The 144,179-nt window shown below is 34.5% G+C and overlaps 8 protein-coding genes and 2 long non-coding RNA genes across 40 annotated transcripts; 5 read left to right on the plus strand and 5 right to left on the minus strand.

The window, feature by feature from the left end:
- Window positions 1–1,172: 1,172 nt before the first annotated feature.
- On the minus strand, window positions 1,173–46,720 carry Vps50 (vacuolar protein sorting 50). 2 transcript variants are annotated; one of them, XR_012411329.1, is made up of 12 exons: window positions 7,308–7,576; window positions 7,008–7,241; window positions 6,468–6,785; window positions 5,997–6,185; window positions 5,852–5,938; window positions 5,170–5,751; window positions 4,575–5,111; window positions 4,407–4,517; window positions 3,979–4,302; window positions 3,579–3,691; window positions 1,677–3,525; window positions 1,173–1,638 (listed from the first exon to the last, which is right to left on the minus strand). XR_012411329.1 is itself a non-coding variant. In XM_073973252.1 (12 exons), exons 2-12 carry the CDS (start codon window positions 7,350–7,352, stop codon window positions 3,075–3,077), a joined length of 2,991 nt encoding a protein of 996 aa, XP_073829353.1. In that variant the 5' UTR covers window positions 7,353–7,387; window positions 46,600–46,720; the 3' UTR covers window positions 1,173–3,074. The 2 variants fall into 2 exon arrangements, 1 of the variants encoding a protein (XP_073829353.1); XM_073973252.1 differs by adding an exon at window positions 46,600–46,720 and having other exon boundaries at window positions 1,173–3,525; window positions 7,308–7,387.
- Window positions 18,249–54,873, plus strand: LOC141397197 (uncharacterized). 6 transcript variants are annotated; one of them, XM_073973255.1, is made up of 5 exons: window positions 18,249–18,583; window positions 49,900–50,311; window positions 50,379–52,253; window positions 52,333–52,506; window positions 53,729–54,873. In XM_073973255.1, the coding sequence occupies exons 2-5, from the start codon at window positions 50,084–50,086 to the stop codon at window positions 54,410–54,412; spliced, it is 2,961 nt and encodes a 986-aa protein (XP_073829356.1). In that variant the 5' UTR covers window positions 18,249–18,583; window positions 49,900–50,083; the 3' UTR covers window positions 54,413–54,873. The 6 variants fall into 6 exon arrangements, with proteins under 6 accessions (XP_073829356.1, XP_073829359.1, XP_073829355.1 ...); XM_073973258.1 differs by lacking the exon at window positions 18,249–18,583 and adding an exon at window positions 46,736–46,925; XM_073973254.1 differs by lacking the exon at window positions 18,249–18,583 and adding an exon at window positions 47,456–47,791.
- Window positions 54,874–63,720: 8,847 nt separating this feature from the next.
- On the plus strand, window positions 63,721–68,107 carry LOC141397189 (uncharacterized). 2 transcript variants are annotated; one of them, XR_012411325.1, is made up of 3 exons: window positions 63,721–64,515; window positions 66,987–67,407; window positions 67,482–68,107. It is a non-coding gene; the product is annotated as an uncharacterized lncRNA (long non-coding RNA). The 2 variants fall into 2 exon arrangements; XR_012411326.1 differs by lacking the exon at window positions 63,721–64,515 and having other exon boundaries at window positions 65,174–67,135; window positions 67,254–67,407.
- Window positions 68,108–68,196: 89 nt separating this feature from the next.
- LOC141397188 (NAD-dependent protein deacetylase Sirt6-like) lies at window positions 68,197–70,323 on the minus strand. 10 transcript variants are annotated; one of them, XM_073973191.1, is made up of 5 exons: window positions 70,110–70,323; window positions 69,459–69,704; window positions 68,995–69,396; window positions 68,813–68,936; window positions 68,197–68,734 (listed from the first exon to the last, which is right to left on the minus strand). In XM_073973191.1, exons 2-5 carry the CDS (start codon window positions 69,650–69,652, stop codon window positions 68,405–68,407), a joined length of 1,050 nt encoding a protein of 349 aa, XP_073829292.1. In that variant the 5' UTR covers window positions 69,653–69,704; window positions 70,110–70,323; the 3' UTR covers window positions 68,197–68,404. The 10 variants fall into 10 exon arrangements, with proteins under 10 accessions (XP_073829292.1, XP_073829299.1, XP_073829296.1 ...); XM_073973198.1 differs by having other exon boundaries at window positions 69,459–69,655; window positions 70,110–70,313; XM_073973195.1 differs by having other exon boundaries at window positions 69,459–69,673; window positions 70,110–70,313.
- A 5,939-nt stretch (window positions 70,324–76,262) lies between these two features.
- On the plus strand, window positions 76,263–79,360 carry LOC141397191 (uncharacterized). Of its 2 annotated transcripts, none has more exons than XR_012411328.1 (3): window positions 76,263–76,498; window positions 78,736–78,889; window positions 78,964–79,360. It is a non-coding gene; the product is annotated as an uncharacterized lncRNA (long non-coding RNA). The 2 variants fall into 2 exon arrangements; XR_012411327.1 differs by having other exon boundaries at window positions 78,812–78,889.
- Window positions 79,361–79,678: 318 nt separating this feature from the next.
- LOC141397190 (NAD-dependent protein deacetylase Sirt6-like) lies at window positions 79,679–81,859 on the minus strand. Of its 10 annotated transcripts, none has more exons than XM_073973212.1 (5): window positions 81,761–81,859; window positions 80,941–81,186; window positions 80,477–80,878; window positions 80,295–80,418; window positions 79,679–80,216 (listed from the first exon to the last, which is right to left on the minus strand). In XM_073973212.1, exons 2-5 carry the CDS (start codon window positions 81,132–81,134, stop codon window positions 79,887–79,889), a joined length of 1,050 nt encoding a protein of 349 aa, XP_073829313.1. In that variant the 5' UTR covers window positions 81,135–81,186; window positions 81,761–81,859; the 3' UTR covers window positions 79,679–79,886. The 10 variants fall into 10 exon arrangements, with proteins under 10 accessions (XP_073829313.1, XP_073829305.1, XP_073829310.1 ...); XM_073973204.1 differs by having other exon boundaries at window positions 81,592–81,848; XM_073973209.1 differs by having other exon boundaries at window positions 80,941–81,137; window positions 81,592–81,805.
- A 5,871-nt stretch (window positions 81,860–87,730) lies between these two features.
- Window positions 87,731–107,613, plus strand: LOC141397199 (DDB1- and CUL4-associated factor 6-like). Of its 4 annotated transcripts, XM_073973262.1 has the most exons (5): window positions 87,801–87,960; window positions 100,055–100,089; window positions 100,707–102,053; window positions 102,110–102,693; window positions 107,125–107,613. In XM_073973262.1, the coding sequence occupies exons 3-5, from the start codon at window positions 100,763–100,765 to the stop codon at window positions 107,386–107,388; spliced, it is 2,139 nt and encodes a 712-aa protein (XP_073829363.1). In that variant the 5' UTR covers window positions 87,801–87,960; window positions 100,055–100,089; window positions 100,707–100,762; the 3' UTR covers window positions 107,389–107,613. The 4 variants fall into 4 exon arrangements, with proteins under 4 accessions (XP_073829362.1, XP_073829363.1, XP_073829365.1 ...); XM_073973261.1 differs by lacking the exon at window positions 100,055–100,089 and having other exon boundaries at window positions 87,731–87,960; XM_073973264.1 differs by lacking the exon at window positions 100,055–100,089 and having other exon boundaries at window positions 87,801–87,911.
- A 545-nt stretch (window positions 107,614–108,158) lies between these two features.
- Mrgn1 (Mahogunin ring finger 1) lies at window positions 108,159–112,103 on the minus strand. Its single transcript, XM_073973260.1, has 3 exons — window positions 110,953–112,103; window positions 109,542–110,883; window positions 108,159–109,090 (listed from the first exon to the last, which is right to left on the minus strand). Exons 1-3 carry the CDS (start codon window positions 111,760–111,762, stop codon window positions 108,918–108,920), a joined length of 2,325 nt encoding a protein of 774 aa, XP_073829361.1. The 5' UTR covers window positions 111,763–112,103; the 3' UTR covers window positions 108,159–108,917.
- Window positions 112,104–125,663: 13,560 nt separating this feature from the next.
- Gga (ADP-ribosylation factor-binding protein Gga) lies at window positions 125,664–132,366 on the plus strand. Of its 2 annotated transcripts, XR_012411331.1 has the most exons (7): window positions 125,664–125,834; window positions 125,904–126,067; window positions 126,381–127,044; window positions 127,258–127,855; window positions 131,102–131,618; window positions 131,686–132,090; window positions 132,239–132,366. XR_012411331.1 is itself a non-coding variant. In XM_073973267.1 (6 exons), exons 1-6 carry the CDS (start codon window positions 125,798–125,800, stop codon window positions 131,893–131,895), a joined length of 2,190 nt encoding a protein of 729 aa, XP_073829368.1. In that variant the 5' UTR covers window positions 125,668–125,797; the 3' UTR covers window positions 131,896–132,366. The 2 variants fall into 2 exon arrangements, 1 of the variants encoding a protein (XP_073829368.1); XM_073973267.1 differs by having other exon boundaries at window positions 125,668–125,834; window positions 131,686–132,366.
- Window positions 132,367–134,338: 1,972 nt separating this feature from the next.
- Window positions 134,339–135,903, minus strand: Lst8 (MTOR associated protein, LST8). The gene is made up of 2 exons (XM_073973268.1): window positions 135,647–135,903; window positions 134,339–135,577 (listed from the first exon to the last, which is right to left on the minus strand). Exons 1-2 carry the CDS (start codon window positions 135,761–135,763, stop codon window positions 134,753–134,755), a joined length of 942 nt encoding a protein of 313 aa, XP_073829369.1. The 5' UTR covers window positions 135,764–135,903; the 3' UTR covers window positions 134,339–134,752.
- Window positions 135,904–144,179: the final 8,276 nt, after the last annotated feature.

Genomic DNA, 144,179 nt, shown 5'->3' on the forward strand with positions numbered 1-144,179 from the left:
AAAGGAAACGAGATAGACCCAGTTCCTTTTAGGGATATACATACATAGAATCACTTTCTTAGTCGATTTACGCATGTCCGTCTGTCTGACCGCCTGTCCATGTATTTTTGTAAACAAAGTACAGGTCGCATTTATTGTCCGATTCGCATGAAAATTTGGGGAAGATAGTTTGTTTGGCCAAAGGACGAACGCTAATTATTTTGGTAAAAATCGGTTTAGATTTGGATATAGCCCTCATATACATATGTATATCTTCGCCCGATTTAAGGCATTTGGTGCACGAAACACGCTATATATTTCAGATTTTAATGAAATTTGGAATGTGCGACGGAATTTAGTATAGAAATAAGTGTGCCAAATTATATAGAAATCGGTTCAGATTTGGATATAGCCCTCATATATATCTTCGTCCGATTTTAGGCATTTGGTGCACGAAGCACGCTATATATGTCCGATTTCAATTAAATTTGGAATGTGCGACGGTATTTAGTCTAGAAAAAAGTGTGCCAAATTATATAGAAATCGGTTCAAATTTGGCTATAGCTCCTATATATATTCTCGGCCGATTTTAGGTATTTGCTGCCCGAAATGCGCTATACATGTAAGATTTCAATAAAATTTGGAATGTTTGCCGGGATTTGGCCTAGAAATAAGTGTGCCAAATTATATCTAAATTAGTTCAGATTTGGATATAGCTCTCATATATATTTTAGGCAGATTTGAGGTATTTGATGCACGAAACACGCTATATTTGTCCAAATTTCAATGAAATTTGGAATGTGTGATGGTGGTTAGTCTAGAAATAACTGTGGCAAATCATATAGAAAGCGGTTCAGATTTGGATATAGCTCCCATATATATTTTCGACCGATTTGAGGTATTTGATGCACGAAACACGCTATATATGTCCAATTTTGATGAAATTTGGACTATGTGATGGAATTTGGTCTACAAATAAATGTGAAAAATTAATATCAAAATCTGTTCTGATTTGGATTTAGCTCCCATATATATTTTACATATTCACAGTGGTGTAGGGTATTATATAGTCGGTCCCGCCCGACTTTGATCCTTTCCTTACTGGTTTTCATTTTACGCTACGGGTACGTCGATAAATCTCTCTACCCTTTCGTTACTACAAAATATTAAAAATAAACAGCGAAAATTAATAATTTGTTGTAATTATTCGTTTTTCTTTATTATAAGATTATTCATTCATAAAATATACATTTGGTTCTTATTTTAGTTTTGTTCTTCTTCGCAATTATCTTTTATTATTTGAAAAAAAAAATACCTGCCAAATATTTTTAACTGACATAAGTCCATTCAGATTTAAACGGTGGACTTCTATTGACTGAAGACCTGTCAGTGGTCTTCTATAGATACAAGTTATTTCTGCGATAGCCTTCTATTTATCGGAGACATCTTTCATTGGTCTTTTTATTAAAAGAAAGCCTTTCAGAGAATTTCTGTTGATAAAGAACCATTCTAGTGGTCTCCCACTGATGGAAGACATTTCTTCTATTATTATGTAAACTTTCTGTTGTCTCAAACTAATAGACGGCCTTTCAGTGGTTGTATATTGGGGGTTATTCTGAACGAAAGTTCCCCGTGAGTTTTGTCTTTCCGTCGTTTCAACTTAAAGGAGAGAGTGTGAAAACTCACATGGTACTTACGTTCAGAATAAACACCATTGTTAGAAGAACTTCCAGTGGTTTTTTATTAATAGAATACCTTTCAGTAGTCCTCTATCGATAGATGATCCTTTAATGGTTCACTATTCATAGAAAAGAGAAGACCTTTTTATGATCTTCTATTGACAGATTACCTTTAGTGGCCTTCTATAGATAGAAAATCCTTCAACGGCCTCTTATTGATATATAAAAGGCGTTCTGTTAATATAAGACCATTCAGTGGTCTTGTTTAGATAGAAATCCATTGTTCAATACTTTTCTATTGATGAAACATCTTTCAAAGTTCTTCATTTATTCAAAAACATTTGAGAGGTTACCATCGATGATGGAATATGTGTGTATATTTTTAGGGGATACTTTCTATTTATTTCGAGTAATAATATAATAATAATAATATGTTTAAATTATTACTTTTAAGTTTGCTAATATTATTTGTCCGTTTTGCTTAATTTCTTAATGAAATTCCAAAGAAATGAAGAGCTAAAGAAATAATTTAAATAAGGTACATCATTGAGGGAAATCTGTAGTTTTCTTTGAAGTTTCGTAGACCATTTTTACGAAATATGAAAAAAATACAGATTTCCAATAAATAAAATAATTCTAAGAAAGAGGAAAATACAACAATACAAAAAATAGATCACATAATTAAGTAAAACGTAAATTTTTAGGAATAGAGAGACACATTGGAAAGGGGAATACTTTAAGGATATTCTTTACACTAGATTTTCCAAATTTTTGATAATTAAACTTCATTGCCGCATACCAGACATTGAATATCATTGATGAAAAATGATATCGAACCGTTCTCTTTTCTTAGAGAGAGAAAGAGAGTCCATTTTGTTCAAGCATATGGTAATTTATATAACTATAGGTAAATCTAGTGCTAGAGTGTGATACAATTTTTAAATTTGTAAAAATATATAAGGAGTACAGATTAAAATATTCGAGTATAATTTTGAGGGGAAAATAAAGTAATGAGATAATAGATGTCTAATCAAGAGATTCAGAGTAGAGATCCGAAGGGGAAAAATATTCATAAATAATAATATAAAATATAACATTAATATAAATAATCGCTATCAAAAGTATGTATAAACAAATTTGTATCAAATGTGGAATGTTTTCTCATAATCAATCACTTAAAAAATATTATACAAAAAATAATACTTATAACTAATAAAAAAATTAACTATAAAATTTTTGTACACAGACCCAAGGAGAGTGTGGGGGTATCTTTGAGTCTATTGAATGTGTATGTTTGATCGTTCGGAAAAGTGCTTCTTGCTATTCTTTTTCCCCTTCTTTATAAAGAAGAAAAAAGTTTGTGCTATCTTCATGTTGTGGTCACAGATCAGTTCCCACTGGTTCAACATCAATTGATTATGAAGATGATGTTGCTGATGCCGATATTGTGGAAGTTGTTGCATTTGTTGCTGTCGCATTAGATGTTGTTGTTGCTGAGTTTGTTAGACTTGATAGGCTCACATTTAATATGGAACCAACATTTGCGGTTGTACTACTGCTGCCATTGCCACTACCCAGTAGATTAAGTAGTTTTTGTCTTACTTTCTTATCACTTACACATACACACTGTATGAGATTCATTAGCTGTTTTGTAGAATATTGAGCAGGTTCTAGGGTTTTCTGTTCCAAAATCCATTCTTCAAATTGTTCATTGGCAAAATAATAGGCTTTTATATAAATATCAACATATTGACGATGTTCGGGGAATTTTTGATTTGAAATCAATTCTAATATGGACATAAAATTGGTGAAATCCAATTGCATGAGGGCTCGACCACCAGCCGAACATTTCTTTACATTTGAGAAACTAAAAAAAAAAATATTAACAAATTCCAACATAAAAAACTATTATAAACTTACCCCTCAACCAACAGATGTGTGGCCACATGGGCCACTGAATTCCACACTTGTTCCATTGGTATGGTTATGTCCTTGGCGATTTCTTCCAAACGCATTGCAAAGTTTTGTATATTCTGCAACAAACAAACAGCGAATTAAAATTATGCCAAATATTATCAGCCTTAATCTGAAAGAAAATTCCCCGTGTGTTTGTCTTTTCGCCCTATCAACTTAAAGGAGAAAGTGAAAAAACTTACGGGGAATTTGCTTTCAAAATAACCCCCATCAGCAGCCTTGTTCTGAACGCAAATTACCCCTGAGTTTTTTCACACTCTCTCTCCTTTAAGTTGAAACAGCCGAAAGACAAAACTCACGAGGACTTTAGGTTCAAATTAAGGCATATATTTTCTTAATGACTTACCCTATTCATAATATCAATATAACCATTGTGTTGAAAACTAACATGGTTTACATCCCATTTCACCTTGGCCATCATCGCTAATATTGCTGGCAAATCAAATACCCGCGTGGTAACACATGTATACACCGGTTTAGCTAAATCATTCATAAATTGTATATACTCAAAATATGAACTAAGCATAGGTCTATCCGCCAGGGGCAGTAAATGATTTAAATAACTTTGTAAAATTTGAAATTGTTGTGTCATACAATGACCACTTTCCATGGCTACAATACGTTGCGAGAGTCCATATAAGGTATCAGGATTTGCCAACTCGTTATTGATCTGAAAAGAGAACAAGAAAACATTTAGTGGATCAGCACATGACGAAGAATAGCTTTGTTGCGGTCGTGAATAATTTAGTATTTCCTTGATTGTGCAATACTTACCAATGAAGAAAAATTCAAAGGCCATATCTTAATATTTGGCACAACTTTTTGACTAACATATTCCAGCTTTTGTTCCAATTTCGTGGGATACAAAGTTTCCATTTGTACGGGCTGAAAAAAAATCAATTAGCATAAGCAAACATCTTTGGTAAAAAAAATCCATCTTACAGAATCTTTTGCAAAAATCTCGTGAACAGCATAGGCATAGAAATCAATTAGTTCCAACATGCTCGAAACAATTTTCGGTGAAATGCAGTGTAATAGTTTGCACATTTGTAAATATCTTCCAATACAACGAAACACATTCAGCGTTGTATTATTTACCGTCAATTGCTGGCCATTAGCAGAAGCACTTGCAGAATCATCATAATCTTTACTTTGTAAACTCTTGTGCTCATCATCGCTATCCTCTTCACTGAAATAGCAAGATGCCTCATCAACAATACCCGATAAAATATCTTCTTCCAGCATGGCAACATCTAGGCCACCATCGAATGGGGAACTTTTCTCACTGAAACGTAAGAAATAACCATAGGAACCATAAATGGAACTGCCACCGTCTTGTGAATGCACCGATACCAATTCATCACAATTATTATTGCTAGTGGGTGAATTATTGACAGATAATGTGTTGTTATTGGTTACCATTAATGCGGCTGGTGGTGATTTGTGGCGACGCAATGAATGACGTATGGAACGAAATTCCTGTAAAATGGAAATTAGTTTTAACATTATAACAATATGGTAGAACTAAAGTATTTACGGGTAACTGCAGTATATTAGCAAATGAATCCACCACTGTCCATGATTCATTATCCAAAAATAGGCAAATTTCTTCCAAACAGCAGACATGATAACGTTGAAAGAATTCTTCACTTTGCAGCTGCATTGTTTCAATCAATTTCTCCGAGTTTTCACCACAAAATTCTTGACCCACTTTCTTAAGTCTCTGTATTATGCTCAACACTTGTATAAATTGATCATATTTTAGCGTTCGCAATTTGGAACTTTGTAAAAATATGGAAATTTTTGTGAGTATATCATTCCATATACGTGATTGTCCTTTCTTCAGTTTTTCTTGTATATAATTATCAGGTGAATCGGGCATATCCAGAGGATACAATTTATAGTTTTGATGCCATATAACAATTTGATAATAGGATGATAATATTGTCCACACGGTTTTACACAAACTTATCAAACATGGTATGTATTTGTCAGCTTCAACTTGTTCGCATAACTGTTCGTAGAGCAGTTTAAAATTGTCATCAATGTTTGGATCATTATAGCCGCGAAGAACAGAGTTAACAGAGGAATGTATAGCCGATATGAAATTAATGTGTAGCTGTAAATAGAGTGGTAGAGGGAAGTTGTTGTTATATATGGTTTTTAAAAGAAGTATTAGGAGGACTTGTATTGGACTTTTCCCTTATAATAAAACATACCTGGTCCATTGCAATTAGGGATTTATTTAGCAGCTTATATGCCTCCTGAAGTTTAGAATATTTACGCATATCAAAGTTTAGTATCATCTGGAAGAAGAGCAAATAAACTATTGACATTGGATGTGAGTTAAAGACTACAACTTACCTCGTTCAATACTGTATCCAATTGAAATTCAGTTAACAGTAGGGTTTCCTGCAGTTTTTTATTCAACGATTGAACGCAATTATATTGCATAAATTCATCAGCGGAATCTTTACAACTAAGCAACAACGAAATTGCACCAGAATAATTACAATCGGATAGAAGTTTTTGAACTTCAACATCAGTTGATTTCTGAAAATATTGAAAATAAATTAACTACATTAGTTCCCTGTGGAGAAGATAGTGGTCATAAACAAGGAATCAAATCGTGTCAAAACTCGTATCACGTACTTTCCAATACAATATATCTTTTCTATTTAGTAACAAATGACACAAATCCATCAAATAGGTTAACGAATAAAATATTTCATTTTCGCTAGCGAATCCCCTAACCTTATCTAGCAGAGAATTGCATAAATTCTCTAACCTTACATATTTCTCGTAAACGATTCATTCATATACATTCACACTTACCAATTTCTTAATGGCCTGTAGGGTATTTAACAGCTCTTTAAGTATCTCACGTTTACGATAGGAAGCCAAAATTTCCAGACTTGTGGTTGTTAAATTTTGTTTGGCATAATTTAAGTACGATCGGGCCTTGCGACATGTCCACAATGACTCTTCCAAATCCTTTTGTATTTCATTAATTGCGGTAAATTCTACATTGCAGGCACTTCGCTGTTCCAATATGTTTTGTAATACTTGTTTGGATAAGACTTTGTGCTGTGTACGAAGCTGAACCATTGTTGATTCGATTAAATCATAATCAACGCCATTGGATAAGACTTTCTGAAAAAGAAAAAAAAAAACGCATAACAATAACGTTTAATGCAATCAACACACACACATCAACAATAGACCCCAATTTCGTATAAACATTGCACTGTTTTAAACAAAACCAGTTTCTTCATTGTCATTTGTTTATAAATCGTTTTTGTTTAGTGCGTACAACTTTCACCTCCCAGAACCCCCCAACCACTTTCATGATGTTGATGTCTTAAAAACACCCACCTGCAATTCATACATTTCTGCATTACTGTCTGGTTGGAAGTAGATGTCTGTTATACTCTCCAAAATTTCTTGGTCAGATTTTTGAATACTACTTGCTTCAGCTGAATCACATTCATCACCATCTTGTTTGCTAGTCTTTTTTGATGAAGAAGATGCATCTGTTTTGTTATTTTCAGTAACATTTTGAATGAAGTAATCAGAAAAGCCCATAGCTGGAATCATCTGCCTATTCGCCTGGAGAAAATGAAAAGAAAAACAGCGTAATATGAATGTTCTTGATAGCAATTATATTGTACTTACTTGTTTGTGCAATAAGTCCATAAACTTTCCTTTAATTCCATCCATTTTTGTCCAATTTTTATTTTTCGTTCATCTGTCTGCTAAGTGTAAAAAATAATGTACTTTTTATTTCTTTCCATCTATTTTTCGATCTAGCGAGCCATTTGGTCGTTCATTTTTCGATCTGCAGATCTCTGCACAGACATCAAACAAAGATGTCAATATTAATGTCGTATGAGATGTCAAATTTTCTACCTGCGAATGTTGTACGCATATGCTCTGTTCCTTTACGTGCCTGAGGTTACCATTTCTTACCATTCTTAACATGTAAAGTGTTCCCTTACTTTTAATAACATACAATTTATATGATAGCAGTTTACCACTTTTACCATTTTCTGCCACTGATACCATTTTTAAAAGTAAAGGAACATACCAATAGTGTGACCACTATGACAATTTTCATCTATCAAAATGATTTGGCAACTCATATGTAAATTTTTCATTTAGGGAGCGCTCTATTTGATACGGCGTTCTCGTATGTAAACATAAATTTATCAGCTGTTTTCTGGCATTCTCAAAAAAAAAAATTGAAAAACAAAATCTTTTAAAAAAGAAAATGGAAAGTTATGTATATTTAAGTATTTAGAAAAGTAAATAAAGGGTGTTTATAATGTTATTTTCAGATCGATTGGTCGAAAGGAGCAGTGTTGGAAATTATTGCTTTGTGGCAAAACATGAATGCCTCTATAACCCCAAAAACCTATTCTACCACAACAAACATGCTAGATATTAATTTTCCTTCAACCAAAATTAAAAATTTGCGCAAATTTGGAACTCAACAATAAATGTAAACAATGACAAAAACAGCTGTTTTTATATTTATAGGTTATGTCATACGAAAATAACACTTGTAGGTATGAACGCACAAATTGAAAGTTGTATGGATGACGTCAATTTTGACAAACATAGAGAATGTCGAATGGGTGAAAGAAATGACAGCTCATATGACATTGATAGATGGTGTAAACAGCCCTTAAGATAGGAAAAGTCAATTGTGAAAAATTAACTGTAGGTGGAGTTAACCTCTGTTGCTACGACATCATAGCAACATTCTGTTAAACGAAAACTGTTATTCATTGGAATATTGACAAGAAAAACATTAAAACTCAAGTTTGACGGCATTCGCTTTTGATTTTTTCATTGAATGAAAAATAAAAAAAGAAAAGAAATAAATTTCAGCCACAAAACACGACGTTAAGCCCTCGGCACATACGGTCCGTTTAGTGACACGTTGAGACACGCGTTGTCCCAAAACAGTTAAATTATGTTTAACTTTAATGCGTCAGCCATATTGTTGTTTTTCAAAAAATTTGGCTTCACTTACATTTTTTTCATGTGGTTGTTGTAACGCAACGCTCAACGCACCGTATGTGCCGAGCGCTTTAATGTTTTCTGCCGCGAGAAATGGGAATCAAAAACGATTGGCATTGCTGTTATCAATTCCAGTGAGTTGTGTAGCCATCTGTAACCAAAATGTGGAACTATAAGCATATGTTTTTGGAAAATGCATTTGTTCGGGTCTTTATTGCTATACGTCTTTGCATCAAACAAAGATGTCAATATTATAAGATAGGAAAAGTCAATTGTGAAAAATTAACTGTAGAGGGGGTTAACCTCTGTTGCTACGACATCATAGCAACATTCTGTTAAACGAAAACTGTTACTCATTGGAATATTGACAAGAAAAACATTAAAACTCAAGTTTGACGGCATTCGCTTTTGATTTTTTCATTGAATGAACAATAAAAAAAGAAAAGAAATAAATTTCAGCCACAAAACACGACGTTAATGTTTTCTGCCGCGAGAAATGGGAATCAAAAACGATTGGCATTGCTGTTATCAATTCCAGTGAGTTGTGTAGCCATCTGTAACCAAAATGTGTAACTATTAGCATATGTTTTTGGAAAATGCATTTGTTCGGGTCTTTATTGATATACGTCTTTGCATCAAACCAAAGATGTCAATATTATAAGATAGGAAAAGTCAATTGTGAAAAATTAACTGTAGAGGGAGTTAACCTCTGTTGCTACGATATCGTAGCAACATTCTGTTAAACGAAAACTGTTATTCATTGGAATATTGACAAGAAAAACATTAAAACTCAAATTTTACGGCATTGACTTTTGTTTTTTATTAAATAAAAAATAAAAAATAGTGAAGAAATAAATTTCAGCCACAAAACAGAACGTTAATGTTTTCTGCCGCGAGAAGTGGGAATCAAAAACGATTGGCATTGCTGTTATCAATTCCAGTAAGTTGTTTTGCCATCTGTAACCAAAATATGGAACTATTGTCATATGTTTTTGGAAAATGCATTTGTTCGAGTCTTTATTACTTTTTGTCTGTTCCTTTACTTTTGAAGTGGTAAAACCGGCAAAACTAGCAAAAGTTGTAATCTGCTTCCATATGAATTGTATGGAGTCTGAAGTAAAGGAACGCTTTTCGAGTTAAAAGTTCTAAAACTTGAAGATTCTTGCATGTAAAGGAACAGAGCTTTTACGTCTTTGCATCAAACAAAGACGTTTACCCTGCGTTTACACATGACAGGACAGTTGAGTTCATGTATTGATTGTCAAAAACCTAAAACTTGCCTGTGTGACGTAGGCGTCCAGACAACTGCAAATACAGTTGTAAAATTATGAATGAAAATCAACGCTTCCCTTTCGTTCTCCGTTCACATATTTTGTTTTTGTAAATATTCTTTTGTTTTCAACACATTTGAATTATCATCTCACTTCTTTTTCACTAAAATGTCAAAAATTTGTTAACCCGACTGTCTGTGAAAAAATGATGGACAGCTGGAAGACAGCCGGCAAATGTATGTATGTGTTAGTTATTCAGAGTTGTATTTGAAGACAAACTGTCTGGTGTAAACGCCTAGTTAGCAATAAAGACCCGAACAAATGCATTTTCCAAAAACATATGCTAATAGTTCCACATTTTGGTTACAGATGGCTACACAACTCAATGGAATTGATAACAGCAATGCCAATCGTTTTTGATTCCCATTTCTCGCGGCAGAAAACATTAACGTCGTGTTTTGTGGCTGAAATTTATTTCTTCACTATTTCTTATTTTTTATTTAATAAAAAATCAAAAGCGAATGCCGTCAAACTTGAGTTTTAATGTTTTTCTTGTCAATATACCAATGAATAACAGTTTTCGTTTAACAGAATGTTACTATGATATCGTAGCAACAGAGGTTAACTCCACCTGCAGTTAATTTTTAACAATTGACTTTTCCTATCTTATAATATTGACATCTTTGCATCAATCAAACAAGAAATAGTGAAGAAATAAATTTTATTGCTAAACGTCTTTGCATCAAACAAAGACGTTTAGCAATAAAGACCCGAAATAGTGAAGAAATAAATTTCAGCCACAAAACACGACGTTATGGCCCCGGCACATACGGTACGTTGTGCGTCGCGTTACAACAACCACATGAAAACTTCAAGAACAAACTTGGCATCACTTACATTTTTTTCATGTGGTTGTTGTTTTTAACGCGTGACGCAACGCACAACGTACCGTATGTGCCGGGGCCTTTAATGTTTTCTGCCGCGAGAAATGGGAATCAAAAACGATTGGCATTGCTGTTATCAATTCCAGTGACTTGTGTAGCCATCTGTAACCAAAATGTGGAACTATTAGCATATGTTTTTGGAAAATGCATTTGTTCGAGTCTTTATTGCTAAACGTCTTTGCATCAAACAAATATGTCAATATTATATTTGCTCTGTTCCAGAACCTGCAAGAAGCTACTAATTTTTACTACGATAACAATTTTCCCTTTATGTCATGGTAGAATAAGAAAAGGTAGCAGCAATACACAGCTGACTGAACTGGGTTGTAACGTTAGTGTCAAATTTCATATGACATTTTATACATTTATTTCTATGTCGATGTACATTAGGGACATATATTTTTTGAGAAAAAAAAAATACATCATTCGGAAAAAACCATTTCCCAGAAAGACTTCTTCATATCAATGATATGTAACCTCCTCCAAGTTCGAACGATAAGCCGCGCAGTAAATCCCCGCTTGTACAGGCGATACAACGTTTGTTAATATGTGAGGTATTTTGTTGAAATTAAAAAAAAATAAAGCCCTAATAAACATGTGCTTCTTTGATTTCTAAAACAAAACATTGAAACAGCTTCTCCTTTTTCTATGAATTTCCAGCGACCCCAAACTTTTCTGCAAGAATTCTACTTTCTGCGAGAATTTATGCATTTAGTGGAATGATGTGGAAACATAAAAATTGAAAATGTAACGAATTTGCATTTATGTTTTCCAAAATATTCAACCAAATGTGGAAAATTATTAGTTTTTTAAATTCCAATAATTTATAGATATTTCCTTGTTTTGTTTACAAATACAACTGGCAGTAACGTTACAAACAAAAAGAAAGAAGAAAGCAATAAAATCATTTGTTTTATTTGCTAAAATACGAAGAGGTCAATAAGCTGAACAAAATTAATAAATAACAAAAATATTTGGCCAAAAACAAAACAACAAAAAACAAATTCCTTTGTGGTTGTTGTTCGAGTTGTATTTGTTGTAGTATTAACTTTACCTTATATTTGTTCTACCATGCCTTTATGTCATCGAAGAAAATAGTAAAAATTAGTAGATTCTTGCAGTTCTGGAACAGACCAATTATTATAATATTATAAAATAGGAAAGGTCAATTGTGAAAAATTAACTGTAGAGGGAGTTAACCCCTGTTGCTACGACATCATAACAACATTCTGTTAAACGGAAACTGTTACTCATTGGAATATTGACAAGAAAAACATTAAAACTCAAATTTTACGGCGTTGACTTTTGTTTTTTATTAAATAAAAAATAGTGAAGAAACAAATTTTAGCCACAAAACACAACGTTTATAGCTGTGTTCCAGAACTAAAAAGTTTTTAAAATTTTTACGACTTTTACACATTTTACTCGAAAAAGCGTTCCCGTACACAAAAAAGTTGTAAAATGTTCACTTCTCTTTAAACAAAATTGGCGCTGAATGACGCTCTCTTTAAAAACTTTTTACACGACAAATTTGGGCGAGTAAAAAAATAGTAACATGGTTGCCGGCGTCTGATTGGCTGATACGCCGACTTTGACATTTCTTCCAGTTTTTTTGACGTATTTTCCATTTTTCCGTTCCAGAACTATTTCAAAAAACTTGTGTGTGACAACAAATTTTTTGCAGTTCTCTCTTTTACGAGTTTTACCATTAAAAAGTACGGGAACGAAGCTTATGTTTTCTGTGCGGATAAATGGGAATCAAAAGCGATTGACATTGCTGTTATCAATTCCAGTGAGTTGTGTAGCCATCCAAAGACATAAGCTCTGTTCCTTTACGTTCAAGAATCTTCAAGTTTTACCATTTTTTACTCGAAAAGCGTTCCTTTACTTCAGACAATACAATTCATATGGGAGCAGTTTACAACTTTTGCTACTTTTGCCAGTTTTACCATTTTCAAAAGTAAAGGAACAGACCAATAAATACAACAAGGTAAGACATTTTTTCTATCATTCTTCAGTGAATGGCTTTTGAATTTAACATAATGTTATATTACGATATGGTGATGTAACATTTTTTTCTTTTATACATTTTTACGTATTTAACCGAATTTACCGATCCAATTGACATAGAATTATTCTTGAATAGATCCATGAATTCATAAATTTCGTTTCTGATACCATTAGTCCCAATTTACATTGGGCGAGTTTACTTGCGGCAATTGTCATTTTGTAGGAGAGAGAGAGGTGAGGCATATGGTAACCCTTTGCCTCTCAGCACCCTCTCTCACCTACAAACTGACAATTGCCGCAAGTAAACTCGCCTAATGTAAATTGGGACTTACATGGAATGTTCCTCCTTGGTTGCGATTTTGAATTTACTGCAAACTGTTAAGGGTAATGTTTCTATACATGTTTCTATTTCGTAGGAAAGCAAAAAGTTGGACTCAGGATTGTATTCCATAGCAGTTTCCAGTTCATTGAATATGAACTTGGCGGTTACAACGCCTGAAATGGTTAACTACTTAACAGAATGTTGTTATGATATCGTAACAACAGAGCTTAACTCCATCTATTGACAAATGTCAACAATTGAGTTTTCCAATCTTTATGTATTTAAGTCTTATAGCACGGTTACACTACAGCTTTTTGGCGGGTTAACACACTTCACGAGGATTTATTTGCTTAATCTGCTCAAATCTGACCAGATTTGCCATACAAAAATTAAATCCTCTCATGGCTGGGTTTATTTTAAATCCGGCACAAATCAACCAAAAATACAGTGTTGTATTCGGTATTTGTGCAAAAAAATCCAACTCTACTCAAAAAGTACCAAAAGTTGCAACTGTTTTTGCAACAGAGTTTGTCGTGTTTTACACGTTTACGATTGGTCGCATGCGATTTTATGGAGTTAATAAAGCCCTGTTCCTTTACGTTCAATAATCTTCAAGTTTTTCCACTTTTTACTCGAAAAGCGTTCCTTTACTTCAGACACCATACAATTCATATGAGAGCAGTTTACAACTTTTCCTACTTTTGCCGGTTTTACCACTTTCTAAAGTAAAGGAACAGGCCGTAAATCTAAGGTTATTTGGAAATCATAAAATTATTTTTTTTTTATTTCATTAGACACTTTTTTAACAAAAAGTACGATTGATACCATGATACAAAAATTTATCCCTGTGTGTAAAATATACCAATATGAGCAAAGAGGGGACGATATCTCATACGAGAAATTGTAAAAGTGTAACACACGACTTTATTAGTTATTTTGTATGTATACGTAAACAAACATCAGCTGACAGTTTGCTAAGTGTAACCAGCAAAGATTAACCCACTGGATCTATTAAACCCAGTGGGTTAACCTTCAATAGTGTAACCGGGGTATTATGCCAGACTATGAAAATTTTCATTAGCATGAAAATGAGTTTATAGGTAAGAGGTGTGAAGGGGGTGAAACTCTGTACATAAGGTTCTGTAATCTGAAATTATTCTTTGTGTTTAAATTCGTAACTCCCAAACCAATGAAAATATCAAAATTTTCATACGATTTCATATATGTGCCTAGACGTCAATCATGGTATAAGTAAAGAGGTAGATTTAAATGAAAAAATCTATAGAACCCTTGTTTTTCTTGAATTCCTAAAACTTCAAAATAAAAGCAACAAGTGGGTTTGTTTACAATGCATTTTTTGAGCATTTTATAAAAAACGCGAAAAATGAATGAAGAGTTAAGTTTTCTCTACATAATCGAGTTCTGAATATGATAAACTGATTGTTTCCATGCAACTCTCACCAATTTCTTCCATACAAATGGCCTAAAAACAATTTTAAAAATCATTGAATTCGATTGTTTTTAAAATTGTTTGGCATATTATTCAAACACCACACAGTTTGTTTATATTGTTTTGAAGTTTTAGGCATACTCGAATGAAAAAATTTAAATTGGCATAAAGCTTTGGCTAACCTTTCTTATTAAACCATGACGTCAATGACAATTTGGAAGAAAATGGCAAAACGTTTTCAATGACAATTTTCATAGTCTGGCATAAGACTAAATCTTTGCATCAAACAAAGATGTAAATATAGCCCTATTCCAGAACTAAAAAGTTTTTACAATTTTTTCCACTTTTACACATTTTGCGTTCCCGTACGCAAAATTTATATGAAAATCGTTTACGACTTTTACAACTTTTACCACTTTATAAAGTAAGGGAAGAGGCTAATTGTTTTATTCCAGCATATCAAATTGGGCCATGTTTCTGACATAACAAAAATAAAAGAATAAAGAAGAAAAGGGCAATCTAGTTCAAAATTGGCTCGGCCTTCTATATTCTATTTGTTGTAGTACTTACTTTACCGGATTTGTTCTTCCATGACGTCTTTCAGTGAGTACACACGCTGCGACTTTTGATGCCTGCATCACCATTTTCGTACTTGTAGGGTTGCATTTTTTCGTAATATTGTAAGAAGCTTAATTTTTGTGACAAACATGTACAATTTTACATACATGTTATGATTTTTGAATGCATGTAGATATAAATGTAGATAAAAATATAAATCAAAATTATTGAAACAGGTACAATATTTGTTAATATTTCTCGACAAATGTAAATAACAACCATGTTTTTTGAAAAAACGTTGTTAGGTAAAAATGAATTTTCCAACTTTTGGGTTATTCCATTCTACGAGATACAGGTAATAATTATTGAAATATTTTTACGAAATGTTGGGCAACAAATTGTACGGCATCAATATTAAATAATGGGTTCAAAAAATTAATTTTTTTTTTTGCAATTCGCATTTTGATGTTTTAGAAACACATTTGGAACACAAGCAATTCAGTTTCAACTATGAAGGCTATAAACTACTAACAACATACTTATCAAATAAAAGAGGAAGTTTATACCCCGTTTATATATAACCGGATTTAACAAACCGACTGGCTTTTAAATGTCAATTCCATTGCTTATATTTCAAACAAATCCTGATAAAGAAGGTTAACCCTGCAAAAAGCTCTAATATAAACAGCATATTAGTCCTTTTATTTTTATTACATTATTTTAAATCCATGATGTACATTAAATAACTGTAACATACTAAATGGTATTAATGAACTAAATTATGAGTCATGAAATTTTACATTTCATACATTTCGTACATTTTCATTCCCTCCATCACTACTATTTTTTGCAACACCGCTAAAAAATGGTGATGAATGCATCAAAAGTCGCAGCGTGTGTACACAGTTTGTTTGATGTGTGTGCAGAGATCTGTAGATCGAAAAATGAACGACCAAATGATCGCTAGATCGAAAAATAAATGGAAAGAAATAAAAAATACATTAGCTTTGTTCCAGAACTAAAAAGTTTTTACAAGCTTTACCACTTTTAAGCATTTTACCAGAAAAAGCGTTCCCGTACACAAAAAAATTTAAAATGTTCACTTCTCTTTAAACAAAAATGGCGCTCTCTTTAAAAACTTTTTACACGACAAATTTGGGCGAGTAAAAAATAGTAACATGGTTATATGCGTCTGATTGGCTGATACGCCGATTTTTACATTTGTTCCAGTTTTTTGAGGTATTTTCTATTTTTCCGTTCCCGAACTATTTCAAAAAACTTGTGTGTGAGAACAAATTTTGCTATTAAAAAGTACGGGAACGAAGCTATTATTTTGGAAAGTATTGCTCTGTTCCAGAACCTGCAAGAAGCTACTATTTTTTACTACGATAACAATTTTTCCTTTATGTTATCGAAGAAAATAGTAAAAATTAGTAGCTTCTTGCAGTTCTGGAACAGACAATATAATAGACATCTACTTCCAAATAGACAGTAATGCAGAATGTATGAATTACAGGTGTGTGTTTTTAAAACCAACATTGTCCCGGTACACACTAGCGTGAATTTCATTAAAAAATTTCATGAAATTAGGTGTTCTTAAATCGAATTCCCCACTACAGCAATTTTATGATTTTACTCTACTATGGACGTCGATCTAGAGACGCATAATTTCATGTTAAAATTTCAGTGAAATTACTCTAGTGTGGCCCGGGACATTGCTATTTGACCGAAAAAAACAACATTTTAAACATTTTTTTTATATCAATTAAAAAATTTAAATGGATATTTAATACTTACTGACATTTGTACATACATACATATGAAGGTATGCACACATACGGTCCGTTTTGTGACGCGTTGCTCGTTGAGAACTACAACCACATGAAAAATGTGTAAAGGCCCCCACTCATTAGTCAGTCTGACTGCCAGCATTTATGGTAGTATGTGTAAATTTTTGAAATTTTGAGAATGTATGTGTGAGTTTTCCAAGACTGATGAAAATCAAAATTGTTTTGATTTCAAAATGAACCCCCATCAGTCTGGGTGAATTGTGTTTATTTTCAAATTGTCAATAAATAATTTTGAAAAACAGAAAATAATGTTGGTGTTGAAACACAAAAAAAGTAGAATTCATTCTTTTTTGGAGTAGAAATTCAAGATTTTTAGACCTGACTGATGGTTTGTGCCAAGGTAAATTTATAGAAGGTATGTGCATGAGTTACAACAACTAACAAATTTACAAAAACAACATTGTTGGTATCATGGCAGAACTACCAGGTAGTGGTATCACACCAGCTGATCGAATATGAAAAGTCAAATCCCTTTATAAAAAAATTATTTTTGTTGTAATTTCCCCAACAACATAAAGAAAGTTTTGACATTACATATTCAAAATTTTACGATGCCACTACCTGGGTAATTGTGCCATGGTTGGTATTGAAAATTAATTGTCAAAGAAAATATTGAATAATAGGGTCGTTCCAAAAATGTTCTCAGGAAAAACATAAATACATTTTGAAAATCCTCCAAAATAGAACAAATTTGAATGACAATGTAAATATAAAACATTCCGAACTGTCGTAGGTCATTTTTACTACATGTTTAGGAAGAAAGGCAGTATTTTATGGTAGCAAATTTCGAAGTTTCAAATTTCATGAGTAGACCCTATTACATTTTGAAAACTAAATTTACAAAAAAAGTAAGAATACAGCTGATTGTCACTTCTAACTTCTATAAATGTACCTTGGTTTGTGCTACACACTTGTCAGTCACACATACAGAAAGGGTTCATCGGACTGACGGCACAGACTGATAAATGAGTGGGGGCCTTAAGTGATGCCAAGTTTGTTCTTTAAGTTTTCATGTGGTTGTTGTAACGCAACGCTCAACGCTCCGAATGTGCAGCGGCCTTCATATCGATTGCGTATACGTCAAAACAAATGAAAATCTCGTCGATTAGTTAAGTTATCGACTTTAGAAAATCAATATCGTTTCGATCTATAGATCCATCTGCACCCCAGTAACATTTCGATCTATAGATCCTTTTGGAGGAAACAAAAATGAACAGATGAGAACTCATTCGTGAGAACCGTACATAGGGAATCGCGCTAAATGTTGTGTGTACGAGAAATAAAATAAAGTCGTTAAAAAAGAAGTGTTTTGGTCAATTGTGAATAAAACAAAGAAACTTCATGTTTTTTTATAAAAAAATTGGCATTTATTTATTATAATGAGAATAAAGTAAACAAAAGATAACAAGTCGAAAAAATAATGCAATATAAAAGTGAAATCAACAAAAAAATATTACAATAAAATTGTGTAGTGATATTTTCTAAAACAGCAAACGTTATCAAGTCATCGAAGTTAAAAAGGTTAGTTAAAATAACAATTAATGGTGAGAATTTTACTTCAAGAGAAACATATAAAGAAGTGATTGATTTTAGAAAGTTCTTATTTATTTATTTTACTTTTCGGAAAAGTGGAAGGAAAAAGTCAAAATAGGAGGTATTTCTTGTTTGGTGCAAACTGATTTCTGTATATGCAGTTTTTCGTTGTTGCATTTGTAATTGCTGTAGTTCGGTACATTTCGTTCCCTCATTCCGCTTTCAAAATAAAAAGAAAACTTGCTCTCCAACAAAGCTAACAACAACGCTACTTTTTACATAGCATTCCCATTCCCAACTCACCACAAAGAAGAAGAAAATTACAAGTCAACAAGAATACGAAAAAAACTTATTTTTCTTTCATTGTGTATCTCAAATTCGTCGTCGTTTAAATGATTGGTGGTTATATACCTCAAAGTAAATATTTAATTGTATACGCACAACACCTCCAATTATATGGCGTCGAGTGTGTGTAGTCTTTTTGACATTTTGCTTTCGTTTCTTATATTTTTGTTTGGATTTCATTTTGCGCTCACTTTCGGTGGTTTTGTATTGTTATTTTTTGCCACATTTTCAATTCCTGTTATGAGAACTTGCATCTCCCGCTATTCTCGTTCTCTTCTCTCTCTTCGTTGTTTCTCTTGTTATATATAAAAAATCATATGGTAGCAGGGAGAGATTTGTTATTACAAATACATAACCGAAACAACGTATTCGGTCTCTTTCGCGGTTTCTTTTCTATTTTTATGAACAAGGGCTGCCATTTGTTTTATATTAAGAAAAACTTGGAGGGATAGTATAAAAATTAGTTTTTTTTAACCCAGACAAAGCCACTGGTCGTTTAAACGCCACAAAAAAAGGTTGCAAAAATTGACGTAAAACTCTGGCTTTTTCGAATATTTTTGTGTTTTTTTTTTTTTTGCATTTTGTTATAGTATTGTCTGTTATCTGTCATTTCACGCTTATAACGCTTCATTTCACCTACCTATTTCCACGCAATTGGCCTAAAACTCAAGCTATTCAAAAAATCGACTTTTTGTGTAATTTTCGACTTTTGATGAAAAATTTAAATATGCGATAAAAATTTAATTATAAATGTTAGAATCATATAAAGTCAGGGATTTGTTAGGAATATAGTAAGAGTATTTTATCAACCAAAAAACCAAGGGATTGGCATGTAAGAATACACCAATATCACCCCCCAAAGTTTTTGGCACTTTTAAAAGAAGGCCCGATTGCAGCAAAACTATACGTTTTAGAGAAAAAAGTTATTTTTTAAAAAAATGCTTAAAAAGTCTCAAGAATATAATTTTCATAAAAAATTTTAAGTTTTCTCCCAAAAAAAAAATCTCATAGAATTCGGATAAAAGGCTGGGATAGGTACGCAGGATTGCCAAACTATCAGCTGACGTGCCCGATGCCCCTAACTTACCCTGGTAAGAGATCTCGGATCAAGTTGAGTTTAAGCGTTGAGCTCGCGATTCCTGCTGTGAAAAATAATGACAGTTTTTCGATTTAGTGAAAATAAAATATTTTTTTTGTGACTACTTCCTGTATGTAAAAGTTTAAAATGAATTAATTTCTTTTCATTAAATGTTAAATCTAACGATATTTGTTACGTTTTTTTGCAAATAAAGAAGGAAATTCGTATAGAAAAACTACATAGGTTGGAATTTTCAAAACAATGGAGGAGGATGCAGTTTAGTGGACTCCAAAAAAGAAACTCGTGGCAGAAACCTAAATGTTACTCCCGTAATAAGAAGACGTGTTATTCGATGAGTAAAAAAGATCCTTTTACATCTTTACAAACAAAAAATGACTTAGATATTAATTTTGACACATCAACAAATCGAAAAAAACTCTTTGGTGACCACATTAGAGCTCAAAGTGTCTGAAAGTTGGCATTTTAATCGTACACCACGTAGTGGTGTAGGGTATAAAGATATGCAAAAAATAATACAGATTACTAGAAATCACATCGGTTGGACTAAGAAAAATGTTGTAAAATTCTTTGGTCTGATTAAACGAAAATAATTTTTTTGTTCCGATAGAGGAGTTTAAAAATCAATAATACTTTTTCTTTTAGAAAGGATCTATAAAAGTACATTTTCATTCAGAAAGGGTCTATAAAAGTACATTTTCATTCAGAAAGGGTCTATAAAAGCACATTTTCTTTTACAAAGGGTTTACAGAAGCACCCTTTCTTCCATAAAGGGTCTATGGATGCACCCTTTCTTATATAAAGTGTGTATAGAAGCGTCCTTTTTTCAGAATGTGTCTATAAAAGCACCCTTTCTTTAGAATGGATCTATAGAAGCACCATTTCTTTCAGAATGGGTCTGTAGAAGAACCGTTTGTTTCAAAGTCGTTAGAAGGAATCACGAGGCATCTATGTTTCAAAGAATACTCTCCAAGAGTCTAAAATCCATTAGGTGGAATAAGCAACCAGATTGTACATGGACAGACTCTGTTCTTGAGATTCTAAGCTTTCTAGCAGGAACACATTTTCCTGACTGGGAGGACGTTTGTACATTCGTGACAACTTCCAAATCCAAGCAGATGTGGATATGGATCTCATTGAAATGGTGGTGAGCAGAAACAAGATAAAATGGACTGTCAATACTGTTACGAATGTAACTGATAGGTTTAAGTTAGTTTAGTTTAATTTCCGTTAATTTAAAAATTTGAATTGTAACGTAAAGTTTTTATTACGCAGTTACTTTATTTAAGCAACAACAACTACCATGTAGAACTCTCTTCATCATTCTAGTCGTTACATTACCTTTTGTTATTGTTCTTTTGTTTGCTTTGCCATAGTCATGTAATTATTGTTTAGTTTGTCACCTCTTTATTTCTTTGCACTTGTTTGTTGTTGTTACGTCATTACTGTGCTTGTCGTCCAATTGTATTTCCCCATGTATGTATGTGAGTATGGTTGTTCGCTTAGTGCGAATGTGTGTCTGTGTGTTCGCTGCACAGATTCGAGGTGTTGCCATATGCTCTAGATATTTCTCGAACAGGGAGACTTTGGGATATAAATTACCGGGGAAATGGCAATGGAGGAGTAGTTGTGTTTTGAGCGTTGAACTGAACAGATCGATAAAAGAATAGCTGCGTGCTAACTAGAGACAAGCTGCGTGCTTAGTAATTAAAGTCGGTTACGAAGAAGTGTAATAAAGTAAATAAAGCATTGTAGAAACGTAATCTAAAACGAACCCTGTTTTATTTGGTACAAATCGTATCGGGGAATAAAACAACGTCTACACGGACATTAGTTAAATCTAATTCCGTAACAATTGGTGTCAGCAGTGAGATTACGATCATCCTACAATGAAGTTTAAGGATCTACGAGTGGAAGACTTGAAGAAGGAGCTAAGTAAGTTGGAGTTGTGTTCTACTGGCAACAAGGCCGAACTATAAAAACGCTTGTTGGAAGAGTTCGAGCGCCGTGGAATGAACATCGATGAATATGAGTTCGACGGTAAGGAGGAAGTCGAGTTATCGGCAAAGGGCGAATCCAGCGTTCAGGAAGTTTCGTCGGTAGCTGCCAGGGGTGACGATTTGAAATCAATGCTGGCTATGATGATGCTGGAAATGAATAAGAAAAATGAAGAAACTTCCAGACTTATGGCGGAAATGAAATCTGACAACTGTAAGATGTTAGAAGAGATGTCTAGAAAGAATGAAGAAACTTCTAGACTTATGATGGAAATGAAAGCAGAAAATTGCAGAATGGTTGAAGAAAATTCCAGTAAAATGATGGAGAAATTAGATGCTAAAATGGAAGAAAATTCCAGACTTATGATGGAAATGAAAGCAGAAAATTGTCGAATGAACGAAGAAAATTCCAGAAAGAGGGAAGAATATTCCAGGAAATTGGAGGAAAAGTTAGAAGAGAACTCTAGAAATATTAACGAGAAACTCGAGAACATCACGATGGTGATTGAAAAGAGAGTAGAAAACGTGGAGGTACAAATGAAAGAGTTGGATAAAAAGATTTTGTCTGTTGACGAGAAAGTTCTGGCCCATGATGAGAAATTTGTGAACCTTGAGAAGAAAATGTCGGAACTGGAAATCAAAGGCGGCCCAGTGAGAGCTATCCATAACACGTTAAAAATTAAGCCTCCAGTGTTCGACGGCTCTACCTCTTTCAATGTGTTCAAATTACAGTTCGAGACAGTGGCTGCTAGAGATTCTTGGAACGACAACGACAAGGCGGTATCACTCCTGATGGCATTGAAAGGTGATGCTGCTGACGTATTACAGAGTATTCCCGCCGCTTCTAGGAACAACTATGGAGATATAATGGCTGCTCTTGAACGCAAGTACGGTAGTGAACACAAGCAAGAGATTTACCGAATGGAACTGAGGGGAAGAGTCCAGAAGCCAAATGAGACTTTACAAGACTTTGCGGCTGATATAGAGCGGTTGGCGCAGTTGGCATATCCAGGAGAGACACATCCATTGGTGGACCGCATAAAGATTGAGACATTTGCAAGTGGTATTCGCGATCCAGAGATAAAATTTGCGACGTATGCGGCACCGATAGGAACGTTTGCAGAAACCGTGTCATTTGCCCTGGCCCAAGAAACCGCGAGGATGCTGGTGAAACCTAAAGCTTACAACGTGAGGAGGCTGGAAGTTGAGGACAACAATTCCCAGACCGTTGTCGATCCGCTAAAGGATGCACTAATGCGTGTGAAACGAGGGACTGAAAAAACGAGAAAGACTTGCTACAACTGTCGTAAAGCTGGACACATTGCACGAGAATGCATATTACAACGACCAAGGCCCAGATCCACCTCACCGCCTTCAAAAAGCGACGACCAACCGGTGGCCAAGAATCTGGAAAGAGAGACATCAGGTGAATCAAATGAAGTGAATTCCGTCAATCACGAGGCGCCGCTGGCAGGGGATGAAAACGATGGTCCCACTATCTCTATAGCCATAGTCCAGCAGGAGAATCACAACTTAACGGTTAAAGGCTTTATCAATGGTGTATTGCGTACCTTGACATTGGACACCGGTGCAACAAAGTCCATTATTAGACCGGATTTGGTGAAAGGGAAGGTATTGCCGTTAAATGGAGTCAAATTGCGGACGGCCACAGGCGAGACTACAACGGTGCATGGAAAGGCCTACCAAAGGCTGAGCATGGGTAGAAAATCTGTAAATTTCGATTTTGTAGTGGCCGATATTGTGGACGAAGTTATACTTGGTGTAGACTTCATGATTGCCTTCGATATCAACCTGGACATAAAGCACCGTGTGATGACATGGTCCAATGTGGAAATACCGATAAATGTGGGCTACAACGAGAAAAACAAACATCGCCCAAAGGCAGAATCCGGCGAGATCGCTGTCGATGTCCGTACGCTGAAGGTGGAAGCCGCCGATAAATGGCCCGTAGGAAAGTGGAAAAATCCCGTAACGAGGGGGAAAAAGCGAAGATGTACGTCAAGGAAATGTCCATCGAAAAGCGGCCGTACAGCAAGGAAGGAAAAGTCCGATGAAGAGCAGGTGGCACTTAGGAAGGTGACCACGAAGAAAGAAGGTATAACGTCGCGATTCCTGGAGAGAAAGCAACGTCGTCCAGAAGAGCGAAAGTCCAAAGCAGATGGCGTAGAGGGCACCACTACGGAACGAGAACTGTGTCTAGTCAAGAGGAACAGGCTTAAGCGGGAGGCAGTGTTACCAATGCCCATACCACCGAGAGGGAACTGTGCCTATTCGGGACGAACAGGCTTAAGCGGGAGGCAATGTTACGAATGTAACTGATAGGTTTAAGTTAGTTTAGTTTAATTTCCGTTAATTTAAAAATTTGAATTGTAACGTAAAGTTTTTATTACGCAGTTACTTTATTTAAGCAACAACAACTACCATGTAGAACTCTCTTCATCATTCTAGTCGTTACATTACCTTTTGTTATTGTTCTTTTGTTTGCTTTGCCATAGTCATGTAATTATTGTTTAGTTTGTCTCCTCTTTATTTCTTTGCACTTGTTTGTTGTTGTTACGTCATTACTGTGCTTGTCGTCCAATTGTATTTCCCCATGTATGTATGTGAGTATGGTTGTTCGCTTAGTGCGAATGTGTGTCTGTGTGTTCGCTGCACAGATTCGAGGTGTTGCCATATGCTCTAGATATTTCTCGAACAGGGAGACTTTGGGATATAAATTACCGGGGAAATGGCAATGGAGGAGTAGTTGTGTTTTGAGCGTTGAACTGAACAGATCGATAAAAGAATAGCTGCGTGCTAACTAGAGACAAGCTGCGTGCTTAGTAATTAAAGTCGGTTACGAAGAAGTGTAATAAAGTAAATAAAGCATTGTAGAAACGTAATCTAAAACGAACCCTGTTTTATTTGGTACAAATCGTATCGGGGAATAAAACAACGTCTACACGGACATTAGTTAAATCTAATTCCGTAACAATACATTCAACCCTTATAAAGCACCTGGACCAGATGCTCTAACGACGTCGATGCACCAATTTGCCTCACCGCAAATCTTGTGGAATGGATGAAAAGCACTTACATCCCTAAAAGACCTAGAAACCTAGTCACTCTACACCAAAAACTGCACACCCCTTACAGTATTCTCATCTCTCTTGTAGTGCTCTTAGTCTGCATGAACCGAATCTTTGGCGCGTATAACCTATGGGCTTGGATGTATACTAAGGGGATTAGGAGCAGACTTTAAAGTGGGCACTCGAGAAAATTTGGCGGCTATATATCACCAGTCTTGAGATTTGAAGATATTGATGTTGATCTTTTTCTTGACGGTGTGGCATTCTTCTATACAGACGGTTCCAAGATGGAAGAAGGTACAGGACGTATGATAGAAATGTTCATATTTTAGACATTTTTTGTATATTTTACACAAAACATAAATTTTTGTCCGTTGATAAATAAAATCTTCATGTTGGGATCTTTGAAAGGGTGACTATCTTTGTGGATAGTCAAAAAAGGTCTTCATGTTCCTTTTCTTTTCCCCCAAAACTGCTAGGTATTGCAAATTCCCCCTTACTACGAAACTAATATTGCCATAATATTTATAGTATAGGCAACTCTTCATTTTCTATGTATATACATATTTTTGTCCTTTTTTGTATATAAAACAAAGACGTAAATACAACTAAGACTTGACAAAATGCATGCAACAAAAAAATGTTTACGAAACTTTGTATAGAAACATTACCCTTAACAGGTTGCAGTTAATTCAAAATCGCAACCAAGGAGGAACATTTCATGTAATGGTATCAGAAACGAAATTTATGAATTCAAGGATCTATTCAAGAATAATTCTATGTCAATTGGATCGGTAAATTCGGTTAAATACGTAAAAATGTATAAAAGAAAAAAATGTTATATCACCATATGGTGATATAACATTATGTTAAATTCAAAAGCCATTCACTGAAGAATGATAGCAAACAAAATGTCTTATCTTGTTGTATTTATGTCTTTGTATAAAATGGCCATTCACTTTAAATTTTCCACTTCAAGCTTTTTATACCCTACACCACTATGTGGAAAGGGTATTATAAGATTGTTTTGGGAAAAATTCATGTAACACTGCGAAATATTCGTCGGAGACCCCCAATGTGGTATACCAATCTTCATATCTCGACAAGATAAAGCGATTTTGAGATGTTTGTCCTTCCGCCTGTCCATAATAAATTGTAAACACGCTCCATGCCGCAATTATGGACCGATCGTCACGAAATTTTGTATGGAAGTCGGATTCAGGCCAGAATAGATCCCTATTCTTATTGGTGATGATCGGGAATATTTAGCGGGTGAAATGGACCAAAAACATAATATTTATTCAATTTTCTAGCGGCTCTGTTGGTTGCAATAACACTGTGCAACATTTTTGAGCCAATCGCGTGCAAACAACTTCTGTCCAGAATTTTATGAAAGTAGAGGACCAATAGGCAAAAACCATATTTGGGTTTTGTTTTCTTAGATCGGGTTCGGTTTTTATGGCCTCATCTAAATATGGTAAAAGATAGAATTTTTAAAACAAATCGGGGCTGTATCTGTGAAACCCATACAAATCTTGTATTGGCATCTGCAGCAAACTTGTAGATAAGAGCAAGAAGAAAATATTTGGAGGAATAGTGAACTCGAAAAATGGCATTTACTGCCTCAACTTTTATAATATATATACAAATTCTATAACTTGTGTATATTTCGCAGCGTATCTCCCAAAATGTTAAATTCTTCTTAATATTACCTGCTGAGAAAATATACTCTGGAATGTAATAAACAACTCTTCAGAACATTATATTGTTGTAAAATGCCTCTATCGCCTTGTTTAATTTTTCAACAACAATTTGGTAAATATTTCAATAATTCATTGAAATCCCCAACATGAGAATAAACAGCCTGTGTGAACATTGTTTGAAATAAGTTTTGTAAAAGGAATGTTATGAAATACTCCTTAAACAACGTGAAAGAACAATTTTAGAGATTCAGAATGTTCTGAAGAGTTGATGGTCACATTATTTGGAAAATTTTTAGAATGGCTACTTGTTTCAATTTCCAACATTTTAGTTGTAACTGACCAGCATTTCAGAAATTATGTTAACTTTTCTATATTTTAACGAGTTTGATGCGCTAGATGCAGCTTTTCCTAGTTCATCTGTTTGACACATAAGTTCCACTACTTTAGGGCTACAATATTGACTGCAAAGCAAAATTCTTATTAGTTTCGGAGATAAAGGTCCGATCACTGGAAAAAAGGCTCATTTTAGGTCGGTTTAGATGAGGCCATAAAATCTAAATCCGATCTAAGAACACAAAACCCAATTAAGGTTTTTGTAGTCTCAATATGTACTTTCAGAAAATGTCCATTAGAAGTTGTTTGCATTTCCAGTGTTGCACAGTGTAATAGTCCGATCAACGCGAAATTTTATATAAGATAAGAGTATATGACAGAGAAGAAGCTTGCAATTTGAGATGGCGATCAGATAATATTTAGAGGGTTTAATGGGCCACAACTTTTGTGTGAAAATTGGGAAAATTTTTAATATGCAGCTTATATCTTTATTCCTGGAAGATACATTCCGGACAAGTAAGCTACCATTGGAAGAGGAACGCTTGACCTTTCAATTGATGCCAGTTGTGTTGGTGTATGTGATCAGATAACAGAGTTACAATCTAATATATCCAGTTTTTTGTTTGTAGTGTTATCATAAACACGCTAGAGGTCGCAATTACAGCTGAATAGTCGCGAAATTTTGCTGGAGGTAAGTGTCTAGGTTGAAGAAAATGCCTATAATTTTGCATGATGATCTGATATTATTTAGCGGGTGACATAGACCATTGCTTTTGTATGAAAAATATACAAATGTTATTTTTGGACCATATTTTAATTCCTGGAGTGCATATTTTAATTCCGCAAAGTTGCTTACATATGGAAAAATAACTACTGACATTTCCCCTGATGCAAATTGCAATAATGTGTCTTCTAGATAACGGGCCTACTGCCTAAGATATAATGGGTTTTGTGTAGAGAACCACAATTTCCTCCGATGCTACAAATTGTATCTATCATGACAGAGAATTTTTTAGTTCAGTTGTCCAATTGGATTTTTCATAAAAATGTTGCAGCATTTTGTCGCTTCGCCAACTATTTTATACACTCGGCCTCATCGGAATAATGGTTTTAGACCCCAAGTATATTTGGACGAAATTACTTTCAGACAATTTGGAGTCGATTTAGCCCTGTCCGTTCATCTGTCTCCCTTACTGTCTAGCTGGCTGGTGCGCACAATATGTAACCACAATGAACTATTTATACCCAGCAAAATTTGACGGAATGGGTTCTTTGCGATGACGTGATTTCATGTCATCTTTTGCATTGGTTCAAAGGAAGTCGTGAAAGATCCGATCTTTTCATTAGGATTTGAACCAATGCAAAGGAAGTCGTGAAAGATCCGATCTTTTCATCAGCATTTGTACCCATTCCATCGCTCCAATAGAGATGATGTTTGTGTTTTTATTACACACCTGTTTATTTTCATTTTGGTATGTTCCAGTACTGCAAAAATCTACTAATTTTTACTATTTTTTCCGATAACATAAAGGAAAAATTGTTATCGTAGTAAAAATAAGTAGATTCTTGCAGTTTCTGGAACATACCAAAGTTGTTAGAACTGTCGTCGTGATGTTGTCTAACATTTCCTGCATATCAAACAACTAAAACTTCTAAACAATTGGTATTATATGAAGTCCCAACCATCGAGCTAAAAATAGAATCGGACTGCACACATTGCTATTTTAAAAGTTCCCTTGTCTGTTCTAAATCTGACATAGAATGAAATCAATCAAATCTCGCTTCTTGGAATTTGAAACGAAACGAAAAGGAACAAGAATCTGAAAATAAAGAAGAAACTACTTTTGGAAAGAAACAACTAAAAATAAATTAATTAAGCATAAATGGTATTTTCCATAAAAAGTCTCTCCTCCCCGTTCGTTACATTTTGTTCTTAGAGATCCCTAAAGCAAGCCGGGTTGTAAATCCCTACATATTTCCGTCACTAAACAAAAGAGTATAAATTACCAAAATGTTGTTATAAAATAACAAAATTATAAAATAAAAGTAATTTACGAAATAAAAATACTTAAAGGAGTGCATTTGGAGTCCATGTTGAAATCTGAACTGGTGATGGGAAGATAATTGCAAAAACCTTTTGTAAAATGAAAGAATATCAGTTGCGGAGAACGGAGAAAGTAATCTTTTGCGTTGCAGCAGTGGTGATTACATTGCAATTTTGGATGTAAACTTTTGAAAAAATAAACTGATAAATTCATTGTAGTTATTTCATGAATTCGTTTGAATTAATAAAGAGTTTTGTTTTTCATGAAAACCATATTTCAATACAGCATTTCCATTTTCCAAACAAGACATGAAAATTTCATGCCAAGGGTTTGGTGAAAATGACATGCCAAAGCATTGGTTAAAATGACATGTCAAAGCATGGGTGAAAATGACGTGTCAAAGCATTGGTGAAAATGACATGTCAAATCATTGGTGGAAATGACATGCCAAAGCATTGGTGGAAATGACATGTCAACGCATTGGTTAAAATGACATGCTTAGGATCCAGAAAAGAACGTCATCTTTTGGGGTCCACGCTCATATAAAATTCATCGATGAAGATGCTAAAAAGATGACATGCTAGATCACTTGCACCCATGATTGAATGTCATCTTTGGCATCGAACATTTTGCTGGGATATGACAGTACCGCCCGATTTAATTTTTTGACCAAGTTAGCTATAATCTGGCATTAAGGGTTCACAGTGGTCAAATGACAAATTATAGCTAATTCGGTCAGAAAATTTAGCTAAACAACTTCAAATCAGGCCAAATTGTAGCTAATTCGGTAAGAATATGTAGCGAAAAGTTCAAAATACCTAAAATCGGGCGGTACTTATATATATATATATAAATCCAATACAAAACGTAGGACGATATAGCCTATCTTCGAACTTCATTTGCCTGCAAATATTAATTAGGAGGTAATAACATTTCACGAAACTATCGGAAATAACGCAGTAATAGACTAATATTGCTTAGAAATGTATGGGGTACAGATTTCGAAAATTTTCAGAAATGCCTACTACGACCTATTGGACTCATTTCGTGTACTCTGCAATACTACTCAGCATATTTTTTAAGGGAAAAATAATGCTGGCGGCAAAATAATGCTTCAATTATACCATGGAAGCCAAAAAACTTAGAGAATTCCTCTGAACTTGGCTCTAAACAGTGGACATCGGATGTCTATTATAAAATCAGTATAGACTGACAATATCTTGCATATGTATTTCTAAGCGATATTTGTACTTTTATGTCATATTTTGATTTGTTTTAGAGAATTGTTTCTTCCATTAATTCCATTTGAGTTAAATAAACAAATCTTAAGCCCTGGTTATGTATTCAGGTGGTCTCATTTTCTGTTTATATAACCTAGTACCTTTTTCGTACATCTGGCAACCCTCCTGATTTAATTATTCTGAAGGTAATATTTATTTTAGTTGATGACAATCCGTCCTAGTGAACTAAAGAAACTCATAAAACGTCTTAGTATTCAAATATTCCCGGTTTGAAACCTACAGGACTCTGTTTACATGTAATATGACCTGGTCCATATGGTAACCCTCCTAGTATGGATATTCGATGACTAATATTGTTGATACTTGTTAGTAGTTACTCCCTGTTAAAAATAAAATTCATAAATTGTCCTAATTTTCAAGTATTTACCGAAAATGTGGGGTATATGGGAACCTCCATTACATTTCGAAAACATTTATTTGACAACTTGTATTACATGTAGTTATCGCTTTTCGTTATTTTTTGTTGGACTACGTGGGTTAATTTTTTAGTTATACATCCTATCTTGTCTTAAATAAGTCGTCCAACTAATTTTTGCAAAAAACCGACATTTTTATCACAATAATCAGTAATTTTTTCATTAATTAATACAGAAAAATGTTAGTTTTCTTGGTTCGAAAACAATTACTTGACAAACTGTATTTGCGATCGCAATTGTTTTTGTCATTGCGTTACAAACGATAAAAACAAACTTAATATAACATAAAACCAAATTGCAGTGTAACCTTTAACATAAACTGAAGAATCTTCGGTTTGGCGATTTTCGACACTTGATTTGGCGATTTAGGTAGAAAAAATCTGACAACCCTGCTAGGGTTTGTGTTTTGTGGACTCTGCGTTCGTTAAAGCTCTTCTTATGCTCTTTGTTTTTAACAGAAAACCCAGAATTTCTCTCAATGCAGTACGAACCCAAGTGGTTGGTGTGTGCGCCTGCCTTACCTTGACAGTGTTTTTGTTTTTCAACGTTCTCTTTTTGCTGGTTTTCTGTTTTGTTTTCTTTGGATAACGCCAAACTTTGTTGTGGCCATCTAGTTCGTAGTATGTAGTCGTATCCGTTGCGTTTCGTGTACATATATACAAAAGTTGAAACGACGACTACAAATAGCAACACAAATAACGTCCAAGAAAAACCAACAAACATTTAAGCAAATTTTACTTTTTTGTTGTATCGCGTATTCCCCATTCATATTATATTGTAGCAAGGCATGAACACATAATACGAACGTCGTCGTCGCCGCAAATTTATGCGTCGTATTTACTTTTGTTTTGTTTCGCCATTTATGTCTAGGCTGGCTTTAACGAACTTCATTTATGTATATATGTCCGTGCTTTTACTTATTGCGTATAATAACACCGTGTTATGCATGTTTGTTTGTTGTATATGTTTTTGTTGTCAATGACATATCATTGTTGTTGTTGGTTCAATGCATCTTGTTGGTTGGCTTGTTGGGGTTTCGGCTTAACATCGTTTACTACATGCATTTCAAAAAAACTAAATTTTTGCTTGAAAAAAATAAGTAAATTACGTGAAATGGAGCAATAATTTGGCGAGAGTGTGCAAGAGAGAGCATGTATTTCAAATAAAAAATTTAAATGTTTACTTCCGTTTACCAAGAAATTGTAAAATGTTTAATGCAATTTATACACTTTTTGGATAAAAAAACAACTCAAGGGAAGAATTACAAGTGTCAACTTTATTTACCTTTTGCTTGCTTTTGCATGATTAGAATCTATAAGAAAGCCTCTCACATCCTCTTTTATAGAAACACAGACATATTTAACATTTTTTTATGTTATCTACTTTCAAGTAGGCAAGCTTATATAGTACGTTTAGAATCTAAACTTTAGATCAGCCATGCGCAGGCCTTTAATTTAAATTAAGTCTCACCATAAACGAGCATACCAATCCCACGGCAGCGGGTTCTATCGTACCGGATTGACCCGAAACCATAGTGTTTCGGCCAGGGGCTGCCAACCCAGAGTCAAACTTATGCTTCTACGTAGGTTTGTATGCTGCTACAACAACAATAAACGAGCATACAGTAATACTCTCTCCATGTTCATCTCTTGTTTAGATTGACGAAATCCACCCGATTTTAAATGTCAAGTCCATAGCGTATATATACATTAAATAAAATACGGTGGATTTATAACGAGATTTTTTTGACGTATACTACATTGACATTTGAAATCGATCTAAACGTACATTATAGCCCATTTACGTAACTGTAAGCGGATTTAATAAATCCTTTGGGTTTTAAGAACACTACTCGTGCTCTCTACATTCTACATTTCCAAATTGGACATAACATAATTTAGTGTTTTGTTAGGTACTTTATGCGAAGAAATAATATTTGTCGTTGTGAATTGCTAAATTTTCTTCTTCCACTTGAAATAACTAATTGTCACTTAATCCTCCTTCATTGGGTGAGTCGATTTACGATAACTACACCACAACACATGAAATTAAAATTAACATTTATTATTGCAAAAAAAGAACAGTCGAAAAACTTATATTTTGTAGAATCTGTACTCTAAATTATTCAAATCAAAATGAAAAGCCAACCAAGCACTACACACAAAAGCACACAATTGAGTACACAACTTTGACAACGACGCAACGACAACAAGCAATAAAATAATAAGCAGAGACCAGACATCGCAAAAACAAAACAACGACGACAATAAAGACCGAACACCGCCACACCACCACCGACCGAATCAAACAACAAGTCGTGGAAGAGTAAATAAAAGCAATACCAAAACCTGTCACAACAGTGAACACAGTAAATAGTAGATGGATAATATACAATAAATATTATACAAACAACAAAATATAAAAGAGGATTATGTGCAAAAGAAGAAAAATAATAAACGAAGAAAAATCCACCACAACAAACTGAAAGTTGTTTTAATGCGAGTGTGTGGGGGGAGTGGGCTCACTTACTACAGCGAGAGGGGGGTTGATTGTGTTGTGTATACAAAACACTTGCACATTGCAAAATAACCTTCGAATAGACAAGTATAACATTCGTCTACAGAAAAATAAGAACTAACCCAAAAACATTAATAATATGGTGTTTTGTTTATACTACAATGTACATTTTGCTGACATCGTTGAAATTGTTATTTCCTCTCTGAGTGGGGAGCCAAATGGAGCATGCGCTCTCATCCATCAAGTTTTTTTTTTTGCTTTGAAAACGTGTTTTAATCTGTACAATAACAACAACGTAGTAACTCATTTATTGTTTTCTTTTTTGTTTGCAAATAAAATTGTATCATTTCAATCAACAAAATAAAAAGGAGGAGGTGGTTGGTTTCTGCGATTGCAGGTTGTTTATCAATATTCTTGTTTGCTGTGGTTGCTCCCCTTCGTTTTGATAACCAATAATGATTACTAACCAGGGTTGCCGTAAAATAGTTTTACATTGTAAGATAGAAGGGTTATCTTACAACGTAAACCAATTTTTTAAAGGGGAAATTGTTTTTACCCACTGATTACACATGCAAGTAACTTTTAGAGCGGTATCTTGCAGTTCTCCATGCAAAACGTAAATGCTTGATCTAGATCCAAACTTTATGATATATCAGATGGATTAACCCACGATTCCAGTGCATAATTATTCGTTTACTTTTTCGCACAAGCAACTCCAACGACCGATTTGACATATGAAGAGTTTAGTCCACGTGGTTAAACTGCTTTTCTGGCATTCTTTTTGATTTTCTGTCTGACAGAAAAACAAAATTTTGATTTCAAAATAAAATTTTATTTACCCAAATAAAAACTCAAAAAAGAAATTTATCGGGTATTTGCCCATGTTTTGGGTAAATACCGGGTAGAATCCCATTTATATGCATGTATAATCATCGGGTAAATTTTTCGTACAAAATCAAAAATTTAAAAAAAAAAAAACAGTAAGGAAAGGATCAAAGTCGGGCGGGGCCGACTATATGATACCCTACACCACTGTGAATATGTAAAATATAAATCGGAGCTATATCCAGATCTTAACCGATTTTGATATAATTTGGCACACTTATTTCCGTCACACATTCCAAATATCATTGAAATCGGACTTATATAGCGTGTTTCGAGCAGCAAATACGCGAAATCGGCCGAAAATATATATGGGAGCTATATCCAAATCTGAACCGATTTCGATATAATTTGGCATATTTATTTCTAGACTGAATTCAGTCACGCATTTCAAATTTCATCGAAATCGGAAATATATAGCATGTTTGGGTGCCACCGTGGTGCAATGGTATGCACACCCGCCTTGCACGCTAAAGGTCGTGGGTTCGATTCCCCGGCCAGTCAACATCAAACACTTTTCAACGGTGGCAAAATACCCCTCAGTAATGTTGGCGACATTTCCTGAGTATTTCAGCCTTGTACAACTTCTCTACAAGTGGTGTCTTAGACACGCCGTTCGGACTCGGCGATAAACAGTAGGTCCCATATCATTGAGCTAATATGAATCGGGGTGCACTCATTGATATGAGAGAAGTCTCCCCTGTCCCGCCTGGGATGTTTGTGGAACAATTATTATAGCATGTTTGGTACAGAAAATACGTGAAATCGGCCGAAAATATATATGGGAGCTACATCCAAATCTGAACCGATTTCTATATAATTTAGCGCACTTATTTCTAAACCGAATTCAGTCAAAAATTCCAAATTTCATAAAAATCGGACGTATATAGCGTGTTTGTTGCAGCAAATTCGTGAAATCGGGCGAACATATATATGGGAGCTATATCCAAATCTGAACCGATTTCGATATAATTTGGCACATTTATTTCTAGACCGAATTCAGTCACAGATTCAAAATTGCTTCAAAATTGGACGTATATAGCGTGTTTGGTGCAGCAAATACGTGAAATCGGGCGAAAATATATATGGGAGCTATATCCAAATCTGAACCGATTTTCACCAAAAGCAATAGCGTTCTTCCTATGACTAAAAAAGTTGTAGCCCCCAATTTTCAGCTGAATCGGACAAAAAAAAGCGACCTGTACGTTGCGAACAAAAATACATGGACATACGGACGGACATGCATAAATCGACTCAGAAAGTGATTATATGTATATCCCCAAAAGGAACTATGGGTCTATTTCGTTTCCTTTTGTATGTTACATACAAATGCACATAGACATAATACTCCTTACCACTGTGTGGTGTAGGGTATAAAAATCGAATTGTTTGCGTTTTAGGTCACATGAATGGAATTACATAGGCCAAATGAAACTTTATAAGCGTGGAACGACAGATAACAGACTATAAGAACTAACTACTATAAGAAAATGCAAAATATGCGAAAATAACAGAGTTTTGCGGAAAATGACAATATATTCATATTTTATTACTGCGTTGGCAACCCTAATCACTAAAAACACCCTCTGTGGCTAATTCGCTGCGACGAATGGTCAGCCGACTGCTAAATATGTAGCGTGGTTGTCGATTATGCCTAACAAAAAAAGATTAGGCGTAGAAACGAAATAAGCAAAAATGTACAAAAATAAATATGCGTTCGGTTGCTTATTTAGCCGTGTGTGTGAATATTGTGTAGCAGTTGAAGTGTACAGCTAATGCTAATGTTTTTAGATGCAGGCTTTTAAACCCTGGTTGGTGCAGATCTACGTTTTTATATAGCCCACATACACCTCCCGGTTTTGGGTATTTTGAAAATTTTAACCACAATCCCACCGATATAGAAACAAAAATTAATATAAATTTTTCGTTGGGGAGAAAAAAACATTTGTAGGAATAGGTCCACGTTTTGATAGAACGGAATCTTCCAATTTTGGGTATTTTTAAGGTCTTAGCCACATAATCCAACCGAAATGGCTTAAATCTGGTTCCAGTATAATTTACTGTGTAGGGTATAAAATTTCGGCCTGACCGATCTTAAGGCCGTTTTCACTTGTTTGATAATAAACCTGTCAATCTTCGATAATACAGAGTAATCCAAGCAAAGCGGTCGAGCAAGCACCTCACACCATAACATGACCTCTCCTCCATGCTTAACGTTATGAAATTTTAAATATATACAAAATCTGAGTCTATATTAGACAAATTGTAATCGCACTCTACTGTTTTTGCCGGAATCGAAAGGTTTTATTTTCTGGCTGGGTAAAGTTTTAGCCATATAATCCAACGTACGTACGTTCTGTCAATGTTGAAAATTATCAACATTCGACTTTTTTACACTCGACGTATTTCGGTAGTATTCATAAGAATACATGAGTTCTACTTTTGTGGTGAAAAACGCTATTTAGGTATGTGCGTCCTTTACTGTGATAAAATCAAGTTTTTACGTTTTTATATAGTTATATTGATAACACTGATTATTACTCTTTATTTCTCATACATATTTTTAAAGAAACAGTTATTATTACCACCCACTTTTCTAATCCCATTAAACTTATCCCCAAAAATTAATCATGGCAACTCTTAACTGTTGATTAGAACGAACGTCGTAATTTGACAAGATACAGTTTTCAATGAGAGTGAATCCACTGTCATCTGTTTACCTCATTCGTGCACAAAGAGAACAGCAACGTAAACGAAGTATATAACAAAACGCAGTATTGTATGACTTTTTTACTAATGACTGCTAAAGGAAAAACCCCATGAATACCTACATGTCATTGATCCACAATATGTGGTTACCCCTAAATAGTATATATTGGATTGAATGCGAGGGGTTATCTATTGTCACTGAACTATGTACATATTTTGTGAACAGGTAGTACAATAATAAAATCATTGCACGTTTATGGTAACAATCTACGCCAATGCGAGTTTGTAAATTCCATTTAATGTTTTTATGTTCACTGTTCAGATGGCCATGAAGGTATTTTAACTACGGTAGGCTGCTATATGACATTTCATTAAAATAATTGAGAACGATCGAAAAATGAATGGTCGCGGACGGGTAGTAATAGTAGGAGGAGGTCATTGTGGTAAAACACTTGTTACCAAGCAAACACATTTTGTTGTCGATACATATTGGAAGACAGAGCTTTTGAAATGACCAAGAAAAAAAAAAACAATAATAATAAACACATTACACACACAAGTCTTCACACATGTGGACAAACACCATTCACATCCGCACATTTAAATATGTATATATACAAGTAAAATCAAAGTAATTTTTTGGTTTCAAGAAATATTTTGTACGTGGTTGTTAACCAAAAAAAGAAAGTATTTTTCTTTTTGCTCTCCGCGGCCTGTTTCTTTTCTTTCCTCATTTCTTATTGCAATGATTTCCAATTCCACCAAAAAATTTAATGATGGTCTTGTTCAAGCAACCGAAACCAAATGGCGGTGGGCCAGTCGACAACTGGTCTGTTTCTCATTGTGCTTTAAACAGGTATTTTTGTATATTTACACCTCAACCAATGTTTCACACCCCGGTCATTCATTAGCTTTTTTGATTTTCGTTTCATAGAAGATTAGGGCCGGTGTTGGCAGTTAGTTGGTTAGAGAATAAATTGATTTTCTTTCATTGTGAGCGGCACACTTTTTTGGTTTTTATACTATCTCCAAAAATGTTTAAAAAAGTAGGTTGCCCCGCTATAATTTATTGTTATGTCTACCCGTTTCTTTCTACACAAGTTAAGACCCCGATCAATAACAACAAAGAAGCATGAACACAGCTCCAAAAAACAAAACGTTTTGCTGTTGTTTGTTATCAATTGAAAACATAAGAATTAAGTAATATGAATAAGGTGAGCGGAAGAGGAACAGAGGATCGACAACAAACCAGTCAAATTTGACAACTATTGAGAGAAATGAGATGCCACATTTGTTGTATACTACTGGTAAACGATGAGAGATCTTTTGTTTAGTGGTGCCAATTTTTATAAACTTGCATGGTTTATGCGTTTTTATGTGCCAGGCGTCTAATTCTGTCATACCTATGATTCGATCAAGTATTTCCTCGTTAATAAGAAGGAAAAAAACAACACGAAAACATGACATGATGACATTCGGCCGAAATATTTCAAGTAAAGTTATCGATTATTTTCTAGTGTAGCCGGTAATCGAAGTGTGAAAGCGCCTATGTGCTAGAGCTGGCAAAAAATCGATGGCACTATCGATAAAATCAATTATTTTTTAAAAATTAAATATCGATAGATAGTTTTGCCTATCGATATTATCGGAACAAAAATCCCCAACCTATAATTCATTGAAATAAATAGAAATTTCGCTCCTTTTTGGTTTTGTGTGTGTGAGAAAGTAAGTCCGTAGTTACACGTACACATTTTTCGAAAAAGTAAAATGATTTTTTTTTTAATATTTTTATAAAATAAAATCAATTTTTTATTCTCCTTTACATTTCTGTGAACTACTTTTGCAAAATGTCAAGAAAAGCATTTACATTTCCGCCATTTTCATATCCAAATTAATGGTGTTGACAACCTTACTATAATATCGATAGCAATCGATATTTTAAAATATTATATCGAAAATATCTAATGTTGGGAATATCGATGGTTTGCCAGCTCTACTATGTGCCCTTCAAGTAGAGCTGGCAAACTATCGATATTCCCAATATTAAGTACAGCACACTGTGTCAGTTTTGAAAGTCAATTTTTCGCGGTTATCGATTACTGTCCAAACGTCCCACAATCACATAATATTTTTGAACGGCCACGCTAGCTAGCAACCGATTATTTGACAAATGTACCCCGCTTTATGCCTTGTCCAGACAGACGGTAATTCGCCCTGTATTCGTTGTTCGACCCCAAATTACAAATTAATTACTTAATTTTACACACAAAATAGTGTGAGCGAACAATCATTTGTATACTTTGTTCAGTTTTAATTACTCTGCGAACGACGATAAAATATGTCCCAACTCTGAAAAATGAGAGTATTTATCGAAATAAATTAATTATGACAGGCAAAATATAAAATTGAAAAATGCATTAAAAACACAAACATTTTTAGAAAAACTGAAAAACATGAATGACAATTAAACGGTTCAACGATTGGTATACATTCAAAGCATAGTAAATTTTATCTTATCTTTCATAGCAGTTACATTTCTTGTCCATTGTTTCAAATTCGCGTACAAATCTAGAAACTAAAATCAAATGCCTGTCTGATAGTCTTTATACCAAAAAGTTATTTTGGCAGGTCTCTCTCATTAATTTTAAAGTAGAAAATTTGAAAAATGTATTGAAAACACCAGCATTTAAAAAAAAAATGGAAAACATGATTGAAAAGGAAGGACAATAATTTTTCAGTTCATATCAATTAATTTTACACGTCTTTTGGTTGTAATTTTCTTTAAAATCAGTAAACAAAAAGTATGCAAATATGAGGCATGTTGCTATGAATTATGTAGAGTGTCGTGTGAACGGGTTAATTTGTGTACTTAATTGTTTGAGCCAACAACGTAATTAAAGCATTGGTATAAACATGGCATTAGATATTTCAAAAAATCGATAGCTATCTATTATTATCGTTTATTTGTCATCACCATTAATTTGGAAATAAAAATGACGGAAATGTCTATGCTTTTGTTGACATTTTGTAATATTTGCAAAAAAATCGCTTTTATTTAATATAAAGACACAAAAATACAATTCACTTTTCAAAAAAAAAAATGCAAACAATGTAGTAGTCACACGGACTTACTTTCTCACATACACAACACCAAAAAGCAGGGTAATTTCTATTCATTTCAATAGATTTTAGGTTGGGGGTTTTTAATCCGATAATATCGATAAAACAAAACAATCTATCGATATTGAATTAAAAAAATCGTTACTATCGATAGTGTCATCGAATTTTTGCCAGCTTTACTTCAAGGTACATTATGGTGCAGGTAAGTGGAATCTAATATATGGTTGTTTATGGCCCCAAGGAGTTCCTGTGGTCAAAACTTCAACCCTATCAGGGAAGTTCCCGTAAAAAATTTATTGGCTATAAAGCAGCAATCCGCATCCGCTTACTCGCGATCAAACAAAGAGTGCTTCTCTATCCACCCACACTATTTAACTCATTGAAAAACCATACACTCACACAATGACAACATTGTTTGCTCAAATTTTTGTTGATGTGTGCCGATTGTGTTGTTATAAAAGAAAACCATTTATGAAACGTCAAGGCCTTTATCCCGGAAAGTATAGACTTTCTTCAGGAAAGGGTGTTTCTATGGACCCTTTCTGAAAGAAAATGTGAACGTATTCAAAACATTGGCATTTTATGACAGTTCTACAAAACAAAAACAAATCAAAACATTTGCTCTCTCTCTTCAACGTTCTTTCTTTGCGTTCGGGTCATGTGTTTTTGAATTGCCGAAAAACTTCGTAACCAGCTCCTATTGGTCGTTTCTGAAAGAAAGGACGCTTCTATAGACCCTTTCTGAAAGAAAGGGTGCTTCAAGAGACGCTTCATTCACTGTTTTTGATTTTGTTTTGTCAGTGCACGTTTTTTCTTACCTTCCCTTCAAGGCGAATTTAACAAGGTGATCCAATAGTTGACGTTAGGTTGTAGTCTTCATTTGCTGTCAAATTTTTTTGCGCGAAATATCCACAAATTTAGAAGAAAACGTTAAAATATTATTCGCGAAGCTTAAACAAAGATGTTGTACACAGATATTTTTTATAGAGGCGAAATATTTGTTATTTATTTTTGATTAAAAATATGTTTTGACAGCAAATGAAGACATAGGTTGCTATTTGGTGTGTCTTTTTACGTGATAATTAGTAATAATTATTACTAATGTTGCAGATTTTGAAAGTTGTATAAAGGAAAAGTTGCTGAAAAAAAATGTTTCAGCAACATTTAGTAAGTAAAAAGACACAACTATTATTTGGTTTGTCTTTTTACGTACTGAACTTTACTGAACATTTTTTCTTCAGTAAAGTTTTGACAATTGTATAGTCCCAATTTACATTAGGCGAGTTTACTTGCGGCAATTGTCAGTTTGTCGGTGAGAGAGGGTGTTGAGAGGCAAAGGGTTACCATATTCCTCACCCCTCTCTTCATCAAACTGACAATTGCCGCATTGCCGCTCGCCTAATGTAAATTGGGACATAATTGAAATGTTGCTAAACATTACTGAAGAAACAATGTTCAGTAAATTTCAGTACGTAAAAGGACAAACCTAATTGTATCACCTTCTTATAGCTCATTTAGACTAGCCATAAATCCTTGACTGGATTTAATAAATCCCGTACAAATCTCATTGCATTTAGATATACATTTTGGAGGATTTAAATGGCAGTCAGCTGATTTTTGTTCATAGCACAATTACCAAGGTAGATGCATCAGCCCATATGAACGAATGTGAAACGTCAAAAGAATTTTTTGTAAATTGAATTCGTCTCAAAAAAACATACGTCAAATTACAAATTTATTATTTAATACTGAAAATGTTAGCACATTATGCTACTAATGCTAACTAAAGAGCAAATAAAGAATTATTTTATCGCAGTTTGTCCATCTAAAATAAATAAACGAATTATTTTATCGTTTAGACATAATAAATATTAGTCTTGGTTAATTAAAATCAGCTTTGTACATCAAAACAAATTTAATTTTCCGTCTTGTTTACAAATTTTTTACTTTTTTTTATTATTTTTAGTGTAGCAATTCACCGATGCATCTACCTTGTTTCTTGTGCCAGCTTGCAACTTTTTGTATTTTCTAGCAACATGTTGCAAAAAACAGAGTTGTATACGAGGATTTATGCCAGATTTAAAACAAATCCACTCAATAGGAGGATTTATTTTTGTATGGGAAATCTGGTAGATTTTGGCTGGATTTAGCAATTAAAACCTGATAATGCGCTAAATCCGGCTAATGGTGTCATATCTAAATGGCATATTACACCATGCTTCCCTTCATTGTCAAATAAGTGTCAAAGATATGTAAGTCAAAAAATCAATTTAACCGTTTTTATCCGACGAAAGACATTTTTGATCGCTTCCATTTTTGCCTCTTCTTGGGGTAAAGGGAACGCTTTCCGGGTTAGAAATGGTAACCTCAGGCACGTAAAGGAGCACAACTATAGTTTACATTTCCAATATATTTTTATCAAATTATTTATGCTCTCTGGATAGGTCTTTTAACTGTCCTTGCGTTTTAATATCATTTTTAGTTGGCATCACTGAACAGCATCGTTATCGACAAAATACGACGAGAAACGGAAACGAGGTGAAGATATGAGATACAGGTTGTTAGGTTGTTCGTTCTTCTGCTAATTTTGTTTTCATAATTCATTAATTTGCCATCCATTTTTTGGCCTTCCGTTTTTTATTTAACGAACGATGCCACGCATTCCTATGTGGCGAATCACTAAAAATTGTGAAATGTTCATTCCTCACTGTTTTATTCTTTGATATTTTATGGTAAGACTGAAAATCCTGATAAATAGTGATGGGGAGGGGTACAAGGAATTATGGAGGAGAATACAATTGTGTCAATTTGCTCTCAACCACACACTATTGTTTTGACCTTATATTATTTTTATATTTTAGGGATTTTGAAAATCATTTGCTACAGACAATTAATCGTTTTCTTTTATTTGTAATGAAATATTTCTAAATTTATGAGCAATCTCATAAATTTCGCTTTCACATATTGACATTTTTCATTGTTTTATTCTTAAAATATACATGACAAAGATACACTAAAGATTTGGATTGGCGTCGCCGTTCATTCACACACACTCACACCCACTCATGTTTTCTGATATTTATCGTATTCCCCAATAATTAGTATCCCAGCAAGCATTTTCTATCGCCCATTACCCGAAGCAGTCACTCCCGGGCGATAGAAACACACATCCGCGATATCGCATTCTAATTGATGTAGGCACACCGTACGGGAAGAAATGAACCACGCATTCGTTTCCTCATAAAAATATCGCCATCGTGACTCTCGACTCTGGACTAAAGCGATTCTTTCAAAGACAACGCATGAGACACATTTATGAGGAAACGAGTGCGTGGTTCATTTCTTCCCGTACGGTGTGCCTACATCAATTAGAATGCGATATCGGGGATGTGTGTTTCTATCGCCCGGGAGTGACTGCTTCGGGTAATGGGCGATAGAAAATGCTTGTTGGATATAGTACCTTTAGGCGACAAATAAGTACATTGTTTGAAAGATATTGTATATTTTACCATAAAATAGTGGCAATGACCAATAAATAAATAAATAAATAAATAAATAAATAAATAAATAAATAAATAAATAAATAAATAAATAAATAAATAAATAAATAAATAAATAAATAAACAAATAAATAAATAAATAAATAAATAAATAAATAAATAAATAAATAAATAAATAAATAAATAAATAAATAAATAAATAAATAAATAAATAAATAAATAAATAAATAAATAAATAAATAAATAAATAAATAAATAAATAAATAAATAAATAAATAAATAAATAAATAAATAAATAAATAAATAAATAAATAAATAAATAAATAAATAAATAAATAAATAAATAAATAAATAAATAAATAAATAAATAAATAAATAAATAAATAAATAAATAAATAAATAAATAAATAAATAAATAAATAAATAAATAAATAAATAAATAAATAAATAAATAAATAAATAAATAAATAAATAAATAAATAAATAAATAAATAAATAAATAAGTACTGTTGGCACTTTTGAATTTTTGGAATTTTTTCGATTTTTTGTTTTTTTTTTCTAATATTCAAATTCACTCTATGATAAAGAAAATGAAATTTATTTTTTCTTATCTAAATATCACTCACATTATACACAATACATATTATTATTTTTTCTGCTTTTTATCATTCACAATTATTTATTCACTGCACTTTTTTACATTTCAATTTATAAATGTTTAAATATTAAATTATTAATTTAATTTTTTCAATTTCACTTTTCCACGAACCTTTCGCACTTACAATATCAAACTGACTGATATTTTTCTTATTGTTGATATTTGCAAATACTTGGAGTAGCTGTAAAACTCTCACCTTATCTCTCTCACGAGAAGAAATAGTAAAACAATGTAAATTGTTTGTGTAAACAATCAAATGCAGAATTTTCATCATCTTCTGCGACACTAGGTAGTTCTTGCAGATCGATCTAATTTGAACAGTAATACATTTGTTATTGTAAAACGATAAAGTATCGCTCTTTTATAGAAAAGAAGTTCAGAAAGCGATTACTTTTGGTAGAGGAAGTGAGTAAGTCACTTCCAAATGCTAGCTGGGATGAGGAGATAGAAATACGACACACGCAATATTTTGTCACTTTTTCCCCAACATTTACAAGTTACATCAAAAAGTGAAGTGTGTGTGGAGAAGAATACACAAAGTAGACGATGACAAGAAGAAGAAACGTCGATTGCCGCCGTACATCTTGTTTTATTTTAATATGTGTTGTTGATTGTGTACTAAACAAGAACAACAACCCCATTTTTATAATGAAGAACGACCAGAGGAGGAAGCCAGTCGGCTGAAAATCGGCGGCGCGCCGCCGCCGCTCGTTTTCTTCAAGTCGAGCCGCCGCCGAATTTGTCGGCTCAAATCGGCTAAAAATCGCCAGTCGTCAAATCGGTAGAAACGGCGCGCGCCGATAATTTTCAGCAAAAATCCATGAAATTTCGCGATGTACATAGTCCCGGTCCTCACTAGACTGATTTCATTGAAAAATTTCATGAAATTTTGCTTTCTGAGTAATTTTATGAAATTTCTGTAGTGGGGAATTTGATCTAAGAACGTCTAATTTCATGAAATTTTTTAATGAAATTCATTCTAGTGTGTACCGGGACTCTGTTTAAACTACATGTTAACTAAGCTGAAATTTAGCCGCGAGTCGGTAAATAAGTCGGCGCGCCGCCGCCGATTGTCTTGCACAGACGTGAGCGAGCGAGCCGAAAAATTCGGTCGGCTTCGTTGTCTGAGAACGACGACGACACGAGGACGACGACATGGTAACATGTTAAAAGAAAAAAAGAAACTGATTCATGTTTGGCTCTACACGACTCTCACAGCACGAAAAGCGACGTTGTTGGTTTTTCGTTTCCTTTGTGTCGTTCTCAATAGTAGTAGCGCGATGCGAGCTCTCAGAGAAGTTTCTCTCCTTGAAATGACCATTATCACGTAGGCATTTTATGTGTCAACCAAAAATAAACCCCATATAGGTACATATTTTTATATATATTTGTATCCCTTTTATTCTTCTAATGAGCATTGGGGAATACTTTTCTTTAAACATTTACTTTGGTAATAGAAAAAGAGAAACTTCTTCCTCTTGTCATCTGCCACCGTTTGTTACGTTGCTTTGTTTAATTGTATTGTTTTTATGTGAAGAACAGCTGCTTTAACATTTTTTTAATTTTGTTATGTACCTATCTGTTTGTTTTCATTTTGTTCTGTTTCTTTTTTTCTTTTGTTTTGCTTTCATTTTTGTTTTGTTATTGCTTGCAAATTCTTCTTCTTCTACTTTTCATTCTGATATGATTCTCATTTGTTTTCTCTTTCTATCTTCTCCCATTTATTCTCTCCATCTCTTTCTGGCATTCTATTTCACATTTTCACGTTTTTGCGTATTTTGTCTCGTTTTATGCTTTCCTCCTGTCTGTCTGGCTGTGCGTTGTTATTCTTGTGGATTTTTAGTGGTTTTCTTCTTGTTGTCCTCCATTATCTTAATTTTTACACATAAGAGAGGTAACAAGAGGTGATAAAGTGTGTGGATAAACATAGAGATAGGATGGATAATCATTACATACCACCTTTCTATACATTAAAAACTGATTGTGTCTTGACATTTAATGTATTTCTAATTTTATTTAAGTAGATTTTTGATGTTAGGTTTTATTTTCTTAAAATATTATTTTAAGAAACCCCCAGCCAAAGTTTACTAGAATTAACAAAAGTAAACATGTTTAGACAGTTATATACTAAGAAAGAAATCCACTTGTCATGTGGCTCTTTGTCTGCCCCTCTGCGAATTTGATTTATATTTTCCCCGTTTATATATCGTTGTAACTTGTTTTGTTTTTTTTTTTTTTTTTAATAGCTTTTTAATTTTCACAAAACAATTCTCTAAAATTGGCAAATACATACCGTTTCTTCACATACACATCACTAAAATACAACTACACGTTTTTTTAGTTTGTTTATTCGTAATATTTGTGCGCAGATTATTGCAGCAAAGCCACGATAACCGATGACGGTTACAAGCAGGCAACACCAAGTCATTGAGTAGGCAAAAACAATGCCGACGAAATATTTATGCATATTCCACCGCCGACCCGTTCACGTCGTTAAAAATACACAACTCTCTTGAGTTCTCTCGCCATTATTTATGACAGTGCTCATTGGTATTCAAGTGTTGTTATTGGGTGCCATTACTTGGGGTTTCCTCAACATGTGTGTGAGAGTATTGAAAGGTGAGTTGTGTCAATTTGTGAGAGAGTGAGAGCGGATAATTGTTTAGTTTTTTTTGTGCGGTGGGGGGATAATAATCTCCTGTGTTTTGTGGTGTTCGCATGAATACACATTTTTATTGTGCCTGTGGCCAGTAGAAGAAGAAGAAGAAGAAGAAGGGTATGAAAAACATAGTGCTGTTTTACATTTAAGCGACTTGTCTTACGATTTTTTGTCTCCTCCTTGTTCATCTTCGTAAATTTCACACACAGGGTTGCATTTTTTTGTAACATGGTACCAAGTGTACATTTTGTTAAAAATACTTAATGTAAAAAGAAGGTATTTAATAAAAATATGTTATACAAATTTTAAAATGCTTATAACAAATAATCATTTTATGCTTTAAATGATTTTTTATGCACAAAATTCATTGCAAAACTAAATTTTGTTTCAATTTCTCTTACTATGTTTTGCAACTCTGCCTAACAAGAATAACCACCACAAAGAGGAGACAAAAAATCGTAAGACAAGTCGCTTAAATGTAAAACAGCACATACACAAATCAAAATATAGACGAACAAGAGGAAAAAGAAATAGAAAGACAACTAAAAACTGAACGTAACAGTACGAATGCTAAAAACGTCGAATATACCCATCAGTTTTTCTTTGTGCCTCTTAAGAGTTAGGACGTGTATTTTCTGATGTCGGAAGAAATAAAATAGCAGATCAATTATTCTTTTTTGCATTTTTTGGAAATCATCTTTGTGAAATTAAATGAAAGTGTCTATACAATTAAAAAACTGAATTAAAAATAAAACAAATAGTTAAAAAAGAATAAGTTTTTACAACAACAAAGACGATTGTGTGAAAATTTTTTACTTAAAACACGGTGGGTTTATAAATTAAATGATTGCAAAATTATGTGTTAAACTAAAAAATGATGCCATTTAAATTGTTTTTACTACAAACTATTTTAAATTATGCTTAAAAAAAATAATGTGTATATGCAGTTTTTGGTGATTTTTTTCTTTTGTTCGTTTTTTACATCCAACTCCTTGTATACTACTTTCCCTAACAAAAAGTTGTTGCAGTTGATCTCCAAAAAAAAATACACCCAAAATCCCCGAGTTCATACCACAACGACACACTTAATCTGTTCATTCGTTGCTTTTTTCGTGTTCTCTTTTGTATTATTTACAAGTAAAGTACTGTATGAGTGATTTTGTGATTGTTTTTCAAAGAGACACTGACTGACAGAGTCTGTCTTGTTTTGTGCCACAAAATTTCAAACAAGCCCAAGCAAACTAGTAAGTAGCCAGTCGAAAAGTACAGAACAAAAAAAAAAAAACGCCATAGCAAAAAAGCGTACTCGAAACGTAAACTTTACAACGTCGTTCGTTTTGTGTAGCGTTATATGCTTTTGCCTTGTTATATGCACACACATGTACATATGTGAGTATATACGTATGATATATGTATGTATTTCACTCAGCCTCACTTTGAAGTCAGTGTCATCATGAAAAAAGAAAACAATCCTCTAGTTTGTGTATGTGTCAATTTCAAGTTGTTGGTGGATATGTGAAGAGCAGCAGCAGAATAAGCAACAAAACACGGCGTAAATTAATGTATGCATATTTCCAGGTTTGCTCAAATGTTTATGGTTGTGTATTAGGTGCTCCGCTTTTTCTTCTTTTTAAATAAAGTATTCTTTCTTCGTTCGTTCTCTCTCATGCTCTCTGCCACTCGTATTTTAATAAATAGTATTGTGTATGTACCATTGCATACAATGACAAAAGAAAACATGAATGCGTATTGACTTGTTTTTACGCGCAACAGAGTATTTTTTGTATATAACAAGATAAAAGCAGAGCAAAAACGAAGGAGGAAAAAGCCCGGCAGAATAACAACAAGAAGAACTGTCAAAATAATCAAAGCAGAGTTGCCAACTTTTAAATTAATGGCATATAATGAGTTTTGTTTGGTTGTTTTTTTTCTGTAGGTGATGATGAAATACCCAGAAATTTGAAATGACATTTAAACAAGTGTCCATTGCCGTAATAAATGCATATATTTTTTAGTTGTATAAGTAAACGTGTGGAATAAAACGACAAAAGAAACAAGACAGAGTAACTATTATAATAGAGTATTTTTGTTTACTATATACATACATATTTTTGACGTTATTTCTTTTGGATTTTTTCTATTGCCAACTCATATACCACCAAATACTTTAATCTGTATTTATATGTTCTTGGTGAATATAATATATGCTAAACAACTTTCAAATAACGAATTTTATTTACCAATAGTGTACCCATTTTTACAGTATTTCTCTTACAAGTTTTCACTTCTTTATGCCATTTATTTGTTTTGTTTGCTTTTTCACATATCTATGTATAATTTTTTAGTATGTATTATGATGCATTCTATTTTTGACATATCCCTACATCGTTTTCGTATTCGTATTATATTTTTGTACTGTGTGCTTTCTTTATCAATATTCGTAATTTCTGTATTACAATTATAAATTGTGATGAGAGAAAAAATATTGCAACAATGCATGCTCATTTATTTTCTACGAATTGCAATTGGTTTGATTCTGGTTGTGAGAGAAGGAGGAGATACACATTTATGTCAAAAGTGAACTAGTGTAGTCGGAGAGGAGGTATTTTTGTATACTTTGACAACTGCGTAAAGATGAAGATCAAGAGCTTTGATAGTGTTTTTCTTGGTGCTTTTTTTTTCATTGTTTACTTGCTTTATGTATAAAATTTCCTGTTTCTTTCTTTTGTTGCAATTGATATAAACCGCAGGAGAGTATAGTGTGTATATATTAGTGAACTCAAGTGAGGCTTGCTACACTTTGTTTAGATATGGTAGTCATTGAAAACACATAATCCCAAGGATCTCGTTAAGTTTGTTTACTCTAGTAATAACTAAATAATATAAATGAACATTTTTTAATAAAGGAACATTTTTTGTAATTTTTGTTTTTAGAATATTTGCCATTTGCAACAATCAAAATGTGTCCAAATCGTGCACCAAACCCGTGATATTTTTATATCAATTTTGTGTACCGCCAGATAAATTGTAACAACAACATATCTATCAACAAGAAATTTATCAGAGAAAAATCTACAATTTGTTTACAAAAACGAAAGGAAAATTTGCAGCCAACAAAATGTTTAATTTTCATAAACCTCGAACCTATCGCTCAGCCGAGGGTTGTTGCATTTGTCGTGCCAAATCAAGCAGTTCACGTTTTACAGATTCGCGTAAATATGAACGTGATACAATGCAATGTTTTGATCTCAAATATCCTAGACAGGGTGAAATCTGCAATGCCTGTGTGCTATTGGTAAAACGATATAAACGTTTGCCGGTTGGTAGCAAGCGTAATTGGAGTCATGTAAGTTGTAAACATTCATACCTTTCACAAAATCCTTTCAATAATTTTAACTCCTACTTCCTTTTAGGTGGTTGATGCTCGCGCTGGTCCGGGTAGTAGTAAAATCCAAACAAAGTACAAAAGTGAACGTGGATCATCACGCAGCAGCAGCAGTAGCCATCAGTCGTCAGCCTCCAATGGTTCCAATGGTGGTAGTAGTAGCAGTAGTGGTGCAAGTCCCACAAATCCAGCTTGCTCAACAAGTGCCAATATTGGTGGTGGCACCGCATCCACCTCCTCCAATGGCCATAGCACTAACATGTCATCTTCATATATGCCAGAAAAATATTCAAAAATTTTCAAGAAATCAAAGAAATTGAAGGATTCTTCATCCTCACACAAACGTAAATCATCTAGTAATGGATGGTCTCAAAGTGCAGCCACGGCAACTGGTTCACATTCATTGCCCACAACACCAGATTCATTGGATAGTGATTATGAGGATTCACGTTTACATGGTTCATTGAATGGAGCTGGCGGTATTGGTTCCCTGGGAGGTACTGTTGTTCAATTTCAAACACAAACAAGAGCATCAGCTTTTAGGGCCCAAGTTGCAGCAGAAGCTCGAAGAAGATATTTAAAACTGGGTAGTAAGAGACGTAAATCTTTACCGCCGCGGAAAAATCGTCGCTCTTCGGCATACGAATCAACCCTAAGTTTTATCGATGAAGAAGAGTGGCAAAAGAAAGCCACTTGTTGTGGTGTCTTGTATGAATGTCCAGCCTTTGGTGGAGCCCTAATCGTGGATGTGAACAACTACAAACCATGTGAAAACCATCAAAATTCAGAAACTTCGTCACCGGCAAAGGAGGAAGTTAAGGAAAGATGTACAACAACACCGAAACCTATACAACACAGTATACCAGCAGTGGTGCAATTACAAACCCCAGCCAATTCTGTTGCCACCTCTTCAACAACAACTTGCTCAATGTCATCGTCATCTTCACTATATGAGAGGCCAGGAGTTTTAACAAATGCCTTGACTCCTTCGTCATCGTCATCTTTAACCATTACCAAATCATCAACACCAGTGCTTAAGAAACACCATTTGTTCTTTAAAAGACAATCCGAAAGTTTTCCTCAAGGTGACATGGTCACTGCAAGTAGTGAAACAAATTATTATAATTCTAATATTACGAAAAAGACTGAGTCTGATTATAATAACCACACACAACAACAACAGCAAACACAAAGTAGCGTTTTGCAAAGACACAACGATCATGGAGCCATACATAATTTACCTTCATCTACATCAAGTTTAAGCATTTCAGTTAGTTCTGTTGCAACAATGGCGCCAAACTCTTCCTCCTCCTCCACAACATCGTCATCATCATCATCAAGCCTAAATATGCCTAAACATTCCCTAGCCAAGGTTACAACAATATCACCAACTCCAACACATCAGCAATTCAACAGCAGCAGCTCTTCAATCACAAAATCATCAACTTCATCATCGCACAGCTTTTTGCATAAAATCAAAACAGCTGATACTGGAAAAATTGTCAAACATTCTTTGGAAAAATTCAATACAGCTGTACGTTTAAAATCTACCAGTGATTTAAATGAAATGAAACCCATTATCAAAACTGTCGATAAGTCATACATTTTGTCTAAGCCTCCTACCATGGCTAATATAAATAGTTTACATAACGCTGGCGTTTCTGTGACAATGACAACAACAAACAACAACAGCAGTAATACGGCGGCGGGAGTGACAACCACCTATCAAAATTTATCCTCATATAATTCCATGGCCCAACCACCACTTACCACCGCCTCTATGTCGGCAGCATCGCCTACATCATCGACTTCTTCAACATCTTCAACGAAATTCAGTGATAATTCTTCAGATTCGGGTTTCGATGAAAATATGCTGTTGGAACGTAAATCTGCAAGTCCATTGGTATGTTGCAATGTGCGTTATGAGTTTCAGAACATTTATTTAACTTTGTGTGTATGTGTTTTTTTTTTCTTTTTTGCAGCAAGAAGATTGTGAAAAGAAAATGTTAAGCCGTCATGGAGTGCAAACAATGTTTTTAGCCAGTGGTGTACAAATTCAAGGCCAGGCTCAAAACTTGGTCTTAACCGGCAACGAGGTGGCAGCAAAAATTCTACAAAATCGCAAATATACTTCAGTATCAACGTCAGCAACAAATGTAAGTACCCATTTTTGAAGAAAACCTACAACATAGGAAAACAGTTCCTAGTCGGATTTACATGCTACCTCCAGATCATTTTGAAATTTTTACCACTGATTAGTCTCATTGTCCTGAACACAACAATATATATTTTATGTATAGGAAGTTTACACTTCCCGAGATATAGTCCTTCAAAGTTCCAAAAAATCACTTGTCCATAGTTGACCGTCTATTGGGGAAATATTGAAATTTATAAGAAAAATTTGGGGTTAAGAATGGTTTTGGCGCGGTCTTGCGATTTCTTTGAAATTTTTACCACAAATAGGAGTTTTATCCTGAATACAAAAAAGTTGTCTATACTTCCCGAGATATGGGCCTTGAAGGTACAAAAAATTGCACTTCGCGCGTAAACCCGACTTGTTCCCAATTCCTATATTCTTCACCATGAGGGAGACTCACTTCCTCTTTGAATGCGTAGAAGCTTTAGACATACAAGTTAGAAGAAGTCTTCTGAGGTATTCTGAATAGAATAAGCGAAAAAGTACTCTGAGTAGTTGTAGTGTAGGAGACGCCTAAGGCTTTTAAACACGCTTCTCAATAAAATAATATCTCAAAGACCTTCGGAATAGATTCCAGAGAATTTTTGAATGTGTGAAGATCCACACACATCCCATATGGGACAAGGGAGACCTCTTTCATATAGTTTATGTTAAGTTGTTTTGTGCAACTTTAACGGCCTATTGATAGGCTTTGTTACGAAATGAAATAAATAAATTAAATGAGTGCACCCCGATTCATATTGAGCTCAATGATATGGGACCTTCTGTTTATCGCAGAGTCCGAACGGCGTGTCTAAAGGTAGAATTAGACGTGACATAGCCATAACGCCATAACCATAGAAAACCAAACTCCAATTGGTTTCTTATGGGTATGGCTACGGCATTATGCTTGTTACTACTAATCGAATACATTGAGTTCCATAGGTTTGGTTGAATCAGATGATTGATATGGCCTTATGGTTTTATGGTTATGTCACGTCTAATTCTACCTTAAAGATACCACTTGTCGCTAGCATTACTGAGGGGTATTTTGCCACCGTTGAAAATTTAATGTTGACTGGCCGAAAAATCGAACCCACGACCTCCAGCGTGCAAGGCGGGTGTGCATAGCATTGCACCACGGTGGCACCCAATTATTTTTTACCTCGATTTTTAATCGAATTTTGTTTTTCTAATTTCAGACACGATTATCCAGTCATCCCACAACAACTGCAGTTAAAATTGCTCAAATATCAACTGGAAACAGTGGCAGCAACAACACATCATCTTCAGCAGCTGCTGCTGCCCAAGCTAAAATGCGTGCAATCTACAACAGCAGCAATACCATACAGCATGAAAATGGTATTACAACAATTGTGCCAGCCTCATCATTGGCTGCCTCCTCACAATTGGCAGCCATGCAAAATATAGCACAAGCTCAAGCCCAGGTGACCATTACACCAGCACCACCCAGTAATCTAAGTGGTGGTAGTGGAGCTACAGGACAACAACATTTTAATGCCCAAAATATTATATCAAGAAAATTAACAGCGGCCAATATTATTAATTTACAAAGCAATAATTTAAGCAATACATCAACAATACAACATAGCAGCAACAACCATAGCAGTAGTAGTAGCAGCATTAGCAGTAGCAATCATAGTGGCAATCATTCAGCGACGACAACCACGACGCCAAATCAAAAAATTATACTTTTAAAAACATCAACAGCTCACAACAACAATAATAATCTTCATCATCATCAGCAGCACCATCATTCAAACTCCATAACCACCACTGGGGCCAAGTTTAGTTCAATAACAACGACAAGTAGTGGTTGTGGTATTGGATCATCAGGTGGAGGTGGTGGTGTAGGCAATCGTTAAGTTGTTGTTTTTATTTTTAATAATTATTTTAAACATCCCATAAGAGTTATAATCTAAACTATTAATGTGTGTAGATTTGTTTATATATTATATAGAATTACTTTAAGAATTTAATTTTTTTTTTAAAAAAGAAAAAACAAAAGCAAGAAGAATGTTATTATGGCACAGAAAAGTGTGGTAGTAGATGAAGAACACAAAAAAATCAATAGAACTTAGGCAACTTTATTTAAGTTCTTGAAGTTTTTTTTACATTTAAAATCTATTTTCTTCCTCCTACCTCCCTAGCCTCTATCTGCCTGTCTCTATTTCTTACTCTTCCCACCAACCAACCATCTTTTGTATAAAAATATTTCTCCTTTATGGAAAAAAGTTTAATTTAAAAAATTATATATAGTTATTAGTTACAAAAAGAAAAAGCAAAGCAAATTAAACAAACAACCAACAACAAATACAACAACAAATGCTAAGATTTTTTTATTTTGTTTCTTTAGGAAAACGGTAATGTAGCAATTCTCTTTTCTTTTACTCAAACCCCTATTCTTCCTCTTTGTATATGTCTTACAAATCGATACTGGAGTGAGTTTGAAATCAATTCAACTTAATTACCTTTGATTTAAGGAAAATTCAAGTGATTTTTCATTCAGGACATCGGAAGAATATTTATCCCAAACCACTATTTTTCATTTATCGAAAATGTTAAATATTTTTTATTTTTTTTATATTTTTTTCGAAATTAAAAAAACATACCTTAAATTCAAAAGAATAATGAAACAAAATTTTATAATTGATAATCAATAATTGGTGGCCTCTCTTACAATTTATACTATATGTGGTTTGTATATAAATAAATGATACATCATATATCAAATATAAAGTAGATTGTAGCAACAAAATGAAAACAAGATTTTTTAAAATACCAAAAACAAAAATTGAAAGAAGAAAATTTTAATTTAAAAAAGAAATCATCTCATTTGCCTTTTGAAAAAAAAAGCAAGAAAAGCTTGTTATACAAAAATACAACAACAAAAATTGTTTGAAAAATTATTTTTATATTTGATTTTTTACTAATGTTTTTTTTAGTTCAAGATTTTTTCCTTAATGATTTAGTTGTAAATACTATATATTATAAGCAGTCTCCCAGAGGTAAATATCTGTTGTTTTAAACATCCCAACAGCCCCCCTTTTTGATATTTGTATGTGTAAATATTATGCATTTTTTCGCTCTAGGTTACTCTTTATTATATCGTTTTTTGTTTTCATTCGTAATTTTAAGCATTTTTTTCAACATAAGATTTTGTTTTTAAGAAACCAATCCCCCACCCTTTTTGCAAAAAGAAAAAAAAAAACAAAAATAAAGTTTTACAAATTTTCTTCTAAGAATATTTGATTGAAAGAAATTATAAAAGAAAAAATACTTGCTTGCTTTTTATTTTGTAGGGCTGTAAAAACGCTGTTTTTAATTGTTTAGGTGTGGTGGTTATTTTTGGGTTTGAGTGAGAAGAGGGGGTTTATTAGATTGAAATTGGTGATATTCTAGTGAATTATGTAAAATAGAAAAAGTTCGCTTAAGTGCTACTAAATACAAAATGGAAGAGACCTCTTCTGATGCTCTCAAAGGTTGCTTCTATAGACCCTTTCTGGAACAAAGGGTGCTTCTATGGACCCTTTCTGAAAAAAGGGAGTTTATCAGGCCAATCATGAACATCATCTCACCGTGAGTTTTCTCACTCTCGCCTCCTCCCTTATTATAAACATCATAAGGGAGAACGAAACTCACGTTCGTCAGAAAAGTAGCTATCATAAATGTAAAAAAGTGAGAATGTGAGGCACTTTTCTCTCACTACAGAAATCAAGGTGAGTTGAACAAAAAAATGTAAATATGGACATTTTTATAGAAAAAAAATAGACGAAAACGAATATTTTGCATTTGTAATGATAATTAATTGCATTTATTTGTGTTTTACGTTGAAAGTAACAAATAAAAAACAATCAGAAATTATTTTGGAAACTGTACATGTTCATCCGTGTTTTAATGAAGCAAGGAAGACCTCAATCAAGTTTCGCGTAATTTGGAGTCGGAGTTGAAGTTGACCAATATTTTTCAGATATGGGAAGCGGTTCAGAATCATTGGATGGCAACAGGAATGATGCGATAAAACAATATGCATATTACTTAATGTACATACATATGTAGGTACTTACAAACTTTACGGCAAGTCAAGATAATAAGTGACATATCGTAAGTGCCTTTGAATTGTTCTTTGTTCGCTAAGGTTCCCAGCAAGACATTCGATGCCAAAGATGCTATTCAAGCATGAGTGCATGTCACCTTTTTACCACCTCGCTCATTCTTTTTATAAGACCATTACCCCCAAAAGATCCAAATCATTTTGGATGGCATCTTCAATAACCCAGTGGAATGGTATCTTAACCAACAACTTGGCATGGCATCTATACCAAACCTTTGGCATGGCATCACTACGCTTGGGCATGTCATATGCCACGAACAAGAAGGATTTAATTCATAAAGTAAAATCATGGCAGAACTACCAGGTAGTGGTATCACACCAGCTGATCGAATATGAAAAGTCAAATCCCTTTATAAAAAATTATTTTTGTTGTAATTTCCCCAACAACATAAAGAAAATTTTGACATAACATATTCAAAATTTCACGATGCCACTACCTGGGTAATTTTGCCATGAGTAAAATATAAATAAAAACATAACAAAAAGAAAGTTAACATTATGAAATTGGTTTAAATGTTGAAGAAAGGCATTTAATTGAATTGTACTTAGCATTCATAAAATTGGTCCTAATGCTGGAGAAAAGATCGGATGTTTCACGTATGGTATTTATTTATAATTCTTGAATTCCTTCAAATGCTGAAGATGGGATCTTTCACAACTTCATTTGAACTAATACAAAAGATCCCCAGTGAGATATTGGCATCTCATGGAACAACTTCCAAAAAATTTTGCTTGGTTTTCTTTGTATTCCTCAGCGTTTGTCGTTTCGGTCATCTTCCAAAATACAATATTAAACATTTTCAGCCCTATTCTGAACATTCCCATGGGAACTGTTTCCCATGGGAGCGAAATTTCCCATTCCCACGTTTTCCATATTCTAAACGACGTGGGAAGAGCAAACCATGGGAGCTGAAATTTCGAAATTCGAAATTAGTTACACCAAATTATTATAGCATACTTTTGGGAGCTGTAAATTTTGTTTTGTAATACAAAATGCATATTTGCATGGTTTAATAAGAAAGGTTAGCCAAAGCTTTATGTCAATTTAAATTTTTTCATTCGAGTATTCCTAAAACTTCAAAACAATATACACAAACTGTGTATGTGTGTGTGGTGTTTGAATAAAATGCCAAACAATTTTAAAAACAATCGAATTCAATGATTTTTAAAATTATTTTTAGAACATTTGTATGGAAATAATTCGTCAGGTTATCATTGAAACAAACATTTTATCATATCCACAACTTGATTACGCGGAGAAACATTGGTCCTTCATTCATTTTTCGCGATTTTTTCTAAAATGCTCAAAATTGGTGTTGTAAACAAACCCACTTGTTGCTTAATTTTGAAGTTTTAGGAATTCAGGAAAAGCAAGGGTTCTATAGATTTTTTTCATTTAAATCTACCTCTTTACTTATACCATGCATATTTGCATTGAATTCGCGGTTTTTGAATTAGATTAGCAAAAGCACAACTCACTTAATTCAACAACCGCGCATTGATTTATGGATTTTTAAGTGAATGGAGTCAGCGATGTGTGATGTTGTTCTAATAAGCACATTTTCTTCAGAATGTGCGAATTTGTGTAAGCATTTTTTTAATTAGTAGGCAAAAATAATTTTTGTGTATAAAGCAATCGGAACTTTTAAGTTTGTAACGAAATTGAAAATTTAACGAGTATATCGCCAGTTTTACTTATTCCTAATGATCACTAGAACTCGTATTTTGCATATTAAAAAAAAAAAAAAATCAAGAGATAAATTCGGACATTTTTCTCAATTATTACATATTTTTGCGTGTTAACATATCGTCACCATCATGGTTTAATAAGAAAGGTTAGCCAAAGCTTTATGGCAATTTAAATTTTTTCATTCGAGTATGCCTAAAACTTCAAAACAATATAAACAAACTGTGTATGTGTGTGTGGTGTTTGAATAATATGCCAAACAATTTTAAAAACAATCAAATTCAATGATTTTTAAATTTGTTTTTAGACCATTTGTATGGAAGAAATTGGTGAGATTTGCATTGAAACAATCAGTTTATCATATTCACAACTCGATTATGTGGAGAAAACTTAACTCTTCATTCATTTTTAGCGTTTTTTATAAAATGCTCAAAAAATGCATTGTAAACAAACCCACTTGTTGCTTTTATTTTGAAGTTTTAGGAATTGAAGAAAAACAAGGGTTCTATAGATTTTTTTCATTTAAATCTACCTCTTTACTTATACCATGGTCACCATAAATTTCCGAAGAGGTATCTCAAAAAAAAAAAAATAAATAAATAAATAAATAAATAAAACACGTTTTTGATTGAATCCAAAACTAAAAGACGTGCCCTTGAAAAATTTCAAGCTTTACGTTCAAAAATAACGATCCTATTCAAGAAAAGGCATTTCGGGAAATGGAATAGCATTGCAATAATTTGGCATATACATATGTATGTACGTTTGTGTGATCGTTGTCGTGTCGTTGAGGAGACTAACACGTTTTCAATAGAACGTTAGTCGTCTGATTTAAAAAACCCGAAGGTTATATTACGAAAATGAATAAAAGTTGTAAAGATTGTATATATTATGGTTATTTTCCAATATATTTTAATAATTATTGCCAAAAATTCTTTTGAAATTGATTTGTTTTTACTTGCTGTGCTGCGTTAACAGAATCAACCATGACTCTTTTTCTCGTATTTCAATACATATGGTCTGTTCAAGAACTGCAAAAATCTACTAATTTTTACTACTTTTTCTTGTTTTGTTCGATAACATAAAGGAACATTTTAATCGGTGTAAAACATGTTAGATTCTTGCAGGTTTTTGTATCATATAAGAATATGCAAAATCCGAAGTCTACTAATGACATATTTTACAGTACATTTTGTACGCTTTTATTAAGCAAACACATGGCGATTATAAATATTTGCAATAATTTTGTCGTGTAGATGTCTTAAAATATGAAATTTCATAAAAATATGAAATTTCTAGAATTTTTTTTTCAAACTCCCACACTGTTTGCTGGGGAGATTTTTCCCACAAAAAGACACAAAATTCTCCCACAATTCAAGATAGAGAATGTATACTTTTTTCCCATGGGAACAAATTCCCAATTCGAACTTCATTCAGAATGAGGGGAGATGGGAAATGGGAAAAAAACTCCCACAAAATTTTGTTCAGAATACGAAAATGTGGGAATGGGAAAAAATTCCCAACTCCCATGCGTTCAGAATAGGGCTGTTTCATTTCTTTTTGCCATTTAATGACCTCTAAACGATATTTGTTCATTTTTTTGCAAAGTGCAGAAATTCTTCGGGAGTAAATAAACAATTTTTACATTGTATCTGTCAAAACAAAAAAACAGCTGTTACAGATGTTGCCACATATCAAACATTTAATATTTTTATCAATTACCAAGTATTTTTAAAGTGGATTGTTGGTAAAAAAGTATTTTTCGTTTTAGAAATATTAATTTAATTTAAAATAAAGTAGTGTTTTATGAAAAAATTACGAATTTAGTTATTGCAAAATTATTTGTAAATAAAATAACGATATGGCAACACAAATTATATTTTCAAGGGTTCACAAAATGCGGCACTATTTTCAATTTTCCAACTTGTGAACCCTTATTCACTTTTTTCGCTCCTCCCTTGTCATTTGTGATAGGTCGAGAAGTGAGAAGTGAGCTGCAACTCACTCGTGAGAAGCTCCCTACGTGAGTATTCATGATCGCTATGTATAAGAACTCTGTAGCGGAACACCTAATTAAATTTGAAAATTTAATCAGGAATCTTAAAATGGCTGGGGCTGAAGTTGGAGTCAGTGACGTTATTACGCAGTTTTTTATGACATTGGCAGAGAAGTTTGATCCATTAATAGGTGTGTTCGTTTACTCAACAATTCGTACAAATTTGTACAAGTTCAGTAACTTCTTGCAATCGGCTAAGGTCTTTTGCATTGTACTGAGGAGTAAACGAACAACATTCAGTAACAATTTGTACAAATTTTGAGTAAACGAACACACTGAATAACAGCTTTACAAAATTTTGACGAATCTCAGTTATCCTACAATATGGTAAAAGAGCGACTACTCTTGGAAGAAACGAAAATGGCACATCGTTCAGAAGGGGACGAAATTCCAAAAAGTTGAAAGTAGTTTGAAAGTAAAAAGAATTTTAACTTGGCGTTTACACAAGACAGACTGTCTGCAAATACAACTCTGATTTACGAATACATACAAACATTTGGCTAGTTGCCTCGGCACTGTCTGGTAATTTTCGTAGGCAGTAAACATGGACATTTTTGAACAAATGAAAACAAAAGTATTTGAAATTGCAAAAAAGACAACAGGACTGGGATGCAACAAAACAAAAACAAAATGTGTGAACGGATAACAAAAGAACTCGACGATTTTCATTCATAATTTTACAACTGTTTTTGCTGTTGTCTGGACGCCTACGTCACACAGGCAAGTTTTAGGGTTTTGACAATCAATACATGTACTCAACTGTCATGTGTAAACGCAGGGTAAGTCTTGTATAAGTCCCAATTTACATTAGGCGAGTTTACTTGCGGCAATTGTCAGTTTGTGGGTGAGAGAGGGTGTTGAGAGGCAAAGGGTTACCATATACCTCACCTCTCTTTCCATCAAACTGACAATTGCCGCAAGTAAACTCGCCTAATGTAAATTTGTACTAACATTTAAGCTAGATTCTGGTGCAAGCGAACATTTGGTGAATGAGAAATGGTGTTTCGATTCAATGTCAACGTTGGCAACTCCAGTGGGGATAAAAGTCGGAGTCGAGCAATTTTGCTGGAGTCGGAGTCTGAGTCGAAAAAATAACTCGACTCCGACTCCGGGCTAATTTTTTTCCACGTTCTAGAAATATAACATTAAATTTGAAACAAGAACTTTTTTAAAAATCATTATATATTTTAAAAAAAGGTATAAGAAAATATATATGCAAATTATATATTATACTAAATTAAAGGACAATTCACATATTTACTATCCTTTGAAGTGTAGTCTATTCATCCCTATTTTGTTGATCCAGTTGATTCGTAACATTTTTGCAAACAAAAGTAAAGTTCTATGACAATCGAATTAAGACTGGACCTTTAACCTCTTTCGTCAGAAATCCTACTGGTCCTCTCACGAAGGTCTATTGGTATTCTCATCTTGTTTTTTATGAGAAGTCCTCCTTGTCTTCTATTAAAGACATTGTGATCTCTATGGGAAATATTACTGAATACCATGTGACGCAAAATGGAAGTTACGATCTGGGGGAGGAAAATTCCTTTTGGGAATGAAAGCCCCAATTGAGAACCCCAAAGGATCCCATAGCTGAAATTTTTGAGTCATGATATAATGATTTTTTTTGATTTGACCCCCATCAATCATTGAGAAAATGGTTTTATATCTTTGTTTGGAGATATTGTTTCATCATTTTTTAGATGACATGTTTTCAGTTAAATGGAATGAGGAACCTTTCTGTCAAATATGCTGTCCTAGCTCAGTTTCTTCTATGTCCTTTTTGTTCTTAAAACCCAAACAGTAAAACAAAATTAAATTTTCTACCAAAGGTCCACCGAAAATTATATGTAGATTTCCCATATCCAAGAAATCGACATTGTCACGTTTTCATTGTCCTTTATCAGCTTTACCCGTTACATTCTCAAAAAAAAAAAAAAACGTATGTTTATGTATTTCGGTAAATTTCGCATAATCATAAACTATATATCAAATTCGGATGGCTACGCTTCTGAATTAGGGCACATATATTCGTTGGTCAACGACAGCTTCATCCTGCCATAACTCAGAAGTCTGACAAACGGCAAATTTTTCTTCTAGGATTCATTATATGCTCAATGAGGGCTTTAGATGTAGACATTCAAATAACCGGCTCTGTCCGCCAGCATGCACGAAATTCAATTAAATACATAATCATAGAGTTTTCATAAGAAAGGATCAGGTAAAAGTGATAAAGGACAATGAAAACATGGCAATATCGAATTATCGTCCTAGTGAACCGACCCTACATAAAATGTTCCTAGCAACATTTTTGTAGAATATTTCCATGCACGAAATCTCATCGTTTGCTAATTTTTCAGTTCCAGAAAACATCCATCTGCCTACGTTCTGAGTGGTGTACACAATATATCTCAAATCTTTCAATAAAGTTCAAAATGTGAACGCTGAATTTTAGTTTAAGGGGGATCCCTACTTATAAATTTCAGAAAAATTTTAAGTGGTCAAATTTTTAAGTCGATCGGATCAATATTGCCACAGTATGAGCGTTGGATGGGAACAATTTATTTTATTTTGTATGCAGCATATAAACTGTGTTTTTCTCGAGATAGTTTTCGAGATAGAGATGGCACCGCAAAATGCTTTAATAAAAACAAGGTTTCGTAGACGACCTCAAACTTGGTAATATTTTTCTCTTTCAGATGAAGAAAAAAATCTGCCAAAAAGTTACGTAGTTTTCTCGGGAAAAAAATCATGAAAAATGGCTTTTATTGTGCTTTACAACTGGGGGTCTCCTTTTGAGGCTAGGCACAATAAATTGTTGGCTTACATCCAGTTTGAAACTTGGTCGTGAATTCCTTATAGTTTTTATTGCATGTAGTCCTTACGATTTCTATTGCCCCATCATTTTCACATATTTTGAAGGCTTAAGGATTCTCTCACGCGGAAGAATTCCGTCCAGAATATACTCGTGCAAAAAAAGGAAAACCGACAAAAACTTTCTAACTTTGTCAATGTAAGATTCGGCAGAAACAGTATTGATATGTTTGAATGTATTCGAACGAATGCCCTTTCTAATGAATATGTATAGGAATTCACTCTCGGAGTCGACCCGGAGTCTGAGTCGGAGTCGTGCAAAAAACTCGCCTGGAGTCGGAGTCGAGCCGAAAATACCTCGACTCCGAAACCCTGGTATTATATGTACCAGATCTCAGAGACAACTTACTATCTGTAAAAAAGATGACATCAGCCGGGAAGGGAAAAGACCACATAGGAACGGCATACTTACGTGGAAGTTTATATGAGATCAGTTTTAACATAAACGATCATGTGGTGAATTATTCAAACGTCGTAAAGAACCAGCTGTGGCACAAAAGATATGGTCATATTGGGTCAAGCTCTTTTACTGAACTGGTAAATAAAAACATGGTACTAGGCACTGATATTAAACCAGAATGAATCGTTTTTGTGATATTTGTATCAAGGGAAAACAATGTCGTGAACCATTTAATAAAACTCGGGAAAAGACCACTCGTCCACTACAAAGAATTCACTCTGATGTATGCACACCAATTGATCCTGTAGCGTGGAATGGTTCCAAGTATGTCGTATCATTCGTAGACGACTGTGCCCATTTTACAGTAATATATCCCATCGCCAAAAAGTCGGTCGTATTTAAAGTTTGTTGAGTATGTTGCACAATTTGGTGTGCCAATTTCAAAACTCACCGTAGATCAAGGCCGAGAATATTGTTCATCTAAGCAAAGGAAGTGGTATGCTCCTCAGCAAAACGGGGTAGCAGAAAGATTCAACAGATCGCTGATGGACGAAGTAAGAAGTATGCTTCTAGAATCAAAAATGCCAAAGAATATGTATAATGATTTTTTCATTCACGAGCAAATACTCGATCGAATCGAATGTCGTAATTAGGCCCCTGTTTTTTTAATCAATCGAAGTCCAACAAAATCCTTAATAGATACAACTACAACAGATGTGTGGTACGGCAGCAAACCAGATGTTGGGAAATTGAAATTGTTTGGTTGCAAAGCTTATGCTTGGGTACCGAAACAAAAGCGTAATAAACTGGATTCGAAAAGTCAACTATTACATAGTTACGTTGGGCTATGTTCCAAATTGATATAAATTATGGAATATGGAGGAAAGGAAGATAATCACTTCAAGAGATGTCAAATTCGATGGAACCTGCTTTCGATATAAAGAAGATAAGAACATAGAAAGTGCTTTGAAAGCGGAAGTTATAAGAAATAACATGCAAGAAGGGGATGATGAGGAAAGCGTGCCTGTTACTCTGACACCTAGCAACATTACAGAGAGCACAGCAGACGTGGAGATTATTGATGATGATAATGCAAATTTACCACCACATGTTGAGATGGCAAATGAATGCTCCCAGAAGAAGCCAACGTACCAAGAACATTCCCAACAGATTTTTGGGATTCAAATTAGGTTTTTCGGCATACATAAAAGGGCAAACCCCTATGGACATTCCAGAAAAATTCTCCGATATAGCTGGTAGATCTGATGAAGCTATGTTGATTCAAGCAATAAATGACGAACTGCAATCCCTGGAATCAAACAAAGTTTGGAAAATAGAACGACCTCCTAAAACAGCAAAATTATTGAAATCAAAGTGGATTTTCAAAATCAAGTACGACGGTGATAGGAAGCCATTTAGATATAAGGTCCGGTTAGTTGTGAAAGGAAAGAAGTGGAATGGAAAGAAAGAATGGATTTTTATACATAGTCCCAATTTACATTGGGCGAGTTTACTTGCGGCAATTGTCAGTTTGTGGGTGAGAGAGGGTGTTGAGAGGCAAAGGGTTACCATATACCTCACCTCTCTCTCCATCAAACTGACAATTGCCGCAAGTAAACTCGCCTAATGTAAATTGGGACATACATACATATACCAGAGAGGGTGTTTCAGCAAGCAAAGACATGGCATGTCGATTTTTAAAATCTATCTACGGTTTAAAACAAGCGCCAAAGTCTTGGAACAAGATTCTTAATAAATACATTATCGCATTGGGATGCAGCAGATCAAGTCATGACTATTGTTTATACACCAAGCTTATGAACGATAAAGTTATTTATGTCGACGATCTGCTTATTGATGCCAGTAATATGGAACTTGGGTGCCACCGTGGTGCAATGGTATGCACTCCCGCCTTGCACGCTAAAGATCGTGTGTTCGGCTAGGCAACATCAAATTTTCAGCGGTGGCAAAATACCCCTCAGTGATGTTGGCGACATTTCCTGAGTATTTCAGCCTTGAAAAACTTCTCTACAAGTGGTGTCTTAAGACAGGCCGTTCGGACTCGGCAATAAACAGTAGGTCCCATATCATTGAGCTAATATGAATCGGGGTGCACTCATTGATATGAGAGAAGTCCCCCTTGTCCCAACTGGGATGTTTGCGGAACAATTATTATAATATGGAACTTTTTGCAGAGTTCAAAGCGGAATTAGAAAGAAAATTTCAGTTATCACAATTCGGAGAACTGAAGTACTTTTTGGGAATAAAGGTACAAAAGACCGCATCAAAAATAATTTTATCTCAAGAAGTAAACGTAAGCCGAATATTGGAAAAATTCTCTATGCAAGATTGTAATTCCGTAAAAATGCCAATGGACAAAGGTTTGAAATTACAAATTAACAAAAGTGAAACGGTATGTGATAAACCACACAGAGAATTACTTGGAAGTATGATGTACGTTATGCTATGTGTAAGGCCAGATATTTGCTACCATGTCGGTTACATGGGACGTTTCCAACAAAATCCTTCGGAAGCTCATTGGCAAGCAGCTAAAAGGGTTTTGAGATATATTTTAAAGACACATTGAACATGAAATTGAATTATGAAAAGAAAACGGATGAACCTCCCTTGGCAGACGCTGATTGGGCCGGTGACGAAGTTGATAGAAAGTTAGTAAGTGGTTACTTATTTAAAGAATTCGGATGTACCGTATCCTGGTCAAGTAGAAAGCAGCAGACTGTGGCTACCTCATCGAGTGAATCTGAGTAGGTCGCATTGAGTTTGGCAATCTCAGAAGCAATTTGGTTACATGGCTTACTTCAAGATCTAAACATTATTCAAAATGATCCTGTGACAATTTACGAAGACAATCGGAAATGTATATTCATGGCATCAAATGTTGAGACAAAGAAATCAAAGCACATAGACACCAAGCATCATTTCATAAGAGATTACATCGATAAAGGAATTGTCAAGATAGAACCTATCGGAACATGTGATCAATTAGCCGACATCTTCACAAAATCCCTGGATAATAATAGATTTAAAAAACTATCTAAATGCATTGGCTTATATGATTTAGAAGGAGTGTTGTAGAAAAGCAATCATAGTAGTTATTATTTAGTTGGTCATGTTAATAATAATCAAATGTTCTGTTCCAGAACCTGCAAGAAGCTGCTATTTTAATAGTAGAAATTAAATTAAATAAAATAGTAGAAATTAGTAGATTCTTGCAGTTCTGGAACAGACCAATAGCAGCCTATGAATTTTAATTTTATATACTAACCCAGTTGTTCAATAAATAGCAATTGTCTACTTTGACGTAGGCATGTAACTAGTTACTCATTGATCCTAGTTACTTTACACCCAAAAATGGCATACAAAATATCCTATAGCCCGATTTTCTCACTGGAAATAGGCTTCCTTGCCGACCACGTCAATTCACTAGTTACAGGTAATGCGGCGTGTTATATATTGACCATTTATAGACTACCGATGGATACTGTAATAGACAATGTTTCTCTCTTGTAATCTCTTTTCAACATTATTTCTATTTTTTTTTAACAAAATAGAAAAAATATTCTGTCATTTTGTATGTTTATTCATAATTTAAAAACTTATTGATGCTTTGTTGTGAAAAAATTTAAGATGCACAAAAGAACGTGTTACCAGCTAAATCATAAGAAGGATGAATAATTTAAGAAGAATATTTATAATATATATGTGGTAAGTATTGATACATATCTTGACACAATTCATTATCGCGTCATTTCATTAAATTTCTATACATTTTATTTCAGGAACTTTTGAATGATCTGAAGGACCCACGAGAAAAACATTCCAAGGACCAAATAAACATACGTCGCTGTATCAAGTAGTCATACACTAGTTCCAGTATCAAGGATCGAGATCTACATATATGTATACAAGATTATATTGTCCTTTGTAAAATATTTGCACTCCATGTATATATGTATGTATTAACCCATTTATCTGACTTCAAGTTACTAGTATTTTTGGCTATCATTTCTGACTACCGAATTGTTTACCAGTAGCCAGCAAAATTGCTGGTTATTCCCTAGTTACCCAAACAACTGGGTAATGTTTCATGAAATATGTATGTATGTATTCAGTCTTCTCTCTGTTTTCTTGTCAATAAACATTAATTATTAAACTTTCTTGTTTGAACCAACGAAACTTATAATAGACCCTTTCTGGAATAAAGGGAGTTTCTATAAACCTTTTCTGAAAGGAAGGATGTTCCTAAAGATCCTTTCTGAAAGAAAGCGTGCTTCTATAGATCCTTCTTCTGTAGACCCTTTCTGAAATAAAGGAAGTTTCTATAACCCCTTTCTGAAAGGAAGAATGCTCCTATAGACCATTTCTGTATCAAATGGTGCTTCTATAGACCCTTTCTGATACAAAGGGTGCTTCTATGGACCTTTTCTGAAACAAAGTGTGCTTCTATGGACCTTTTCTGAAACAAAGTGTGCTTCTATAAATAAGAGGATAAAATTTAGTTGACTGAGATTTTATTCTATTTTTTGCATTGTTTGCTTAAAATTGGAAAATATCCACATCAATAAAGTTTTAGAGAGACATTAACTACAAAAAGCATATAAAAATTCCTTAATAAATCTAAAAACTACAATCCCTTTTCAATCAGACATATTTTTAATACTTCGTGAACGGAAATGGGTTTTTATATGTATTTTCATTAATTTCAATTTTCTGCTTTTACTTTACTTTCCTCATCGGCTTCGTCAGCTTTGCGTTTCTTTTTCGGTATTACGGTTTCTTTCTTTGAAAAGAATGTAAATTGAGATTTGCCGGCTTTCCTCTGGGCTGATGCAGCTTTCTGTTTAGCATTAAAAAGTTTCTCAATTTCTTTCACATTTTGTGCTGGAATAGTCCATTCTTGATTTTGTTCATTGGGAGATTTGGTTGGATCCTCGTCATGGTTGTAGTTGGGTATTTCTAAGCCCAAACGTTTACACAACTTAGTCAGAATATCGTCAACATAGGTGTGTATGACAAGGTCAGCTTTTTTGTCCTAGAAAAAATATTTAAAACAGAAGCAGAGCAAACAAAATGTAAAACAAATAGAAAAGATTTTGTGTCCACAACTTACATGCTTAGTTGGTTGTAAATTGCAAATAACAAGCTTGCCATTATGCTTCTTAATCTTTAAAGGTAAATTACCACTAGGAATGATTTGAAGAGTTGTGCCTAAGGTAATGTTTAAATCCGCCAAGCTGCAAAAAAGGACAAATGTTAAAATCAAATTTGAAGTATTTATTCAGGTGTGCTTACGTGGAATGCATATATGCCAAATCTAAATCCTTTTCAGGCAAATCATGTTCCCAATCTAAAATATTATCCAATAGAATACCACCTCGACATGCACGACGACATGTTCCACCACATGGCTTTTGTCCAACAGTTTCCGCGGCTGTTGTTCGGACAAATTGTCGCCGACATTTGTTACACTGTTCAATGAACATGTTACCATGTAGTTCGGATAAATAATGACGCGGTAACCCAGATTTCAAATGCAGACCATCAATATTTTGTGAAACAATATATTGAACATAACCCTTTTCCACAAGACAACGCAATGCCATATGAGTAACTGTGGGTACAGCATCGTTAAATGATATATTCAAGTTAGGCTTTTCACCCTTTTCTTCCAACGTCCAAACTCCTTTTGGACCCCTAGAATATTTTGTATAACATAATGCTTCGTAATACTTTCAGACTTCAAGAGCAATACTTACCTAAAATCTGGTATGCCCGCTGTTGTCGATATTCCGGCTCCGGTATGTACAACAACATGTTTAGAGTTTTCCAACATTTCAATTAATTTATTGATTTTCTCTTCGATTTCTTCTGCGCTATCAAATTCTTCTGGTATCCCCAATATTCCTTTGTTCTCATAAGGCGATAAGCCATCAGCATAATTGCAACTCATAATCTTTGTGGGAAGGATCAACTAGAGGAATGTTGTAATCACCGAGAAAAATCTGAAATTGTTACCACAGGTAAATCTTCTCGTCCTGGCCTTCGGTCTCGTCCTGAACAAAAATATATATACCATTCCCGAGATATAGGCCTTTAAAGTTCCAAAAATATGTAGCCGAAGTCCGGCTAATTAGAGAAAAAATAATAATATAAAATAAAGTTTTGTTTCCGTTCCATGGATTTGCACTTGTGCATAGGAAGGTCTTAAATTCACGACCGAAGGCCGCTTTTGCAAAAGATAATTATAATTTACAACAAAATTTAGAATTTTAAAGGCATATACATATATGTATGATATATACAGGTAAAAATTTCAAAAAAATACACCCTTCTTTTTTCCTAATCATCTACCCATGGTAAAAATTTCAGATCTTTCTGCCAGCTGTTCTCGTATAATCAATTTATACCTTAACTTGCTCCCTAAATGTCCCCCCAAATTCAAAACAACTTATTTTTACGAAACCCCAAAACCAAAATATAGGGTACAGGGGGGCTGGATTCTCTCGATCTGAAATTGATGCTGTTATTTGATGCTGTTACAGGTGGAGGCCTGGATTCTCTTCTCGAAGTTCGTACTTCCTCCAAATGATGTTGTTGTTGGATGGATTAATGTTTACGAATACTTGCAAAGACGGAAATGAAAAAATAGGCTTGCCAACAGCAGAACACAGACGAATTATTTAGCAACGAATGTTGTTGGCAATTCTTATATGAAACAATCACACTACAGGTAATTTGCCCAGTTTTTGAGGCAAAAATTCGATTTTGCAACTATTAATAATAATAACTTTTTGGTTGGTATTGAAAAAAGAACATGCCAAAATTTATGAATGTAATAGTACGTTTTTATATAACCGGATTTAACAAACCCACTGGTGGGTTTAAAATGTCAATTCCTTTGCGTATACGTCAAATAAATCCACATTGAGAAGGTTAACCCTGCAAAAGCCTATAAACATGGCCTAATTGATTTTTTTTTTTTCAAAATAACGCTGTTATCGCGGTCTAAATTGCAGTCAAAGTGAGAATTTCGTAGAAAAACTAAAAAAAATAAATTTTAATACCTATTTAAATGTGTCCAAGACCATGGAAATATGAATCATATATAAATATGTATATGTAAAATGGAATAGATTGGCCATCGCGATAGGAATTTATTTGATATATAATATATCTTAAACGTATTGAGTAGCGACCAAAAAACACAGAAAATCAAAAAAATATATTATTTTTCTAAAACTAACTTAATGTAGACTTTTACTAAATTGGCCGTGTTTGGCCGTGATTTTGCCACCTAAAACACATTACTGAAAGTCTTCCGCATTAATATTACTTGGTTTCATTACCAGATTTTACCCGTTTTTTGATATATATCAATTTTTATTATGTTAGTTCTCAAGAAAAACTGATAAATGGTCTGTTCCAGAACTGCAAGAATCTACTAATTTTTACTCTTTTTTCCGATAATATAAAGGAAAAATTCTATCACAGTAAAAAATAGTAGCTTCTTGCAGGTTCTGGAACAGAGCAGTAATTGTGGCAGTTTGGTCTGAGAAAATAAATAATAAATATGAAAATGTAGCTGCTTACAATTTCATTGCAAGTAAAATAAGTAATGATAACAAATTGTTCGTTATATCCGTAGTTTGCTATAAACGGATCTGCATTAGAAAGGTTTATTTTATCTCCCTTTTACATATTAATCATTGATACGGATTAAAAGAGTAAGAAAATGGTCTTTATTAAAGTATATTTCCAAAATATACAAAATTGTAATGACAGTTCGTATGAAAATCTACTCGCGGGGACAAATTTTTTGCTGCTTACTACCGTGATCTTCTTCAGCAGTTTGGTGTGTGTCATGGCACAATTACCCAGGTAGTGGCATCGTAAAATTGTGAATATGTTATGTCAAAACTTTCTTTATGTTGTTGGGGAAATTACAACAAAAATATTTTTTTTTATAAAGGGATCATGGCACAATTACCCAGGTAGTGGCATCGTAAAATTTTGAATACGTTATGTCAAAACTTTCTTTATGTTGTTGGGGAAATTACAACAAAAATAATTTTTTTATAAAGGGATTTGACTTTTCATATTCGATCAGCTGGTGTGATACCACTACCTGGTAGTTCTGCCATGAAAGGGATTTTACTTTTCATATTCGATCAGCTGGTGTGATACCATTACCTGGTAGTTCTGCCATGGTGTGTGTAATAAAACTAATAAAAATGCCATTGGATGAAATAGTTTTGTTCGTTATATACGTAGTTGCCTATAACCGTAATTCGTTATATCCGAATTTATCTGTAGAAATCTTTGTTTTATCTCACAAATATGAATTGTGACAGCTCAAATCCAAATCATCTGATTGGGGAACCTGTAATTGGGCCATGGATGCTGCCGATGAACCCTTTGTGCACGTGTGAGATTGAGTAGTGTGTGGCATTCCTTCAATCCATATTCCAGAAATGATAAATTTTCCTCCAAAACATGGGTTTTAGTTGAAGTTTTCAAAAATTGTTAATTTCCCCAAAAACAGTAAGTGTGTCTGCGTACTCGATAATTTGTAATCATGATACAATAAGAAGGTAGCATTATCAGCCCAGCTGATGGTAACATAATGTGTCAATTGCATTGAATTTATGTAAAATTTTGACATCTTATGTTACCAAAAACGGCAGTTGCTGCTACCTTCTTATTGTATCATGTTTGTAATAATTATTAAAAATTATTACTGAATGTTGTTTTTTTACACAAATGTTAAGTAAAAGAGAATGAATTGAGAGACTTGTTTTGAAATTTTTATTACTGAGAACTTATAATTTTTACTGAAGGAATTTTGATCAGTAACATTTTGTTGCTTTAGCAGTTGTCAAAAGTTTAAAATATTCAAATAGCATAATACCCTAGACAGGCGGCAGCGTTAATTTGCATTAACTGCCTTAATTCAAATTAATTCGTGCATTATCCACATTCTTAACCCAGATAAAGCCACTGGTCGTTTAAACGCCACAAAAAATGGTTGCAAAAATTGACGTAAAACTCTGGTTTTTTTGAATATTTTTGTGGGGTTTTTTGCATTTTGTTAAAGTATTTCCTGTTATCTGTCATTTCACGCTTATAACGCTTCATTTGACCTACGCATTTCCACGCAATTGGCATAAAACCCAAGCTATTCAAAAAAATCGACTTTTTTGTAATTTTCGACTTTTGATGAAAAATTTAAATATGCGATACAAATTTAATCATAAATGTTAGAATCATATAAAGTCAGGGATTTGTTAGGAATATAGTAAGAGTATTTTCTCAATCAAAAACCAAGGAATTGGCATGTAAGGATACACCAATATTACCCTCCAAAGTTTTTGGCACTTTCAAAAGAAGGCCCGATTGCAGGAAAACTATACGTTTTAGAGAAAAAAGTTATTTTTTAAAAAATGCTTAAAAAGTCTCAAAAATATATTTTTCATAAACAATTTTAAGTTTTCACGCAAAAAAAATTCTCGGCGCTAAGTGGGTTAATGCACAAAATCAAAGGAAATTTAAACTGAATTTAGCAATTTCAATATGGCAATGCTGTTGAAAATCAATTGTCTTTTGTCAAATTTCCATGTTTAAGAAAATAAAAAAGGAAAGCAAATCAACAATTTTCGCGTTTCTTCACAATAAGTAGTGGTATTTCGCGAGTAGAATAGCAGCTAATCGTTTTTCACGCCTTCTAACAAATCTCTATTTATTATTTTTATTTTCACAAAAAATGTCATTACCCACCATACCAATTTTATCGAAAATTATATCTTCTTCAAATGTTTTTTAAAGTGTTGCAATATTTTTATAATATTAAAAAGACTCAAAAATATCGCGAATAAATTAAATTTATTTTTGCTTCATCGTAGTGAAAAGGTCAATGGTAGAAAGTGTATTTGTTTCGCATATTTTGACGAACTTTTGTAAAGCTTTATGAAATGGTCTGCTGGGTACAAACAAACAACACAAACAGCTGTTTCATAAATGCAGAAACTATCGTCTGTCAGGTTAAAAAATTATTCAAATTAGAACATTTTTAATGCAAATTAATTCTGCCGTCTGTCTAGGGCATCATAATCATATTCAAATTTGTAATGAATATTGTCTTTTTACTTTTTTAATTTTTTCCTTTGAAAGAGTACTTTGCTTTACTCTCTAAAAAGAAGTTACTGAGAAATATTTACTGAGAAAGTACAAGGACAAACCTAATATTTATTATTTTCAATAATTGTTTTTTGATTACTTCGAAAATAATCAAAATTCATCGTATTGAAAGGGTTTCATTTCCAATATCAAAATAGTTTTGATTTCTATCCTGCAAAAAATATTCACAAATGCTTCAAAATTGACTAATACTATTACAAATGCTGTCCTGCATGCCCACAGTGTATGGACCGCGTTATGCCAGACTATGAAAAATTTCTTTAACGAGAAAATGAGGTTATAGGCAACAGGTGTGAATGGGGGTGCAACTGTGTACACGAGGTTCTGTAATCTGAAATAATTCTTTGTGTTTAAATTCGCAACACTCAAACCAATGTAAAGCAATGAAAATATCAATATTTTCATTTGATTTCATATACGCGTGTGGATGTCAATGAAATTTTCGTAGAAAATTACAAATAGGGTTTGACTGCTCAAAAACGCGTTGTCCCTTTTGATTGTCATTCGTAAATTGTGTCAGTGTTGAAACAAAATGTGGAAGTAAGTGAACGAAGACGTACAAAAGGTACTATTTTGATACATTTGTTCAAAAAATATTTTTGTATTTGTAGTATTATGCAAAAAATTGTCCATGTAAGGCGGCCATCAGACCATCTGCTTTTTCACATGTATGTTGTCCATTTGGGTATACTAATATACAGAACAGCTGATGCCATACATGTGAAAAAGCAGATGGTCTGATGGCGGCCTAAATGTTATTCTTTTTTAATTTATTTATTTTATATTTTTTGCGATCGAAATTATTTTAAATGTTTTGAAATAAAAAATGTTTTGGACTTACCCTTAGGTGTTAAAAATTATTCGTTTTACCTGCTTTAATGGGATTCACAAGAATTACTCTATTTTAAAATGTTCAAATACAATACGCACATAAAAATTTTAGGTACCTTTATGTAAAGCCGCACTTCTTTTTGTACAAAAAGTACGCTTGTATAAAATGACTTCAAAAACGCAACACTGGATATGAAAATTACGAATGACAATCAAAACGGAAATCACGTTTTTGAGCAGTCAAACCCTATCGTCTGAAAACGCTCATAGTCTGGCCATAAGACTATACCTATTTTCTTCTACCATGGATTAGGGATAGTTAAGTCGACTTTCGGTTAATCGATTAATCGACTTTTTGCAGTCAAAAATATAAAACTCGTAGTCGACTTTTGTCTGGAGGGAAAATCGCATAATCGATTATCTTGCGATCGATTTTGGAGTTTGCCCATAGATTGTTCACTTGGCGGTTTTACACTTTTGGCGGTTTTACAGTTTCAAAAGAAAACTCGAAAATCGACGAATAGTCGATTATAATCGATTTTTTGCGGTGAAAAAGTCGAAAGTCGAGTTACAAGACAAAGGAAATAATCGCAAGACCGAAAAATCGCATTTTTAGACCAAAATCGAAAAATCGATTATTGCTTTCCATTACCTATCCCTACCATGGATCACTATCTGCTCAATAAAGTATAATACACATTGACAAGCAAAACTGACAGTCATCGAGGTCTATTTCGTGAATATCAAAGCCTAACTGAATAATTTCTTTTGTAATCTCTAAATAATACCGTAAATATTGTATTTCAAACGTTTTTAGCTAAATAAAAGTTGTTATTTGCCGGAAAATTGTCCTAAAAGTACGTTGACTGTCAGTTTTGACTGTTAAGTCCAATTTACATATGCATATTAAATGATTTCGTTTTACGAAATCCTAGAATCAAATGAAGTGTATTTACATCTGTTGCGTCATTTGCTTACGCACACAATCGCACATACACACTTATACAATAACACAAACACACGCACACAATATATTTATTCAGAAAAATAGGAATTTCACAACACAAATGTGTATCAAATAACTTAAATTAATTCCAAAAACAAAACAAAAAAACATAATTTTTGCAAGTTTTTTAACCATTTATTTTCACTTTTGTCATCGTTTGAGTATTTTTGTTTTTCTACAACACACACAAACAAACAAAGACATCATAAAACAGTTGCATTTTTTGGTAGTTTATGACGAAAAAGCAGGGTTGCGTATAAAAGTAGGATGTTTTCGTGCGTTGTTTAGAATAAATGACGTAGCTATCGTCATTTATTTTTGTATGGTAAATGACGCAAAATATTGCCTGTTTTAGCAAATAAATGACGAAACAGCTCTAAATGACGAAAAAGTTGCTAATGTAAATTGGACATTAGTGTGTACTCCCCTTAACTATCGAGTGAATTGTCATGTTGCCACATCACCTTATGTTTTCAATGTTATCTAATTGTCATGGCACAATTGATTGATGATTGTGCCATGCTAATTGTCAAGCACAGCTGTTTTATAAGAGGGAAAGAAACCAGAAAAAAATACTCTCTTTCGATTTGAGAACAAAAATAATCAGTTTGAATTATTTTATTAGCAAAATAAGTTGATGTTGGCGGATAAAAGTGCATAGAAGAAAAATAATAGGAAGAAGTCTACGTTTAGTAAAAAATAAAAGCAGAACAATAGTAAGAAATTAAAGAACTGCATCGCTTATTCTGTGAAAGTAAAGTTTAGGTAAACATAATATATAAAATTAAAAAGAAAAAAAAAACAGCAATATATAACAAAAATAAAAGTAAAAACACATAAGTAAGAGTGTCAATGAAATAAAAACGTATGCATAATATTTATTGCACTTCTCATAGCCCAGCCATACCCTTCCCTTTTGTATATTATTTTTCGTTTGTTGAAAATAATTAATTGTGAGAGGCAATTAATTGTGAGAGGTGTTGAGAGGCAAAGGGTTACCATATACCTCACCTCTCTCTCCATCAAACTGACAATTGCCGCAAGTAAACTCGCCTAATGTAAATTGGGACATACATACATATACCAGAGAGGGTGTTTCAGCAAGCAAAGACATGGCATGTCGATTTTTAAAATCTATCTACGGTTTAAAACAAGCGCCAAAGTCTTGGAACAAGATTCTTAATAAATACATTATCGCATTGGGATGCAGCAGATCAAGTCATGACTATTGTTTATACACCAAGCTTATGAACGATAAAGTTATTTATGTCGACGATCTGCTTATTGATGCCAGTAATATGGAACTTGGGTGCCACCGTGGTGCAATGGTATGCACTCCCGCCTTGCACGCTAAAGATCGTGTGTTCGGCCAGGCAACATCAAATTTTCAGCGGTGGCAAAATACCCCTCAGTGATGTTGGCGACATTTCCTGAGTATTTCAGCCTTGAAAAACTTCTCTACAAGTGGTGTCTTAAGACAGGCCGTTCGGACTCGGCAATAAACAGTAGGTCCCATATCATTGAGCTAATATGAATCGGGGTGCACTCATTGATATGAGAGAAGTCCCCCTTGTCCCAACTGGGATGTTTGCGGAACAATTATTATAATATGGAACTTTTTGCAGAGTTCAAAGCGGAATTAGAAAGAAAATTTCAGTTATCACAATTCGGAGAACTGAAGTACTTTTTGGGAATAAAGGTACAAAAGACCGCATCAAAAATAATTTTATCTCAAGAAGTAAACGTAAGCCGAATATTGGAAAAATTCTCTATGCAAGATTGTAATTCCGTAAAAATGCCAATGGAAAAAGGTTTGAAATTACAAATTAACAAAAGTGAAACGGTATGTGATAAACCACACAGAGAATTACTTGGAAGTATGATGTACGTTATGCTATGTGTAAGGCCAGATATTTGCTACCATGTCGGTTACATGGGACGTTTCCAACAAAATCCTTCGGAAGCTCATTGGCAAGCAGCTAAAAGGGTTTTGAGATATATTTTAAAGACACATTGAACATGAAATTGAATTATGAAAAGAAAACGGATGAACCTCCCTTGGCAGACGCTGATTGGGCCGGTGACGAAGTTGATAGAAAGTTAGTAAGTGGTTACTTATTTAAAGAATTCGGATGTACCGTATCCTGGTCAAGTAGAAAGCAGCAGACTGTGGCTACCTCATCGAGTGAATCTGAGTAGGTCGCATTGAGTTTGGCAATCTCAGAAGCAATTTGGTTACATGGCTTACTTCAAGATCTAAACATTATTCAAAATGATCCTGTGACAATTTACGAAGACAATCGGAAATGTATATTCATGGCATCAAATGTTGAGACAAAGAAATCAAAGCACATAGACACCAAGCATCATTTCATAAGAGATTACATCGATAAAGGAATTGTCAAGATAGAACCTATCGGAACATGTGATAAATTAGCCGACATCTTCACAAAATCCCTGGATAATAATAGATTTAAAAAACTATCTAAATGCATTGGCTTATATGATTTAGAAGGAGTGTTGTAGAAAAGCAATCATAGTAGTTATTATTTAGTTGGTCATGTTAATAATAATCAAATGTTCTGTTCCAGAACCTGCAAGAAGCTGCTATTTTAATAGTAGAAATTAAATTAAATAAAATAGTAGAAATTAGTAGATTCTTGCAGTTCTGGAACAGACCAATAGCAGCCTATGAATTTTAATTTTATATACTAACCCAGTTGTTCAATAAATAGCAATTGTCTACTTTGACGTAGGCATGTAACTAGTTACTCATTGATCCTAGTTACTTTACACCCAAAAATGGCATACAAAATATCCTATAGCCCGATTTTCTCACTGGAAATAGGCTTCCTTGCCGACCACGTCAATTCACTAGTTACAGGTAATGCGGCGTGTTATATATTGACCATTTATAGACTACCGATGGATACTGTAATAGACAATGTTTCTCTCTTGTAATCTCTTTTCAACATTATTTCTATTTTTTTTTAACAAAATAGAAAAAATATTCTGTCATTTTGTATGTTTATTCATAATTTAAAAACTTATTGATGCTTTGTTGTGAAAAAATTTAAGATGCACAAAAGAACGTGTTACCAGCTAAATCATAAGAAGGATGAATAATTTAAGAAGAATATTTATAATATATATGTGGTAAGTATTGATACATATCTTGACACAATTCATTATCGCGTCATTTCATTAAATTTCTATACATTTTATTTCAGGAACTTTTGAATGATCTGAAGGACCCACGAGAAAAACATTCCAAGGACCAAATAAACATACGTCGCTGTATCAAGTAGTCATACACTAGTTCCAGTATCAAGGATCGAGATCTACATATATGTATACAAGATTATATTGTCCTTTGTAAAATATTTGCACTCCATGTATATATGTATGTATTAACCCATTTATCTGACTTCAAGTTACTAGTATTTTTGGCTATCATTTCTGACTACCGAATTGTTTACCAGTAGCCAGCAAAATTGCTGGTTATTCCCTAGTTACCCAAACAACTGGGTAATGTTTCATGAAATATGTATGTATGTATTCAGTCTTCTCTCTGTTTTCTTGTCAATAAACATTAATTATTAAACTTTCTTGTTTGAACCAACGAAACTTATAATAGACCCTTTCTGGAATAAAGGGAGTTTCTATAAACCTTTTCTGAAAGGAAGGATGTTCCTAAAGATCCTTTCTGAAAGAAAGCGTGCTTCTATAGATCCTTCTTCTGTAGACCCTTTCTGAAATAAAGGAAGTTTCTATAACCCCTTTCTGAAAGGAAGAATGCTCCTATAGACCATTTCTGTATCAAATGGTGCTTCTATAGACCCTTTCTGATACAAAGGGTGCTTCTATGGACCTTTTCTGAAACAAAGTGTGCTTCTATGGACCTTTTCTGAAACAAAGTGTGCTTCTATAAATAAGAGGATAAAATTTAGTTGACTGAGATTTTATTCTATTTTTTGCATTGTTTGCTTAAAATTGGAAAATATCCACATCAATAAAGTTTTAGAGAGACATTAACTACAAAAAGCATATAAAAATTCCTTAATAAATCTAAAAACTACAATCCCTTTTCAATCAGACATATTTTTAATACTTCGTGAACGGAAATGGGTTTTTATATGTATTTTCATTAATTTCAATTTTCTGCTTTTACTTTACTTTCCTCATCGGCTTCGTCAGCTTTGCGTTTCTTTTTCGGTATTACGGTTTCTTTCTTTGAAAAGAATGTAAATTGAGATTTGCCGGCTTTCCTCTGGGCTGATGCAGCTTTCTGTTTAGCATTAAAAAGTTTCTCAATTTCTTTCACATTTTGTGCTGGAATAGTCCATTCTTGATTTTGTTCATTGGGAGATTTGGTTGGATCCTCGTCATGGTTGTAGTTGGGTATTTCTAAGCCCAAACGTTTACACAACTTAGTCAGAATATCGTCAACATAGGTGTGTATGACAAGGTCAGCTTTTTTGTCCTAGAAAAAATATTTAAAACAGAAGCAGAGCAAACAAAATGTAAAACAAATAGAAAAGATTTTGTGTCCACAACTTACATGCTTAGTTGGTTGTAAATTGCAAATAACAAGCTTGCCATTATGCTTCTTATTCTTTAAAGGTAAATTACCACTAGGAATGATTTGAAGAGTTGTGCCTAAGGTAATGTTTAAATCCGCCAAGCTGCAAAAAAGGACAAATGTTAAAATCAAATTTGAAGTATTTATTCAGGTGTGCTTACGTGGAATGCATATATGCCAAATCTAAATCCTTTTCAGGCAAATCATGTTCCCAATCTAAAATATTATCCAATAGAATACCACCTCGACATGCACGACGACATGTTCCACCACATGGCTTTTGTCCAACAGTTTCCGCGGCTGTTGTTCGGACAAATTGTCGCCGACATTTGTTACACTGTTCAATGAACATGTTACCATGTAGTTCGGATAAATAATGACGCGGTAACCCAGATTTCAAATGCAGACCATCAATATTTTGTGAAACAATATATTGAACATAACCCTTTTCCACAAGACAACGCAATGCCATATGAGTAACTGTGGGTACAGCATCGTTAAATGATATATTCAAGTTAGGCTTTTCACCCTTTTCTTCCAACGTCCAAACTCCTTTTGGACCCCTAGAATATTTTGTATAACATAATGCTTCGTAATACTTTCAGACTTCAAGAGCAATACTTACCTAAAATCTGGTATGCCCGCTGTTGTCGATATTCCGGCTCCGGTATGTACAACAACATGTTTAGAGTTTTCCAACATTTCAATTAATTTATTGATTTTCTCTTCGATTTCTTCTGCGCTATCAAATTCTTCTGGTATCCCCAATATTCCTTTGTTCTCATAAGGCGATAAGCCATCAGCATAATTGCAACTCATAATCTTTGTGGGAAGGATCAACTAGAGGAATGTTGTAATCACCGAGAAAAATCTGAAATTGTTACCACAGGTAAATCTTCTCGTCCTGGCCTTCGGTCTCGTCCTGAACAAAAATATATATACCATTCCCGAGATATAGGCCTTTAAAGTTCCAAAAATATGTAGCCGAAGTCCGGCTAATTAGAGAAAAAATAATAATATAAAATAAAGTTTTGTTTCCGTTCCATGGATTTGCACTTGTGCATAGGAAGGTCTTAAATTCACGACCGAAGGCCGCTTTTGCAAAAGATAATTATAATTTACAACAAAATTTAGAATTTTAAAGGCATATACATATATGTATGATATATACAGGTAAAAATTTCAAAAAAATACACCCTTCTTTTTTCCAAATCATCTACCCATGGTAAAAATTTCAGATCTTTCTGCCAGCTGTTCTCGTATAATCAATTTATACCTTAACTTGCTCCCTAAATGTCCCCCCAAATTCAAAACAACTTATTTTTACGAAACCCCAAAACCAAAATATAGGGTACAGGGGGGCTGGATTCTCTCGATCTGAAATTGATGCTGTTATTTGATGCTGTTACAGGTGGAGGCCTGGATTCTCTTCTCGAAGTTCGTACTTCCTCCAAATGATGTTGTTGTTGGATGGATTAATGTTTACGAATACTTGCAAAGACGGAAATGAAAAAATAGGCTTGCCAACAGCAGAACACAGACGAATTATTTAGCAACGAATGTTGTTGGCAATTCTTATATGAAACAATCACACTACAAAATCGATTTTGCAACTATTAATAATAATAACTTTTTGGTTGGTATTGAAAAAAGAACATGCCAAAATTTATGAATGTAATAGTACGTTTTTATATAACCGGATTTAACAAACCCACTGGTGGGTTTAAAATGTCAATTCCTTTGCGTATACGTCAAATAAATCCACATTGAGAAGGTTAACCCTGCAAAAGCCTATAAACATGGCCTAATTGATTTTTTTTTTTTTTTCAAAATAACGCTGTTATCGCGGTCTAAATTGCAGTCAAAGTGAGAATTTCGTAGAAAAACTAAAAAAAATAAATTTTAATACCTATTTAAATGTGTCCAAGACCATGGAAATATGAATCATATATAAATATGTATATGTAAAATGGAATAGATTGGCCATCGCGATAGGAATTTATTTGATATATAATATATCTTAAACGTATTGAGTAGCGACCAAAAAACACAGAAAATCAAAAAAATATATTATTTTTCTAAAACTAACTTAATGTAGACTTTTACTAAATTGGCCGTGTTTGGCCGTGATTTTGCCACCTAAAACACATTACTGAAAGTCTTCCGCATTAATATTACTTGGTTTCATTACCAGATTTTACCCGTTTTTTGATATATATCAATTTTTATTATGTTAGTTCTCAAGAAAAACTGATAAATGGTCTGTTCCAGAACTGCAAGAATCTACTAATTTTTACTCTTTTTTCCGATAATATAAAGGAAAAATTCTATCACAGTAAAAAATAGTAGCTTCTTGCAGGTTCTGGAACAGAGCAGTAATTGTGGCAGTTTGGTCTGAGAAAATAAATAATAAATATGAAAATGTAGCTGCTTACAATTTCATTGCAAGTAAAATAAGTAATGATAACAAATTGTTCGTTATATCCGTAGTTTGCTATAAACGGATCTGCATTAGAAAGGTTTATTTTATCTCCCTTTTACATATTAATCATTGATACGGATTAAAAGAGTAAGAAAATGGTCTTTATTAAAGTATATTTCCAAAATATACAAAATTGTAATGACAGTTCGTATGAAAATCTACTCGCGGGGACAAATTTTTTGCTGCTTACTACCGTGATCTTCTTCAGCAGTTTGGTGTGTGTCATGGCACAATTACCCAGGTAGTGGCATCGTAAAATTGTGAATATGTTATGTCAAAACTTTCTTTATGTTGTTGGGGAAATTACAACAAAAATATTTTTTTTTATAAAGGGATCATGGCACAATTACCCAGGTAGTGGCATCGTAAAATTTTGAATACGTTATGTCAAAACTTTCTTTATGTTGTTGGGGAAATTACAACAAAAATAATTTTTTTATAAAGGGATTTGACTTTTCATATTCGATCAGCTGGTGTGATACCACTACCTGGTAGTTCTGCCATGAAAGGGATTTTACTTTTCATATTCGATCAGCTGGTGTGATACCATTACCTGGTAGTTCTGCCATGGTGTGTGTAATAAAACTAATAAAAATGCCATTGGATGAAATAGTTTTGTTCGTTATATACGTAGTTGCCTATAACCGTAATTCGTTATATCCGAATTTATCTGTAGAAATCTTTGTTTTATCTCACAAATATGAATTGTGACAGCTCAAATCCAAATCATCTGATTGGGGAACCTGTAATTGGGCCATGGATGCTGCCGATGAACCCTTTGTGCACGTGTGAGATTGAGTAGTGTGTGGCATTCCTTCAATCCATATTCCAGAAATGATAAATTTTCCTCCAAAACATGGGTTTTAGTTGAAGTTTTCAAAAATTGTTAATTTCCCCAAAAACAGTAAGTGTGTCTGCGTACTCGATAATTTGTAATCATGATACAATAAGAAGGTAGCATTATCAGCCCAGCTGATGGTAACATAATGTGTCAATTGCATTGAATTTATGTAAAATTTTGACATCTTATGTTACCAAAAACGGCAGTTGCTGCTACCTTCTTATTGTATCATGTTTGTAATAATTATTAAAAATTATTACTGAATGTTGTTTTTTTACACAAATGTTAAGTAAAAGAGAATGAATTGAGAGACTTGTTTTGAAATTTTTATTACTGAGAACTTATAATTTTTACTGAAGGAATTTTGATCAGTAACATTTTGTTGCTTTAGCAGTTGTCAAAAGTTTAAAATATTCAAATAGCATAATACCCTAGACAGGCGGCAGCGTTAATTTGCATTAACTGCCTTAATTCAAATTAATTCGTGCATTATCCACATTCTTAACCCAGATAAAGCCACTGGTCGTTTAAACGCCACAAAAAATGGTTGCAAAAATTGACGTAAAACTCTGGTTTTTTTGAATATTTTTGTGGGGTTTTTTGCATTTTGTTAAAGTATTTCCTGTTATCTGTCATTTCACGCTTATAACGCTTCATTTGACCTACGCATTTCCACGCAATTGGCATAAAACCCAAGCTATTCAAAAAAATCGACTTTTTTGTAATTTTCGACTTTTGATGAAAAATTTAAATATGCGATACAAATTTAATCATAAATGTTAGAATCATATAAAGTCAGGGATTTGTTAGGAATATAGTAAGAGTATTTTCTCAATCAAAAACCAAGGAATTGGCATGTAAGGATACACCAATATTACCCTCCAAAGTTTTTGGCACTTTCAAAAGAAGGCCCGATTGCAGGAAAACTATACGTTTTAGAGAAAAAAGTTATTTTTTAAAAAATGCTTAAAAAGTCTCAAAAATATATTTTTCATAAACAATTTTAAGTTTTCACGCAAAAAAAATTCTCGGCGCTAAGTGGGTTAATGCACAAAATCAAAGGAAATTTAAACTGAATTTAGCAATTTCAATATGGCAATGCTGTTGAAAATCAATTGTCTTTTGTCAAATTTCCATGTTTAAGAAAATAAAAAAGGAAAGCAAATCAACAATTTTCGCGTTTCTTCACAATAAGTAGTGGTATTTCGCGAGTAGAATAGCAGCTAATCGTTTTTCACGCCTTCTAACAAATCTCTATTTATTATTTTTATTTTCACAAAAAATGTCATTACCCACCATACCAATTTTATCGAAAATTATATCTTCTTCAAATGTTTTTTAAAGTGTTGCAATATTTTTATAATATTAAAAAGACTCAAAAATATCGCGAATAAATTAAATTTATTTTTGCTTCATCGTAGTGAAAAGGTCAATGGTAGAAAGTGTATTTGTTTCGCATATTTTGACGAACTTTTGTAAAGCTTTATGAAATGGTCTGCTGGGTACAAACAAACAACACAAACAGCTGTTTCATAAATGCAGAAACTATCGTCTGTCAGGTTAAAAAATTATTCAAATTAGAACATTTTTAATGCAAATTAATTCTGCCGTCTGTCTAGGGCATCATAATCATATTCAAATTTGTAATGAATATTGTCTTTTTACTTTTTTAATTTTTTCCTTTGAAAGAGTACTTTGCTTTACTCTCTAAAAAGAAGTTACTGAGAAATATTTACTGAGAAAGTACAAGGACAAACCTAATATTTATTATTTTCAATAATTGTTTTTTGATTACTTCGAAAATAATCAAAATTCATCGTATTGAAAGGGTTTCATTTCCAATATCAAAATAGTTTTGATTTCTATCCTGCAAAAAATATTCACAAATGCTTCAAAATTGACTAATACTATTACAAATGCTGTCCTGCATGCCCACAGTGTATGGACCGCGTTATGCCAGACTATGAAAAATTTCTTTAACGAGAAAATGAGGTTATAGGCAACAGGTGTGAATGGGGGTGCAACTGTGTACACGAGGTTCTGTAATCTGAAATAATTCTTTGTGTTTAAATTCGCAACACTCAAACCAATGTAAAGCAATGAAAATATCAATATTTTCATTTGATTTCATATACGCGTGTGGATGTCAATGAAATTTTCGTAGAAAATTACAAATAGGGTTTGACTGCTCAAAAACGCGTTGTCCCTTTTGATTGTCATTCGTAAATTGTGTCAGTGTTGAAACAAAATGTGGAAGTAAGTGAACGAAGACGTACAAAAGGTACTATTTTGATACATTTGTTCAAAAAATATTTTTGTATTTGTAGTATTATGCAAAAAATTGTCCATGTAAGGCGGCCATCAGACCATCTGCTTTTTCACATGTATGTTGTCCATTTGGGTATACTAATATACAGAACAGCTGATGCCATACATGTGAAAAAGCAGATGGTCTGATGGCGGCCTAAATGTTATTCTTTTTTAATTTATTTATTTTATATTTTTTGCGATCGAAATTATTTTAAATGTTTTGAAATAAAAAATGTTTTGGACTTACCCTTAGGTGTTAAAAATTATTCGTTTTACCTGCTTTAATGGGATTCACAAGAATTACTCTATTTTAAAATGTTCAAATACAATACGCACATAAAAATTTTAGGTACCTTTATGTAAAGCCGCACTTCTTTTTGTACAAAAAGTACGCTTGTATAAAATGACTTCAAAAACGCAACACTGGATATGAAAATTACGAATGACAATCAAAACGGAAATCACGTTTTTGAGCAGTCAAACCCTATCGTCTGAAAACGCTCATAGTCTGGCCATAAGACTATACCTATTTTCTTCTACCATGGATTAGGGATAGTTAAGTCGACTTTCGGTTAATCGATTAATCGACTTTTTGCAGTCAAAAATATAAAACTCGTAGTCGACTTTTGTCTGGAGGGAAAATCGCATAATCGATTATCTTGCGATCGATTTTGGAGTTTGCCCATAGATTGTTCACTTGGCGGTTTTACACTTTTGGCGGTTTTACAGTTTCAAAAGAAAACTCGAAAATCGACGAATAGTCGATTATAATCGATTTTTTGCGGTGAAAAAGTCGAAAGTCGAGTTACAAGACAAAGGAAATAATCGCAAGACCGAAAAATCGCATTTTTAGACCAAAATCGAAAAATCGATTATTGCTTTCCATTACCTATCCCTACCATGGATCACTATCTGCTCAATAAAGTATAATACACATTGACAAGCAAAACTGACAGTCATCGAGGTCTATTTCGTGAATATCAAAGCCTAACTGAATAATTTCTTTTGTAATCTCTAAATAATACCGTAAATATTGTATTTCAAACGTTTTTAGCTAAATAAAAGTTGTTATTTGCCGGAAAATTGTCCTAAAAGTACGTTGACTGTCAGTTTTGACTGTTAAGTCCAATTTACATATGCATATTAAATGATATCGTTTTACGAAATCCTAGAATCAAATGAAGTGTATTTACATCTGTTTTTTGCGTCATTTGCTTACGCACACAATCGCACATACACACTTATACAATAACACAAACACACGCACACAATATATTTATTCAGAAAAATAGGAATTTCACAACACAAATGTGTATCAAATAACTTAAATTAATTCCAAAAACAAAACAAAAAAACATAATTTTTGCAAGTTTTTTAACCATTTATTTTCACTTTTGTCATCGTTTGAGTATTTTTGTTTTTCTACAACACACACAAACAAACAAAGACATCATAAAACAGTTGCATTTTTTGGTAGTTTATGACGAAAAAGCAGGGTTGCGTATAAAAGTAGGATGTTTTCGTGCGTTGTTTAGAATAAATGACGTAGCTATCGTCATTTATTTTTGTATGGTAAATGACGCAAAATATTGCCTGTTTTAGCAAATAAATGACGAAACAGCTCTAAATGACGAAAAAGTTGCTAATGTAAATTGGACATTAGTGTGTACTCCCCTTAACTATCGAGTGAATTGTCATGTTGCCACATCACCTTATGTTTTCAATGTTATCTAATTGTCATGGCACAATTGATTGATGATTGTGCCATGCTAATTGTCAAGCACAGCTGTTTTATAAGAGGGAAAGAAACCAGAAAAAAATACTCTCTTTCGATTTGAGAACAAAAATAATCAGTTTGAATTATTTTATTAGCAAAATAAGTTGATGTTGGCGGATAAAAGTGCATAGAAGAAAAATAATAGGAAGAAGTCTACGTTTAGTAAAAAATAAAAGCAGAACAATAGTAAGAAATTAAAGAACTGCATCGCTTATTCTGTGAAAGTAAAGTTTAGGTAAACATAATATATAAAATTAAAAAGAAAAAAAAACAGCAATATATAACAAAAATAAAAGTAAAAACACATAAGTAAGAGTGTCAATGAAATAAAAACGTATGCATAATATTTATTGCACTTCTCATAGCCCAGCCATACCCTTCCCTTTTGTATATTATTTTTCGTTTGTTGAAAATAATTAATTGTGTTCATCATTGAACCGATACGGAAATTAGTCTTGAGTTATGGGCAAGTATAAAATGTTTTCTTGCTATCTACCTAACAAAAAATATTAAGAAAAATAAAAACAAATGTATCAATGTTTCAAAAAGTTTAAGACAAAGAATTCATACACACATCTACTATGTACATTCGTATGTGACGAAAGTTGTGTGTGCGTAATGTTATTTAGATAATAGGGGTACTTAGTGCTATTAGCAACAGTTCTTGTGCCTCCTTGTATTTACAAACATTTCATCTAATAATTCTAATAATTGTGTTGTGACATTTCCCATCAAATTCCTCCCCTATATGGTCTTTGCAAGTAATATTATGCACCACTTAATCTCTATTAAAGTTCATTTAATTTATGTAAAATATTATTGATTGAATTCAAAATAGTTGACTGTTTTCTTGATAGTTCTTTAAATGTTGTGGTTCTTCGTATAGTACCCGCAAGCCTTCCAACCGTTTCCTCCCTAGTTGCGACATTGTACTGTGTGGCCATCAGCATTAGTAGGTTCTTTAGTTTTGGCAGCTTAGCCAATATTGTTTTTTGCTTTCATTCATCCATCCATATGTGTGCTTTTTTTATTCTATCTTTATTGTCTACCTCAGAAGTGTGTATTGGGGGTATTCATGTTCCATGCGAAAAAATAGCTTTGCGCATATCATCTATGAAGGTAAAGGCTCTTAGTGTAATGCTATAATGTAAAATTTATGGGGAGGCATTGTAGCAGATATGACCGTCAAAAATGAAATGAAGAAATATAAAATTTCCAAGCACGCAAAAATTGCGTTAAGGGGCACCTGCCGGACTCATACGAAATTTTTAAACTTATAGTACGGTTACACTAGAGTTTTTTGCCGGGTTAACATAGTTCCTCTACACCATTTTCCCATGTAATTCGAATTATTTCATTTGTAATTCATGAAAAACTTCGATTTGCAAATAGAAAAATACAAATTATAAATGGAAAAATTAGAACTACAAATGAAATAATTTACAGTTCTCAAATTACAAATGAAATAATTCGATACGATAATTACAAGTGAAATGTTTCGGGCGAAACTTATAGCTCTGCGTGTTGCGTGTGCGTTCAAAAATACAAAAACAAAATACATGTATTTGTTGTTGTTTTGAATTTGAAATACATGTATTTTGTTTTTGTATTTTTGAACGCACACGCAACACGCAGATCTATAGGTTTCGCCCTTCGAATTTCAAATGGAATAATCAATAATTCATCGAATTACATGTGAAAATGGTGTAGTAGTAGACCCTGATAACAACGGTATATGGCTTTCCCGGTGAAGTCCATACTTCTCGAGATATGGATAATGGGAACTATGGACTTCCCACGGTAAAGCTCTATATCGTTGTGATCAAAGAGAGCGATAGAGTTTACTACTCACCGCATCAGGAATCTGCCCAAATCTTCTGATGTTCGGGTAGCAGAAATGATTTTCCGATTCATCAATCATCACAACGACAGCCACTAGCCATATAGCTGCTGGTCGAATACCCGAAGTGAGACCAAACTTTCCACGATATTAGCTAATGAGTGACCTCAGAGTTATGGTGTTAACACTGGGAGTTAACAGGTTGGTCGGCAAACATAAGCGGAACAAGTGGTGAAGTGCCACAGCGATCTTGGCGTCAGGTATGTCATTTGTGAAGGGCTGAACTTCTATTCTATTTGACTGATCATAACAAGATTTATCCACGCGAAGAAAGTGCAATTATCCGCCACTAAATCTACCACCACTCCGTTTACCACATGTACGGCAGAGGTGAGAACAGAGTTGAATGTCATGGTCGATGGTAGCAGAATTCCGACCACAAACTACCCCAAAATTCTAGGGGTCACATTCAACAGCGAATATAAGTGCAACGTGATGGGAAAATAATCAAACCTGTCAGAATGCCGCCCCGAGAACTGCAACGGCGTGCCTCCTCATGTCTTCAGTGGGCTATCTACAGGAGGAGACAAAGATTCTTCCAATACAGCAATACGATGGCATGCTTTCGGTGCAGTACTTTCTTGGGTGTTGCTGTGAGAGCCATCTTAATCACCATATGGTGGATAGGACCACCAACCCAGGCATGTCAGTAGGTATCATCATGATCTAGAAAGAGAGGTCCAACGTTACAAGAGAGAACCCCTAGATCCGGAAGCCCATCAAATAAGCTTGAATGACATTCACACAGATGCCAAAAACAACTATCGTGTGAATGCGGTCCTCGGAGAACATCCCCAATAAATCGCAGTTGAGGAGCGTCAGCTGCCACGACAAACCAAAGTTTTGGCTAAACTACGCGATGCTGCAGCCGTCTGAATTCCAATAGGACAATGACTGATTACACCCTGCAAAACATTTGTCAGCATTCAGCACAGGCCCGCTCAACACAATGTCCCTTTTTAATTGTCCTGCTAGGACCTTGAAGGACCAAGTAAAAAAAATCTTTAATAAATCCACGCCTTGAAGGACCAAGTAAAAAAAATCTTTAATAAATCCACGCCTTGAAGGACCAAGTAAAAAAAATCTTTAATAAATCCACGCCTTGAAGGACCAAGTAAAAAAAATCTTTAATAAATCCACGCCTTGAAGGACCAAGTAAAAAAAATCTTTAATAAATCCACGCCTTGAAGGACCAAGTAAAAAAAATCTTTAATAAATCCACGCCTTGAAGGACCAAGTAAAAAAAATCTTTAATAAATCCACGCCTTGAAGGACCAAGTAAAAAAAATCTTTAATAAATCCACGCCTTGAAGGACCAAGTAAAAAAAAATCTTTAATAAATCCACGCCTTGAAGGACCAAGTAAAAAAAATCTTTAATAAATCCACGCCTTGAAGGACCAAGTAAAAAAAATCTTTAATAAATCCACGCCTTGAAGGACCAAGTAAAAAAAATCTTTAATAAATCCACGCCTTGAAGGACCAAGTAAAAAAAATCTTTAATAAATCCACGCCTTGAAGGACCAAGTAAAAAAAATCTTTAATAAATCCACGCCTTGAAGGACCAAGTAAAAAAAATCTTTAATAAATCCACGCCTTGAAGGACCAAGTAAAAAAAATCTTTAATAAATCCACGCCTTGAAGGACCAAGTAAAAAAAATCTTTAATAAATCCACGCCTTGAAGGACCAAGTAAAAAAAATCTTTAATAAATCCACGCCTTGAAGGACCAAGTAAAAAAAATCTTTAATAAATCCACGCCTTGAAGGACCAAGTAAAAAAAATCTTTAATAAATCCACGCCTTGAAGGACCAAGTAAAAAAAATCTTTAATAAATCCACGCCTTGAAGGACCAAGTAAAAAAAATCTTTAATAAATCCACGCCTTGAAGGACCAAGTAAAAAAAATCTTTAATAAATCCACGCCTTGAAGGACCAAGTAAAAAAAATCTTTAATAAATCCACGCCTTGAAGGACCAAGTAAAAAAAATCTTTAATAAATCCACGCCTTGAAGGACCAAGTAAAAAAAATCTTTAATAAATCCACGCCTTGAAGGACCAAGTAAAAAAAATCTTTAATAAATCCACGCCTTGAAGGACCAAGTAAAAAAAATCTTTAATAAATCCACGCCTTGAAGGACCAAGTAAAAAAAATCTTTAATAAATCCACGCCTTGAAGGACCAAGTAAAAAAAATCTTTAATAAATCCACGCCTTGAAGGACCAAGTAAAAAAAATCTTTAATAAATCCACGCCTTGAAGGACCAAGTAAAAAAAATCTTTAATAAATCCACGCCTTGAAGGACCAAGTAAAAAAAATCTTTAATAAATCCACGCCTTGAAGGACCAAGTAAAAAAAATCTTTAATAAATCCACGCCTTGAAGGACCAAGTAAAAAAAATCTTTAATAAATCCACGCCTTGAAGGACCAAGTAAAAAAAATCTTTAATAAATCCACGCCTTGAAGGACCAAGTAAAAAAAATCTTTAATAAATCCACGCCTTGAAGGACCAAGTAAAAAAAATCTTTAATAAATCCACGCCTTGAAGGACCAAGTAAAAAAAATCTTTAATAAATCCACGCCTTGAAGGACCAAGTAAAAAAATCTTTAATAAATCCACGCCTTGAAGGACCAAGTAAAAAAAATCTTTAATAAATCCATGCCTTGAAGGACCAAGTAAAAAAAATCTTTAATAAATCCACGCCTTGAAGGACCAAGTAAAAAAAATCTTTAATAAATCCACGCCTTGAAGGACCAAGTAAAAAAAATCTTTAATAAATCCACGCCTTGAAGGACCAAGTAAAAAAAATCTTTAATAAATCCACGCCTTGAAGGACCAAGTAAAAAAATCTTTAATAAATCCACGCCTTGAAGGACCAAGTAAAAAAAATCTTTAATAAATCCACGCCTTGAAGGACCAAGTAAAAAAAATCTTTAATAAATCCACGCCTTGAAGGACCAAGTAAAAAAAATCTTTAATAAATCCACGCCTTGAAGGACCAAGTAAAAAAAATCTTTAATAAATCCACGCCTTGAAGGACCAAGTAAAAAAAATCTTTAATAAATCCACGCCTTGAAGGACCAAGTAAAAAAAATCTTTAATAAATCCACGCCTTGAAGGACCAAGTAAAAAAAATCTTTAATAAATCCACGCCTTGAAGGACCAAGTAAAAAAAATCTTTAATAAATCCACGCCTTGAAGGACCAAGTAAAAAAAATCTTTAATAAATCCACGCCTTGAAGGACCAAGTAAAAAAATCTTTAATAAATCCACGCCTTGAAGGACCAAGTAAAAAAAATCTTTAATAAATCCACGCCTTGAAGGACCAAGTAAAAAAAATCTTTAATAAATCCACGCCTTGAAGGACCAAGTAAAAAAAATCTTTAATAAATCCACGCCTTGAAGGACCAAGTAAAAAAAATCTTTAATAAATCCACGCCTTGAAGGACCAAGTAAAAAAAAATCTTTAATAAATCCACGCCTTGAAGGACCAAGTAAAAAAAATCTTTAATAAATCCACGCCTTGAAGGACCAAGTAAAAAAAATCTTTAATAAATCCACGCCTTGAAGGACCAAGTAAAAAAATCTTTAATAAATCCACGCCTTGAAGGACCAAGTAAAAAAAATCTTTAATAAATCCACGCCTTGAAGGACCAAGTAAAAAAAATCTTTAATAAATCCACGCTTTGAAGGACCAAGTAAAAAAAATCTTTAATAAATCCACGCCTTGAAGGACCAAGAAAAAAAAAACTTTAATAAATCCACGCCTTGAAGGACCAAGTAAAAAAAATCTTTAATAAATCCACGCCTTGAAGGACCAAGTAAAAAAAATCTTTAATAAATCCACGCCTTGAAGGACCAAGTAAAAAAAATCTTTAATAAATCCACGCCTTGAAGGACCAAGTAAAAAAAATCTTTAATAAATCCACGCCTTGAAGGACCAAGTAAAAAAAATCTTTAATAAATCCACGCCTTGAAGGACCAAGTAAAAAAATCTTTAATAAATCCACGCCTTGAAGGACCAAGTAAAAAAAATCTTTAATAAATCCACGCCTTGAAGGACCAAGTAAAAAAAATCTTTAATAAATCCACGCCTTGAAGGACCAAGTAAAAAAATCTTTAATAAATCCACGCCTTGAAGGACCAAGTAAAAAAAATCTTTAATAAATCCACGCCTTGAAGGACCAAGTAAAAAAAATCTTTAATAAATCCACGCCTTGAAGGACCAAGTAAAAAAAATGTTTAATAAATCCACGCCTTGAAGGACCAAGTAAAAAAAATCTTTAATAAATCCACGCCTTGAAGGACCAAGTAAAAAAATCTTTAATAAATCCACGCCTTGAAGGACCAAGTAAAAAAAATGTTTAATAAATCCACGCCTTGAAGGACCAAGTAAAAAAAATGTTTAATAAATCCACGCCTTGAAGGACCAAGTAAAAAAAATCTTTAATAAATCCACGCCTTGAAGGACCAAGTAAAAAAAATCTTTAATAAATCCACGCCTTGAAGGACCAAGTAAAAAAAATCTTTAATAAATCCACGCCTTGAAGGACCAAGTAAAAAAAATCTTTAATAAATCCACGCCTTGAAGGACCAAGTAAAAAAAAATCTTTAATAAATCCACGCCTTGAAGGACCAAGTAAAAAAAATCTTTAATAAATCCACGCCTTGAAGGACCAAGTAAAAAAAAATCTTTAATAAATCCACGCCTTGAAGGACCAAGTAAAAAAAATCTTTAATAAATCCACGCCTTGAAGGACCAAGTAAAAAAAATCTTTAATAAATCCACGCCTTGAAGGACCAAGTAAAAAAAATCTTTAATAAATCCACGCCTTGAAGGACCAAGTAAAAAAAATCTTTAATAAATCCACGCCTTGAAGGACCAAGTAAAAAAAATCTTTAATAAATCCACGCCTTGAAGGACCAAGTAAAAAAAATCTTTAATAAATCCACGCCTTGAAGGACCAAGTAAAAAAAATCTTTAATAAATCCACGCCTTGAAGGACCAAGTAAAAAAAATCTTTAATAAATCCACGCCTTGAAGGACCAAGTAAAAAAAATCTTTAATAAATCCACGCCTTGAAGGACCAAGTAAAAAAAATCTTTAATAAATCCACGCCTTGAAGGACCAAGTAAAAAAAATCTTTAATAAATCCACGCCTTGAAGGACCAAGTAAAAAAAATCTTTAATAAATCCACGCCTTGAAGGACCAAGTAAAAAAAATCTTTAATAAATCCACGCCTTGAAGGACCAAGTAAAAAAAATCTTTAATAAATCCACGCCTTGAAGGACCAAGTAAAAAAAATCTTTAATAAATCCACGCCTTGAAGGACCAAGTAAAAAAAATCTTTAATAAATCCACACCTTGAAGGACCAAGTAAAAAAAATCTTTAATAAATCCACGCCTTGAAGGACCAAGTAAAAAAAATCTTTAATAAATCCACGCCTTGAAGGACCAAGTAAAAAAAATCTTTAATAAATCCACGCCTTGAAGGACCAAGTAAAAAAAATCTTTAATAAATCCACGACTTGAAGGACCAAGTAAAAAAAAATCTTTAATAAATCCACGCCTTGAAGGACCAAGTAAAAAAAATCTTTAATAAATCCACGCCTTGAAGGACCAAGTAAAAAAAATCTTTAATAAATCCACGCCTTGAAGGACCAAGTAAAAAAAATCTTTAATAAATCCACGCCTTGAAGGACCAAGTAAAAAAAATCTTTAATAAATCCACGCCTTGAAGGACCAAGTAAAAAAAATCTTTAATAAATCCACGCCTTGAAGGACCAAGTAAAAAAAATCTTTAATAAATCCACGCCTTGAAGGACCAAGTAAAAAAAATCTTTAATAAATCCACGCCTTGAAGGACCAAGTAAAAAAAATCTTTAATAAATCCACGCCTTGAAGGACCAAGTAAAAAAATCTTTAATAAATCCACGCCTTGAAGGACCAAGTAAAAAAAATCTTTAATAAATCCACGCCTTGAAGGACCAAGTAAAAAAAATCTTTAATAAATCCTCGCCTTGAAGGACCAAGTAAAAAAAATCATTAATAAATCCACGCCTTGAAGGACCAAGTAAAAAAAAATCTTTAATAAATCCACGCCTTGAAGGACCAAGTAAAAAAAATCTTTAATAAATCCACGCCTTGAAGGACCAAGTAAAAAAATCTTTAATAAATCCACGCCTTGAAGGACCAAGTAAAAAAAATCTTTAATAAATCCACGCCTTGAAGGACCAAGTAAAAAAAATCTTTAATAAATCCACGCCTTGAAGGACCAAGTAAAAAAAATCTTTATTAAATCCACGCCTTGAAGGACCAAGTAAAAAAAATCTTTAATAAATCCACGCCTTGAAGGACCAAGTAAAAAAAATCTTTAATAAATCCACGCCTTGAAGGACCAAGTAAAAAAAATCTTTAATAAATCCACGCCTTGAAGGACCAAGTAAAAAAAATCTTTAATAAATCCACGCCTTGAAGGACCAAGTAAAAAAAATCTTTAATAAATCCACGCCTTGAAGGACCAAGTAAAAAAAATCTTTAATAAATCCACGCCTTGAAGGACCAAGTAAAAAAAATCTTTAATAAATCCACGCCTTGAAGGACCAAGTAAAAAAAATCTTTAATAAATCCACGCCTTGAAGGACCAAGTAAAAAAAATCTTTAATAAATCCACGCCTTGAAGGACCAAGTAAAAAAAATCTTTAATAAATCCACGCCTTGAAGGACCAAGTAAAAAAAATCTTTAATAAATCCACGCCTTGAAGGACCAAGTAAAAAAAATCTTTAATAAATCCACGCCTTGAAGGACCAAGTAAAAAAAATCTTTAATAAATCCACGCCTTGAAGGACCAAGTAAAAAAAATCTTTAATAAATCCACGCCTTGAAGGACCAAGTAAAAAAAATCTTTAATAAATCCACGCCTTGAAGGACCAAGTAAAAAAAATCTTTAATAAATCCACGCCTTGAAGGACCAAGTAAAAAAAATCTTTAATAAATCCACGCCTTGAAGGACCAAGTAAAAAAAAATCTTTAATAAATCCACGCCTTGAAGGACCAAGTAAAAAAAATCTTTAATAAATCCACGCCTTGAAGGACCAAGTAAAAAAAAATCTTTAATAAATCCACGCCTTGAAGGACCAAGTAAAAAAAATCTTTAATAAATCCACGCCTTGAAGGACCAAGTAAAAAAAATCTTTAATAAATCCACGCCTTGAAGGACCAAGTAAAAAAAATCTTTAATAAATCCACGCCTTGAAGGACCAAGTAAAAAAAATCTTTAATAAATCCACGCCTTGAAGGACCAAGTAAAAAAAATCTTTAATAAATCCACGCCTTGAAGGACCAAGTAAAAAAATTCTTTAATAAATCCACGCCTTGAAGGACCAAGTAAAAAAAATCTTTAATAAATCCACGCCTTGAAGGACCAAGTAAAAAAATCTTTAATAAATCCACGCCTTGAAGGACCAAGTAAAAAAATTCTTTAATAAATCCACGCCTTGAAGGACCAAGTAAAAAAATTCTTTAATAAATCCACGCCTTGAAGGACCAAGTAAAAAAATTCTTTAATAAATCCACCCCTTGAAGGACCAAGTAAAAAAATTCTTTAATAAATCCACGCCTTGAAGGACCAAGTAAAAAAATTCTTTAATAAATCCACGCCTTGAAGGACCAAGTAAAAAAATTCTTTAATAAATCCACGCCTTGAAGGACCAAGTAAAAAAATTCTTTAATAAATCTTCGCCTTGAAGGGAAAAGTACAAATATTCTTTTATAAATTCACGCCTTGAAGGGCCAAGTAAGGACCTTCTCAACTAACTAGTAGATCTGTAGTTACATCACATCGAAGCAGCCACATTCCTAGAACTGGAGATAGACACATACCCAGATTAAGCAGAAAGGCGTACATATAAATACTGGCTGACTTCCAAATCATCAGATTCTTTTTAGTTTTTACACTTTGTCTAATTATTAAAATTATTATTAAAAATTAATAATTATTTCATGCATTGTTCCTCGAAAATGCAACTAAAGGCATCAGAAATCAAAATGATACATGTTTGCTTTCTAACTGCGTTAAAAATGCGCAATTGTGACGTTTTGAAATACATAGCTTCGCATTTGTTAAGTATTACGGCGTTATGAAGCACAATACTTCAGAAATTTGCTGTCATTTACCATGCATCTGCCGATACGGAAGTCAGCCACTGCGTTTATCTGGCATTTGTTGCCAATTGGGCTATTTAAAGTTTTTGGGGCATCATTTCAGGAAGTATGGACTTGTATCCAAAAAACTTTCTGTAAAAAATTTCATGGTTATCCGAGAAAAGTTCCTTAACTGCGCTTGTGCCGAAAAAATTTCGTTTTTGTGTGGAAGGTACGCCAAGGAGTGGACAGATATGTCCCATTTTCTAACTTGATCTTTTCAAACTTAGATCATATATCCCGAGAAACAAATTAAACAGTAAATGGGAGTTCACAAGAGGCTTTGCTGAACATGACTTTTCGGTCTTTGCATATCATAAATATTATTCAACACTGATATTTAAAGTATGAAGATCTAAAGATTGTTATCAGTAAAACACATACATATCGCTTATTTACTCAAAGAGTGACACATCTCTAAAATGTCAGTTTCAAGAAAAACGCATTTTAAGTTGCCGATTGAAATTTGACTTCCCAACTTAAAAAGATTATTACATAAAAATTAAAATAAGTACTTGGACCATATTTTGTAAACAGGTAGCCAGTTATCAGTGCAAAATCTGTGCAAGATCAAGCATGATTTGAAGTGTTTTAGTGCTTCAAAAACTCAAAAAACAGTTTTGTTGAATTATGGCAAACTCGTAGTAAATGAGTTGTAGCTCGTTATGTTTTAGAAATATCAACATGGACATGTGACACAAAATGAATATGTACAGTGACTGTCAATGAAAATGATGCAAACCGAAATAAAAAAATTTAAAAACCTGTAACTCTGCGTGTTGCGTCTGCGTTAAAAAAAAATTTCAAATTGAAATACCTACATGCATTTTGTATTTTTGAACGCACACGCAACAGGCAGAGTTATAGGTTTTGCTTTAATGTTGATTACTTGGATTTTTTAACAATTAAAAAAAAAACAATTTTATAGGCTGAAAAGTTGTCTTTAAGATGGCATACAAAACTATTCCGTTTACAGTACCGTTATACTAAAAATATCCCAAAAAATAAAAAGTGGGCATTTTTAAATTGAGCATTAAAAATGATGCACCACAATAATCGGTTGATAAAGTAATAATGTTTTTATTTAATTTATTTCATTTTATGCAATATAAGCCTATAGGCCGATTAAAGTTCAATTGCATTTTGAACTACTATGTATATGGTAATTACAATTCATATATCCTAGGGCCATTATTATGTGTGTTCTTTTACTATTGGATGGATTTTAAAACGCAAAATAAACCAATTTGGAGGAATTAAAGATATAATTTTAACGTTAAAAGTTAATGCCAAGAAGGTACTCCATGAAATTTAATGATCACTCTTAACTTTAAGTTAACCGGAACGCTATAAATCTGTTCGGTAAATCCAATCTATAACAAAAGAAGACTTACATATAATAATGGGGGTATACGTTTAAAACTTAAAAAACTAAACTAAAAAAAGAATACTAATTATTATATGATTTGAATTGTAATACTTTAAGATACATTTCCCGATTCGATTTGTCATTGATTCCGATAAAAAATTAGGATGCTGACATAATTTTGGCATGATTGTAATTAATGTCCTTTTGTAGGCAATAGTTTTTGAAGTTATTTTTCAAAAAATGGATATGAAAAATCATTAACAGTTATGTCTAGAGTACGTACAAACAATCTAATGATATATGGAAAGTCCTGTATTAGCCAAGCTTGCCCTACATTATACTGGTATTTAACGGCGTTGTCCTTTTAGAGGTAAAAATCAGGGCATAGACCGAATTTTTTTGCACTTTTCTTTGAAAATAGTTTACAGAAATATTGTCAACAATGTTTCGACCATGTTTGCTTTAATAAAAACGAAAATTCCAACACCCTTTGTTGCCATTCAAGCCCAAATAATACTTCTTAGTGTCCCTACTTACAATCATGCCAAAAATTACGTCAGGAAGATCATTTTTCCTATCGGAAACAATGACAAAACTACTGAAAACGATAGAAAACCAATTATTACACAATAATGAATATTAAAATAGCATAAAAAGTGAAAAATTATTAATCGATTATTGTGCTGCATAATTTTCAATGCTCAATTTAAAAACGCCCGTCTTTTGTTTTCCGGTAAGATTTTAGTATAACGGTACTATAAACGGAATATTTTTGTATGCCATCTTAAAGACAACTATTCAATCTAAAAAATCTCAAATCATTTCCAAGTTATCAACGTTTAATTTTTTTTATTTCAGGTAGCATAATTTTCAGTCAGTCACTGTATGTACTGGTGAGCATAATTTTGTTTTAACATCTTCAGTGAACAGTAACAAAATTATTTTCCTAAATGAACCTGCCTCAATACATCCCACAAGTGTTGCAACAACAACAATAAGTGTGTTTGTAAATTTGTTTTTGGAAATGAAGACTTAATCTCTTTTGTTTTTGATTCCTTATCGGTTGATATCTTATCAAAGGAAACATTGTTTGGTTTAACAAGTTGCTTACAAACCGGCGCGCGATAAAGTTTTTCGTAGTAAAAATATGAAAATATTGCTAAAACAGCGGTTAATATTTTCTAAAACTGATAACATTGTTTACAAAAACTTTTTTGGCAATTTACGCTCATGGGTGTCTAAGGAAGTTAGGGTTAATCAACATTAAAAGAACATAATTTTATTTTCATCTTTAAAATCATTTAAAGCCCATTTATATGGACAACCATATGTTCTTTTAAAAAAATTTATAAAATCCAGGTTTCTTACCGCCTGTGGTTCCACCTAGAAGTCATATAAATCATGCGTTCTTATTGATGTAAATTTCTTACTTTTCAATTACAATCTTCTTTGCCTTATCTTTTTTATTTTATACCTCTAATCTTCTTTTTATTTCCTCTTCTCCATGCAGCTTTTGTCGAAAGCTAAACTTTCCTTTTTCAATCCAGAGGAAGTGGAGGAGGAGAAATGTCACGCGACACTCTCTCAAGAGATAGTGTTTTTCGCACGATACTACAGCGTGACCATTACGACCCACATGTGATACAGCGAAATTTAATAGCCAGTACCAAAGACTCTCTCGACTATGTGCAACGTTTGGGTCTAATGTGCCGTTTACCAATACATTCAGGCTGTGTCAATACGGTACATTGGAATAATACGGGGGAATATCTTATAAGCGGTTCGGATGATCAATTTGTTGCAGTCACAAATCCCAATAATCAACAAGTTTTACTCAAATATAAGACAGCACATCGGGCGAATATATTCAGTGCCCGATTTATGCCACAATCTAATGATCAGGCCATAGTATCATGTTCCGGAGATGGTATTGTATTGCATACAGAACTCTTAGCCCCCTATATCAGAAGACGTCATGGTTCGGATGAAGCAATGCCATCGGTGTATGAACGTATCTCCGACAATGATAGTAATGTTGGTTGGTTTAGCTGCCATAAAAGTGGTACCACCTATGAGGTAATGACAGTTCCTACAGAGCCGCGCTCATTTATGAGCTGTGGCGAGGATGGCACCGTACGGCTGTTTGATTTACGCAAAATCTCAAGTTGTCACAAGACATGCTGTAAGGACAACATTTTCATATTCAGTCCATCGGCTGTAAATGCCATGGACTTAGCACCGATCAGTTGTAATTACGTGGCCGTTGGCAGTTCTGATGCTGTGGTGCGGATATATGATCGTCGTTATTTATCTGTGATTGATTTTAGTGATAGTTCCATACCAACAACAGAACGCCATACACGTCCCGTTAAAGCTTATCCCATACCACTGCCCACAAATCGTCAGTTTCGCATCACCTGTGTGCGTTATAGTCCTGACGAATCTGAGCTATTAGTTAGTTACTCATCCGAATATTTATATTTATTTGATTTGAAAAGTGAGGGTGTCGATGTGAATGATTTGTCCAAGAAGGGGCGATTTTTAAATCGTGACAGTACACCACCACCAACAATAACTGCTGAACAGGTTACAAGGAGGCTAAGGTTAAGGGGAGATTGGTCTGATACGGGACCCGATGCCCGGCCGGAACGTGAAGTCAGTGGCAGGGGTGAAGTTGGCCAAGTTAGACCTCAACTCCAGGCCAATATTATGAGTCGTATGACAGAGGTGATATCACGTATGTTAAATGATCCCAGAACGCGTATGGGCTTAACAAGTCAAATGCAAGAAACCCTTCGAGAAACATCACAAGAGGGTAGCGAGAGCTTGGTAATGGATACCAGAGAAGGCGCAGAAGGTAAAATAGTGCATATTCTCTTTTTTAATTAATTAAAATTTGATTTGATCTTTTAGAATCCCGTCCATCAACATCCTCTGCCTGGCGCCGAGCTGCCGCCAGTACCTTGGCAGCAAATCACTCATCCTCTGTTGATACTCAAGACTCGGTTCACAATTCTTCGACAGCAAATACAACACACAGTCATAGTGTTGATGATGTGGAAATGCCCGATCTCACATCATCGACACAACAAGATACCACCACAAACAGTCACTCAGCCACAGACCCAGATTTCCAAGATGATTCGGCATCTCTCAATCAAGAATTGGCCGACTTGGAAATGGAAGCTAAAGAAGTTATCTTCGATTATTTACGCATGAAATATACCGGTCATCGTAATGCTCGTACCATGATAAAGGAGGCAACATTCTGGGGTAACAATTATGTAATGTCAGGTTCAGATTGTGGTCATATTTTTACATGGGATCGTCGTAGCGGCAAGCTGGTAATGCTAATGCAAGCCGATCAACATGTAGTTAACTGTCTTCAGCCACATCCAGAATTGCCATATTTAGCTTCCTCTGGTATAGATTACGATGTTAAAATATGGGCACCAATACTGAAGGAGAAAAATTTTAACGAGGAAGAGGCCGAAGATGTAAGTAAAACCAAACAATAAGAGAGTAAACAAAAAGGAACAATTTATTAACGTGTGATATTCCAGAGGGGCTTTTTGTTAACAAAACAGGTGATATTGGGGGTTATTCTGAATGAAAACTCCACTTGAGTTTTGTCTCTCTGCCCTTTCAACTTATCGGGTTAAAAACGAGAAGAAACAAGTACAAAAGTACCTGTCGGTTTGACCGATAGAGATATACCCTGTGTGAATTGTAACTCTATTTTCCCTAAAAAATATTTTCCGAATTTTGGACGTATAATGTTGCCGACAAAAGTGTTGCGGAGGAAGTGGGTCTCATTTTGGAAGTCATTTTTTCTGTAGATATCGTTGTTGCAAAAAAAAAAAAACATTGTTCCAGAACATCCCATACGGGACAAGGGAGACTTCTCTCATATCAATGAGTGCACCCCGATTCATATTTAGCTCAATGATATGGGACCTACTGTTTATCGCCGAGTCCGAACGGCGTGTCTTAAGACACCACTTATGGAGAAGTTTTTCAAGGCTGAAATACTCAGGAAATGTCGCCAACATTACTGAGGGGTATTTTGCCACCGTTGAAAAATGTTTGATGTTGCCTGGCAGGGGAATCGAACCCCCGACCTTCTGCGTTCAAGGCGGGCGTGCATACCTTTGCACCACGGTGGCACCCATCGTTGTTGCAACAAAAATCAAAATTAAAAAACTGCCAAAACTACTCTGGTTGGTCGTGGCAGCTGACGCTCCGAGAAGGACCGCATTCACACTATAGTTGTTTATGACATCTGCGACTGCATCTGTGGGGGAATTCTATTTAAACCTGCTTGAAAGGCCTTTTGAGGTTCTCTCTTGTAACTCTCTTGTAACTTTTTCTAGATCATAAAGATCCCTCCTGACACGTCCGTGTTGGCGAGTCCTATCCACCATATGGTGATTAGGATGGCTCTCACAAGTACTGCAACGAAAGCATACCATTTTGTTGCTGTACTGGAATAATCTTTGTCCAGGCGGCATTCTTATAGGTTAGAATATTTTCTCATGGCATTGCACTTGTATTCGCGAACAATACTGGCGTCGCGTATAGCTTTTATTTTCTTTATCTGCACCCCAAGTGCTGCCGGCTAGGGACTTGAGGACCTTATTTCTACATCTCAGCTTATCGCAGATAGCTGTGATGCGCGGATGACATAAACATGCTGTCGAATGTGACACCTAGAATTTTGGGGTAGTTTGTGGTCGAAATTGTGCTACCATGTCACCTCTGTAGTCGTCCATGTGGTGAACAGAGTGGCCGTATAATTAGCGGCGGATATTTGTTATTCTTCGGGTGGATAAAGGTTGTAAGATCAGTCAAACTGTGTGGAGTGCCTGACAGTATCGAAGGCTTTTGATAAGTCAAGCGCCACCATCACTGTTCTATCACACGGCTTGCTCTGGTTGAGTCCTCGACGAATATGTCTGGAGATGGCGTGTAGCACTGTTGTATCACGTTCTGTTTTGCTTTTCTTTTTGCTATTTCTGACGCTGGGGGAGGACTAAATCCTCGAGGGTCTTTGCTATAAGAGACAAAAGCGAAATCGGTCTGTACGATTCACCTTTGGAGTTAGATGAGTAGGTCTGGCAGGGCAGTTGAAAAGGTGCAGCGTGTCGTACGCGCCCATGCGGCATACTGGGCAGATGTTTTGCACGGTGCTATCGATACTTGCCCAATAGAAATTTAAGCGACTGCAATATCCTGAGCGTGTACATGTACTCTACTCTGGTCGCTTCCAGCTATTTCACCACTACCATGGATATTTCATCAGGGCCCAGCGCTTTGGATGATTTAGTGTTCCTGATGACATTCGCAACATCATCCATTCTTTATTGGGCAGGTTCTTCCTCGCAGCAAGAGATCTAATGCGACGTAGGTCTCATCTCTTTGTCCTGTTAATCCCGGGTGCTCGACAAACTGTCGAATAAATAACTTGAGCACCTCTTCGCATCAGTCAGCGTGACGTCGCCAAAAGTGCCTGAGGTCATATCTTCCTTCTTTTCAGGGTTCGTTCACTTATTCCGAATCCATGCTGCAACTCTTCAGACGATTTAACCACTTGTTACGCTTATGCTTCCTGACCAACCTGTTAACGTCCAGTGTCAGCGCCCTGACTCTGGAATTGGCACACGAAGCTCATCACGCTCATTTGCTAATCACGTCACCACTGCTGGGTAGTTTGGTCTCACTTCGGGTTGCAGCAGTGATGATTAGACAGCGGAATCCCATACAAATGCATATATGGTTAGGGTCGTCATAGAGATAATCAGATTAGCCCAGAATTTTTTTGCATATTTTTCATATTTTGACGTATTTGCATAAAATGAGCATATGCAATATTCAAGGATTTGTGGCCTAAGTATCCTACCGAAATGGCTGACATTTGGTATTAAGTCTTACTTGGGGGTATAAAACTTTCCACCTGAAAATTTTCGGTATAGGTCCAGACCTTCATATAGCCCCCATAGAACGATACCTCCCGATTTTCGGTATTTTGAAGGTCGTGGCTGTTCTTATACATTTCTCTATTTTATTGACTTCTCTGAAGAGAATTTTAAACAGAAAAAAATGTACACTTAAACATTTTTGAAGATATTATTGAAATATTTGTTGCATACGAACATATTTAAAATGCATAAATTTTGCATATGCAAATAATAATATTTGCATATGCATAATTTATGCATTTGGCATATTTTTGCATATGTGATATGTTTCGATTGCAATTTAATCAGAAGCCAAAAATATGCCCAGCCCCAAAATTTGACATTAATCGGATCAAAATTAGGTGTTGCATAAATTTTCGCTGTCCTGTCTAGTGATGATGTTTCGGAACGTCCTTTCTGCTACACGAACATCGGAAGTGTTGGGCAGATATTTGAAGCGATGTTCAGTGAACTCTTTGAAACTAGGCCAATGAGGTTTCCCATGATTGGTTAAAGTGTGGCGTTCAGGGGTGATGAAACGGTCCGTCAGCACCGCAGCGACCACGGTATTCTTCCAACTCATGAAGGAGGGAGTCCATTGCGACAAGGACGGAGAGTCCATTGTAATTAAATGGCAAAAAGGATGCATTTTTAGGGATTGGAGCAACAGCGGATGGCGTTAAATATTGCGGTTGGGGTACTGCGGGGGAGTTCCATAATCTGACGACGACTCACTGTGGGCTGTGTTCACCCAGATGCAGCAACATGGTTAGGTTAGGTTTGGGGATGTGCAGTCGCTAATTTTGACTGCGTCACTCGGAGACCTTTCGGTCCATTGTGATCATTCCAGGAAAATAAATGGAAAGTACTGTAAAGATAAAAGATGGGGAAAAGAGAATAGAGGCGGACAAAAGGAAATAAGGAAAATATATATATAAAGAAAATATATATATTATAAGGAAGAAAAAGTTTGGGTGGTGATGGTTGGAGAAATTTGGATAATACGGTTCACGTGTTCAGGTTGCGTTGTCCCAGCCACTTCAGATTTCTGTTGATGTTGTGATTAGAGCAGGTTCCATAGTTGAATAGAAGGCTAGACATTGTGGAAAATGAATACCCACTAATCTATGCCGCCTGCAAGCCAGAACTGGACATCGACTCAGGAGAGGCTCGATCGTCACCGTCTCCTCCTCGTCCTCACTGAGTCTGCAGTAGTCAGTAACGTCATCGTCCCATTTGATGGTAAAGACCCTGATATAGCAGTGCCCAGTAATAATCAGCTAAACGATTTTGATGTGGTCCTAAATAATGATGGGAGCAACACCTGCTTTGGGGAAGTTTATGTAAACTACTTGTATCTTTCTCTTTCATATTTTCACTTTTTTAATTTTCTTATTGCGATTTTATTACCACAGACATTATTACAAAATACTTATTACACTGAACTCTATTAACAACACAGTAAACAAATCTCAACTTTGAAAACTTCTCGTTTAACGGTAAGTACGTACGAGTATTTCAAAAAATTGGTTATTGGCTAGAGAACTTTCATTTGGAACCATAGTGCGCTGACAATCGATTAGCATTCTAAAGTATGATAAATACTATCCAGAGTGAAAAACGATGATCAAATTTGTGTGCTTCATCTTTAAAATTGGTACAGCCACCAGACAACTCGACATAGAAACAAAGTCTTTTAGAGGTTGAGTGTATTCTTTAATTTCGTTGCACTTGTACTGCGAACCACATTGGATCCGCAAAGTTTACCAAATAAACGAGCTGTCGCTGACGGTTTAAATGATTTGCGAATACGACTTCGAGAATTTTGGGGTAGTTAGTCGTTGTATTTTATTTCATTTTTGTCTTTTCTGCTTTATTGTTGTTTTGGTCCTTTCATATATAACATAATATACATATATGATATATAATACATCTATTAAATTCATTTCTAACTCTTCCCTATTTTTGCAGCTGATGAAACGTAATGCCATCATGTTGGAACAGACCAAAGATACAATTACTGTGCCAGCGGCTTTTATGATACGCATGCTCGCCTGTATACATTCGTTGCGGAATCGTGAACGAAATCAAAATGAGGCTACGCCTCCCGGTACAGTATCAGCGGCGAATAACAACGATAGTGAAACAATGACGGGTGATAATAACACAACAACAAATAACAGAAACAACAGTGGCAATAATACAAATCCAGAGGATGAAGGAGGAAACAATTAATGTTTCCCGTTTTTTAATCTTTTCTCAATATTTGAGGAAATTCAATTGAAATTATCGAAGAACAAAAGAAGAGCAGTGCTGCTGCTAATGGTGCTTTACAAACAACAGCAGTTAAAAATAAATAAATTTATTTATGTTATTTAAGATTATTCATTTTAAATATTGTAAATTTTTGTGCTAGAAGAGAATTCTGAGAAAGAATAATTAAAAAACTTTAAATTTGAATTTCGTGTTTATTGGAAATTATTTTCAACAACAGTGAAAACGGCGTTAAGTTCCGGCCATGAAATATTTTAGAACCAGGTTTCAGACATTTCGCATGGATAGATACTGTGGCTAAAACTTTAAAAATACCGAAAATCGGATTGTATCGTGTATCTATACTGTCAATTCTGTCCAGAAATATATTGTAGCTTCAACGGAGACTAAATAATGTGTGTGAGAATAAAGAGGCCTGCGGATAGGAACTGGAAATCGAATTAAAATACTAACGAGCACCAGTATGATCGTATTGAAATATATCTGCGAACAAAAAACTCTCTCGATGTAGAATGCTAGAATTATGCCCGAGATGTTTGGATGGAGATTTCGAAGGAATCAAATTTCTGTTATATTTTACTTACCTGGGAATAAAAATCCACTGAATTGATAACAATTATACAACATGTACTTGAAACCTGCAGGAACTCAGATCCCAAAAATATGCTGTTATTCTTTCGATTCAAATTCGAGCGGACATTGTCTTTGAAAGATGTTTTGTTCCAAACACGTTTCATATTGATATATACTTTATTGTTACAATTATTTTAAACTAAGTTTCCTTTTTTAATGATAAGTAGATTATAAATTAAAAATAAATGTGGTTAATTTCTTTCGAAATGCTATTATTATACTCTAAAATATTTTTAATACAAATTCCCAATCCATTAATTAAAAACAAACAAAAAAATACAAATTTACTAAATACAAGATTTTCGACCACTTTTTAGTGGCATAATTGCATAAATTACAACAAATACTAGGAGAGAAACGTACGCAGAGAGGAGCAATATTGAGTGATAATTATGATTTGGAAGTGCAAGTGCAATAAAGATGTTCAACATTGTTGAAATGTTGAGCAAATTTTTAGTGAAAAAATGATATTTTCAATTTACTTGTAATTAAGAACCGAACCTCTTGAAGTACTATCTGAGATTTTTCATTCAGACCCAGACCCAACAATATTGCAATGATTTTATAGAAATAATTTTACAATCACAAATATTCAGCTAAATCATGAATACCAACTCCCCGAGAGTTATCTCACTTTCTCCTTTTGAGTTGAAACGACAGATAGACAAAACTCAGGGGGACTTTACAATCATAATCACCCTGTTTGACTTGGCAAAAAACTCCGCTCTGCTGTTTTCAATGGGACACAAAGAAAAGTTTGAAAAAAAAAAAAATACAAATAAACAAATACTTATCTGTTAAACATCTTGATAGAATAGTGTAAATATATGTATGTATGTAGAGTATATATTTTCGTCTTAAACATTAACGGCATTCTGTAAAGATGTCTTGTCATCGACAATAATGTTAGCCACTGCTGCAGTATTGGGATTCGAACTCAAAAGTTGCTTGGTGGATGAGCTTGAAGAATAACTGTCACTAGAACTGCGTGTAGAAGCCGAAGTTGCACTTACAGGGCTATCCAGCATATCTAAAAGGAATGTGAAAAAAAACGCGTTGTAATTTGTGTAATTTTTAGATCAAAGAAATATGACCATAAGCTGACATCACTAACTCCTACACGTCATAACAAAAATGTCATTATAACCCACACAATGGCTGATTTTCATAGCGTCAGTCGCTTTGTTTTCATGAAACTCGATTTAAGAACGCCTAATTTCATCAGATTTGTTTCATGATAAAAAAGCAACTGACGTTTCGGAAGTCAGACAATGTTATTACATTTCGAGATAGCAGCCCCAGGATCCCAATTCTACAATCAACCCACAAAACATGATTTTTAATATTTTTGGCGCCCTTAATCAAATGACATATCCAATTAACCTTAATCACCGTTCGAAAAATCGTTTACTGGTCCTCACACTTGGTTTATTTTTTAATTTTTACAATTTTATAATACCCAGTCTTTCTCTACAACTTACCAGGTAAAGAGCTAACATTGTTGCCCTTTAGATCGACAGCTCCCATTGAGCTGGCAGTGGATGCCACACCAGATCCGCCCGAACCCACAATATTTCCCACGGAGGTGGATTTTTTATGTAAATTCTTTTTAGCCAATGAATTTTTTAGTTTTTCTCCAGCTCCAGAGAGGGTTTTTGATTTATCTGGACACAAAGGACTTAAAATGCAATTTTGGGGATCATCTGGGGTATAATAATCTGTATCTTCGGGAACACCAGCTGTTGCTGCTTCCACCACAGCTACTGCAGCTGGTGGTGGTGGTGCTATAACACAATTTGCAGAGTTTATCCCTTCTGGATTTTTGTCATTGTTGGCCTTCTTGTGTTTCTTAAAAGACGAACTATTTTTCTTGCCCTTAAATTCCACAGTAGGTTCGGCTGTAATCATGGAATTGTCTTCTTCCAATTCTTGTTCATCTACATCTTCATTATCCGATGTGTTGGCCAATGTCTTTGCCAATTGTGACGGTATAGGTTTACATTTACTACCAGGTGATAGCAATGGGGATAGTTTTTCATTTTCACTATCATCATCTTGTTCGTCATGCATTGAAGTGGCCGTTGATGTCATCTCTGGATTGGGTGAATTTTTGGAATGTCTTTTATGTGATGACTTTGGAACTTTTAGGCTATGACGTTCATTAACAATTTGCAATTTATCTTGGGAGGAACGTTTATCTAAAGATTTACTATCCACTGATGCAACCGGTCCTCCACCAAGATTTGGATCCTCGGGATTATCTTTTCCAGCGTTTGGGTTATTTGTCATTGTTGACATTTCAGTGGAATTGGTCGAAGTGGAGGCATTCTTTTTACCCTTAGAACGTCTTTGTGAAGAAGGTTTGTATGGAGAGGTGGCTTTATTATGTTCCGTAGCTGTGCCATTTACCACCGGGCCGACACTACCACCATCTAACATATCATTACCATCACCCACACCCCGTCTAGTTCCCACATATTGAGGTGGACCATTTAAAGCCTCTATCAAGGAGACTGGTATAAATCCTGGCGGTACTTGATGTTCGCATGCTAATGGTTCTCCCGCAGCCGAGGTGGGGGTATTTTGATGCAAAACATGATTATTGACACCCTTCTGGACGGCTCTTATTTGCAAAAGAGCACGGAATGGAGCACGACATATGGGACAGCAATTGGCCTGGTAACGCAAAGAATCTGCACAAGAATAACACAAGCATAAGTGACGACAGGGCAATATAAGGGTGTCACGAGTTTCACTCATGCAAATTACACATTCGCTGCCATGGTCATCCAAATCCTCATCAATTGAGCTTTTATTGATGGCCTATAACAAGATTAGGTAAACGATAAGTTAGTGGAAAACGATATAATGTTGACTAGCCACCTTAACTACCTTATTTTCAATGCCATAGATCTCCTGCAGCAAATAACACAAACCATCCACAAATATTTTTTGCTTTAAAGCCCTCAACACATAACTGTTACTCTCCGGATGATGATCAATAACACATATGGTTGTATGTGACTGGCGACAATCTTCATTTCCTTCCTCCACCACACAATGTATAGCTACCGGATATTGTTCTTTACTGGGATTGTATATCAAATCATCTTCCGGTATCAGTTGGGGATTAAAAACATGACTTGGTTGGGAAAAGAATTGATTAATTCCTTTCTCAAAATGATATGTTTCCGAAGTAAGACCATCACGCGGAGTCAATGTTACACCGCTGGGGCTAACTTCTTCACTGCAGAAGTAGTAAATGGTAATGGCACATTTGGCATCTGAGTCAAATGTAAACTCTATATTATAGAGACAAGGTGGCGGATCAACAGAAGATCCCCCATCCCCGCCCAGGCAGTTACCATCATGTTGATCCGACTCATTGTGTTTCTCTTTATTGACTTTAACAAAACGCACCGATTCCTTGCGAATATTTACCAAACTTTTGAGCGTTTTTGTTGGTTCATTCGCCTGTGGTGGGGGGTAGGGAAAAGACGTAGGCCGATTTCCCAAAAAATTCAAATCGGCATTCTCTCCAAACAAATACGATTCTGGTTGGGGTGTATCGAAACGTTCACCGCCCATTATGAAATGACTTCCAAAGAAATTATTTCCTGACCGCGGAGGATATTTATAGGCATGAGTGGCATTTTGTTCGGCCTCTTGTTCATTTTGTTGACGACTTGCAAACGAACCCATTTCGTTTTCCTGGGGTGATGGATTTTCAGAAATTGTTTTCGTTCAATGTTTATACTTCGGCCAGTCAATTAGTAGTAGATTAATTTAATTAATACGCCATTAGAATCTTTTAGCCATCGCGAAAGTAAATTTGTTACTTTGTTAGAAAATTTTCTATTCGTTTGAAAATGGATTTGTAGTTCGTATTGGGAGCCAGTGATACATAGATCGAATTGTCATCGAAATGAATTTATAGATCGAATTAGAAAAAAAATCGAAAATGACGGTGAATAATCGACTTTTGGTCTGGATCAGTAGTGGGATTCTGTAAAGCTGGGTACAATTGTCAGTTTTGAATGACTGCTTTGTTGTTGCTTGCTAGTGTGGCCGTTCATTTTTGTCATTCATCAAGCAACCACAAAATATTTTGTGGTTGCTGGACGGTTGGACAGTTATCGATAATTGCAAAAAATCGTCATTCAAAACTGACAATGTGTACTGTACTTTACTCTCTACCGATGGAATTAACGACAAATGTCGATAGTTAGCGATATTTGCCGGTAAGTGCTATTCCCCAGCAAAAATTTTGGAAGCTGTGCAATTGGGATTATGATTTTACAACATCTTTCGATTAGTCCGGTCAAAATAGACATTGAAATAGCAAAAATTCCCACAAAGCTGAATTTTGGTGGAGAGCTAGGGTTTGCCATTAGAAGCAACGTCCTAAAAGTCCCCATCGATCCCATGTGTGCAAAAAAAAATTATTCGGGGTCAAAGGTCAAAATTTAAGAGTTTTTAGGTTTTCGGATTTATTTTTTGAAAACTGTTGATCTAATCAAAAAGTGACTAAAGTCCAATTTACATATGCATATTAAATGATTTCGTTTTACGAAAACCTAGAATCAAATGAAGTGTATTTCCATCTGTTTTTTTGCGTCATTTGCTTACACACACAATCGCACATACACACTTATACAATAACACAAACACACGCACACAATATATTTATTCAGAAAAATAGGAATTTCACAACACAAATGTGTATCAAATAACTTAAATTAATTCCAAAAACAAAAAAACATAATTTTTGCAAGTTTTTTAACCATTTATTTTCACTTTTGTCATCGTTTGAGTATTTTTGTTTTTCTACAACACTCCCAAACAAACAAAGACATCATAAAACAGTTGCATTTTTTGGTAGTTTATGACGAAAAAGCAGGGTTGCGTATAAAAGTATGGTGTTTTCGTGCGTTGTTTAGAATAAATGACGTAGCTATCGTCATTTATTTTTGTATGGTAAATGACGCAAAATGTTGCCTGATTTAGCAAATAAATTACGAAACCGCTCGATTTCAACTGTCAATTCCATTGCTCAAACGTCAAATGAAATCGAATTGATTTCAGTTGAGTTTTCATTTGACGTATACGCAAACGAATTGACAGTCGAAATCGAGTGGATTTCGTAAATGTAAACATTGTTTTAGCCAACGCTTTATGTCAATTTAAATTTTTTCATTCGAATATGTCTAAAACTTCAAAACAATATAAACAAACTGTTGCTCTGTTCCTTTACGTGGTTACCATTTCTTACCATTTTTAACCTGTAAAGTGTTCCCTTACTTTTAATAGCATACAATTTATATGATAGCAGTTTACCACTTTTACCATTTTCTGCCACTGTTACCATTTTTAAAAGTAAAGGAACAGACCATGTGTATGTGTGTGTGGTGTTTGAATAATATGCCAAACAATTTTAAAAACAATCGAATTCAATGATTTTTAAAATTGTTTTTAGACCATTTGAATGGAAGAAATTGGTGAGATTTACATTGAAGCAATCAGTTTATCATATTCACAACTCGATTATGTGGAGAAAAGTTAACTCTTCATTCATTTTTCGCGTTTTTTATAAAATGCTCAAAAATGCATTGTAAACAACCCCACTTGTTGCTTTTATTTTGAAGTTTTAGGAATTCAAGAAAAACAAGGGTTCTATAGATTTTTTTCATTTAAATCTATCTCTTTACTTATACCATGGATCGAATTGGAAAAAAAATCGAAAATGACGGTGAATAATCGACTTTTGGTCTGGATCAGTAGTGGGATTCTGTAAAGCTGGGTACACTATTGCTCTGTTCCAGAACCTGCAAGAAGCTACTACTTTTTACTACGATAACATTTTTTCCTTTATGTTATCGAAAAAAATAGCACAAATTAGTAGATTCTTGCAGTACTGGAACAGACCTATTGTCAGCTTTGTTGTTGCTTGCTAGTGTGGCCGTTCATTTTTGTCATTCATCAAGCAACCACAAAATATTTTGTGGTTGCTGGACAGTTATCGATAATTGCAAAAAATCGTCATTCAAAACTGACAATGTGTACTGTACTTAACTCTCTACCGATGGAATTAACGACAAATGTCGATAGTTAGCGATATTTGCCGGTAAGTGCTATTCCCCAGCAAAAATTTTGGAAGCTGTGCAATTGGGGTTATGATTTTACAACATCTTTCGATTAGTCCGGTCAAAATAGACATTGAAATAGCAAAAATTCCCACAAAGCTGAATTTTGGTGGAGAGCTAGGGTTTGCCATTAGAAGCAACGTCCTAAAAGTCCCCATCGATCCCATGTGTGCAAAAAAAAAAAATTATTCGGGGTCAAAGGTCAAAATTTAAGAGTTTTTAGGTTTTCGGATTTATTTTTTGAAAACTGTTGATCTAATCAAAAAGTGACTAAAGTCCAATTTACATATGCATATTAAATGATTTCGTTTTACGAAAACCTAGAATCAAATGAAGTGTATTTCCATCTGTTTTTTGCGTCATTTGCATACACACACAATCGCACATACACACTTATACAATAACACAAACACACGCACACAATATATTTATTCAGAAAAATAGGAATTTCACAACACAAATGTGTATCAAATAACTTAAATTAATTCCAAAAACAAAAAAACATAATTTTTGCAAGTTTTTTAACCATTTATTTTCACTTTTGTCATCGTTTGAGTATTTTTGTTTTTCTACAACACTCCCAAACAAACAAAGACATCATAAAACCGTTGCATTTTTTGGTAGTTTATGACGAAAAAGCAGGGTTGCGTATAAAAGTATGGTGTTTTCGTGCGTTGTTTAGAATAAATGACGTAGCTATCGTCATTTATTTTTGTATGGTAAATGACGCAAAATGTTGCCTGTTTTAGCAAATAAATGACGAAACCGCTCGATTTCAATGTCAATTCCATTGCTCAAACGTCAAATGAAATTCAATCGATTTCAGATGAGTTTTCATTTGACGTATACACAAAGTAATTGACAGATGAAATCAAATGGATTTCGTAGATGTAAACATAGTATAAATGACGAAAAAGTTGCTAATGTAAATTGGACATAAAGTAAATATTAGGTTTGTTCCAGTACTGCAAGAATCTACTAATTTTTACTATTTTTTCCGATAACATAAAGGAAAAAATGTTATCGTAGTAAAAAATAGTAGCTGTTTGCAGGTTCTGGAACAGAGCAATTGTAGACAGAAAAATTATCTACAAGTTTGACCCTTATAATTTTTTTCTTAGAAGGAACCATTCTTGAGATATAGCTGTTCTAAAAAACACATGATTTTTATGTACTTATAAGGGAAATATGCACATATTCAGACGAACAGGCTAAAATAAGCGAAGTAATCGGGTCTGTCCCCCAAAAAAATATATATGTATTTTCTTGAAGAGCGAAATTATAGCTATCTTCTAAAAAAAATTCCAACAAAATCGGAGTGTGTTTAGTAGAGTTATTCAATGTTAGAGTCATTTTTGCAAAAATAGCCCATTTAACCCATATGCATAATCGAAAGCCCAACGGGAACGACCCCAACGAAAACTCTCCGATTTTTTTCAAGTTTTGTCCGATGGTAGGGTTTGTTGCGCTGATTACGGAAATGTATAATTTTCAACGGTTGCGGATCCGGTTCGCCGGTTATTAGACCCGAAAGACCAAATTTAAAAACCGGGTTAGACCCGGTTCTACTGAACCGATTACTGCAAAGTGGACATCGTTTGAAAGCTTACGGAAGTATCAACACATAGTGTCGTTACTTTAACCGGTTCGCCTCATAATGTACTTACGCGGCTAATTTTTTATTTGACCTTTAGATCGAGATATCTCGAAAATGGTAAGTCTTTTTTAAGAATCATAAAGACCAATCTTTTAGAAAATTATTGAATCTACAACTTTTACTTTAGCGGGCTTTTGCTAAGTATTACCGTTTTTGAGAAAAATTAAAAAAAAAAACTGAACAACGCCTCCAAAAATGACCTTTGACCCCGAATAACTTGCTTTGCACACATGGGATCAATGGGGACTTTTACTAGGCGTTTACACCAGACAGTTTGTCTTCAAATACAACTCTGATTTACTAACACATACATACATTTGTCGGCTGTCTCCCAGCTGTCTATCAGTTTTTCACAGACAGCAGGGTTAACAAATTTTTGACATTTTTGTGAAAAGGAAGTAAGATGAAAATTTAAATGTGTTAAAAACAAAAGAATATGTACAAAAACAAAATATGTGAACGGAAAACAAAAGGAAATCTATGGTTTTCATTCATAATTTTACAACTGTTTTTGCAGTTGTCTGGACGCCTACGTCACAGAGGCAAGTTTTGGATTTTTGACAATCAATACATGAAGTCAACTGTCCTGTCTTTTGTAAACGCAGGGTTAGGACGGTGCTTCTAATGGCCAAACCTAGCTCTCCTGCAAAATTCAGCTTTGTGGGAATTTTTGCTATTTTGACCGGACTAGATGTAGTCCAACAGAGTTATGAAAAATGCACTCCGTAACATACATTTTATATGCAGTTGCTGTAGAGATACCTACAGAAAAAAAACCAGTTGGTTGATCCCTACCATGGTAGAATAAGGAAGGTAAAACAGGTTCGAAAAAACCATAGAAAATCAACCCTACACCTGTGCCCGCTTTCTTTCAAAATTGCCAATGGTGACAAAATTCAAGTTTTGTTTTTCTTTATGTTTTGTTTTTTGTTTTCGAAATTAATAAAATGTTTAAAAAAATAAATGGAACGTTGTAAAGAAAAATCAAATATTTTTATGCGGATCTGCTGAAAACGTTGCTATTACAGATGTTGTTGTGTTATAGCAACGCAAATATGTACATACATATTTCAGTTATCTGGTGGTGCTGGTTCAATGTATTCAGACTCAAAAATTCTGCAACATATACTGGTTGCGTCCATGGTATAAGTAAAGAGGTAGATTTAAATGAAAAAAATCTATAGAACCCTTGTTTTTCTTGAATTCCTAAAACTTCAAAATAAAAGCAACTAGTGGGTTTGTTTACAATGCATTTTTTGACCATTTTATAAAAACGGCGAAAAATGAATGAAGAGTTAAGTTTTCTCCACATAATCGAGTTGCGAATATGATAAGCTGATTGTTTGAATGCAAATCTCACCAATTTCGTCCATACAAATGGTCTAAAAACAATTTTAAAAATCATTGAATTCGATTGTTTTTAAAATTGTTTGGCATATTATTCAAACACCACACACACATACACAGTTTGTTTATATTGTTTTGAAGTTTTAGGCATACTCGAATGAAAAAAATTAAATTGACATAAAGCTTTGGCTAACCTTTCTTATTAAACCATGGTTGCGTCCATAAAGAATCAGGAGACAGTGGTGAGTGAGCTAAACAAATGCAGGTCCCAATTCACATCCCGGGCATGTGTTGAATATCGTGACATCAATTTGGGCCCGATACGAATTGAGATGGCTGCATCGTCCGCTAAAACCACTCGTTTTATCTTGATAGTTGGCGTTCTATTGTTGCAATGGATGGGTGGTGGTGGCCTCCGAATACGGAATACACACTGTACCATTGTACAGCTGGCGCAACTGCATCAGTATGAATGCTATTCAAGTCTGATGCTCAAGGCGATAACACCCAATGAGGTACTGCATCCACATTGTGTTGTGCTGATGCAAGGGTAAAATTTTCGTCTCCTCATGAAGATGGTACAACGGTGTCATGAGGAGTCACCCTGTTGCAGTTCTTAAGACTGCATTTTGGCACGTTCGAATATTCTTCTACTGCGTAGCGCTAACATTTACATACCACGCTGCATAGCTTACCACAGATCGGCCTATTGCTTTGTAAGAGGTTACAAGGCTTCTTTCTTCTGCCGGCCAGCGACTTGAGGACCTTGTTCCTGCTTCTAATCCACTGTTGGGCAGAAATGCTCGGCCTCATACACAAAAGTGTAAAAAATACATGAGTCTCTCGCAATTTGCCCACCATTGTTCTAATCTGTGGCATGGGAGAGTTAGTGGTCGGAATCGTGGACCAATATGTTCTGGAGAGGCCCATTTCAGCCGTCTGTGTGCTGAGCAGAGTGGCGGTGGATTTAGTGGAGGATATTTTCAGATGAAAGTACTGCGCTCATTTATGTAGATATTTAAAGACATTTAACCTATCACATATGTACATATCGTCACCATAAATGCCGGAAGACGTAACCGACATGGAAACCGAAATTAGTTTTTTGATGGAATCTGATATATTAAGCTAAAATACATGCTCTGGCAAAATTTCAAGCTTCTACGTTTAAAAATAACGATCCTATTCAAGAAATGCCAATAGACGTAACAGCATACTGTAATTTTCATAGAACACAAACGCGTAACCCACATTATTTCAAAACTAAACAGCAGTACAAACAATGTATTCTTTGATTTTTGCAGCAATTATAATGCCAGAGGGAGGGCTTATTGAGATAATGTATAATTTCCACGGGGCGGATTCGGTTAACCGATTATTTGACCCGAAAGTCCAGGTTCAAAACCGGGTCAGACCCGCTTCTACTGAACCGATTACTACAAAATGGGTAACGTATGAAAGCTTATGAAAATACCTATCACATGGAAATACCTCGGCTTATTTCTACATATGTGTAATTTGACTCTTAGGTAGCTTTTTGACTCAAGAATGGTAGCTTTTTTCAAAAATCACAAAGACCATTCTTTAATTCGTTAATTTTTAAAGCAATAACTTTGACTTTGGACAGTTTTTACTGGTCTTACAGAAAAAATCCATAATTGAAATAATTGACGATGATGACAGAAGACCTATGCCCTGATTTAAATAAACATCTAAAACGCACATATGGAAAACAATATGTTAACCGGACAAAAGGTAGTGGTTATTAGGAATGCAATGTTCGTCTCGATATTGTTCATTTTTCCAAGAGAAAGAACGAACGGAGATATTCAAAATTTGAGGCATTGATACGAACACGTGTATATGCTCAAAATTCACGTCGTTCTAGTACAAATATGTATTCTTTAAAGACGGATACGATTAGGCTGTAAGTTTGCAAAAGATGGTCTTGTCAACCAACCGATAGTTTAATAGAGATCAACTGATTGTAGTTATCAAATAGGTCCAGAGAAAAACGCAAATTTTCTGTATTGGTTTACTTACACAAAAAGACAGGAGATCCTACAGTCACTGCGAGAATTGGCTTTTGATCCTAGCAATAAAATCTTTTTTAAAACTGATATCAAAGACGACTACCAGATTCTACCATAGAGAAGTTCCGGAAATTTTGAGGCAGTGGATCCTCCTTAGATATACACACACAGGCTAAAAGTTTCAAAAAAGAAATTTCAACACCTGCAAGACTTAAAACGCTTAATTCCAAGTGATTGTCATTACTTTTATGACAACATTCCTTATGACAATTAAAAGTTACATTTAAACTGTTACAGATCACTTATTTATATGAACTATATTTTGTCCATAAATTGACTTAAATACAACAATAAATATAATACTCCATATCGTCTAATACAATTGAAATTATAAGTAATTATAGTGATGATTGGAATAGACAGTTCACCTAATTGTGGTCCATTGAAATATTAACGTCAAGACAGGGAATTGAACCCAACACCGTCAGATTGCTATTTTAAAGTTCGCTTAACCGCGTAGGCCAATAAACCAGTTCTAATTTGTTTATAATTTTTCATTTATACTAGTTTCTTCAAATGTATACTCAATAAATTGTGGGTTACGTCTTTTAGCATTTCTGAAAAATACAATACCAAAAGACGTAACCCACACAGCTTCTAACCTTCTGGAAAAAAATTTAATTTTTTTCCAAAAATATATTTCTTCTCTGTCTTAAAACACGATACCAAAATTTTTCGATATTTAATAACACCGTTTTCATTTTATAAGGTTTTTTGCTTCTCCTGTAAAGTTTTATTTTTGTGGGTTACGTCTTCCGGCATTTATGGTGACGATATGTATGTATGTCATCGACGATAGGACCCGACGCTAAGATCGTACAATCATCCGCACACATTACAGCATCAGCCGTCTTTGGGGTGTCATGCGACAACTTCTCATTTTTTAATTATAACGGCTTTTGTCTTTTTCATCACGATAAAAATTCTTTTCGTTTTATGAAAATGAAAATTATGTATTTGAAAATTGTCATAATTTGAACATTAAAATCAAAACATATCAAAATGGGTTTGACACAAGTCGGTCACCAAACGAAAAAAAATTGAAATCAGCTGTGAGCTCTGCCATACCTGTATTATTGTACCATGCTACACATTTCTTCAAAAGACAAACAAGAGTGCATGGTAGAATAAAGTAAAGGTAGGCCACAGCTAACAGCTGTTTACAATTTTTTTCTTTTTGTGGCCTAATCTGTCAAAAGCAGGGTTGACATTTTGTACTCTTTTTGACATTATGCAATCATAAAGGAAGATGCATCGCTGAATTGTTCCAACAAAAAACTTCTGATGTAACACTATATCTTAAAACTGAAAACAAGGACAAAAAATGTGTATTCGCGTGGCAAAATAAAATTGTTGATTTTTTAGCAGAACTTACGAATGAACAATTTATCAAATATTGATATTAATTTAAATTTGTTCCAAAAGTACGAGAGTGTAAAAATTACAATTTTTGTAAAAATTCTGCTGACATTTATCTGCAAATCGGATACCAGCAATCACGATGTCAGATTAGCCAAACTTGTCAAGTAGAAAATAAGTGAATGACACTTTTTACTGTCATAAGTTTGGGAAACACTTTTGCTATTTTTGGAACACTTTTCCGACAAGAATATTCTGGAGCCTAGCTAAAGAAATGTTTTTACACTATATGGCACCTTTAACATATAAAAAGTGATGCTCTAAGTTCCATATATTTTTGTAATACGGGATAGCTATGCAGGTACATCTACCATTATTATTGTACCATGCCATTTGACGTTTTAAGCCATGGCTGCATGGTGGCATTTCTCAGTGATTTTCATACCTGGCCTACCTCTATTTTATTGTACCATGCAAGAGTGTATACATGGTACAATAATTCATAGGTAGGCCACAGCTATCAGCTGATTACAATTTTTTTTGTTATGGCTTAATCTGTCAAAACCGTGTTGACTTTCAGAGTTCATATTTATTATTGATCAAAAAATTCAACTCTGTTTTGTTTTCATTTCAACATTTCGTTCTTCTTCTTTGTTTATTCATCCGTTATCATTCATCAAAACAATTTTGACGTTTTAAGCCATAGCGACAGGGTTGTATTTTTTTGGCGATTCTCATACCTGGCCTACCTATGAATTATTGTACCATGAGTGTATACATTTCAGAGAGTTTGTTATGAAATAAAGAAATAAAAACTGAAGTTGCGAACATTTTTGCTGTAATTCACGAGATGGACATTTTTAATGGAGTGGAGTTGGAGTCCATGTCGAAAGCTGAACTAGTGATGGGAAGGCAACATAAAAAAACATAAGGATGTTGAAAGAAAATCAGATGCGTTTGGATTAAATCGAGAACCGAGGAAGTTAGCTCAAATGTGATTGAATTTAATGGAAACTTTTTTAATTTGTGTTTATATAATAAAGTTCTTTGTGTTCTTGTTTTACACAAATAATAAATGCATTTTATTTATTCTGGGATATTTCGCAATGGCTTCGATTTTTATTGCATCTTTAGACTGACTAAAAATGCAATCCGAAGAGTGCCTTTAAATTCAATCCAAAACCCTACATCAAAAGTTGTGATTTGCATCGAGTGCATCCTAGCTGTGTGCTACGGAAGCAAAATGGAGTGCATCCTAGCTGCGCGCTCTCTTGTAAAATTCATAAGTGAATTCATAGGAAGAGATGTACTCCAATGGCAAATGTACCGCACACTTGTAGTGATTCAACTGCATCCGCGGGTGCAAACTTTTTGCTGGGTAGGAAAATATGTACTCCAACGGCAAATGTACTGTACACTTTTAGTGATTTAACTGCATCCGCGGATGCAAACTTTTTGCTGGGAATCTGATTGGTTTATTTGGATTTGCTCTCAAATTTTTCTTGTTTTTGGTGAAGCATACTCTCGGGCTCACTTTAATTTTTTAAAGGAACACAAACCTCTTTTCAATTTATCTCACACTTATTATTAAAGGAAACATGTAAGAACAAAAACGGGTTATCTGTCCGATACCGGCCAAAATTTAACTACAGAAAGGATGTAATAAAGGGCCTAATGCTTGGTTTACATTTACGAAATCCACTCGTTTTCAACTGTCAAATCCATAGGTTAAACGTCAAATGAAATCCAGATGAGATTTTATTTGACGTTTGAGCTATGGAATTGACAGTTGAAATCGAATGGATTTCGTAATAGCATAACACAAATTACAAAAACTCTCCATTAAATTTAATCGTGACTGGGTTTACTTTCTCTGCTCTGCATTTTATGCCACCGCAATTGATTTTGCTTCATCATCCAAATGGTTTTTCATTTTTCCTCCAACTCCAGTTCAGTAGTGCGATTCTGTAACTTTTTTTAATAACGAACCGACATCGGTAGTTAACGAAAATATTCGGTTGAGTTAACGAATGTGCTATTCTGTAACTTTATGTTAACGATTGTAGAAATCGTTAACTCATACCGACGAAAATCGATAGGAAGGAAATGTCAAATATTATATTGTAATATTAATTAAAATATATTTTGAAGCTGAAAACATTATTTCGTAGCGAGTACAAAACATAAAGCTTTTAAGAAGGAAACAATTCAGATTTTTGAAGGAATTTGGCTCAAATGTGTGTCTTTTGGATGAATACGGATGCCAGTAAAGAAGGATTTCTTAAGATGTTTTCATTGTGTGTGTGATTTAAAAGTAATAAAAGTGATAAAACCATCATTAATCTTTTTTAAAAGCGCAGTTGTATTTTTTAATTAAAAGTTGGGATCATATTTTGGGTTGTGGCGCTCTGTATGGAAATTCAGCTTTTATATTTGACATGACTTAAGCCCCTTCAGTGATCGTGGATCCACGTTACCGTCATTTGAGTTTATATATTCACATATTCAATTCACGCTCACATTAAATGAAATTTCTCATAGCGGAGAGTATGAAAAGTTCGAAAATCCAAGCTTATACGCCATTTTAGCATTCTGATTGTTAGTGATGCTGAGTTAAAATCTATAAGATTATCACAGAACAAAGTAGGTTATAGTAATACTATTCGCGTGTTGGCCTCAATGCTAAATTAAAGCCAACGAAAGCCTCCTAGAAAGATAGTAATACGGACATTGGTATAGGTCTTACATAGCAGTACCACACTTGAGTTCTTTTGAAGCATTAGCTAACGTTTTTCCTCTTTAGTAAGTAAAACAAAGGTTAGCGTAGTCTTCATATGTAGGATAGCATGGAGCAGCTTCGCCACTGTTGCGCCTTCGCCAGCGCCGATTTAATTGATGCTACATGAAGGTGGTCTAAAGGAAATTTATGAGTTAATCGAAGATCAAAGAGAACTTTGATGATCTTTATGCAGTTTCAATAAAATCGGCGCTGGCGTAAGCACAACAGTGGCGAAGCTGACCCATGTTATCATACATAGTTAACTCTTATGTAAACGCTTTAAGAAGATTTTTCACAATAAGGCAGAATTTACCTTGTGTACACTCCTCATTAACATAACATATGCTCATATAAAAACGCCGTTTTTAAAAGAAATCAACAAAATATTGCACTAATGTACTGTCGTTAAGACTTAACAACAACTTTTTTTTGGTTGTTAACTTAACAATAATTTTCGGTAATTAACGACAAAATTTACCGACAAAAATTGTTAAAATTGGTATACAGAATAACTCCTTAACGACAGAATTAACGACGAATTTCGGTAGTTAACGATAATTTTCGGTAAGTGCTATTCTGTAACCAGTTTTAAAGATTTTTGTTGGTAAATTTTGTCGTTAATTACCGAAAATTATTGTTTATTTTTATTTTATTTATTATGGAATATTTGGAATGGCTTGCATTTTATAGCATCTTTAGACTGCGTTTCCATCCAAAACACTACATCAAAGGTTGTGATTTGGATCCAAAATGGAGTGCATCCTAGCTGTGTGCAGTGGAAGCAAAATTGAGTGCATCCTAGCTTGTAAAATTCATAGGTGAATTCATAGGAAAAGATGTACTCCAGCGGCAATTGTTCTAGTGATTTAACTGCATCCGCGGATGCAAACTTTTTGCTGGGTAGTTGCACTTCAAATGTTGTGAATTGTGAAATAACTGGTTTAACCAGGTTGATAATGAAATAAGATGATGATTTGTGTTGAAACTTCTTCTTCAGGCACTTCAACTCCCTGCCAGATGTTGTAAACTTAAAGAAAAACTTCTTTTTCTTAGTTTTTCCGAAGTGACGCTACTAGAAAATTCTTTGCGCTTAAAATTTGTTTTACGCTTTTCGCTTGTTGTTCTCTCGGCGTTTGCAAATCGAAATCTGTAGTGCGATTCTGTAACTCTCTACCGATGGAATTAACTACAAATGTCGATAGTTAGGGATATTTGTCGGTAAGTGATATTCTGTATACAAATTTTACCGATTTTTATGTCGGTAATTATCGAAAATAATCGGTCAGTTACCGACGAAAAAAAAGGAGTCGTTAAGTCTACCGACATAAAACAATTTTCATATTTTAAGCAAAAAATCAATTTTTAAGAAATGATTTTGGAATATATTTCATAGCAAATTAATAGGTAAGCTGAGATACATGTTTTTACGTATAAAAAAGAAAATTCTGCAACATATGGAGGACCCTTTCAATCTAAGTAACATTTGGAAACCTCCAGAATTGCGGGAAAAATCTCTGAGAAAATAATAACTATTTTCAGTACGAACAAAATATTTTTAAGGATATATTCCGTAACGGTTGCTACCATATAAAACTGTATTGGTGGTTTTTAGGTTGAATTTTTCTACAAGTAATTTGAAACATAATCATTTTATATACAATATTTGGTCTGTTCCAGAACTGCAAGAATCTACTAATTTTTACTATTTTTTTCGATAACATAAAGGAAAAAATGTTATCGTAGTAAAAAGTAGTAGCTTCTTGCAGGTTCTGGAACAGAGCAAGTGATTTAAAAAATTTCATTAGAAATTTGAATTATGTTAACTTTGAATGAGCATTATTTCGTTTAAAGTGTGATTTATCCCATTTCTCCTGAAAATAACAAGAAACGTTTAAAAATTAGAATAAAACTTTACTCAAACCATGGTAGAATCAAATCAAATTATTGTACCATGACAAACATTGTATGTGATTTCAGCTTTATGTACTTCGTATACGCTTTTAACCTTGAAATGACGTGCGTCTTCTTTAAAATTCCGTCATTCTACCGATATTCGTCGCAAAAATCTTTGTATCGATAACACTGAGTTACAGAATAGCACTTTCGGTAATTCAACCGAAAATTTTCGTTAATTATCAATATCGGTTCGGTAGAAAAAAGTTGCAGAATCCCACTACTGATTTAAAATATATTTTTTGTTTTAAGCAGCACTTGGCAACCCTGTACAATAAGAACAAAATAGAAAAGAAGAAAAGGAAGGAAAACTGAACAGAAAGAAAAGGAGAAAATTGGAAGGAAAATTTGTGTTCAAAGCTGCAAAAATAATTAATTTTGGGAACCAACATTAATCGTTTACGACATGAAGACCGATGAAAACCTATTGGAGGAAATGTTGGGTATGTTCCCGAAATATCGAAGTTTAAACTGATTTTTGTATTGCGGTTATTTTTTTCTCGTTGCAACAGAAAGGTCAACAAATCCTTTAGATGTGGAAGTAGACAATATGGCAGTGCAAATATTTTGTCTACTGGTTAATAATAACAAAGACGCACTGGTGGAAAGGGCACATCAATTAATTGTGGACAAAATTAAATCACAAAATGCAACCGAAGCGGACAAAGCAATTGGGGTAAGAAAGAAGTCGTAGTTGCGGTGGGTGGTGGATGCAATTTTTTTAGTCATCAATTGGCTGGGTTATCTAGAAAGAATAGTATCAAATGTTTTTGTTTGGTTTAGATTGTAGTTGCGAACTGGAAATGGAAGAGAAGGAGCCGTTAGAGGGGGTTAAATGTTATTGTTATTATGGTTAAGAACACTTGTTGGAAATAAAATATTTAAAATGTTGGAAATAAAATATTTAAAATAGTTTAATAGGGCTTCTTATAATTTCCTTGCTGTTTAACCAAAAGAAGAATAAATTTCATTTTTCTTTCTCCTCTTAGTTGCTGGAGGAATGCATGTCCAAGGGTGGTGAAGATTTCCAAAGGAAAACTGGAAAATTTACTTTTCTCAATAAACTAATTGGTTTGGTTTTGGACAAACCAACCGGCACAGCATCCTTACCCGATCCTCCCGCACCACTGGCAACGAAAAAACGCATTATGGAATGTCTAATGCTGTGGACAGTAGAACATGCAGATAAACCTAAAATTCAAGAAGCCTACGACAATTTAAAGAAGCAAATTGATTTTTCACATGGACCACCGGCATCAGTCAATGCAAATTCAAAGTTTTCTGCTTCGGCTGCAAATGGTGGTGGACCTACACGTGAACAACGCGCAAGTATTTTGGGTAAAGATGACTCCTTATTCGCCAAACTACTTAAAGAAGGTGGTGAGGAAAATTATCGCAAGGCCAATTTAGTAATACAACATCGTTTCAATCAAGAGGCAAGACGTACTGAATTCATATGCCATTTAAAATCGGAACTGAAGAAGATTGAAAGTACTATGGAAGTTCTGGAGCAAATGTTGAATGTATACTGTAATGATAGTACAGCGGAAGATAAAAACATAATGCAAAGTTTACACAGCACTTGCGAGGGATATAATGAGCAGATGGCAAGGTGGCCGGATTTTCTGGGAGATACTGAGCCGGATTTTTTGTGTAAGCAAAAACTATACCAAAATTAATTGCCATCTCGTAGATTTATATAATAAAAACATGTATTGGGACAAATCGTAACATTGTTGGAATAATTTTAACTCTTTTGTGTGTTTCTTGATACTTGTTTTTATTGTTTAGAACTTCAACGGCATACCCACATTCTACCTATGTCATTCATTTACGCTAGTTAATCAATTGCATTTTCTGTTTTAGCCGAAGTTTTATTAACCAAAGATCATCTGGTGTCCTTATTGCAACGTTATAATGAATTAATACTTGGCTCTGATGTTCGTTTCCCATCCAAAACGTCAACAAATCAAATTATACAAGGTTCCAATGCAGCACCCTTAATAAATACTACGGCTTCTGTATCATCTTCAACGTCTTCACCCAAAGGGGCAACATCAAATGCTGATTTATTATCGGAACTTTTGGTTGATAGCCTTAATCCCATAACACCTTCTAGTCCCAAAGTTAATCATCAACAAAAATCCAAAAGCAAAATTGCCAATACAACTCTCGATGAGTTAACGGAAATCTTCGACAGTATTGAAAGCAAAAACGAGTCAACAAATTACCCCACAGATTTGTTGAAAAATTTGGATCTACTTGAACCGATTAGCGTTTTTAATGCCACCACCAACAACAGTACGAGTTCAGCAAAAACAGGTATGAATGGGAATGCTGAAGGAGATAATGTTGGTCCTGAAAAACAACCAGGCTTTAAAGAACTGAGAGAAATTGATAAATTAAGTGAAGAACTTTTTAAGAAAAGTCTACAAACAGAACAAAGACAAGCTACATTTAAAAAGTAAGTTTTGAAAATTTATATCCAATTTTGTTAATATCGGCATAATACCCAAATTTGTTGATCATCACACATAGTATTGTAAAGATGAAATGCGGATAGCTCCATTTACAATTTCGGCAGTAAATACACTATAGTGTGCATCAAAAGATAGTCAGCTCATCTACGTTGTGGTGTAGTCACCTCATCTTTAATCGAAGCAGATTTGCCGACAGTATGCAAAACATCTGCCCAGAATCTAAAGAAAATAGGGAATATCTGTGTGGATTCCCCATAAATATTAAGTACTAAATTGATTGCTCACGGTCAGATACAGAAAATTGACACATTGGAGTAGAGCATAACTAGATATTGGATTCCCGGAAGAAATTAGTGGTGACTTCTAAATAGCAGGATATTTTAGAAGTTACATTGCCACATTTGAGGGGGACTAAGGTGGCGTAACATTATACAACATAGTATCTACCGTTGTATTTCGGAATGTGGACAAGTCCGCAGAAACTCCTGAAGTGCATCCAAACCTGACACATATTGCATCTCACTAATTTAGGCATGTGGTGGAAGTTGATGTGACAAATCGAACACAACCATATGTTCAGGTTTTGTTCGAGACTGACAAAGGAATTGGCAGCAGGTATCTCGGTTATCCTGCTCCTTTTGAAAAGGTCTTTTATTGACCTTTTGAAATAGTATTCCATAGACCTTTTGATAAGGACTTCTGTAGATTTTTTAAAAAAAGTCTTCTATAGATCTTTGTTTTTCTGTGGAACTTCTGTAGGTTGAGACCAACAGAGACTAAAAGAAAAAGCAGGTTCTCGAATATAATGCTCCTTTTGAAAAGGCCTTTTATTGAAGGTTCTTCCATAGACCTTTTGATAAGGACTTTCAAACTGTGCCTCATCGAAATAATGTTCTTATACCCCAAGTTTGAAAGAAATCTGTTTCAGACAATTTAGAGTCGAATTAGCTATAATTGGCTGGCGGAGCGCACAATAACTCTCGAAGGGATCTGCCGATTCGGCCCAAAATTTGGATTTCTTAATGTTTTATACAAACTTATATCAAGTCTGAAGGTGTGCCACCTACAAAAGTTCAATGTCGCTAAAATGTTGCGCACGATAACTTTCGAAGGGAGTAACCGATTTGGTCCATACATTGTAATATTTCTACCAGACATAGATCGGGTTCGAATATGGACTACATATATCGATCGATTTATTTGTTCCTCCCACACAAAATTTCAAAAATTTTCTGAAAACAGAATTTTAAGACCAGGGGCTCAATTCTGTTTCTATGAAAATGTGAAATGAAAACTTTTAGGCCGAAGCCTATAGCTCTGCGTGTTGCGTGTGCGTTCAAAAATACAAAAACAAAATACATGTATTTGTTGTTGTTTTCAATTTGAAATACATGTATTTTGTTTTTGTATTTTTGAACGCACACGCAACACGCAGAGCTATAGGTTTCGGCCTTATAGGCCGTTTATATATAACAAGGTTAACCCAGTGGGTCTGGGTTTCAAATGTCATTTCCATTGTATATACTTCAAACAAATCCTCATAAAGAAGGTTAACCCTGTAAAAAACTATAATATAAACGCCGTATTATGCCCCGTTTATATATAACCGGATTTAACAAACCGACTGGGTTTTAAATGTCAATTCCATTGCTTATATTTCAAACAAATCCTCTCAAAGAAGGTTAACCCTGCAAAAAGCTCTAATATAAACAGCATATTATAAAGGAGAAAACTGTCAAATGAAAAAAATTATAAAGGAAATATTTTTCGTTTCAAATTTTCATAAAACAAGAATCCAGCCCCAGCCCCTGCTCTCGAATCGTTTTGTCTTTAGACCCCAAGTATGTTTGGAAGAAATTTGTTTCAGACAATTTGGAGTCGACTTAGCCATGCCCGTCCGCATATTTGGCTGGCAGGAGCGCACAGTAACTCTCGAAGGGATCTGCCGATTCAGTCTACAATTTGGCCTTCGAAATATTTTGTTCAAACTTAAGGTAAGGTCACATTAGGCAAATATAGTCTCCAGCGACCGGCAGTGTGCGCTTATTGAGAGCAAGTGAGCATAAATTTCAACGTATTATTTACGCTCACTTGCTACGGTAAGCGCACACTGCCGGTCGCTGGAGCAAATATTTGCCTAATGTGACCTTACCTTAAGTTTAAGTTCGAAGATACGCCATATCGGTCCACTCCTTTAGGTACCTCCCCACAAAAGTTCAAAAATGTTCGGAAAAATTGTGCGCATGATAACTTTTAAAGGGAGTGACCGATTTAGTACATACTTTACACATCCTAATATATCTACTAGATATATATCAGACTCGAATATGGACTAATTTGTCCACTCCTTAGGGTATCTCCCACACAATGTTTCGGATAAGTTCACTTTAAGACCTGCTCTCGAAATTCTTCGATTTTTGTTGAAGCAACTTTCATTCACCACCTCCATTACGACGGTAAAAGTTTTTTCAGGGGCAAGTCCATACTTCTCGAGATCTCAGCCCGAAAGGTGTAAAAACCCCAATGGCACCATATGTTGTGGCTGAAGAGCACAATAACTCTCGAACTGACCAACCGATTTGGTTCCAAATATTGTCTAAATTTAGTTTCAAAAAGGACAAAATTTGTCCTTCGTCATATTTTGTCCAAACTTAGTTTCAGTTCGAAGATGTGCAATACCACAACCTCCGATAGTTCCCCCCAATATTTTAGAAATGTCACTAAAATGGTACATACGATATCTTTTGAACAGGGCATCCAATTTTGTCAAAACTTTGGATATCCTAATATTTTGTCTAAATTTAGTGTATCTCGGCCCGTACCGGTCCTCTCTTTAGGCCCGTATCGGTCCTCTCCTTAAGTGCAGATTAAGGTCTGTTCGAAGATCCTTTGGAAATGTTGGAATTGTTGCCCTGCTTACAGTGATATTATATTTTCCGTGGACAAGTAAGTCCATGCTTTCTGCAATACTGGTCCAAAAGTTATACGATGGACCGCTGAAATGACTAGTGGCGCCATATCTATCGAAAAGATATGACTCCCGAAATAATATCCACTTCCATAATGGAATATTTAGGTCCATTCCGTCAAATACCTCCTCCGCAACACATTTGAACTTTATTCCTAATCCACGGCATGTTCAAATGTCCAAAAAGTACCACACAATTCTGAAAGGACCCTAAATACATTCAATCTGTCCGTAGATGAAAGTTTGATTATTTATTTTACAGAGAACCTGAAAAGATAACCCTAAACGATTTGGCCAAGGACAAAATGCAAACATCACTAAAGACTAATTTAAACGGTAATAGTAGTAACATTACGGAACCAAAAGCTACCCTATTGGACTCCAAACAAAGCAGTGATGAGTCATTATTTATGAAAGATGCTCACATTTCACCAGTGGAAGAAAATAAACAGCAATTAAAATTAGAAATCAATTCAAATCCAATTGAATCTAAAAACGAAGAAACAACTACTAAGACTGTTGATGAAAACGCTGTGGCCGTGGAAAAGCCGTCTGCAACTGTTGCCAGCAAACCACTGGCTGAAATCTCCATAGATTTAGATGATTTAACACCCATAAAAGAGGGTCAACGCATTCTCATGGATGATGAAGATATTGAGGTTTCACTCAATTTTACGGCAGATCGTCCCTCGACTCATGTTTCGGCAATTGTCATGTCTGTAACAAACAAGTCACGTTTACCCATTGAAGATTTTCAATTTGAGGCAAGTGTTAAAAAGGTAAGAAATCCAAAGTTTTGCATTTGAAATAAAAAAAATTATAATTTTGGTCAATTTTTTTTCGTAGCCATGTAAAGTCCGTTTGCTGCCACCCACAGACACCCGGTTGGCTCCACGTAAACCTTTTCGCCCATCAGAGCCCATTAATCAAGTCATATTGCTTATGAATCCCACAGAAAAGTCGGTGGATATAACATGTATAGTAGGCTATAAATTGGGTGATGATCCAGATCCAATTAAAGAGTCAATTATTGCCAAGGACATTCCATATGTTTAGTTAATATCTTTTACGTCTCTTGCTGCTTGGTTTTGTATTTGAGCTGTGCTTAAATTCACATTTTGTTTCTTAATCTTTTGTACCTTGGTATTGTTTTTTTTTAATTGTATTTGGCAACTTTGTTGTGGCTTTTAAAAGTATTTTTATAATGTATAATTTTATAAAAAAACATTAGTTTTTAAACTTATGTACATGGTACAAATACACAGGTAGCCGCATCGGCAATTGTTGGCAACATAAGATGTCAAAATTTGACATCAATTCAATGCAATTGACACATTATGTTACCATCAGCTGGCATGATAATGCTACCTGTATTATTGTACCATGCTTATGTATATAGCATATGATTTGATGGTGGCTTATTTATTTGTACCACAATATTTTATTTGCCCATTATCTGAATAATTAGGTATATCGAAAATTAAAAAAAAACATAAAAAACAATAAATTAAATTATAATACTGCTAATGAAACTTGTCTTTTATTTTTTGAAAATATGTAGTGATTAGCAGGATTTGCTAGTTATGCTTACGTTTTCCTGGAGGAACTTAGGATAGTTTTCATATGCCTTTTTAGAGGTCTTCACTCGATATCGATATGTTTAATTTGGTCAATGGAGCTGGTAAAGGCGGTGATCGAAACTGGAGTGGCGTTACTGGATTTGCTTTCTGTTAAATATAAAACTACATATCTCACTTTAGTTAGGCTCTAATGCCAACATGTATTTCCCGCCAATAAATCGCTGTAGCCCAGTTCATAAACCTAACATCATTATAGATCTATCTCGCTTCAGCTAGGCTCCAGTGATTGTACATGGATTATAAAGCTAGTTGTGTCACTCCGACTTAAGTAAACGTCAGAGCACGCAGCGGGTTATTTTCTACCGGATTGACCCACATAACGTGGAGTTTTTAAATAATATTTTTGAGGTCTTGGAAGGCTACAAAAATTGGAATTTTTAAAGAATATTTTTAGGTCTTGGAAGGCAACAAAACATGGACTATTTAAAGAACATTTTTGAGGTCTTGAAAGGCCACACAACGTGGAGTATTTAAGGAATATATTGAGGTCTTGAAAGGTCACAAAACGTGGAGTATTTAAAGAATATATTGAGGTCTTGGAAGGCCATAAAACGTGGAGTTTTTAAAGAATACGTTAAAGGTCTTGGAAAGCCACCAAAACGTGGAGTTTTTAAGGAATATTTTCAAGGTCTTGGAAGGCCACAAACCGTGGAGTTTTTAAAGAATATTTTTAAGGTGTTGGAACGGTGGTCCCGCTACTGAAGCCAGGCGATTTCGCTTTTGTTGCCCGCAAATAAAAACACTTTTGCAACAACAACAAAATATGGATTTGGATTACAGCTCAAAACGGTTGCGGAGGAGGTACCTGAAGGAATGGATCGACATAGTCCATTTTAGAAGATCCTCATATTTTTGGAATAGATATCGCTCCCACCAGTCATTTAAGTTAGTCACCGTATATTTAGAGCTTTCGGACCATTTTATCAGGCAGGAAGCATGGACTGCCCACGAAAAACACAATGTCAGTATAAGCAGGACCACAAAGAGTACCTTCGATGAAAATTTCCAAATGATCCCCGAACAGACCTTAAGCTAGACTAAAACAAAAATGTTGAACTTTTGTGAGGGAGCTGGTATCCTAAGCAGTGGACCGATATAACCCATTGTATTATAACCCATGTTTAGGCTGGAATATTACGAAATCCAAAGTTTGGATCAAATCAATTGCTCCGTTTATGAGATATCGCGCGTATCATGTTAGCGAATATTTTTTAACTTTACTTGGAGTGTATCGATATGTACCATCTTCGAACTTTGTCTAAGATTTGCAGAAATATTTTGATATGCAAAGTTTGGAACAACCCAGTACCCAGTTTTAAAGGTATATTGTGCACCGCCCACTACCCGGAAGTAGATATATGTTCCTTAAAAACTTGTACCTTAGTAATAGGGCCCTGACAACAACCTGTTGCAAAATAATCAAAATGATACGGGATCAGGTCTTGATCTGCACTTTTCGGGAATTTTGTGAGGTACCCAAAGGAGGGGGTCGATAAAGTCCTTACTCGAACCTGACCTATGTCTAATAGATATATTACATCTGCAAAGTATGTACCAAATCGAACATTTTAGCGAAAAGTTTTGAATTTTTTTTGGGAAGATACCCGAAGGAGTTGCCGGATATGTCCCTTTTTCGAACTTAAACTAAGTTTGGACAAAATATTACGTTCAAGAGCTATCGTGTACTCCAGCAAACCAAACAGACGGACGGACATGGCTCCACTCCGAACATATTTGGGGTCTAAAGCCATTATTTCGATGGGCACATTTTGGTCGTATGAAAGTGTGTATGCCCTCGTTGGCCCATAAGTTAAGGGTATAAAAATCGGTCTGGCCGATGCTTATGACTTTTACAACAATTTTTGTATGTTTTTGGTTCCATTGTTTTTTTTTTTCTTTAATTGCATACATTCATCTTTATGTATCACTTATAAAAAATCGCATTACACTTTTAAATAAATACGTATGTGTTTGTATGTATATCATGTATAGTAGGTATCCTTAGAAAAAATCTTAATAAACGACACAAAAAATAAATCAGGAAAAATATATGTTTGTTTTTTTTTGTCAGTATGTAGTTGGTTGTTTGCATGGGTGATGATTACTTGGAGTCGTCTTGGCGAATCGTCGACCTGCAGCTATATTGACATTTTCCGACAAAATCCAGCACAAAACCAAGGAGTTGACGTTGTTTTTGTTGTTAATGTTATACAATTCCCAACATATGAGGATGTTGATGTTCTAATGATCTCATTTCGCCTTACAGCTTGATGTTATTCCGATACAATTTCATCTTTAAATGAGAGCGCTGTTATGGCTTTGGTATGGCCGGTGTATTTACGTTCAGGATTTTTTGTTTCTAATTTCCATAGCCGTGCAATGGCATCACTGGAGGCGGTAAAAAGATATTTAGAATCGGCACTGAAAGCAGCATCCCATACCCAATAGTTTTCGATGGATAACTCACGCCACATGGTAAAATCATCAGTTTTCCACACTCGTGCCGTGCCATCTCCCGAGGTAGTTACAAGCAAACGTGAATCAGGTGAAAATTTACATCTCAGTACATAACGTTTGTGGGCAGCAATTTTCAATTTGGGATGTAATGTACTGAGTTTTTGATTTGGCGAGGAACTTAAGGACCAGATATAACAATTGCCTTTATTATTAACGGCAGCCATATACTGTCCATCGGGTGATATGGCAACATCTTGTATTGAGGCATCCACTTCTGGTATTAGTTGCTCATGTACCTCTGATTTGACATCCCAAAGATAGACACCACCGTTTTGGGCACCCATAGCTATTTCCACCTGATTGGGATGCAGACAGGCTGCATTGACGGGGGCTTGACAGTCAAAGACCCGAGAACAATGTGGTGAATCTGATAGCATATCCCAAATACGCACCCGATGATCTTCCCCAGCCGTGAACATCCATTTACCGTCTTCTTGAAACCCCAGACGCGTAACGTTTTTCTGCACACTCTCAAAATTAATGACAGTCATATTTGTTTTCAAATCATATAGACGTATACATTGATAGCCACACGCCGCCAGGCGATTTTTATCTGGCGTGCGATCTAAGGCATTTACTTGCTATGGAAGAATTTAAAAGGATTCATGATTATGTGTGTTTGAATGGTTGTGTGTTACCACCAGACTTACCGACGTCTCGACAAATTTTAGAGATTGAATGCAATTGCCGGTATGTGCCTGCCATAGCTTTATTGTGTGATCATAGCCACCCGTGGCCAATATCAATTGGTCACCTGTTGTTTCCATGGTTTATGCTGCAATATGTGATTATTTCCACTGATTTAACTAATTTTTCACATTAATTTAAGATTTTTCTGCAATTTGGGTGTTTTGTTTTCTTCGCAGTTGTCAAAATGTCTTCCTCTTCTTCAGTTTCAGAGATCTGTAAATCGAGAAGTTGTATTAAAATCAAATACAAAGCCAGCAGATATTGGGACGCCGGTGAACAGCTGAGAGAAATTTTTGAAAAAGAGTTGCCAGTACCATCTTTTACAAAAATGAAGAAGGTGAAAATACACCCAAAGTTTGAATAACAGCCAGTTTCTGTATGTCGAAAGAAGAATGTGTGCGAAATAATTTTTCTCTCAAACACTGCCTTATCTGCTTGCGTAAGTACCCAGGCTTCGGAACATACCCAGCAAAATGTTCGATGCCAAAGATGACATTCAATCATGGGTGCAAGTGATCTAGCATGTCATCTTTTTAGCATCTTCATCGATGAATTTTATATGAGCGTGGACCCCAAAAGATGACGTTCTTTTCTGGATCCTAAGCATGTCATTTTAACCAATGCGTTGACATGTCATTTCCACCAATGCTTTGGCATGTCATTTCTACCAATGATTTGACATGTCATTTTCACCAATGCTTTGACACGTCATTTTCACCCATGCTTTGACATGTCATTTTAACCAATGCTTTGGCATGTCATTTTCACCAACCCCTTGGCATGAAATTTTCATGTCTTGTTTGGAAAATGGAAATGCTGTATTGAAATATGGTTTTCATGAAAAACAAAACTCTTTATTAATTCAAATTAATTAAATTAATTAATTCATGAAATAGCTACTATTAATTTATCAGTTTAGTTTTTCAAAAGTTTACATCCAAAATTGCAATGTAATCACCACCGCTGCAACGCAAAAGATTACTTCATCCGTTCTCCGCAACTGATATTCTTTCATCTTACAAAAGGTTTTTTCAATTATCTCCCCATCACCAGTTCAGATTTCAACATGGACTCCAAATGCACTCCCTTAAGTATTTCTATTTCGTAAATTACTTTTATTGTTATTTTATAACAACATTTTGGTAATTTATACTCTTTTGTTTAGTGACGGAAATATGTAGGGATCTACAAGCCGGTTTGCTTTAGGGATCTCTAAGAACAAAATGTAACGAACGGGGAGGAGAGACTTTTTATGGAAAATACCATTTATGCTTCATTAATTTATTTTTAATTGTTTCTTTCCAAAAGTAGTTTCTTCTTTATTTTTATTTATTTTGATTGATTTCATTTTATGTCAGATTTAGAACAGACAAGGGAACTTTTAAAATAGCAATGTGTGCAGTCCGTTTCTATTTTTAGCTCGATGGTTGGGACTTCATATAATACCAATTGTTTAGAAGTTTTAGTTGTTTGATATGCAGGAAATGTAAGACAACATCACGACGACAGTTCTAACAACTTTGGTCTGTTCCAGAATCTGCAAGAATCTACTTATTTTTACTACGATAACAATTTTCCTTTATATTATCGGAAAAAATAGTAAAAAAAGTAAAAAAGTATCAGTCGGCTTTGCCGACAGAGATATACCCTCAGCATATGTATATTGAAACAATTTTTTTCCCAAAGTACGTATGCATTTAGGGGTTTTAAAAATTTTGGGAGTTTGAACAAACAAATGCTCTGTTCCTTTACGTGCCTGAGGTTACCATTTCTTACCATTTTTAACCTGTAAAGTGTTCCCTTACTTTTAATAGCACACAATTTATATGATAGCAGTTTACCACTTTTGCCATTTTCTGCCACTGTTACCATTTTTAAAAGTAAAGGAACAGACCAAAAAATGTTGATTAGGATTAAAGATCAAAAGTTTTGCGGAGGAGATACTAAAAGCAATGGATTGACATTGACCGTTATGGAAGTGGATCTCCAGCCGCAACATATGGTGCCATAGGGGGTTTTTACACTCTTCGGTCTGTTTGCTCAAGAAGTATGGACTTGCCTCTAAAAAAAACTTTTACCATCGTAAATGAGGCAGCAAATGCAAGTTGCTTCAACAAAAATCAAAGTGATTTGATATCAGGTCTTAAAGTGAACTTATCCGAAATTTTGTTTGGAAGGTACCGGACGGAGTGGACAAATATAGTCCATATTTGAACCTGATCTATATCTGGTAGATATATTAGGATGTGTAAAGTATAGACCAATTCGGCCACTCCCTTCAAGAGTTACCGTACGAATAAATTTTCCGAACATTTTTGAACTTTTGTGGGGAGGGTACCTTAAGGAGTGGACCGATATGGCTTATCTTTAAACTTAAACTATGTTTGGACAAAATATTACTAAGACCATATTTTGGACCGAATCAGCAGATCCGTTCGAGAGTTATCTTGCACTCCAACTACCTTACACGGTGTCATAGGGGTTTTTTGCAACTTTCATGCTATTTTCTCAGGAAGTATGGACTTGCCCCTGATGAAGCTTGTACCGTCGTATGGAGGGCAGTGAATACAACTTGCTAAAACAAAAATCAAAGCGATTCGAGAGATGGCCCTAAACTGAATTTTTCCGAAATTTTGTGTGGGAGGTACCCGAAGGAGTGGACCTATTGAGACCATATTGGAACCTCATATTACTCTAGTAGAAAGTTTACACTGTACAAAGTATGGACCAAATCGGTCACTCCATTCAAGAGTTATCGTGCGCACAAACTTTCCGAATATTTTCGAACTTTTGTGGGGCAGGTACCGGAAGGAGTGGATCGATGTAGCTCATCTTCGAACTTAAACTAAGTTTGGGCAAAATATTAAGAAAGCCAAAATTTGAACCGAATCGGTTCATCCGTTCGAGAGTTATCGTGCGCTCCAGCCAGCAGGACAGACAGACAGACGGACGGACATGGCTAGATCGACTCCAAATTGTCTGAAACACATTTCGTCCAAACATACTTGGGGTCTAAAACCATTATTTCGATGAGGCACATTTTCATCGTATCAAAGTGTATATACCCTCCTTAGCCTAAAGGCTGAGGGTATAATTAGTAGATTTTTGCAGTACTGGAACATACCAAAATGAAAATAAACAGGTGTGTAAATAAAAACACAAACATAATCTCTATTGGATCGATGGAATGGGTACAAATGCTGATGAAAAGATCGGATCTTTCACGACTTCCTTTGCATTGGTTCAAATCCTAATGAAAAGATCAGATCTTTCACGACTTCCTTTGAACCAATGCAAAAGATGACATGAAATCACGTCATCGCAAAGAACCCCTTCCGTCAAATTTTGCTGGGATATGTACATCGGCACGGGTAGTATCAGTGTTTTGTAAAGCGTTATTTTTGTTTGACGAGTTGTGGCTTTGTTGTTGAAGTGCTTACATAAGCCAAAGTAGCATCTGTTGGCCAATACAATTCTTCTTTTTATTTCACTACTGATGTCGTTTGTTGTGTTTACGGCGGTGCCGAGGTATACGAAGTCTTTTACTACCTCAAAATTATAGGAACCAACTTCAACAGTTGGTCCGATCTCAATGGACGCATTGCGCGTCGACACCATCAACTTGGTCTTCTCGCCGTTTACCGCCAGACCCACTTTAGCAGATTCTCCTTCGACCTTTATAAAGGTATCGGTTACTTCTTTTACTGATCGTCCCATGATGTCTATATCATCAGCAAGTAACATGTGGCTATTGGTGCAGATTGTGCCACTTCTTTTGACGTTTGCCTCTCGTATAACCTTTTCTAGCAGGATGTTGAAAAGATCACACGAAAGGCTGTCTCCTTGCCTGAAACCTCTTTTGGTACAAAACTCTTCGGAGAAGTTCTTTCCTACTTTAACTGAAGATCTTGTGTCAGTTAGAGTCATTTTACAAAACCGAATGAGATTTGCGGGGATACCAAATTCAGACATGGCTTGGAATACCTTTGAACGTAGCGGGCTGTCGAAGGCTGCTTTATAATCGACAAAAAGGTGGTAGGTGTCGATCTGCATCTCTTGGGACTTTTCCAGGACTTGCCACAGGGTAAATATCTGGTCAATGCCACGTCTAAAGCCGCATTGGTATGGTCCAATTATTTCGTTGACCATGGGCTTCAGTCGTTCGGACAATATCCCTGACACTATCTTGTAGGCGATAGGGAGAAGACTTATGCCCCTATAGTTGGAGCATAAAATCCTTATGGACTGGACACAGGATGTTCAGGTTCCAATCGTCGGGTACTCGTTCTTCCTGGCAGATGGAGCTGATGCATACACCTTATCAGCGTGTCGCCTCCGGTTTTAAACAGCTCGGCCGGTAGGCCATCAGCTCCTGCTGCATTATTATTCTTCAGCCGGTTTTTTGCTGTCTTTACCTTATCTTGGACGGGTGGTATACATTCAATACCAACTTCTGGTATTGGATCTGTGGTATCTTCGTCGACTTCGCTACTATTGGAAATATGCTCTTTCCATATCCTTAGCACACTATCTGTATCAGTTACCAGATTACCTTGCTGGTCTCTACAGGAGGATGTGCCAGTTCAAACTGATGATGTTTCACTCTTTGGTAGAATTTTCGGACTTCATTCTGTCTCCTGTACATCTCGATTTGTCCACACTCCCGCTTTTCCATCTCTCTCTTTTTCCTGCGGAAAAGACTTTTCTCCTCTCTGCTTTTCTCCCGATACCTCTCTCGTGCGCTACGCGTTGCTACTGTTTGTAAAGTAGCCCTATATGCCGCATTTTTCTCTTCGGTAGCAGCACGACACTCCTGGTCATACCATTCCTTGGTGGAGGTCTCTGGTATCCAAGTACTGATTTTGCGGCTGTTTGCATGGAGTGGGCAATGTTTTGCCATTGTCCTGATATGTTATCGGGACGAGGAGTGCTTTGATTAAGCAGTTAGGCCAATTAAGTGAAAATATTGTGGCTATCTGTTGTGATTGCAGCTTACCGATGTCCAACTTCCGTGTTGTGTCTGTTCGCACTTTGTTTGCTACGTACAAGGTAGTGGTCCGCATCTATGTATGTTTTCTCCTCGGAACGATCGTACATCCAACACGCTCGATGAATGTCTTTCATTTATCACAACATGATCAATTTGATTTCTTGTTCTTTGATCTGGCGACAGCCAGGTGCACTTATGAATAGCGAGATGCTTAAATCTGGTACTGCTAACTACCATGTTTCTTGCAGCTGCAAAGTCTATCAGCCTCATACCATTATCAGATGTTTCACTGTGGAGACTGAATTTCCCGACTGTTGGGCCGAAGATATTCTCCTTTCCAATTTTGGCAATAAAATCGCCTAGAATGATTTTAGTGTCATGGGCAAGGCAACGGTCATAAGTTTCTTCTAAGCGCTCGTAAAATATATCTTTGGTCTGTTCGTCCTTGTCTACAGTGGGAGCAAGAGCGCAAATTAAGCTGATGTTGAAGAATTTTGCTTTTAATCGAATTGCAGTGAGTCTTTCATTCACTGGGTGAAGCTGCGACCAGATTTTTTAACCTCCGACCAACTACAAATCCGCAACCAAACTCATAATTTGTGTGATGGCAGCTATAATACAGTGCGTCTACTTTATGTGTTGTTGTGACGCCTTTCTGGTTCCATCGTATTTCCTGTATGGCAGTAATGTCGACCTTGTACTTTTCAAGTACATCTGCCAATGCGTAAACTGCACCTTCTCTATAAAGAGTGCGAACATTCCAGGTGAAGATTCGCAGATCATGGTCCTTAAAACGTTTGCGGGGGTCGTCAACTTTAGAGGGGTTTGTTTTTCTTTTCTTTCGTCGGGTTACTAATCCGACGCCCAAACCCAAGTTTTTAGCATTCTTAAGGGTGAACGCGCGGCACATGTTAGCTCACTACCTTTAACGGATGTTAAAGGCAGTTCCCCAGGTGACACCACGGGGAGGTCAGTGTCCACTTGAGATGAAAGGGGGACCAAGATAAATCCTGGGTTTTGCACTGTTAAAGCCGGTTAGGACCGTTCCTTGGTATCTTCCATCCCCTACGTCACACACAAGGTTCTGTAATCTAAAATTATTCTTTGTGTTTAAATTCGTAACTCTCAAACCAATGCAAAGCAATGAAAATATCAAAATGTTCATATGATTTCATAAATGTGTGTAGACGTCAATGAAAATTTGGAAGAAAATGGCAAAACGTTTTCAATGAAAATTTTCATAGTCTGGCATAAGACTAACCCCTTGTTTTTGTAACTTTTTTGTTCTTTCGTCTATATTCGTAATAATTTAGGCTCAGCCCCCAGAAGACATATGCTTTGTTCCAGAACCTGCAAGAAGCTACTACTTTTTACTACGATAACATTTTTTCCTTTATGTTATCGAATAAAATAGTAAAAATTAGTAGATTCTTGCAGTACTGGAACAGACCAAAACACACCTAATTTTTCGGATACCCGTTTCATATACAGCTAAGAATTCCTCATTTAAAAATCAGCGCTCTACATTTGCGCTAAAGCGAGTAAATCGATCTACAAAATTTGACAATTCATGAGAGAAGAATACAATGGTTTACAAAAACAGGGGGTAAGGCCATGTTTATATTATAGCCTTCTGCAGGGTTAACCTTCTTAATGAGGATTTATTTGATGTATACGCAAAGGAATTGACGTTTGAAAGCCAGTAAGTTTGTCAAATCCGGTCATATCATGGTATAAGTAAAGAGGTAGATTTAAATGAAAAAAATCTATAGCACCCTTGTTTTTCTTGAATTCCTAAAACTACAAAATAAAAGCAACAAGTGGGTTTGTTTACAATGCATTTTTTGAGCATTTTATAAAAAACGCGAAAAATGAATGAAGAGTTAAGTTTTCTCCACACAATCGAGTTGTGAATATGATAAACTGATTGTTTCAATGCAAATTTCACCAATTTCTTCCATACAAATGGTCAAAAAACAATTTTAAAAACCATTGAATTCGATTGTTTTTAAAATTGTTTGGCATATTATTCAAACGTCACACACACATGCACAGTTTGTTTATATTAGTTGTGTCTTTTTACTTTTTCAGTAATAATTATTCAGTAACTTCTTTTCAGAGAGTAAGAGAGATTTTACTCTTTGATACGAAAATAGAGAAAAAAGTAAAAAGACAGCATTTAGTAAACTTCAGCAAGATAACAGTTGATAACCAAAACAAAAACATTGGCGCCAATGCATAAACGAAAAGATAACTGCAAAGCAATGAAAAAGTTCTTCAGTTTTAGGCAAAATAAATAGAAAATAATTAATATATTAATAAAATAATCAATAAATAAACCTGAGTCGTAATATTTATAGTATTTTTCCACAAAAAATAAGATAAACATTGAGCAGCTGACCATTTGCAGATGATTAAAAAACAGCTGATCGAATTTGCTAAAGGTTGCTGGGAAAAATTCTTTCAGCAACTTTTAGCAATTTCTCAGCAAACAACTGTCAAACTTGTTCTCTCACTTCGCTCTCTTTTACTGAACTTTTGTGTAAAAACACAGCATTTAGTAAAATTTCGTAATAATTATTACAAATTATCACGTAAAAAGACACACCTATTGTTTTGATATTTTAGGCATACTCGAATGAAAAAATTTAAATTGACCTAAAGCTTTGGCTAACCTTTCTAATTAAACCATGGGTCATATATAAACGTACTATAACTCAATAAAAAGCTTGAGTAGAAAATTCTTTTAAAATTATTCATTGTAGAAAATTCTTTTAAAATTATTCAGGATGACAAATTTTTTTCGCTCTCCACGAATTTTAGAAATTTCAGTTGAAATGATTCAGATTCGGGGTACACCATCATTCAAAACTGACAGTCAACTTATTTTTGGGACAATTTTCTGCCAAACAAAAACTTTTTTTTTAGCTTAAAATTGCTCTGTTCCAGAAGCTGCAAGAAGCTACAATTTTTTACTACGATAATATATTTTCCTTTATGTTATCGGAAAAAATAGTAAAAAATAGTAGATTCTTGGAGTACTGGAACAGACCAAATGTTTGAAATACAATTGGTCTGTTCCAGTACTGCAAGAATCTACTAATATTTACTATTTTTTCCGATAACATAAAGGAAAAAATGTTATTGTAGTAAAAAACAGTAGCTTCTTGCATGGTAGAACAAGAAAAGGTAGCAGCAATACCCAGCTGACTGAACTGGGTTGTAGTGTTAGTGTCAAATTCCATATGACATTTTATGTATTTATTTCTATGTTCGATGTATATTAGGGATACATATTTTTGAAGAACAAATTTATTCATCAGAAACAAAACTATTTCCCATAAAGACGGCTTTATATCATTGACATGTAACCTCCTCCAGGTCCGAACGACATGCCGCACACTAAAACACCGCTTATAGAGGCGGTACAATATTTGTTAATATGTGTGGTATTTTGTTAAACTTGAAAAGAATAAAGCCCTAATAAACATGTGCTTTTTTGT

The sequence above is a fragment of the Musca autumnalis genome, unplaced genomic scaffold (genome assembly GCF_047663935.1).
Source record: "Musca autumnalis isolate F117 unplaced genomic scaffold, ASM4766393v1 scaffold_3, whole genome shotgun sequence".
NCBI lineage: Eukaryota > Metazoa > Arthropoda > Insecta > Diptera > Muscidae > Musca > Musca autumnalis.

Excerpts from the sequence above, each read along its gene's own strand:
- Vps50 (XM_073973252.1), bottom strand. The coding sequence starts at position 7,352 with ATGGATGGAATTAAAGGAAAGTTTATGGACTTATTGCACAAACAA. Across the intron at positions 6,786-7,007 it reads CAGAAATGTATGAATTGCAG|AAAGTCTTATCCAATGGCGT; the intron begins GTGGGTGTTTTT and ends TTTCTTTTTCAG. Across the intron at positions 5,939-5,996 it reads TGGATACAGTATTGAACGAG|ATGATACTAAACTTTGATAT; the intron begins GTAAGTTGTAGT and ends CTCTTCTTCCAG.
- LOC141397197 (XM_073973255.1), top strand. The coding sequence starts at position 50,084 with ATGTTTAATTTTCATAAACCTCGAACCTATCGCTCAGCCGAGGGTTGT. Across the intron at positions 50,312-50,378 it reads GCAAGCGTAATTGGAGTCAT|GTGGTTGATGCTCGCGCTGG; the intron begins GTAAGTTGTAAA and ends ACTTCCTTTTAG. Across the intron at positions 52,254-52,332 it reads GTAAATCTGCAAGTCCATTG|CAAGAAGATTGTGAAAAGAA; the intron begins GTATGTTGCAAT and ends TCTTTTTTGCAG.
- LOC141397188 (XM_073973201.1), bottom strand. The coding sequence starts at position 70,049 with ATGATTAGGAAAAAAGAAGGGTGTATTTTTTTGAAATTTTTACCT. Across the intron at positions 69,674-70,004 it reads TTTTTTTGAAATTTTTACCT|TTGATCCTTCCCACAAAGAT; the intron begins GTATATATCATA and ends ACATTCCTCTAG. Across the intron at positions 68,735-68,812 it reads ATTTACAACCAACTAAGCAT|GACAAAAAAGCTGACCTTGT; the intron begins GTAAGTTGTGGA and ends TATTTTTTCTAG.
- LOC141397190 (XM_073973213.1), bottom strand. The coding sequence starts at position 81,531 with ATGATTTGGAAAAAAGAAGGGTGTATTTTTTTGAAATTTTTACCT. Across the intron at positions 81,156-81,486 it reads TTTTTTTGAAATTTTTACCT|TTGATCCTTCCCACAAAGAT; the intron begins GTATATATCATA and ends ACATTCCTCTAG. Across the intron at positions 80,217-80,294 it reads ATTTACAACCAACTAAGCAT|GACAAAAAAGCTGACCTTGT; the intron begins GTAAGTTGTGGA and ends TATTTTTTCTAG.
- LOC141397199 (XM_073973261.1), top strand. The coding sequence starts at position 100,763 with ATGTCACGCGACACTCTCTCAAGAGATAGTGTTTTTCGCACGATACTA. Across the intron at positions 102,054-102,109 it reads TACCAGAGAAGGCGCAGAAG|AATCCCGTCCATCAACATCC; the intron begins GTAAAATAGTGC and ends TTGATCTTTTAG. Across the intron at positions 102,694-107,124 it reads ACGAGGAAGAGGCCGAAGAT|CTGATGAAACGTAATGCCAT; the intron begins GTAAGTAAAACC and ends CTATTTTTGCAG.
- Mrgn1 (XM_073973260.1), bottom strand. The coding sequence starts at position 111,762 with ATGGGTTCGTTTGCAAGTCGTCAACAAAATGAACAAGAGGCCGAACAA. Across the intron at positions 110,884-110,952 it reads TCTATGGCATTGAAAATAAG|GCCATCAATAAAAGCTCAAT; the intron begins GTAGTTAAGGTG and ends ATCTTGTTATAG. Across the intron at positions 109,091-109,541 it reads CAATGTTAGCTCTTTACCTG|ATATGCTGGATAGCCCTGTA; the intron begins GTAAGTTGTAGA and ends CATTCCTTTTAG.
- Gga (XM_073973267.1), top strand. The coding sequence starts at position 125,798 with ATGAAGACCGATGAAAACCTATTGGAGGAAATGTTGG. Across the intron at positions 127,856-131,101 it reads AGACAAGCTACATTTAAAAA|AGAACCTGAAAAGATAACCC; the intron begins GTAAGTTTTGAA and ends TTTATTTTACAG. Across the intron at positions 131,619-131,685 it reads TTGAGGCAAGTGTTAAAAAG|CCATGTAAAGTCCGTTTGCT; the intron begins GTAAGAAATCCA and ends TTTTTTTCGTAG.
- Lst8 (XM_073973268.1), bottom strand. The coding sequence starts at position 135,763 with ATGGAAACAACAGGTGACCAATTGATATTGGCCACGGGTGGCTATGAT. Across the intron at positions 135,578-135,646 it reads TAAAATTTGTCGAGACGTCG|CAAGTAAATGCCTTAGATCG; the intron begins GTAAGTCTGGTG and ends ATTCTTCCATAG.